The following is a 144,179-nucleotide window of genomic DNA, read 5'->3' on the forward strand; positions in this document are numbered from 1 at the left end:
AATCGCGGGTGCCCGGCAGCCATGGGGTCCCCGTCGACGCGCCCCCTAGTGGCTTAAGAAGGCGCAACGTCATATGACGTCCACCCAGAACAAGAGGGTCTGCCTCCCGCCGTCATTTGACCGCGGGCGGTGGACAAACAGTAATGCCGCGTACACACCATCACTTTCTGCGATGGAAAAAAACGTCATTTTCAAAAACGTCAATTTAATTGACCGTGTGTGGGCAAAAACGTCGTTTTATGTCTTCTAAAAAACGACAGAAAAAAATTGAAGCATGCTTCAATTTTATGTGTCGTTTTTCAAAAGTGCACTTTTTACCTCACAGAAATTGACCGTGTGTAGCAAAAAACGTCGTTTTCTAAGACGTTTTTTCATCCACGCATGCCCAGAAGCTAGCTTCAATGGTAAAACGTGGTGGAACGTAACCTGACTTTGCAAGATCATTGTGAGAAAACGATGGTGTGTATGCAACTTCGTCTTTGAAAATTGAAGTTTCAAAAACGTCATTTTTTACTTCACAGAAAGTGTCGTTTTTTTTCATCACATAAAGTGATGGTGTGTACGGGGCATAAGAGTCGGTTCACACTAGGGCGACACGACTTCCAGCGCGACTTTCAGAGGCGACTCCGACACGACTTGAGCATGAACCACAGGGCGATCTGGGGCAATTTACAACACGACTTGAAGTCGTCTCCAGGACAGGAGACTTTCCAGTGGCCAATCAAACAACAATCAGCTCTAGGGGAGGGAGGGGGAGGGAGAGGTTTGCCTGAGAAATGTATGTTATCTTCCTGGAAAGTCGCTTCAGTAAGACCCGGTTCACACTGGGGCGACTCGTCAGGCGACACAGCCGCCTGACAAGTCGCGTCCCATTGTAGTGAATGGAACTGTTCTAATAGGAGCGACGCAAGTCACTCCGACTTAGAAAAAGGTTTCTGTACGACTTTGGGGGCGACTTGCATTGACTTCTATACAGAAGTCATTTTGCAAATCGCCTTGGATGTCCTGTTCATGTCGCCTGGCCGAGTCGCCCCCGAAGTCGTGCCGCCCCAGGGTGAACCGGCTCTTAAGACAGTGATCAGACTTGGAGGCGACTTCCATTGAAATCAATGGGTACAAATCGCCTACAAGTCGGATTGAAGTAGTACAGGAACTTCTTCTGAAGTCGGAGCGACTTGAGTAGTGTGTATTAACACCGCTCCCATTCACTTACATTGTTTTTCTCTACAGCGCGACTTGGGACGACTTGAGGCGACCTCAAGTCGGATCCCAAGTTGCCCCAGTGTGAACCGACTCTTAATCACCGCAGTTTTTTTTTTTGTTTTTTTTTGCTGAATAGACAAAAGAAGACAGAAAATTCAAAAAAATAAATAAAAAAAAGTGTTTTTTAAAGTTTCTGTTATACAATTTTGCAAATAATAATCGTTCTTCATAAATTTAGGCCCAAAATGTATTCTGCTACTACTTTTCTTTGGTGAAAATAACTCAAATCAGTGTATATAATTTAGTACAGAAAAATGTGTATATCCAGGGCGCTCCAAAAATTTGAATCCTGACAGATAAAGTCTGTGTTGGAGAGGGTAGCAGATCTTCACACACTTTAGGCAGCACTCAGGGAGACAAGCAATCTCTAATGGGAACAGAAAAACAAACAAGGCGCCTCTAAGTGCAGAAATATAAAGCTTTTAATATCCCCTAAAGGGGTTAAAAACACTTACAAGATGGTGGATGAAACAGGCATGTAGCAGGTAAGTGTGTCCAGAAGATGTTCCAGTGGCAGGGCAGTCCCAGTCCGATGATAAAGCTTCCAGGGAAGTCCACAAGATAACAGCCAATTTGTGCTGTGAGTGTTTAGAGAACACAATGGTGATGGAGCTCACAAACTATATTGCTGAAAATCTATCAATCCTGATGTATTGACGGCCTAATGCCGCGTACACACGGTTGGAATTTCCGACAACAAATGTTCGATGTGAGCTTGTTGCCGGAAAATCCTCCCGTGTGTAGGCTCCATTGGACATTTGCTGTCGGAATTTCCGACAAGGAATGTTTGAGAGCTGGTTGGTTTCTATGCAGAGCTGCACCAGATTTTGCACTCTCCAGTTTTAGTAAATCAACCCCAGTGATGAAGCCCATGGAGGGGACAATTCTCCGAAAGACTCCACTCCATCTGTATAATGACAAGGTGCCACCTGCTGGACAGAGGGGGAAACTGCACCCTTTACAGGCAGGCTAAGTTAGCCCCTTCGTTGGATACTGTGAAACTTTCCTTGCTAGAATGTACAAACAAAGGTGGGAGCGGAAACACCCAACGATCCCAAAAGGGTGGGAACAGAGAAAATCCCCAAATTTTGGGTTGTCCCCAGAAAAGTAATAGAGGGAAAATCTTCCAATGGGGACACTAGATCTCGTGACCTGGAGGGTCCCCTAGAAATCCCTTTAATTTGCAGGGATTTCCTCTCACTTCCTGTTTGGCTATGGGACAGGAAGTGAAGGGAAATCTCCGCAATGGGACACAGATGGGAAAAAAAAATCTGACAGGGGTTATAACCCTCCCTTATTCTGTGCAAAATGATTATTATATATTTTTTGGCCTATATTTCTATTTTAAAGGGGTTGTAAACCCTTGTGTTTTTTCACCTTAATGCATTCTATCGACATCGACATTTATACAGTGATCAGAGCTAAAAATAGCCACTCATTACCATCTAAATGTCACTGGCAAAGAAGGGGTTAACACTAGGGGCGATCAAGGGGTTAAGTGTTGCCTAGGGAGGTGTTTCTAACTGTGGGGGGAGGGGGAGGGGACTGACTAGAGGAGGAGAGAGATCGCCTTTCCGGATCACTAGGAACAGCAGATCTCTCTCTACTTCCCTGTCAGAACGGGGATCTGTTTGTTTACATTGACAGATCACCGTTCTGGCTCTCTGTGGAGTGATCGCAGGTGGCCGGCGGACATCCTTATCAATACCATGTCATTGTTATTGATTTAAAGCAGCTGTGCAAAGTAAAGGAAAACCTGAAAACATGGCCTGTTGGGGGTACTTGAGGACTGAGGTTGAGAACCACTGCCCTAGAACACACATATGATTGCGCAGCATTAAAGTGGAACTAAACCCTCCTATACTTTACAGCCAAGGAAGCCTCCATCTTGGCCTCCATTTGATCTGCAGATGTCATGGTGCTGCACATGTGGTCAGTTATGACACCAACCATTTGATGGCTTGACAGTTTGGTTGAGGGCAAATGCAAATGTGACAGTTAGCATTCATGGCATACCTTAAAAAGTTAAATTAATGGGTTTAGTTCCACTTTAACCGCTTGCCGCCCGCAGATATACGTCTGCAGCAAGGCACGGGCAGGCAAAAGGACGTATATATACACGTCCCCTTTAAGAAGTCGGCATTGTGCACGTGCGTGCCCGCCGCAAGCTCCGTGACTCCGACCGCGGTCGTGTCACATACCCGCGATCGTGTCACGGTGAGGAAGAAGGGGGAAATGCTGATGTAAACAAACATTTCCCTATTCTTCCTAGTGACAGGACAGCGACCACAGCTTCCTGTAATCGGAAGCCGTGATCACTGTCCTGTCACACACAGCCCATCCCCCCTACAGTTAGAATCACTCCCTAGGGCACGCTTAACACCTACATCGCCACCTAGTGGTTGACCACTGGGCACGTAAACCCACTTAATAACCAGACCAATTTTCAGCTTTCGGTGCTCTCACAATTTGAATGACAATTACTCAGTCATACAACATTCTACCCAAATGACATTTCCGTCCTTTTTTTCACACAAATAGAGCTTTCTTTTGGTGGTATTTAATCACCGTTGGGTTTTTTATTTTTTGCGCTATAAGAGAAAAAAGACTGAAAATTCTGTAAAAAAAAATAATTTTCTTTGTTTCTGTTATAAAATTTGGCAAATTTAGTATTTTTTCTTCATTCTTTTGCATAAATGTGAAAGATGAAGTTACGCCGAGTAAATAGATACCCAACATGTCACCCTTCAAAATTGCACACGCTCGTGGAATGGCGCCAAACTTCGCTACCTAAAAATCCCCATAGACGACGTTGCAGGGTATTGTGGGGTATTGCGGAGTATTGTGGGGTATTGCGGAGTATTGTGGGGTATTGCAGGGTATTGCGGGGTATTGCGGAGTATTGTGGGGTATTGCGGAGTATTGTGGGGTATTGCGGAGTATTGTGGGGTATTGCAGGGTATTGCGGAGTATTGCGGGGTATTGCGGGGTATTGCGGGACATTGTGGAGTATTGCGGGGCATTGCGGAGTATTGCGGGGTGTGATACATTTGCCTATATGTCTCAGTTTACTGCTCCCTGCTAGCCAGGTTATTGATGTGCTAATGTCCCCTCACTATTTCTAAAGGTTAATTGATCTATTGTGTTGTGTGAAGGAGAGCTGGGTTTAAGTGGCTTGTGTTAATTATTCTGATTGCTTCATTGTGGTAATTATCTCTCTATATGCGGGGTCGAGCGGTCTGGTTGATGTATTCAGTACAGCTAGTGCTCAGCGTCATTGATGTCATTGTCTAAAGAAAATGTGTTTCAGCATCGGCCCCGTCGTGTCTACCTAGTCATCTGTATGGAAGCCCCAGTGTGAGGGGGGCGGAGATTTGTCATTGTAACAGTTTTGGAAATGACATATAAGCTGTGTGTGTTATAACATTAAAGTCTGTGTTGTTCAAGCAGTAAGCTGGTCTCATGTGTGGCTTTCTGGGCGATTCCAGGGATATCCCTCCTCGTGGAATATTGGGGTGATTTTCGTTATGGGAAGAAGGGAACGTTGACGGGGATATCATACCGATACCGTCACAATTGGTTGGTAGCAGTGGGATTTTTCCCTTCTATTCCCCTTCACACCCGGATTCCAAGCAGACACTGGAAGAACTACTGGAAGTTCGTGGAAGGATTGCTAGCAACAAAACCAAGCGGGTCATCATAGCAGAATCAATGGAGATAGACCAGGAGGACGGGATTGCAGCAACGCCAGCAGTACAAGAGATGGAGACACCAGTGATTCAGGAGGAGGAATCGCCAGCCAACAAGCGAATGAGAGAGAAGCTAGCGTGGTTCGGCCCGAACCCAACGCCAGATGTGGTACTGAAAGTGATGGACCTGTTAGCGAAGGAGGCTAAAGAAATAAGAGACGCGGAGCTACAGAAGGATAAACAAATAAGGGACGCAGAACTACAGTTAAAACTGGCAGCAGTCCAACAAGCAGCCGCACATTCTCCAAACAGTGAGTACAGCACAGCAGACGCAAGGAAGATTCCGTTTAGCGCTTTTAAAGCTTTTGATGAAAAGGACTGTGAGATTGATAACTTCCTGGCGGATTTTGAGCGACAATGTAACCTGCACCGAATAGCTAGAGGAGACTGGGTTGCAATATTGTCAGGCAAACTGTCAGGCAAAGCTTCTGATGCTTTCCGGACCGTGCCAGATCAGGATATCCATAGCTACGCCAGGGTTAAAGAAGTGCTCCTGGCTCGTTATGCAGTAACCCCAGAGTCCCACCGACAGAAGTTCAGGGACTCACGCAAAACCACGAAAGACTCTTATGCGGAATGGGCATGCCAATTGTCCCGGTCGGCCTCTAACTGGGCTAACAGCAGCCAGGCCACCACCGCAGAGGACATTTTGCAACTAATGCTCCTGGAGCAATTTTACAATCACATCCAGACGGACGTCAAAGATTGGGTGAGAGATCGCAGGCCCATGACTCTACCAGAGGCCGCGAAGTTGGCGGATGAATATGCAGATACTCGCAAGACGAACCAGATCACACCACAGGAACAACCTCCACCACAAACGGTGCCCTCACACCCACCAACCGCTAGATACCAACCTCCTAACAGACCGGTGACATCTAGCCCTCGCTATCATCGCCAGGAGGGCAACGAACAACGCTGCTTCCGGTGCAAACAGTTGGGTCACTTCAAGCAGAATTGCCCCATGAATGACAACACCAGGTCAAATTGGTCTCAACCTGGGTACCGCCCACCAGCAGCAGCCTATTGTGTAGACTCGGCTTGGGATCCAAAGGAGCTGGGTCAGGAAGAACCATTGGGCACCCCTTACGAAGCCCTCATGGTACAATCTGTTATTACGGACAACAGGGAACACCATTGTCAGCTGGTCATGGGCGACAGCCCTGAGCCGGAGGGGCCCTGGAGGGAGCTGGGCAGAAAGAGGCACCGCCGGCCACCCTTCAAGAAGAAGAGGTCCTGGAAGCCGTATAACAAGCTGACCTGGGAGGAGAAGAAGCGACTGGAGGAGAGGGAGTCGCAGCGGGCGTCCCAGATGCGTGCCGAGATGTTCGCCAAGGGCCCACCGGTGGCCCCTTACACCACCACCCAGTTCCTGATGATGAAGGACCATGTGGAGAGCCTGCAGGACATGAGCAAGCAGGAGCTGATCCGTGAGTACATAGAGCTGGAGGAGTGCATAAGCCGCATGGAGGAGGAGAACAACCACCTGAGGTCACAGCAGCATGAACTGGAGATGGAGCTGGAGAAGCTCCAAGAGGAGAACCGGCGGCTGCGGAGGGAGCAGGGGGTGGCTGACCTTATGGGGCTCTGATTCCCCTCCCCCCCCCCCCCCCGGACTCTGAGCACCAGTGCTACAGCATTTCAACAAATATAACTTTTTCTTTTTATGAATCTCCTGGGATTGTCACTTCAGAGCCATAACCTGCCCCCTCCCATAGCGGGACACCTAGACGGCGGCGCACAGACCCATTCGCTGTCTTCACACTGACTTCTGGTGACTTTGCAGATCGCACAAAGACTTGGGGACTGACCGGCGTGTGATCTGACGACCCGGTGACATACCTGAGTCTGAAGCAGTTGCCAAGGGAGGTCAGTCATGCCAAACGGAGTTAACCTCTGACTAATAGCTCTGAACCCGTCAACCCTACTGGACCAGGGAAGGTCCAACCGGGTTTGCCGGAGCAGGGAGCAAAAGGGGGGCCATTGTGATACATTTGCCTATATGTCTCAGTTTACTGCTCCCTGCTAGCCAGGTTATTGATGTGCTAATGTCCCCTCACTATTTCTAAAGGTTAATTGATCTATTGTGTTGTGTGAAGGAGAGCTGGGTTTAAGTGGCTTGTGTTAATTATTCTGATTGCTTCATTGTGGTAATTATCTCTCTATATGCGGGGTCGAGCGGTCTGGTTGATGTATTCAGTACAGCTAGTGCTCAGCGTCATTGATGTCATTGTCTAAAGAAAATGTGTTTCAGCATCGGCCCCGTCGTGTCTACCTAGTCATCTGTATGGAAGCCCCAGTGTGAGGGGGGCGGAGATTTGTCATTGTAACAGTTTTGGAAATGACATATAAGCTGTGTGTGTTATAACATTAAAGTCTGTGTTGTTCAAGCAGTAAGCTGGTCTCATGTGTGGCTTTCTGGGCGATTCCAGGGATATCCCTCCTCGTGGAATATTGGGGTGATTTTCGTTATGGGAAGAAGGGAACGTTGACGGGGATATCATACCGATACCGTCACACGGGGCATTGCAGAGTATTTTGGGGCATTGCAGAGTATTTTGGGGCATTGCAGAGTATGGGGGCATTGCAGAGTATGGGCGCATTGCAGAGTATGGGGGCATTGTAGAGTATGGGGGCATTGCAGAGTATGTGGGCATTGCAGAGTATTGCACAGGGAGGGATGGATGGCTGGATCTGTGACTGCATGTGTCACAGATCCAGCCCGCAGCAGCAGCAGCAGCTGCTTCCGCTCTCCCCCCTCTCCTCTCTCACACTGTACCGTTCGGTACAGAGAGGAGAGGGAGGAACCGGCGTCATCACATGACGCCGGTTTGTTTACTAGTGATCGCTCCGTCATTGGACGGAGCGATCACGTGGTAAACCGCCGCTATCAGCGGCGATTTACCGTGATCCGTGATCAGCCGGGTCCGGAGGACCCGGCGGTCACGGAGATTCCCGTGTGCGCGCCCCACAAGGCGCGCGGGAGCGCGATTCTGGGAGGACGTACATTGACGCCCTCCCAGAGTTAAGCAACCGCCTTGTAGACGTATTTCGTCTATAGGGCGGTTGTTAAGTGGTTAACCCCTTCACTGCCAGTGTCATTTTCACAGTAATCAGTGCATTTTTAGAGCACGGATCCAACAATGGTTCCAAAAATGTGTCAAAAGTGTCCGCCATAATGTCGCAGTCACGATAAAAATCGCTGATCGCCGCCATTATTAGTAAAAAAAATAAAAAAATATTAATAAAAATGCCATAAAACTATTTTGTAGACGCTATAACTTTGCGCAAACCGATCAACAAACGCTTATTGCGATTTTTTTTTACCAAAAATAGGTAGAAGAATACGTATCGGCCTAAACTGAGGAAAAAAACTTTTTTTATATATTTTTGGGGGATATTTATTATAGCAATAAGTAAAAAATATTGAATTTTTTTCAAAATTGTCGCTCTATTTTTGTTTATAGCGCAAAAAATAAAAACCGCAGAGGTGATCAAATACCACCAAAAGAAAGCTCTATTTGTGGGGAAAAAAAGGACGTCAATTTTGTTTGGAAGCCACGTCGCACGTCCGCGCAATTGTCAGTTAAAGCGACGCAGTGCCGAATCGCAAAAAAGTGGCCAGGTCTTTGACCAGCAAAATGGTCCGGGGCTGAAGTGGTTAAGAGAGTGGAGCTGTCACCTTGTAAAAGGCGAGAAAAGCACGCAGACTACAGCATACAGATATAAGAGGGCTGGCAGGTGATCCGGCTGGGCAGCTGGCCATCATTTTTCTTTTTTTTAAGTACCGATTGGCAAGCTGCCACCACTCCAGAGCCTGACAGCTGCACACAGTAGCACTTATGGTCATAAAGTCATAACATCGGGTAAATCTGCTGGATATAAAGTCATTTCAAGTACAGTAAAACCTTGGATAGCGAGCATAATTCGTTCCGGAAACATGCTTGTAATCCAAAGCACTCTTATATCAAAGTGAATTTCCCCATAAGAAATAATGGAAACTCAGATGATTTGTTCCACAACCATTTTCTACACTTAAAGGTACAAAAAAAACACAGGTTATTGGCGCAATCCAGCTGGTGTTGTTTCTGGTAAAAAGTCCTAATTAACCACTTAAGGACCGCCGCACGACGATATACGTCGGCAGAATGGCACGGCTGGGCACAGGGACGTATATATACGTCCCCTTTAAGAGCCCAGCCATGGGTCGCGAGCGCGCCGCCGGCGGCGCGCTCGCGACCTGGCCCGAAGCTCTGTGATTGTGCCCGCGGGACCCAATCACCGCGGGTGTCCCGTGATTGGGTCACAGGAGCTGAAGAACGGGGAGAGGTGAGTGTAAACAAACCATCCCTGTTCTTCTCTGTGGCAATGTCAGTGATCGTCAGTTCCCTGAGATAGGGAACGACGATCAGTGACGTCACACGTCCAGCCCCGCCCCCCTACAGTTAGAAACACACATGAGGTCACACTTAACCTCTACAGCGCCCCCTAGTGGTTAACCACTTTAGCCCCGGGCCTGTTTTTCAGATTCGGTGTTTAAGAGACTAAAACATTTTTTTTTGCTAGAAAATTACTTAAAACCCCCAAACATTATATATATATTTTTCTAACACCCTAGAGAATAAAATGGCAGTCATTGCAATACTTTTTGTCACACCGTATTTGCGCAGCGGTCTTACAAGCGCACTTTTTTTGGAAAAAATTCACTTTTTTAAATTAAAAAATAAGACAACAATAAATTTGGCCCAATTTTTTTATATATTGTGAAAGATAATGTTACGCCGAGTAAAATGATACCCAACATGTCACGCTTAAAAATTGTGCCCGCTCGTGGCATGGCGTCAAACTTTTACCCATAAAAATCTTGATAGGCGACGTTTAAAAAATTCTATAGGTTGCATTTTTTGAGTTACAGAGTAGGCCTAGGGCTAGAATTATTGCTCTCGCTCTAACGATCGCGGCGATACCTCACTTGTGTGGTTTGAACACCGTTTTCATATGCGGGCGCTACTCGCGTATGCGTTCGCTTCTGCGCGCGAGCTCGTCGGGACGGGGCGCTTTAAAAACATTTTTGGGGGGTTTTCGCATTTATTTTTATTTATTTTACAATTTTTAACACTGAAATAAAAAAAATAAAAAAATTATCACTTTTATTCCTATTACAAGGAATGTAAACATCCCTTGTAATAGAAAAAAGCATGACAGGTCCTCTTAAATATGAGATCTGGGGTCAAAAAGACCTTAGATCTCATATTTAGACTTAAATGCAAAAAAAAAAAAAAAAATTTGGAAATGTCATTTTTTCAAATGACAAAAAAAAAAACTGTTGCTTTAAGACGCTGGGCGGGACTGACGTTTTGACGTCACTTCCGCCCAGCAGAGCTATGGGGACGGGTGAAGGAGATTTTTCCTTCAGTCTCATCCCCAGTCACCAGCCGAACGGTCCCGTTCGCCTCCGCCGCTACCGACGGCTACGGTAAGCGGCGGAGTGCGCGGGAGAGCGGCGGGAGGGGGGGCCCCTCTCCCGCCACCGATAACGGCGATCTTGCGGCGAATCCGCCGCGGAGACCTCCGTTATCGTGTACCGGACCGCCCACTGAAGAGATGAATATCTAGATTGTGGCAGCAGCTGCTGTCGTTACCGAGATATTCATCTTTAAAGTGATGACGTATAATGACGGTGGGCGGTCGGCAAGTAGTTAACCCTTTCACTCCCTTTTTCATTTTCACAGTAATCAGTGCATTTTTATAGCACTTTTCGCTGTGAAAATGACAACGGTCCCAAAAATGTGTCAAAAGTGTCCGATGTGTCCGCTATAATGTCGCAGTCACGGAAAAAATCGCTGATCCTGCCGGCCCAGGAGTCGGGACTTCCTATTACAGAGGCCGCTGAGTAAACGCTCGTCCCGCCCCCTCTCCGTTCTCTCCGAAGCAGCCAAAATTGCAGTATCGGCGAAAAACACGCACACACTATTTGCAACCGATTTGCAGGGTGAAAAGGTGAGTGTTATACGCCAATAAATACAGTAATTATTTTTCATTATTAAACTGTCCATAAAAATACTATAGGAAACCAAGAGGAATGACAAGTATTCTCCTAATAGACATTTTTTTAAAGATGTTTTTAAAATGTGACTTGCGATTTCTATTGGCATCTAAAACAACTAAGAATCGAATGCAGCGTCTCCTAATATGCAATTGTTGCATTGGTGTTACAATTGCATAGAAAGGGTTACAATTGTGGATTGCATTGATATATTTTCTTATCTCAACAGATGTTTTGTGAATCTACAGCTCCCCCCAGCTGCACCAAAACCACACTGATTCCTGACAGCCTTCCCCACCGCCAGCAAGGTCAGGGAGTGTGGTGTTTTCTCACCTCCATGTGGAATAAAGAGTGTGATAGGGGAAGGTTCTAATTGCCAATGGTCGGCATAGAAACTATATCCAGGCTCCAGGCAGTGTGGCTACAGCTCACTGTGTGTGGGGGAGGAGTAAAAAAAAAAAAAAGGCTGCAGTATGCAGTGGGGGAGGGGAGGCAGTTTTGCTGACTACTCATCAGAAACCCTGTGGCTGTTCCTTTGATACATTCCCTAACTGACAGCAATTGTGGCCTTCGCCCTGCCGGGGAAAAAAAAAATGGAGAAGAGGTATGATTGAGTTTTCACATATCCCTTGGGTATTTAATGGGGTGTGGGATTGAGAGTAGCTTTCATGCACAGTAGACTACAGGGCACATGTGGGGTGGGGTGATGCCATTTATAGGATGAGCCTTTGCACTGGTTCCATTAGCCTCTGTCTAGCAAGGAAAAGTAGACAGACAATTTGAGTAGGCCTAAGCAAGGAAAATGGCCTAAAGTCTCGTACACCTGGCCGAGGAACTCGATGGGCGAAACACATCGTTTTGCTCGTCGAGTTCCTTGTTAGGCTGTCGAGGAACTCGGCGAGCCAATTTTCTCCATTCCCGTCGAGGAAAAAGAGAACATGCTCTCTTTTTGGCTCGACGAGTTCCTCGAAAAATGTACACACGACCAGTTTCCTCGGCAAAAAAAAACCCCAGCAAGTTTCTTTCTGGTTTTTGCCGAGAAACTCGGTCGTGTGTACGAGGCCTAAGACAGCCTCGCTGTCAGCCAAGGAAGGTCAGTAGAAGCCTGCTGTGTTCGAGCCTCCTACCGACTTTCGAGGTTGTTAAATGTCTCTGGCAAACTCCATGCAAATGGTACATAAGGAATAACCTCACCACCCTGATGCAGCAAGGCAAAAATTCTAACCTCATAGCCACCTTGCTGACCATGTCATAATAATTCCATCAAAGATATTAATTCCAAACTTTTTACTGGACAACTAATACCAAGGCCATGCATGAGTTAATTTTTCTAGTAAAGTAAGGACCAAAAGTTTGTACTTTCCTTTGTAGCTGAGACTTTTTCAGCCATATTTGGGGACTCCTACGAACCCTCTCGTACCTTACTCTTCTAGGAATAGAGGCCAAAGATGGCCTCACTATCAGCTAAGGAAGGTCAGTGGAACCCAACGTTGCTGTGTTCGGGCCTCCTACCGAATTTCGAGGTTGTTAAATATCTGATATTGGTTGAATGAAGGTCACATTGGCAGTTGTATGTGGTTATCTGTTATTGGATATTGGGCATTTGAATCATCTATCCTCCCTTAAAGGCAAAAAGAACCTTCAGTAAAAGAAGGCTGAAGCTGAGGGTTGAGGTGCAATGATATTTGCAAGCAATCAAAAAAAGTCATAACTCTTCTGAGGGACATCAAACAGTAACAACCCCGTCCAAGAAGAAATCATGAATTTATTTATTTATTGTATTTATATAAAACTCGGCATGCTGCACATAAGAGTACACAGAAGCATTTCCATAGGCCTCACTCCACAAGAGCTTATGGTTTATAGTCCCGATTATACCCGCACACACAAAAAGGGTCATCTTGATGAGCAACAAAAATATTTTCATGGCCCTTTTAAATCTTAGGAGGAATCTCAGGCAAATGCCATGCAGATGGTAAATAATGAATAACCTCATCACTCTGATGCAGCAAGGCAAGAATGCTAACCTCATAGCCACCTTGCCTCACTTCCATCAAAGATGATGATTCCGAAATTCTGAATATCAAGGCCATGCATTAGTTAATTTTTCTAGTAAAGTAAGGATGAAAGTTTGTACTTTCCTTTTTAGATGAGACACTTTCAGCCATATTTGGGAATCATTATCTTTGATGGGATTGTTATTACATGGTCAGCAAGGTGGCTATGAGCCAAGTATTTTTGTTGCCCCTCAAGATGACCCTTTTTGTGTGTACGGGTATAATCGGGGCTTTAGACTATAAGCTCCTGTGGAGTGAGGCCTATGGAAATGCTTCTGTGTATTCTGATGTGCAGCATGCCAAGTTTTATATAAATACAATAAATAAATTCACGATTTCCTCTTGGACGGGGTTGTTCCTGTTTGATGTCCCTTTAGAAGAGTTATGACTTTTTTTGATTGCATGCAAACATTGTTGCACCTCAACCCTCAGGTTCAGCCTTCTTTTACTGAAGGTTCTTTTTGCCTTTAAGGGAGGATATATGATTCAAATGCCAATATCCGATAACAGATAACCACATATACATGCCAATCTGACCTTCATTTAACCAATATCAGATATTTAACAACCTCGAAATTCGGTAGGAGGCCAAGACACAGCAGGCTTCTACTGACCTTCCTTGGCTGATAGTGAGGCCATCTTTGGCCTCTATTCCTAGAAGAGTAAGGTGCAAGAGGGTTTCTTCCAGGGCCGTCTTTAATGTTGGGCAAAAGGGGGAGCTGCCCTGGGCCCTGTCATTGTTGTGGGGCCCAAAGCAGTTGCCTCATACTTGCCAACTATCCCAGTTTAAATTCCCTCGTCCCTTGAGGTTTTAGTCCTGTTATTGTCGAGCTCTGCCCTATTGTTGTGTACAAATGACTCCCATGCAGACCCTGGGGTAGATTCAGGTAGGGACTGCGTATTTTTGTGCGGGCGTAACGTATCCTATTTACGTTACGCCTCCGCAACTTTGACAGGCAAGTGCAGTATTCACCAAGCAAAGTTGCGGCGGCGTAGCGTAAATAGGCCGGCGTAAGCCCGCCTAATTCAAATGTGGAAGATGTGGGCGTGTATTATGTAAATGTATTGTGACCCTACGTAAATGACTCTTTTTCCGAGCGGCGCATGCGCCGTCCGTGAAAGTATCCCAGTGCGCATGCTCGAAATTAACCCGCAACAAGCCAATGCTTACGACATTGACGTCATTCTACGCAAAGCCCTATTCGCGAATGACTTACGCAAACGACGTTACATTCTCAAAATTCGAGGCGGGAACGACGGCCATACTTAACATAGGATACGCCTCATATATCATGGGTAACTATACGCCGAAAAAAGCCTTACGGAAACAACGTAAAAAAATGCGCCGGCCGGACGTACGTTCGTGGATCGCCGTATCTAGCTAATTTGCATGCTCGCCGCGGAATTCGCCACCTAGCGGCCAGCGTAAATATGCACCTACGATCCGACAGCGTACTAAGACGTACGCCTGTCGGATCGAGCCCAGATTCAGTTGTATCTTGTTTTGCGGATACAAAACACAGATACGACGGGGCATTTTAAAAATTACGCGACGTATCCATAGATACGCCGGCGTAATGAGTTTTTGTGGATCTGGCCCCCTGTGTTTACATGTAAATTCTGGCATTGATATGCAAATTTGCGGTGGAATTCATATGTAATTAGAGGCGGACTGGCAGCAGTCATATGTAAATAGAGGCGGTATGCATATGTATCATGCCCCACTGAGGTCATTTCCACCATCGTCTATACTGAATGCTGTCCACTGGGGAGATAAAGGGCCATGTTTGAAAGTCCTGCCTGCAACTGTGGTCATTAAAGTGTTACAAAACCCAGTAATATGAAAATAGTTAATCTGACTCCAACAGCTTATAAATCTTCTTTTTACATTCAAATATTGCTACCATATACCTTTTTGGCTGATCTGTATACCACGGCCAGTGATAAACTGCAGTTTCTCCAGTGCTGAGAGTTAAGGTAGTAGTTTTCCACTGCAGCCTGTATACATGCCCATATGTGTGATGTCAATATCATGTGACCTGGCTAGCTCAGGGGCCCCGAGAATTTTTTGCCAGGGCCCAGTCAATATTAAAAATGGCCCTGGTTTCTTTCTTTTTTTTCTTATGCTGCGTACACACACAAGGAACATTCCGACAACAAAACCGTGGATACATTTCTGATGGATTTTGTCTCAAACTTGTGTTGTATATACGCGGTCGCACAAATGTTGCGAACATCAAGAACGCGGTCACGTACAGCACATACGACGGCACAATAAAACGGAAGTTCCATAGCAAGTGCGCCACCTTTTGGACTCCTTCTGCTAATTTCATGTTAGTAGAAGATTGGTGAGAGACGATTCACGTTTTTCAGCTTCTTGCTTTTCAGTCCGTAACAGTATGACGAATGTGCTATCTCCATTACGAACGCTAGTTTTACCAGACCGATCGCTTCCGTCTCGTACTTGATTCAGAGCAGGCGTGGAATTTTGTGGCTCGGAATCGTCTACACACGCTCGGAATTTACCAGAACGGATTTTGTTGTAACCAGCTCTCAAATTTTTGTTGTCGGAAATTCCGACAGAAAATGTCAGATGGGGCCTACACACGGTCAGAATTTCCGAATGCACATGTCTACTTATATATTGCCGTCAATTTACATAGCGCTTTACATATTTATTATTAACATTTATATTTACATTCACAATAGTTCCTACCCTTAAGAAGCTTACAATCTAACGTCCCTAGCTCACATTCATACATACACATACTAGGGCCAATTTGGACAGGCACCAATTAACCTGGCCGAGATGCAACCCGGTAATGGGCAGGCCGAATGTATCAAGTTGATCAATCGATCCACTTGGGTACAACTAGTCTGCCAAATTCTCTTGCGATCCTGGCTAGCAGCTGCTAGCAATAATCACTTGGGTACAACCAGTCTGCCGAATTCCCATTCCCGATTATCGCTAGCAGCTTCTAGCAATAGTCAATGTCTCTTCACCCACCCTTGTGAAGACAATGGCCTGGCAGGAGGGATTTCCGCATCAACGCTGCCTGTGTTGATGGGAGGAATCAAGTAAATTTGCACCGTATATTGTGGGTCTTGCCTTCACTTCCTGTCCCATAGACAAACAGGAAGTGAAAAGGAAATCCCTGCAAATTAAGAGAATCTCTTGGGGATCCCCAGGTCACCAGAACTAGTGTGCCCATTGGAAAATTTTCCCTCTATCACATTTCTGGGGACATCCCAAAATTTGGTGTTTTATTTTACTTTTCCTTTCAGGTATAATGGTAAACACGACATAGAGAGGGTGAATCTCCCTAATGGGGCACAGACAGCAATAACAATTAACAGGGGTTCTAATCCTTCTCCATGCTATCCAAAACTAAAAAAAAAAAAAAAAAAAATTGCCCTTAGTTATACTTTATCTTAAAAGTGAATCATTCAGTTATAACTCAAACATAGTCACAGCTCCCAACTGTCCCTGATTTTGAGGGACTGTCCCTGTTTTGGAGCAATGTCCCTCTGTCCCTCATTTTGGTCTGATCTATATAGATGTATATAAAATGCACTTTTTATCTTTCAAAAAGTGTTTCCCAGCGCTAAACCTTTCATCCAAATTCTAAATTGCTGCATTTGTAAATTTTAAAAGCCAATATAAAGGAATAGGAGTGGTAAAAAAAAGTCCTTGTGGATTTTAAAAGGGGTGTGTCAGGGGGGCGTGTCCTATAAAAAAAACGCAATAAGCGACTGGTTTGCGCAAAAGTTATAGCGCCTACAAAATAGGGGACAGAATTATTATTTTTTATTATTTTTTTTTTACTAGTAATGGCGGCGATCTGCGATTTTTATTGGGACTGCGACATTATGGCGGACACATTTTTGGCACCATTCACATTTATACTGCGATCAGTGCTATAAATATGCACTAATTACTGTATAAATGTGACTGGCATTGAAGGGGTTAACACTAGGGGGTGAGGAAGGGGTTAAATGTGTACCCTGCATAGTGTTTTCTAACTGTGGGGGGAAGGGGACTGACTGGGGGAGGTGACCGATCTGTGTCCCTATGTACAAGGAACACAGCATCGGTCTCCTCTCTCCCTGACAGGACGTGGATCTGTGTGTTTACACACAGAGCTCCACGTCTTGTCCCTGTAACCGCCGATCGCAGGTGCCTGGCGGACATCGCGGCCGCCAGGCACGCGCATCGGCATCTCAGTGATGCGGCGCTCGCGCGCCCCCAAGTGGCTAGAGGCAGTATATAGACGGCCTCCCGGAAATTAAGATCCACACTGCGGCCGTATAAAGTCGTACAGCCGTCAGGAAGTGGTTAAAGCGGGAGTTCACCCTAAAAAAAAAATTTAACCTTAGATTGATGCTTATTTTGTCTAGGGCAGGCATGTCCAAAGTCAGGCCCGTGGGCCAATTGCGGCCCGCGCTCCTGTTTAATGTGGCCCCCCCTTGTAATTTTGATATAGATCTTTAGTTCCCCCCCAGGGCCACAAAATATATTTACTGTATCGGCGCTGCCTCGGAGGGGGCGTGATGAGAGCCGTCAGTTTACATACAGGAGAATCTCCTGTTTACTCGGCTGCATCTGTAATAGGAAGTCCTGTCTCCTGGGCTGTCATTGGGCGACTGTTCTGTCTATGATTTGGAGGCGGGACTTTGTATTAAAGAGGCCGCCGTGTAAACAGGAGATTCTCCTGTATGTAATCTGTTGGCGCTCGTCTTGTCCCCTCCGAGGTTGCAGATGGGCATCGATCAGGCTTCACTGATGGCAATGGTGTGGCTGCATTCATGGGCGCTAACCCTTTATTTTGCTTCCCAGTTCTTTATTTATTTAAAATACGTTTTTTCCTGAATCTTCCAGGTGCGTGTTATACGCCGATAAATATGGTATATCCAAATAACACGCCCAAGCTCAACCTTAGCCCTGAGCAGCACTCTGGGATTCGTTGGGGCCACAAAAGATATCTATCGCCACAAGGGAAAGAGAATTATTGTTAGGCAGTCTAATAGTTGCTCGGATGAACACACAGAATTTTAATGGTTCAAAGAATGTCAGGCAAAATGGTCGGCCCTCACGTGCGTTTACTTCATCAAATCTGACCCTCTTTGAAAAAAGTTTGGACACCACTGGTCTAGGGGAATCGGCTAGTTTTTTTTAAAATCGAAGCTGTACTTACCGTTTTAGAGAGCGATCTTCTCCGCCGCTTCCGGGTATGGGCTGCGGGACTGGGCGTCCCTTCTTGATTGACAGGCTTCCGACGGTCGCATCTATCGCGTCACGAGTAGCCGAAAGAAGCCGAACGTCGGTGCGGCTCTATACGGCGCCTGCGCACCGACGTTCGGCTACTTTCGGAAAATCGTGACGCGATAAATGCGACCGTCGGAAGCCTGTCAATCAAGAAGGAACGCCCAGTCCCGCAGCCCATACCCGGAAGCGGCGGAGAAGATCGCTCTCTAAAACGGTAAGTACTGCTTAGATTTTAAAAAAACTAGCCGATTCCCCTATTCAAAATGAGCATGAATCTAAGGTTAAAAATGGTCATTTCCGGGTGAACCTCCACTTTAAGCAATCTTGTTTTTTTGTTCAATTCTCCTTTAAGGGGGAGTGGCAAGGGGTGTGTCCTACACCTGCATACTTTTGCTGATAGGTGTCCCTCATTCCCATCTCAAAAAGTTGGGAGGTGTGTTATTTTATACCATAAGTAAAACTAAAATTTAATTGATCAGAAAGACAGATTTTACATGCAACAGCACCTTGTCTATATACACAATTATATGACATACCGGCTGCATTTTTTAAAACATTAAAAACTATTTTTTATAAATAAGACTTCCTATTTCCATTTGGCATAAAGGCGACTTTGCACCAAAAGCAGCACCATTGAATTATGCAACTGTTGCCTTTGCATTACGATTGCTTAGAAAGGGTTACAGCCGTGGCTTGCATTTATACTTTTCCTACCACTAGCAAATGTTTTATGAACCTACAGCTCCCCCCAGCTGCACCAAAACCATTAAAAAAAATTTAACAGCCTTCCCCACCGCCAGCAGAGTCAGGGAGTGTTGTATTTTCCCACCTCCAAGTGGAATTAAAAAATAGTGTGATAAGGGAAGGTTCTAACTGCCAATGATCAGTATAGAAACTATATACAGGCTCGAGGCAGCGTGGCTACAGCTCACTGCGTGTGGGGGGAGGAGGAGAGAAAAAAAAAAAAAAGCTGCAGCATACAGTGGGGGAGGGGAGGCAGTATTGCCGACTACTCACCAGAAACCCCGTGGCTGATCCTTTGAAAGATTCCCTGACAGCACATTAACATTCAGCAATTGTGGCCTTCGCCCTACCGGGGGGGAAAAAAATGAAAAAGAAGAGGTATGATTACGTTTTCACATATCCCTTGGGTATTTAATGGGGTTTAGGATTGAGAGCAGCTGTCATGTACAGGAGACTGCAGGGTACATCCTTTGCTGGTAGGGGGAGGGGGTGGGTGATGCCATTTATAGGCTGTGCCTTTGCACTGGTTCCATTAGCGTCTGTCTAGCAAGATAATTGTCTAGATAGACAATTTGAGTCGGCCTAGGGAAGGAAAATGGCCAAAGATGGCCTTACTGTCAGGCTTGGAAGGTCATTAGAGGCCTGCTGTGTGCCGGTCTTCCTCCAGCTTTCAAGGTTGTTAAAAGTCCGATATGTATGCGGTTACTCTTCTAGGAATAGCGGCCAAAGATGGCCTCACTATCAGACAAGGAAGGTCAATAGAAGCCTTGTGTGTTCAGGCCTGCTACCGAAGTTCGAGGTTGATTAATATCTGATATTGGTTGTATGAAGGCCACATTGGTGTGTGTATGCGGTTGCTCTTCTAGGAATAGAGGCCAAAGATGGCCTCACTATTAGCCAAGGGAGGTCATCCAAAGCCTGCTGTGTGCCGGTCTTCCTCCAGCTTTCAAGGTTGTTAAAAGTCCGATATGTATGCGGTTACTCTTCTAGGAATAGCGGCCAAAGATGGCCTCACTATCAGACAAGGAAGGTCAATAGAAGCCTTGTGTGTTCAGGCCTGCTACCGACGTTCGAGGTTGATTAATATCTGATATTGGTTGTATGAAGGCCACATTGGTGTGTGTATGCGGTTGCTCTTCTAGGAATAGAGGCCAAAGATGGCCTCACTATCAACCAAGGAAGGTCATCTGAGGCCTGCTGTGTGCCGGTCTTCCTCCAGCTCTCAAGGTTATTAAAAGTCCGATAATAGTTGAATGAAGGCAGCATTGGTATGTGTATGTGGTTATTTTTCTAGGAATAGAGGCCAAAGATAACCTCACTATCAGCCAAGGAAGGTCAGTAGAAGCCTTGTGTGTTCAGGCCTCCTACCGACTTTCGAAGTTGTTTAATATCGGATATTGGTTGTGTGAAGGCCACATTGGTGTGTGTATGCAGTTACTCTTCTAGGAATAGAGGCCAAAGATGACCTCACTATCAGCTAAGGAAGGTTAGTAGAAGCCTGGTGTGTTCAGGCCTACTACCAACTTTCGAAGATGTTTAATATCTGATATTGGTTGTATGAAGGCCACATTGGTGTGTGTATGCGGTTACCTGTTGTCTAATATTGGCATTTGACTCTTATATCCTCAGTTCAATTCAGAAAGAGCCTTCGGTCGAAGAAGGCTGAAGTTGAGCATTAAAGTGGAACTTCACGCTCCCAATCAACATTGATTATTTTAAAGGAGTTGTAAAGGCAAAAGGTTTTTTATCTTAATGCATTCATGATGCCATAATCCATAGGCAAATCAACACAAAGGGCACAGTTGGGCAGGCAGAAAGACACAATACGGGTCAGAAGGGCACAGTGCAGGTTCTGGGACACTGACCGGGACAATGCCATTCTGGGACAGCTTAGTAAAAAGCTTGACTATCCCAGCTAATCTGGGACAGTTGGCAAGTATGATGTAATGCAAGATTATCATGAGGCCCCCATGCACCTGGGGCCCCTGGGCAGTGCCCATGGGTGCCCATGCATTAAGACAGCCCTTATCAGGGCCTTTTTGAGTCTTAGGAGGAAACTCAGTAAAACTCAATGCAGATGATTCCAAAATTACAACTAAAACCAGGGCCATGCATGAGTTAATTTTGTAGTAAAGTAAGGACCATAACTTTGTGCTTTATTCTGTAGCTAAGACTCTTTCAGCCATATTGGGGAACTCTTACAAATCCTCCTAGACCTGTTACCAAACACTTTCTACCCTACTCTTCTAAGAAGTGCTGCGTACACACGATCGGAAATTCCGACAAGCAAAACTTGTTTTCTTGTCGAAATTTCCGCGCCATTTGTGTTACAATTGCTTAGAAAGGGTTACAACTAGGGTTGTCCCGATACCGATACCAGTATCGGGACCGATACTGAGTATTTGCGGGAGTACTTGCACACCCGCAAATACCCCGATGCCTAAATAGAATACTTGGCCCCCCGCCGCCGCCACCGTATATCGCAAATCCGCCGCTGCCGCGTTAATCACCGTGCGGCAAACATTACAGGCACCTTTAGTTTGAATAGCTGTTTTGCCCGCCGCACCGTGTATAGACACTCCCCCTTGGACGGATCTGTCCAATCCCGAGCAAGGGGGAGTGTCCTTTACACGGCGTGGCAGGGAAAACAGCTATTCAAACTAAAGCTGCCTGTAATGTTCGCCGCACGGTGATTAACGCGGCGGCGGCGGCGGCATCATCATTAGGTATGGGGGACATGGCTGCATATGTTTGGGGACATGGCTGGATATATGTGGGGGGACATGGCTGCATATATGGGGGACATTGCTGCATCTATGGGGGACATGGCTGCATCTATGGGGGACATGGCTGCATATATGTGGGGGGACATGGCTGCATATATGTGGGGGGACATGGCTGCATATATGTGGGGGGACATGGCTGCATATATGGGGGACATGGCTGCAATATGTGAGGGGACATGGCTGCAATATGTGGGGGGACATGGCTGCATATATGTGGGGGGACATGGCTCCATATATGTGGGGGGACATGGCTGCATATATGTGGGGGGACATGGCTGCATATATGTGGGGGGACATGGCTGCATATATGTGGGGGACATGGATGCATATATGTGGGGGACATGGCTGCATATGTGGGGGACATGGCTGCATATGTGGGGGACATGGCTGCATATGGGGGGGACATGGCTGCATATGGGGGGGACATGGCTGCAATATGTGGGGGAAATGGCTGCATATGGGGGGGACATGGCTGCGCCGTGTATAGACACTCCCCCTTGGACGGATCTGTCCAATCCCGAGCAAGGGGGAGTGTCCTTTACACGGCGTGGCAGGGAAAACAGCTATTCAAACGAAAGCTGCCTGTAATGTTCGCCGCACGGTGATTAACGCGGCGGCGGCATCATCATTAGGTATGGGGAACATAGCTGCATATGTTTGGGGACATGGCTGGATATATGTGGGGGGACATGGCTGCATCTATGGGGGACATGGCTGCATCTATGGGGGACATGGCTGCATATATGTGGGGGGACATGGCTGCATATATGTGGGGGGACATGGCTGCATATATGTGGGGGGACATGGCTGCATATATGGGGGACATGGCTGCAATATGTGAGGGGACATGGCTGCATATGTGGGGGGACATGGCTGCAATATGTGGGGGGACATGGCTGCATATATGTGGGGGGACATGGCTCCATATATGTGGGGGGACATGGCTGCATATATGTGGGGGGACATGGCTGCATATATGTGGGGGGACATGGCTGCATATATGTGGGGGACATGGATGCATAAATGTGGGGGACATGGCTGCATATGTGGGGGACATGGCTGCATATGTGGGGGACATGGCTGCATATGGGGGGGACATGGCTGCATATGGGGGGGACATGGCTGCAATATGTGGGGGAAATGGCTGCATATGGGGGGGACATGGCTGCATATGTGGGGGACATGGCTGCATATGTGGGGGACATGGCTGCATATGGGGGGGACATGGCTGCATATGGGGGGACATGGCTGCATTTGTGGGGGGGACATGGCTGCATTTGGGGGTCACATTTAAAAAAAAGTATCGGTATTCGGTATCGGCGAGTACATAAAAAAAAAGTATCGGTACTTGTACTCGGTCCTAAAAAAGTGGTATCGGGACAACCCTAGTTACAACGGTGGCATTTATTTATTATTTTCTACCACTGGCAAATGTTATTTTTTTAAACCTACAGCTCCCCCAGCTGCACCAAAACCAGTCAGGCAGCCAGTCACCACCACCAGCAAGGTCAGGGAGTGTGGTATTTTTTGACTTCCACGTGGAAAGAAAATAGTGCGATAAGGGAAAATTCCAACTGCTAATGATCAGCATAGAAACCGTATCTAAGCTCCAGGCAGTGTGGGGGAGGAGGAGTAAAAAGGCTGCAGTACACAGTGGGGGAGGGGAGGCAGTAATGCTTACTAGTCACCGGAAACCCTGTGTTTTTTTTCCTTTGAAACATTCCCTGGCAGCACATTAACATTCAGCAATTGTGGCCTTCGCCCGGCCGGGAAAAAAAAGAAGAGGTATGATTGAGTTTTCACATATCCCTTGGGTATTAATGGGGTGTAGAATTGTGAGCAGCTGTCATGCACAGGAGACTGCAGGGTATGTCCTCTACTGGTGGGGGAGGGGGAGGAGATTCCATTTAGAGGCTGTGCCTTAGCACTGGTTCCATTAGAATCTGCCTAGCAAGGAACAGTAGATAGACAATTTGGCCCAGATTCTCGTCCAGCGCCGTAAAACTGGGCGGGCGTAACGTATCTGATTTACGTTACGCCGCCGCAAGTTTTACAGGCAAGTGCTTTATTCACAAAGAACTTGCCTGTAAAGTTACGGCGGCGTAGCGTAAATCACCCGGCGCAAGCCCGCCAAATTCAAATGATCCTGGTAGGGGGCGTGGATCATTTAAATTAGACGCGTTCCCGCGCCGAACGTACTGCGCATGCGCCGTTGAGAAAATATCCCAGGGTGCATTGCTCCAAATGACGTCGCAAGGACGTCATTGGTTTAGACGTAAACGTAAACAACGTAATTTTTTAAATTTCGACGCGGGAACGATGGCCATACTTAACATTGGTTGCCCCTCATATAGCAGGGGCAACCTTACGCCGCGCAAACCTTACATAAACGTCGTAAATTCACTGCGTCGACCGCGCGTACGTTCGGGAATTCACGTAAATAGCTAATTTGCATACTCGACGGGGAAAACAATGGAGGCGACACCTAGCGGCGAAAAAAAAAATTGCATTTAAGATCCGACAGCGTAAGAGCCTTACGCCTGTCGGATCTAATGGTTATCTATGCGTAACTGATTCTAAGAATCAGGCGCATAGATACGACGGCCCAGATTAGGACTTACGACGGCGTACATGGCGTTGCGCCGTCGTAAGCCCTTTGTGAATCTGGGCCTTTGAGTCAGCTTAGGCAAGGAAAATGGCAAAAGATTACCTCACTGTCAGCCATGGAAGGTCATTAGAGGCCTGCTGTGTATGGGCCTACCTTCAACCTTCAAGGTTGTTACAAGACTGATATTTGTTGAATGAAGGCCAAATTGGTATGTGTATGTGGTTACCTGTTGTCTTGGTATTTGACTTTTATATCCTCCCTTCAATCCAGAAAGAACCTTCAGTATAAGGTGGCTGAAGCTAAGAGTTATGCCGAAACAATGTTTAATTGCATGCAGTAATAAAAGTCTTTGCATATTCCTCGTGTATTTAATGGGGTGTAGAATTGTGAGCAGCTGTCATGCCAGAAGACTGCAGGGTACATCCTTTGCTGGTGGGGGAGGGGGAAGTGATGCCATTTATAGGCTGCGCCTTTGCACTGGTTCCATTACCATCTGTCTAGCAAGGAACCATAGACAGACAAATTTAGTTGGTTTGGGCAAGGAAAATGGCCAAGGATGGCCTCCCTATCAACCAAGGAAGGTCAGTAGAAGCCTACTGTGGTTGGGCATCCTACGGACTTTTGAGGTTGTTAAATATCTTATACTGGATAATGAAGGCCAGATTGGCATGTATATGTGGTTATCTGTTATCTGATATTGGCTTTTGAATCTTATATCCTCCCTTAAATGCAGAAAGAATCTTGAGTGCAAGAAGGCTGAAGCTAAGGGTTAAGGTGGGACGATGGTTGCATACAAAAAGTCATAACTCTTCTGAGGGACATCAAACAACCCTGTCCAAAAGGAAATTATTTATTTGTTTATTGTAGTTATATGTAACTAAATTTAGTTATATAAAACTTGACATCTTGCACAACAAAGTACATATTATTATTATTATTATACAGGATTTATATAGCGTCCACAGTTTGCGACACATACATAGAAGCGTTCCCATAGGCCTCACTCCACAGGACAGAAGCTTACAATTGAAATTGGAAGTAAACACTCCTATTGTGTTCTGCCAAGGAAGCTGCCATCTTGGCCTCTGTTTAATCTACAACTGCCACGATGCTGCACATGTGATCAGTTATGACACCAGCCATTGGATGGTTTGACAGTTTGGTTGAAAGCACAACCAATGGGAGTGTTACATTTCCGGCACATGCCGAAATGTAACCGTTTTTTGAAACTGTTAATGGATGGGTTTACTTCCGCTTTAAAGCCCTGATTATATCTACACACACAAAACACATAAAGCTCAGCTTAAGGGTGCAACAAAAATCCTTTCATGGCCCTTTTGAATCTTAGGAGGAAACTCAGGCAAACTCCATGCAGATGGTATATAAAGAATAACCTTATCACCCTGATGCAGCAAGGCTAGACAGCTAACCTCATAGCCACCTTGCTGCCCATTGCATAATCACTTCCTTTAAAGATAATTATTTCAAAATTACTACTGGACAACTAATACCAAGGCCATGCATGAGTTAATTTTTCTAGTAAAGTAAGGACTGAAAGTTTGTACTTTCCTTTGTAACTGAGACTCTTTCAGCCATATTTTTGGTACTCTTATGAACCCTCTTGTACCTTACATTACTAAGAAGAGAGCTAAAGGAGAAGAAATGCCCCATGCTTGTCAAATTCAATTAATGCTATGAATGGCTTGACTGATTTAAGCCTGACTTGTCCGATTTAAGCCTGGCTTGCCCAACAGCAGAGAAGGAAGGGTCTAAAAAGGGGCCTATCCTCTATATTCTAGGTATTTTACAGGGGTTACAGTCAATTAGCCTTTCAGTTTACCAAACAAGAAACCATATGCTATCTCCAAAACGAACGCTAGTTTTACAAGAACGAGCGCTCCTGTCCCCTCATTTAGTCTGAGCATGCGTGGATTTTGAACCGATGGTCGTGCGTACTAACGACCGGTTTTGACCTATCGGTTAGGCGTCCATCGGTTCAATTTTAAAGCAAGTTCTCTTTTTTTGGACCGATGGACAACTGACTGATGGGGCCCACACACAGTCGGTTTGGACCGATGAAACTGAACTTCAATCCGTTTTCATCGGTTTTGTCCGATCGTGTGTACAAGGCCTTATACTATCTAAAAAGAAGAACCTTTATAGTTACTATACAAAATAGATCTGGTGGCCAGAGTTTGAAGACTCTATATAGGTGCCCCATGCACATACATTTCTGGGTGCGCTGAATAGTGTGTCCCCATTATGGCTGTTGTGGTTCCACGTTATGTCACTACAGTGCCATGTTCTGATGTAGGGGTCGATGGGAGAAACCACATTGTCCAGTGGGGGACACCTGGAAACCACCACACCACACTTGTTACACCTGGAACTTTTGGATAGTATAGACCCCTTGTGCCCAACCTGTGGCCCAAAGGCCCTTTGGTATATCAACCTGCAGCCCTCGGACCTCATGTAGTGGGAAGGTATTGATTATGGTAATAACATTGATCTCCACTAGCTTCACGTAATGTTCCCAGTTTTTTATTGTCTATCCCCAGCGAAAAAATGTAGCATGTCTACACTCTCTGACCCTCATTTCTTCTATTAGGTCTAAAGTTCCTGACAGCCCTCAAAAGCATTACATATATTGAATCTTATGTGCAACCCTTTGGTGATGTCATGGACTGCATTTGCGGCCCCCTTTAGTTTATAAGTGGACAACCACTGGTATAGACACCCAGAGCTCTTCAAGAGGGTGAGGTTTCAACATAAAGGTTGCAGGGCAGGTAAGTATAAATACTGGGTTTGAAGCAGCAGATAGGAGATGGACATTTCTGAAAGTCTTTGATTAAACAGTTGGATTTCCAGATTTTAGATTTCAAAGTATATCTAAAGTCAAATGCCGCGTACACACGATCGGAAATTCCGACAAGAAAACCGTGGATTTTTTCCCATCGGAAAAATTAAGAACCAGCTCTCAAATTTTTGCTATCGGATATTCCGACAGAAAAAGTCCAATGGAGCCTACACACAGTCTGAATTTCTGACCAAAAACTCACATCAAACTTTTCTTGTCGGAATTTCCGATCGTGTTCAATGGGACGAGAAGTGAAGAAAAATTCCAATTGAGAGCAACAATTCCAATGACAATTGAGAAGGTATTTCCCCTAATTTTATAACTATTTACTTTCATTTCCTGTCACTTTAACAGGAAATAAAATAAATCTTGCTAACAGGATGTGGCAATAGGGGAAAAAATAAGGGTTCCTTCTCGATACAAAACAAATAATTTCCATCAGAAACGTTGAACGAGTTTGTGAATCCTTTAACAATAATTCCAATCAAAAACTCACAAACAAGCGATGGCATTATATTTCCTTTCAATTTTCCGAGATCTAAAAGACCCAACTAAAAAAATAGGCGGACTACAAATTTGTCTCATGAACATTTATCCTGCAGAAAATCATCCAATTCATGAAGTCCTCATTTCCAATTGTTCCCGAACCACGGAATTCTTCACAGATCACACACCAGAACTGTATTTCAGCAAGTAAAGACAACTGAATCAGAGATTCTCCTTATTTAAACATTTCTTTGAACTTACGTAGATGCTAAAACCCCAAGAAAGATAACTAAAGATGTATCAACTAATCCTATACCAACCTTTTTCTAATAAACAAAAGAGTTACAAAGGCCACACAATTCCTTTCCATCCACTCGGGATTATTGAAAATTTTGCAAAGTAAAAGTAAAAAAACAGAAACACCTACGTACATGAACTTGTGAAGGGTCCGAAGGACCTCTCTACTGACTGTCTACTAAACAGATGAGTTTATTTGGTTACAGGGAATATTCAAACAAAGCAATCCACTAATTACCTAACGACAACCCATCACAAAGTCATTGTCCTTCTTGTTCAGGAATATAATTGTTTTAAACGGCATTACGCTTTCCCTAAAAATTCTATATGAAAATTAGGGGAATAGCCTTTTTTATATATATATAGAAAATCTTTTGCGCTACAGGAATGAATGTAAACCTCTAAAACTCATATACGTGTTGAAAAATGCAGCAAAACCTATTAGGCCTCGTACACACGATAGGTTAACCAGAGGACAACGGTCTGAAGGACTGTTTTCATCGGTCAAAACCGATCGTGTGTGGGCCCCATAGGTTATTTAACCATAGGTTAAAAAAAAAGCCAACTTGCTTTAAAATTAACCTATGGATTGGTAACCGATAGGTCAAAACTGATCGTTAGTAGGCACGGCCATCGGTTAAAAACCCACGCATGCTCAGAATCAAGTCGACGCATGCTTGGAAGCATTGAACTTTGTTTTTTTTCAGCACGTCGTTGTGTTTTACATCACCGCGTTCTAACACGATTGGTTATTTAACCTATGGTGTGTAGGCGTGACGGACCATCAGTCAGCTTCATTGGTTAACCTAGGACAACGGTCCTTCAGACCGTTGTCCTCTGGTTAACCTATCGTGTGTACGAGGCTTTAGTGTTTACAGTACACAAAAAAATAACAATTAGAAATAAAGTGATCTAGCGCAAAAATCAAAAAACATGAATATAATACCTAAATTATTCCCTTAGTGGATAGAATGATAGGGTAAGGTGCAAATATATAAAAGTGCATATGTGCAAAAATTGAGTGGGAGAAGCGTCTATGGCAGTGGTTCTCAACCTTCCTAGTGCCGTGACCCTTTAATAAAATTTCCCAGGTTGTGGGGACCCCTAACAGTAAAAAAAAAATCGTAGCATGGGTTGTGAGCACCCAAGACAAGACAAGTAATTTGCGCCCCTAACCCATTAACGTTTAGAGCTTCCTGAGTTCCTTCCACTTGTAAAATATTAAAACCCTTTTGTGGTGTCTCGTAGCAGTGACACCTAAAGCGAAATCAGGAGATAGGGTCTCCTCCAGCCCCTCCCACTTCACACTCATCACCAGTCAGCTGACCTCTAGTCTCTGCCCCCCAGCCATGCCATGAACTAAATGGGCACCTGCGAAGAGGCTGAGTTGGCAAAAAAGGCTGGGAGAGCAGTGCAGGCTTTTGGAACAGCCCAGGATTCGTGACCCCTGCCAAATCATCATTCGACCCCCGAGTGGGGTCCCGACCCCCAGGTTGAGAACCACTGGTCTATGGTGGTCCAACATTTAGAATATAGCAAGATTGTCTCCATTATTCTGGGTCTTAAAGGCGAATTACCTGTTTATTTGAGGTGAGAGGCTAGAGAGCACGTTTTCTCGAGACATCAAGATTTTGTTGCACCGTATGGTGGCCACTATGAATTTATAGCAGTCTGTGGTCTTTTTCTGGATTATTGGACACTTGACATGCACAGCATTTATGTGCGATTTCAGAGCATTCACTAGATGAACTTTGGATACACTTTTTTCTACTTTTCTATATTATTTATTTTTGCACATATGCACTTTTATATATTTGCACCTTCGCCTTTTTTTAAAAGATAATAGGGCCGGATTCACATATAATTACGCCGGCGTATCAGCAGATACTCCGACGTAAGTCCGAATCTAAGGCCGTCGTATGTTTAAGTGTATTCTCAAACTGAGATACACTTAAACATGCCTAAGATACGACGGCCAGCGCCGTTGTATCTTAGGGTGCAATACCTACGCTGCCCGCTAGGTGGCGTTTCCATTGCGGTCAGCGTAGAATATGCAAATGACTAGTCACGCCGATTCACGAACGTACGCTTGCCCGTCGTAGTGATTTTACGTCGTTTCCGTAAGCGATATGCGGCATAAAGATAAACATGCCCCCTAGGTGGCGTACTCAATGTTAAGTATGGCCGTCGTTCCCGCGTCGCAATTTGAAAATTTTACGTCGTTTGCGTAAGTCGTCCGTGAATGGCGCTGGACGCCATTTACGTTAACGTCAAAACAAATGACGTCCGTGCGACGTTATTTAGCGCAATGCACGTCGGGTAATTTACCCGACGGAGCATGCGCAGTACGATCGGCTTTGGAGCGCGCCTAATTTAAATGATCCACGCCCGCTACCAGGATCATTTGAATTAGGAGGGCTTGCGCGGGTGGACTTTACGCTACGCCACCGCAAGTTTACAGGTAAGTGGTTCGTGAATCAGGCACTTGCCCGTAAAACTTGCGGCGGAGTAACGTTAAGGAGATACGTTACGACGCCGGAGATCTACGAGAATCTGGCCCAATACTTTCTATTTTAATTGGCCTAAAGATAACTTTGAACCAAAAGCAGCACCATCATATTATGCAACCATTGTCTTTGTATTACGATTGCTTAGAAAGGGTTACAACTGTGGCTTGCATTTATCCTTCTTCTACCACTAGCAAATGTTCCTGCAAATCTACAGCTCCCCCCAGCTGCACCAAAACCAGTCTGATTCTTAACAGCCTTCCCCACCACCAGCAAGGTCAGGAAATGTGGTATTTTCCCACCTCCATGTGGAATGAAAACCGTGTGATAGGGGAAGGCTCCAACTGCCAATGATCGGCATAGACACGGTATCCAAGCACCAGGAAGTGTTGCCACAGCTGTGTGTGGGGGAGGAGGAGAAGAAGAAAAAAGCTGCAGTATACAGTGGGGGAAGGGGAGGCAGTATTGCTCTCCAGAAACCCTGTGGCTGTTCCTTTGATACATTCCCTAACTGGCAGCACATTATCATTCGTCAGACTGTGGCCTCCACCCTTCCGGAACAAAAAGGAGAAGAGGTATGAGGGAGTTTTCACATATCTCTTGGGTATTTAATGGGGTGTAGGATTGAGGGCAGCTGTCATGTACAGGAGATTGCAGGGTACATCCTCTGCTGGTGGGGGAGGGGGAGGAGATTACATTTATAGGCTGTGCCTTTCAACTGGTTCCATTAGCATCTGTCTAGCAAAGAACAGTAACATAGCTCCCAACTGTCTGATTTGAGAGGAGCGGGTAGTATTTCCAGAATGTGATTAGGTGGGAGAGTTAGGGGTTGTGGGTAGCAGCCTGCTTAGGTGGGCTCTCCCACAACCTCTTCTCCTACCTTCCTGGCTGGGAAGGGTGCTGCCGGTCCGGACCGGGGGCTAGGGACCGTTGAAAAGCCTGTGGAGATAGTGCCCCTAGAGTGGCAGTCCAGGGGTGCCATACATTGCACGAGTGTTGAGGGGCACTCATCGTGTGGCACCTTAGGTCACATCTCCACACACACTTTTTAGCACCTGCCTCAAGGGCCGAGCCTTTTGGCTAGGACCAGAGGAATTTTTGCACGATGGCCACTTTCCACCTTCCTTTTCCCCCACTTTCTTTTTTATTTTACCCCCTGTTTGTCACGTTTGTCTCTTTTTTTGTTTTGTGCTTGCACTTTTAGTGTGGCGAGTAGGGTGCTGGTCCTCGGGCCTGCTCTGAAAGTCTTGGGAGTCGGTGGACATGGCCTTCTGGCTTAGTTCGCCGGCTCTCATGGGGTCTCCCTTCGGGGGAGCCTCACCGAGGAGGGTTCTGTTTCGGCAGTCCCTCCGAGGATGTTGGGTCCTTGTGGCTTTGGCTGCTTGGACCATGATGGGTCCATATGGCTTCGGCTGTATGGATCACAGTTACTCTTTTCCCTGCCAGGAGCCTAACGCCCCGGGGGATCAGAGCTGGGTCCTCTTTGGAGGACTATTTGACGATGCACCCGTCGCAAGTTTTTTGTGTTTCACTCTTTATGTGTGTGCACATTTTTTCCTGCACCGGGTGGAGTTTTTGGGTTGTGTTTTGCACGCCACAGGCTTTTCAATAGAAAAAAACTGTCTGATTTGGAGGGACTCTCCCCGATTTGGAGCAATGTCCCTCTGCCCCTCATTCCTCCTCATTTGTCCCCCATTTTGGTCTAATCAATATAGATGTATATAAAATGCACTTTTTATCTATCAAAAACACGCTTTTTTTAGCACCTGAGTCCTGGGCCGGGCCTTTTGGCTAGGACCGGAGGAATTTTTTATTCCTGACCGGAGGGCCTGGTCGTTGTATATCACAATGACCACTTCTTTCACTCTCCTCTCCACTATTCCTTTCCCCCACTTTATTTTATTTATGCCTATGTTTGTCACTATTTGTCTTTTTTTGTTTGTGCACGTTTTGTCTCACTGTGTGACTATTAGAGTGCCGGTCCTCGGGCCAGCCCTGAACGTCTTGGGAGTGGGTGGACATGGCCTTCTGGCTTAGTTCGCCTGCTCTCATGGGGTCTTTCCTTCGATTTCCCTTCTAATTTTTTTTTCCTTTGTCTGAATTTCTCACTTCCTGTTCCTCCTCATTAAGCTTGCCTCCATCATCCCCTGGGGGTTAGTCAGCCAGAACAGCTTACTGAGGAGGAACAGGAAGTGAGAAATTCAGACAAAGAAAACAAAGAAAACTAATTTAGAAGGGAAATCGAAGGAAAAGGTTAGTGAACCAACAATGCTCTAGCTTAAAGGAACCTATTTAGAAAATAAAAAACGAACCTTTACAACCCCTTTAAGCAAACAGGAAACCACATTATAAAAAATTGTCTGCCTCCTGTCTATTAGGGCAGCAAACCGAGCCAGACTTTGGCTATAAATGGGCCTCAGTGGCCCAACCAGGTTCTCCACTTTCTTTCGGTACAGTGCTGAGAGAGAGAATCTAGTTACTATTGGCGTCAAGAGCTATTTTACCTAAAGTGACCATGTCTAAAAAGAAGAAGCTTTATAATTGCTTGTCCAGTGGCCAGTTTGTTGAAGCTTGTCTCTCTTGAAGATCTCCAACCACTGACATTTCCAGGTGTGCTGATTACCGTGTCCCCCCGTGGCTGCTGTGGTTGCATTCTGCATCACTACATAAAGTGACCATGTCAGGGGGTGTAAAAAATGACTCGACCAATAAACTCTGAAGGAAGAAGCTTTATACTTATCTTTCTAGAAGCCAGTAACTTTTCTCTTTTGAAAAACTCCAGAAATAGAGACTATTTGACATTTCCAGATGTGTCGAAAAAAAGCATGTCCCCGGGTGGCTGCTGTGGTTCCATCTGCCAACCCCTCTGTCACTACTGTGCCCTGTACTGACATAGGGGTCAATGAGAGGAACCACAGTGTCCAGTGAAAGACACATTATTTGCTACACCTGGAAATGTTGGATAATACAGATGCCCAGAGCTCTTCAAGAGGGTAAAGTCTACCCGCCACTAAACAGATGAATTTGTTTGGCAGCAGATGGGCGATTTACGAGAAACATTCAAACAAACCTATCCTCTCGTTATCCAATGACAACCCACCACAAAACCTTTTTGTTCAGGAAGGTAACCCTTTTACCCCTTACAAATTCAACAGGAACCCAAAAGGAAGGACATGCACTCTCATATTAGCCAAAACATATACGACTTCCATGTCCATTGGTATAAAGACTCCCGAGAATCAAACACGTACCATCTTATTATGCAGTTGATGCCTTTGTGTTACAATTGCTTAGAAAGGGTTACAACTGTGGCTTGCATTTATTTATTATTTTCTACCACTGGCAAATGTTTTCTTTAAATTTACAGCTCCACGAGCTGCACCAAAACCAGTCTGTTTCTTAGGCCGCGTACACACGGTCGGTCAAAACGGTCTGAAGGACCTTTTCATCGGTCCAAACCAATCGTATGTGGGCCCCATCGGTCAGTTAACCTTCGGTCAAAAATTTTAGAACTTGCTTTAAAATTTAACCGATGGACGCCTAACCGATAGGTCAAAACCAAACGTTAGTATGCAAAAGCATCGGTTAAAAACCTGCGTATGCTCAGAATCAAGTCGACGCATGCTTGGAAGCATTGAACTTATTTTTTTTCAGCACGTCGTTGTGTTTTACGTCAACGCTTTCTGACACGATCGGTTTTTTAACCGATGGTGTGTAGGCGCGACGAACCATCAGTCAGGTTCATCGGTTAACCGATGACAACGGTCCTTCAGACCGTTCTCATCGGATGGACTGATCGTGTGTACAGGGCTTTAGGCAGTCTTGCCCACCACCAGCAAGGTCAGGGAGTGTGGTATTTTTTGACTTCCATGTGGAAATCAAATAGTGTGATAAGGGAAGGTTCCAACTGCTAATGATCAGCATAGAAACCGTATCTTAGCTCCAGACAGTGTGGGGGGAGGAGGAGAGAAAAGCTGCAGTATACAGTGGGGGAGGGGAGGCAGTAATGCTTACTAGTCACCGGAAACCCTGTGCTTTTTTCCTTTGAAACATTCCCTGACAGCACATTACCATTCAACAATTGTGGCCTTTGCCCAGCCGGGAAATAAAAGAAGAGGTATGATTGAGTTTTCACATATCCCTTGGGCATTAATGGGGTTTAGGATTGTGAGCAGCTGTCATGCACAGGAGACTGAAGGGTACATCCGCCACTGGTGGGGGGAGGGGAGGAGATTCCATTTATAGGCTGTGCCTTTGTACTGGTTCCAATAGCATCTGCCTAGCAAGGGGACAATTTGAGTCAGCCTAGGCAAGGAAAATGGCCAAAGGAAGGTCATTAGAGGCGTGCTGTGTACGGGCCTACCTCCAACTTTCAAGGTTCTTACAAGACTGATATTAGTTGAATGAAGACCGAATTGGTATGTGCATATGGTTGTCTTGGTTGTTGTTGTCTTGGTATTTGACTCTTACATCCTCCCTTCAATTCAGAAAGAACCTTCAGTACAAGAAGGCTGAAGTTGAGAATTATGGTGAAACAATGTTTAATTGCATGCAGTAATAAAAGTCTTCACATATCCCTTGGGTATTTAATGGGGTGTAGGATTGTGAGCAGCTGTCATGTACAGGAGACTACAGGGTACATCCTTTGCTGGTGGGGGAGGGGAAAGTGATGCCATTTATAGGCTGCGCCTTTGCACTGGTTCCATTACCATCTGTCTAGCAAGGAACCGTAGATAGACAATTCAATTGGTTTAGGCAAGAAAAAATGGCCTCCCTATCAACCAAGAAAGGCCAGTAGAAGCCTGATCTGTTCGGGCCTCCTACCAACTTTCTAGGTTGTTAAATATCTTATACTGGTTGAATGAAGGCAAGATTGGCATGTGTATGTTTTATCTGTTATCTGATATTGGGCATTTGAATCTTATATCCTCCCTGAAGCTGAGGGTTAAGGTGGGTCGGTCGATGGTTGCATACAATAAAGAAAAGTCATAACTCTTCTGAGAGACATCAAACAGGAACAACCCTGTCCGAAAGGAAATTATTTATTTGTTTATTGCATTTATATAAAACTCAACATCTTGCACATCAGAGTACATATTATTTTACAGGATTTAGATAGCACCAACAGTTTGCGACACATTCATAGAAGCTTTCCCATAGGCCTCACTCCACAGAACAGGAGCTTTAAAGCCCTGATTATACCTGCACACACAAAACACTTAAAGGTCAGCTTGGGGTTGCAACAAAAATTCTTTCATGGCCCTTTTGAATCTTAGGCCGCGTACACACGATCAGTCGGACCGTTCTCATCGGTCAACCGATGAAGCTGACAGATGGTCTGATGTGCCTACATACCATAGGTTAAATAACCGATCGTGTCAGAACACGGTGACGTAAAACACAACGACGTGCTGAAAAAAATAAAGGTTCAATGCGTCCAAGCATGCGTCGACTTGATTCTGAGCATGCGCGGGTTTTTAACCAATGCTTTTGCATACTAACGATCGGTTTAGACCTATCGGTTAGGCGTCCATCGGTTAAATTTTAACGCAAGTTCTCATTTTTTTTGACCGAAGGATAACTGGCCGATGGGGCCCACACACGATCGGTTTGGACCGATGAAAACGGACCTTCAGTCCGTTTTCATCGGTTTTGACCGATCGTGTGTACGTGGCCTTAGGGGGAAACTCAGGCAAACTCCATGCAGATGGTATATAAAGAATAACCTCATCACCCTGATGCAGCAAGGCTAGACTGATAACCTCATAGACACCTTTCTGCCCATAGCATAATCACTTCCAAATAATTACTCCAAAATTACTTACTGGACAACTAATACCAAGGCCATGCATGAGTTAATTTTTCTAGTAAAGTAAAGACCGAAAGTTTGTACTTTCCTTTGTAACTGAGACTCTTTCAACAATATTTGGAGACTCTTATGAACCCTCTTGTACCTTACTCTTCTAAGAAGAGTGCTAAAGGAGGTTCTCCTTATTCAAACGATTCTTGGAACTTACGTAGGTGCTACATTCCCAAGAAAGATAACTAAACATGTATAAACTAATCCTTTACCAACCTTTTTCTAATAAACAAGAGAGTTACAAAGGCCACACAATTCCTTTACATCCACTCGGGATTATAGAAAAATTTAACAAAAATTAAAGTTAAACAGGAGCACCTACGTACATGAACTTGTGAAGGGTCCTCTGTGGGCCCTGCCCTATTTTTAAAAATGTAATAAAATTATATATTCGAACTTGTGAAGGGTCCAAAGGACCTCTCTACCGACTGTCTACTAAACAGATGAGTTCATTTGGCAGCAGATTGGTGATTTACGGGGAACATTCACACAAAGCAATCCACTCATTACCAAACGACAACCCATCACGAAATTATTGTCCTTTTTGTTCAGGAATAAAAAATGTTAAACGCCATTGCGCGTTCCCTAAAAATTCTATAGGAAAATAATAGAAATAGCCTTTTAAAAGATAATACTTCCTATTTTTTAATACTTCCTACTTTAATTGGCCTAAAAGATAACTTTGAACCAAAAGCAGCACCATACTATTATGCAACCATTGTCTTTGTATTACGATTGCTTAGAAAGGGTTACAACTGTGGCTTGCATTTATACTTCTTCTACCACTAGCAAATGTTCCTGCAAATCTACAGCTCCCCCCAGCTGCACCAAAACCAGTCTGATTCTTAACAGCCTTCCCCACCGCCAGCAAGGTCAGGGAGTGTGGTATTTTCCCACCTCCATGTGGAATGAAAACAGTGTGATAGGGGAAGGCTCCAACTGCCAATGATCGGCATAGACATGGCATCCAAGCTCCAGGAATTGTGGCCACAGCTGTGTGTGGGGGAGGAGGAGAAGAAGAAAAAAGCTGCAGTATACAGTGGGGGAAGGGGAGGCAGTATTGCTCTCCAGAAACCCTGTGGCTGTTCCTTTGATACATTCCCTAACTGCCAGCACATTATCATTCGTCAGACTGTGGCCTCCACCCTTCCGGAACAAAAAGGAGAAGAGGTATGAGGGAGTTTTCACATATCTCTTGGGTATTTAATGGGGTGTAGGGTTGAGGGCAGCTGTCATGTACATGAGATTGCAGGGTACATCCTCTGCTGGTGGGGGAGGGGGAGGAGATTACATTTATAGGCTGTGCCTTTGCACTGGTTCCATTAGCATTTGTCTAGCAAAGAACAGTAGATAGATATAGATGGCCTCACTGTCAGCCTAGTGTAGCGCTACCCCCGAAGGAGCCGCTGTTTGATCCAGGATCGGCTTTCTAAGTTACCTTCTTTGACTTGGTCTAGGAGTGACTTCTGTGAGTGTGAATGAAAAGCAAAAATTCAGTTTCAAAGCTTTATGCCAAGGCCTGAACTGGCCAACATCAACAGGGCACACGACAGAAAAGGCTGATGAGTGTAGAGGAACTTTAGTATCAGGCCTTTGGATATTAGTAAAGAGCAAGCCTGCTCTCAGCAATAGCGTAGATCAATTCGTCGCCACCCAGTCAGGGTGGGTAAAGTGCCCCCGGACAGGCAGTTAACTCAGGCCTGGCAGCCGGAGCGTCACTTGCAAAAATCACTAGGAGGATGTAAGCCTCTGCCACAGGCTGGACAATTTAGGATTTAGAAAGGTCAGGTTGAGTAAATCCTCCCAGTTAGTTCAATCAATGTCACCCACTGACAGCTTAAGTATACCTGTCATAAGGTGTGGTGACCGGATCCCCGATGGTTCGTCTAGGCCTTCCGGACAACCTCTAATTCTAGGTTCTCCCGAGCCGATTCCCATCGCACAGCTCCTAGCTTACGATCCTCTCAGCAACAGTTGGGGACCCAGCAAGCCGCTGGGGTCCCTCTCAAATTAAGGTATGTGATGTATGACCTTGGCAAGCAGGACGCGGTGGCGGGGCCCATGGATGCGCGTACCCCGAAGGTGGGTACCGCACCTGGAACTCGGGCCCCGCAAGAACGAACCAGCCAAAAACGGCCACCACAGATATACCCCCCTCCCAGCATGCCCAACGAGGGAAAAACCCCCCTGATTGGCTAATGAAAAGAGGTGGATCCCACAGAACCCCTCTAGCGCCAACTGCTGCCCAGGGGTGACAACGCACCCCTGGCGCGCAGACTGACCCACAGGACGATTCTGGAATTGGCAGCAGCTTAAATTTCCATAATTCGTGAATGGGAGTAATTAAGCCTCCCATTCCCCACTAGTTTTAGTGTAGAGCCCGTACTGAAAGTAGGGGGGCGCTACACTAGGAAAGTCATTAATGGCCTGCTGGGTGTGGGCCTCTCTCTGACTTTCAAAATTATTACCTATCTGATATTGGTTGTATGAAGGCCGCATTAGTGTGTGTATGTGGTTATCTGATATTGACATTAAAAGCATAAAACGCCTTCAGTACAAGAAGACTAGAGTTTAGGGTTAAGGAGCAACAATGTTTAATAGCATGAGGTAAAGAAAAGTCACACCTCTTCTGCGGGACATAAAACAGGAACAATCCTGTCCAAGAGGAAATCATATTTATTTTTATCCTCTGTGTATACACCTCCCAGAATGTTACACAACAGAGTACATAAAAGTGTTTCCATAAGTTCCTGCTTCCCCAGGCAATTACCTTCTAAAGCGTCAACCATACCTGGTGACAAAAACACCCTAGGGTCAACTTAAGGGGACAACAGCTAAATTTCTGGGACTTTTTTTTGGAAACTTAGCAAAATTCCATGCAGATAATTCCAAAATTATAACTAATACCAGGTCCATGCATGAGTTAACTTTGTAGCCAAGCATGGATCAAAAGTTTGTGCTTTCTTTTGTAGCTGAGACTTTTCAAGCCAATTTTGGGTACTCAAACAAACCCTTCGGGACATACTACCAAGTACTTTCTATTTTGCTCTTCTAAGAAGTGAGCTATACAAGAAAAAATGGCCCATGCCCATCCAGTTATTACTATGAATGGCTAGATTGGTTTCAGTTTGACTTGCCCACAGCAGAGAAGGAGAGGTCCTTAGAGGGCCTATCTTCACAATTCTGGGCAGTTTTATAGAGGTAACAGACAATTAGCCTCTCAGTTTACTGACTAAGAAACCATATTATAAAATTATGTCTGTCTCCAGTCCATCAGGGTAGCTTACTGAGCCAGACTTTGGCCAAAAAGTGGACCTCATACCTAAAGCCTCGTACACACGATAGGTTAACCAGAGGACAAACGGTCTGAAGGACCGTTGTCATAGGTTAACCGATGAAGCTGACTGATGGTCCGTCACGCCTACACACCATAGGTTAAATGTGATGCGGTGATGTAAAACACAACGACGTGCTGAAAAAACTAAGTTCTATGCTTTCAAGCATGCGTCGACTTGATTCTGAGCATGCGTGGATTTTTAACCGATGGTCGTGCCTACTAACGATCAGTTTTGACCTATCGGTTAGGAATCCATAGGTTAATTTAAAAGCAAGTTGTCTTTTTTTTAACCTATGGTTAAAGAACCTATGGGGCCCACACACGGTCGGTTTTGACCGATGAAAACGGTCCTTCAGACCGTTGTCCTCTGGTTAACCTATCATGTGTACGAGGCCTTACAGTTGTTCTTCTAGAAACTCCAGTTACTATTGGCATCAAGAGCCAACCTTTTTCCCCCTTTCCTTATGTACAGTGCTGAGTAACAATAATCCAGTTACTATTGGCTTCAAAAACTTTTTTACGTAAAGTGATCATGTCAGGGGGTGTAAAAAATGACTGCACCAATACACTCTGAAAGAAGATGTGTTGAAAAGCATGTCCCCAGGTGGTTGCTGTGGTTCCACTGTGACAGACCCATCCGGGATAGGGGCTTTTGGAAGGGGACTATGGGCTAGTCTTCTACCTACTATTTATGGCCCATGGAGGGGACTAAGGATTTTGTCTGCTTCTCCCGGTCAGAGCATGGAGGAGAAATCCTCTGACTGTCCGGGAGTATCTACCGGGATTATGCAGCCAGGAAGTCCCCAGAACAGCAGTGCATCTGCGGGAACACTGTGTCAAACAGATCGTGCCGGCGCACCTTCACCACCCGGGGGTATATGAAACTCTTATTGGGCAAATTTCTTACCAAGCCGAGGCTGGTCCTTGAGAGCTGCATAATGCAGCAGTTGCCCATTTCTCCCTGGCTACTACCAACTTTATATAATTAACTTTTTATACTAGTTCCACAGAAGATGTGTCATTGAGTAACCTATATCTGAGCTAGAAATGGGGTGGGACATTTAGAAACGAGTAGTGTAATGTACTTTATGTACCCGGAGCTGTGGATCTGTTTCTGGGCATCCTGGTGGGCACGCCCTGGCTAATCAAGACTTATTGTGGACATGTTTTCCAGCACATAGACAAGGGAGGCACGTGGGAAATTCCTATGACTACTAGCCATACTGATAAGACCTGTCTAGGTGCCCAACTGTTAATTAGGTGACTGTTTTAAAGGTTGCATTGTCATGTTTTTACTGGATTTACATTTTATCTTATCTATGCTAATAACTAAAAGAGGGGAATGTCCTCCTGGGGATATAAAGTAAGTGTCTGGGTTTCAATAAACAGTTATTCCTTTGGTTTTACCTCAACATCCTGCCTGCATATAATGCTTGGGGTAGAGAAGGGATCTCCAAACTACGGCCCTCCAGCTCTGGTGGAACTACACTTCCCATGAGGCATTGTAAAAATCTGACATTCACAGACATGACTAGGCATGATGGGAATTGTAGTTCCCGAACAACTGGAGGGCCATAGTTTGAAGACCCCTGTAGGGCTGGTATTAGCTACCGTTCTGCTGGAAGGGTTTGGAGGGCAGGAGGCACTGTTTGACAGAGGCACCCAGTCGGGGTGCCAGGGGGTCTGTCACATCCGCCTGCCAACCCCTATGTCACTACTGTGCCCTGTACTGACATAGGGGTCAATGGGAGGAACCACAGTGTTCAGTGAAGTACATGCTATTTGTTACACCTGTAAATTTTGGATAGTACAGGCACCCAGAGCTCTTCAAGAAGGTGACGTTTCAACACAAGAGCTGCCAGATAGGTAAGTATAAATAGTGGCCTAGATTCAGGTAGATTTGCGCCCTCTTACGGAGTTTTAACGCTACGCCTCCGTAAATCACGTGCGCTACGCTTCATTCACAAAGCAGTAGCTCCGTAATTTGCGCGGGCGCTCTGTAAAAATGGCCGGCGTAAGCGCGCACAATTTAAATGATCCCGTAGGGGGCGTGGATCATTTAAATTAGGCGCGTTCCCGCGCCGAACGTAGTGCGCATGCTCCGTCTGGAAACTTTCCCGACGTGCATTGCGGCAAATGACGTCGCGAGGACGTCATTTGCTTTTATCCAGCGCCATTCACGATTCACTAACGCAAACAACGTAATTTTTAAAAATCGCGACGCGGGAACGACGGGTATACTTAACATTGGCTGCCCCTGCTAATAGCAGGAGCAGCCTTACGCAGAACCCGACGAACATAAACAACGTAAAATGCCTACGCAGGGCGCGCGTAGGGTTGTGAATCGGCGTGAGTATGCAATTTGCATACTCTACGCTGACCACTACGAGAAAGCCACCTAGCGGCCATCGTAAGAATGCAGCCTACGATACGACGGCATAAGAGCCTTATGCCAGTCATATCTTAGGCTGCAGTCGGCGTAACGAGCTTTCTGAATACAGAAAAGTCGTTACGCCGGCGCAACTAAGCAATTGCGCTGCGTAACTATGGATACGCAGACGCAATTGCTTACTGAATCCACCCCACTGGGTTTAAAATAGCACGTAGTAGACTGATATCCGAGAATCTTCCATTAAACTGTTGGATATCCAAACTTTAGCTTTCAAAGTGTATCTACAGCCAAAGCCTTTTAGTTGTAGTTTTGGATAGAGTGGTGAGGGGTTAAAACCCCTGTCAGGTTTTTATTGCTGTCTGGGTCTCGAATGGGGAAATTCACCTTCTCTGTTTGTCCCGGTGACCATTATCAATAGGAAAAAAAAAACGATAGGAAATGCAAATTGTTACAGCTGTCACTGGGACAGGGAGTAAGGGGGAAATCTTCCAATGAGAGCACCAATTCCAATTTATCTATCATATGTACTTCTATATCGTTGTCAATTAACGCAGTGCTTTACATATATAGTACATTGTACATTCACATTAGTCCCTGCTCTCAAGGTCCCTAACTCACATTCATACATGACACATACTAGGGCCAGTTTAAACAGGAGCCAATTAAAGTGGAGTTTCCATCCCCAAAAATTTTTTTTCATTATTGTGCTCATTAGACCTAAAAAAGAAAAAAAGAAAAAAAAAGTTTTACTCATCTGGAAATGCCTGTTGCTATGCAGTCCCACGAAATCTGCCTTTGGAATCACCTAGGATCCTGACATCATCTCCCTCTAAAGCTCCTGGGAAATGTGTGTCATCATTTCCCAGGATTCAGTGTGCTACCCAATTATCACTCCCCATCCAAGACTTCCAGGAAGTAAGTGCTTGTGGGCTTCACAATGCCCACAAGCAAAATGACAATGATGTGGACATAGTTTTATAAACTATCTTTTTTGAATATCTATGCAGAGCGGCGGCGGATTGTAAAATAGTAAGTGACCAGATTTATATTATAAAAACGCATGATGAAAGGACATACGTTTAAAAAATGCTAATTGTGGTTGGAACCCCGCTTTAACCTACCAGCATGTCTTTGGCATGTGGGAGGAAACCGGAGTACCCGGAGGAAACTCCCGCAGGAACAGGGAGAACGTGCAAACTCCAGGCAGGTAGTGTCATCGTTCCAATGACAATTGAGAAGGTATTTCACCTAATTTTGGAAATATTTCCTCTCTGTTCTTGTCTGCTTAACAACAAATGTAGGAAATCCTACCAATATGATGAGGCAATAAGTAGAAAAAATAACAATGGTTTTTACTCTATAAAAAAAAACGATTTCCATCAGAAAGTTTGAACTATTTTTGTAAATACTTCGACAATAATTCAAATTAGAGATTCACAAAGAGGCAACGGTTTAAAATCTTTGCATTTCCTTTAAATTTACTGCAATCTTAAAGATTCAACTGAAAAAAGTAATAATTTGGTTATAGAACACACATAGTGGTGACTAAATTAAATTACAAATCAGGCGGATTGCACATTTGTCTCATGAACATTTGTCCTGCAGAATATGATATCATTTCCATAGTTCCTGATTCTTCCTACACCACACATCAGAACTGTATGCAACTATTTTTAGGAAGGTAAAGATTACAAAGTCAGAGAATCTTCTTATTTGGACATTTATTCAAACGTATGTAATTGCTACAACCCAGAGAAAAAAAATACCTAAAGATTTATTAACCTCCCTGGCGGTATGATTATTTCAGATTTTAGGTGCTGAAAGCGGTACCATTATTTGCAAGGAAATTTGGCGTTTTATACTGTAGGTCTGTAATTTTTAGGAATAACTCACTTAAATCTGACCAAACAAGAGTCTAGTAGGCATTCCGGGTATGACATTTTTTTAAAAACAAAATTATAACTTATAATATAATAAATAATTTTAAATAATTATAACAAATAATAATATAATTATAATAAAAATGATTCAATTGAATCATTTTTATTATAATTATATTATTATTTGTTATAATTATTTAAAATTATTTATTATATTATAATTTATAATTTTGTTTTTAAAAAAACAAATCAACTCAAAATCACTGAAATTTGCTCAGTTGCAGAATTGTCGCTGTCATTACTTTTATTTTTTTATGACGAATTTCCACACAAATCGCTATCGCTCAATTCTGCAAGTGATTGTAATTTATTATCGCTGTTTTCTAGCTGCTCTAAAACCATTTTTGACATAAAGGGACACTTTTGGTTGCTATGGACAATCTACAGTTTCCAGGCAGAAAGAACAGTTTTTATTATATAAAAGAACATGTAGGACACAGGACAGACCACTAGGGACAAGGGGGGTGTGTATTTTTTACATACAGTACTGTAATCTATAAGATTACAGTATACTGTATGTAAGGTGTTTGTTTACTTTTTTGAATTTGGCGCCGATCTCCGCCCCCCGTGCATCGTAACGTCGCAGGGAACAGAGATCGGCGGCACACAGGCACTGTGAATCGAGCGAGGAGGACACCGCTCGCTCACACATCGCGACAAGTTATTGCACATTTAGTTGCGATAAATAGGTAAGTGTCTAATTTATGCTGGTAAGAGAAAAGTCCCGGCATCAGACAACGGAGCAAGGTTTGGCGTCATTACAGATAGATAAGTGGAAAAAGGGTTAACAGGAGTCCGAAGACCCTTGACCCAATCCACTCATTATCTAATGAAAACCTTTCTGTTCAGGAAGGTAATTCTTTTACCTGCATTCACATGTCCTTGCCATGCAAATTAAACAGGAAACCAAAAGGAATGACATGTGCTCTAATAATAGCCAAAACATTTTTCAAACACAACTTCCTATTTCCATTGGCATAAATACAACTTATGCCGCTTACACACGATCGGAATTTCTAACAACAAATGTTCGATAAGAGCTTTCTGTCGGAAATTCCGACCCTGTGTAGGCTCCATCGGACATTTGCTGTCAGAATTTTCCGACAACCAAAATTTGAGAGCTGGTTCTCAAATTTTCCGACAACAAATTTTGTTGACGGAAATTCTGATCGTGTGTACACAATTTCCAACGCACAAAAATTCCACGCATGCTCGGAATCAAGCAGAAGAGCCGCACTGCCTATTGAACTTCATTTTTCTCGGCTCGTCGTACGTCTCGCATTCTTGACGTTCGGAATTTCCGATGACATTTGTGCGACCGTGTGTATGCAAGACAAGTTTGAGCCCAAAAAAAATCCACGGTTTTGTTGTTGGAATGTCCGATCGTGTGTACGCGGCATAAGACTCAAACACAGCACCAGGGCCGCCATCAGGAATTATGGGGCCCCTTACACAGGCTGGAGCAGAGAACCCGGGGGGGGGGGTGCTACCGCCTGCAATTGAGAAGCGGGGGGAGGGGCCTTTACAAAAAAAAGAAGAAGTAAAGAAAAATATATATTAAAGAAAGGGGGGTAGCCATCCGGAGCCCTGGGGACCTCTGGGCCCTTTAATAAAAAAAAAAAAAAAATATATATATTTTTTTAAAAAGGGCAACCCCCCTTTTTAAAAAAGGGCCCTGGGGACCACTGGGCCCTTTAATAATAATAATAACAAATATATACATATTTAAATGTAGGTATATATATATAAAAATAAATTACAAAAAAGGGGGGTTGCCATCCAGGACCTCTGGGCCCTTTAATAAAAAAAATATATTAAAAAAAAATAAACATTTCTAAAAAAAAAAGGGGGGGGGGTTGCCATCCTGGGCCTTTTAATAGAAAAAAATATATATAAACAAAAATAAAAAATAAAATAAACATTTATAAAAAAAAGGGGGGGGGTTTGCCACATGGGGCCCTGGGGATCTCTGAGCCCTTTAATAAAAAAATAATATATATATATATATATATATATATATATATATATATATATAAAAAAAAAAAGAAAAAGAAAAAAAAAAGGAATAAAATATTATAAAAAAAATTAAATGTGTTTATAAAAAAAAAGGGGGGTTGTCATCCGGGGCCCTGGGGACCTCCGGTCCCCATAAAAAAAAAAATTGGCCCTTTATTAAATAAATAAAATAAAAATATATTGAAAAAAATATATTTTTATTATAAAAAAAGGGGGGTTGCCATCTGGGGCCCTGAAGTCCTCCGGACCCCTAAAAAAATAAAAAATAAATATATTGAAAAAATATATTTTTTTTATAAAAAAAGGGGGGTTGCCATCCCGACCCCTGGGGACCTCCGGGCCCCTTACAGGTGTACTGCCTGTACCCCCCTGATGGGGGCCCTGCACAGCACCATTGCATTATGCAACTGTTGCCTTTGTGTTGAGATTGCTTAGAAAGGGTTACAACTGTGGCTTGCATTCCTACTTTTCTACCACTAGCAAAGGTTTGCAAATATGCACCTCCCCCAGCTTAACAACCTTCCCCACCACCAGCAAGGTCAGAAAATGTGGTGTTTTCCCACCTCCATGTGGAATGAAAACAGTGTGATAGGGGAAGGCTCCAACTGCCAATGATCGGCATAGAAATTGTATCCAAGCTCCAGGAAGTGTGGCTGCAGCTCACAGTGTGTGGGGGAGGAGGAGAAAAAAAAAAGCTGCAGTATACAGTGGGGGAGGGGAGGCAGTATTGCTCTCCGGAAACCCTGTGGCTGTTCCTTTGATACATTCCCTAACTGACTGCACATTATCATTCATCAGACGGTGGCCTTCGCCCTTCCAGAAAAAAAGGAGAAGAGAGGTATGATTGAGTTTTCACATATCTTTTGGGTATTTAATGGGGTGTAGGATTGTGAGCAGCAATCATGCACAGGAGATTTACAGTTCATCCTCTACTGGTGGGGGAGGGGGGGAGTGGTGCTAATTATAGGCTGTGCCTTTGCATTGGTTCCATTAGCCTCTGTCTAGCAAGGAACAGTAAACAGACATTCTGAGTTGGACGAGGCAAGGGGGAAGGCCAAAGATAGCCTCGTTGTCAGCCTAGGAAGGTCTTTAAAAGCCTGCTGTGTGCAGGCCTCCTACCGGCTTTTATGCCGCGTACACACGGTTGGAATTTCCAACAACAAATGTTCCATGTAAACTTGTTTTCGGAAAATCGGACCATTTGTATGCTCCATCGGACATTTGCTGTCGGAATTTCCGACAACAAATGTTCGAAGTAAACTTGTTGTCGGAAAATCGGACCAATTGTATGCTCCATCGGACATTTGCTGTGGGAATTTCCGACAACAAATGTTCGATGTAAACTTGTTGTCGGAAAATCGGACCATTTGTATGCTCCATCGGACATTTGCTGTCGGAATTTCCGACAACAAATGTTCGATGTAAACTTGTTGTCGGAAAATCGGACCATTTGTATGCTCCATCGGACATTTGCTGTCGGAATTTCCGACAACAAATGTTCGATGTAAATTTGTTGTCGGAAAATCGGACCATTTGTATGCTCCATCGGACATTTGCTGTCGGAATTTCCGACAACAAATGTTTGAGAGCTGGTTCTCAATTTTTCCGACAACAAAAGTTCTTGTCGGAAATTCCGATCGTGTGGAGCCAATTCCGACGCACAAAAATCCATGCATGCTCTGAATCAAGCAGAAGAGCTGCATTGAACTTCATTTTTCTCCCCTTATCGTACGTTATATAATGAAAGCCTCTGGGTGAAGTATGTACATATAAAAATGTGAGGTACCATCATCCTAAGAATATAGATAATTTATGGGTCTAAGGTCCCCTTATCGTACGTGTTGTACGTCACCGCGTTCTTGACGTTGGGAATTTCCGACAACATTTGTGTGACCATGTGTATGCAACACAAGTTTGAGCCAACATTCCGTCGGAAAACAAATCCACGGTTTTGTTGTCGGATCATGTGTACGTGGCATTACAGTTATTACATATCTGATATTGGTAGTATGAAGGCCACATTGGTGCCTGTAATGTGGTTATCTGTTATCGAATATTGGCATTTGACTTTTGAATCAGAAAGGCATTTATAGGCTGTGCCTTCGCACTGGTCCCATTAGCATCTGTCTAGCAAGGAACCGTAGACAGACAATTTGAGTTGGCTTGGGCAAGGAAAATGGCCTCACTATCAGCCAAGAAAGGTTAGTAGAAGCCTGCTGTGTTTGGGTGTCCTACCGACTTTCAAAGTTATTACATATCTGATGTTGGTTGTATGAAGGCCACATTGGTGTGCGAATGGGGTTATCTGTTGTCCGATATTGGCATTTGACTTTATATCAGAAAGGCAGAAGGAACATTCAGTACAAGAAGGCTGAAGTTGAGGGCTTAGGTGCAAGAATGTTTAACCGCATGCAGTAAAGAACAGTCACATCAAACAGGAACATCAAACAGGAACAAACCTGTCCAAGAGGAAATCATAATTATTTTTATCCTCTTTGTATACACCTCCTCCCAGAATGTTACACAACAGAGTACAGAAAAGTACAGAAGTCCCCTCGCTTCCCCAGGAGATTACATTCTAAAGTCCCAACCATACCTGGTCACAAAAAAACCCCTCTAAGGTCAACTTCAGGAGGCAACAGCTAAACTTCCCGAGCCTTTTTGAATCTTAAGCGGAAACTCTGGAAAACTCAATGCAGATGATTCCAAAATTACAACTAATGCCAGGGCTATGCATGAGTTAACATTGTAGAAAAGTAAGAACCTAAGGTTTGTCCTTTCTTTTGTAGCTGAGAATCTTTCAGCCATATTTCGAAACTTCTTCAAACCCTCCTAGATATGTTACCAAATATTTTCTACCTTACTTTTTTAAGAAGGGAGCTAAATAAGAAAAAAATGACCTATGCCTGTCAATTTTAATTAACACTATGAATGCCTAGATTTATTTAATTATTTCAGCCTTGCCTAAGGATACAACAAAAAATAAGAGGACTGGTATGGGCCCATCTTCTCCCTTTTGGGCACTTTGATGTAGCAATCAAGCTTACTGCATAGCCACCATACTGCCCATGGCATAAAAACTTCCAAAGATAATGATTCCAAAATTATTACTGGATAACTAATACCAAAGCCATGCATGAGTTACTTTTTCTAACAAAGTGTGGAACTAATGTTTGTGCTTTCCTTTGTAGATGAGACTCTTTCAGCCATATTTGGGGGCTCCTATGAACCCTACTCTTTTAAGAAAAGAGCTAAACAAGAAGAAATACCTATAGAAGAGAAATCAAAACTAAGGCCTCGTACACACGATAGGATAGCCAGAGGACAACGGTCTGAAAGACCGTTGTCTTAGGTTAACCGATGAAGCTGACTGATGGTCCGTCACGCCTACACACCATAGGTTAAAAAAACGATTGTGTCAGAATGCGGTGACGTAAAACACGAAGACGTGCTGAGAAAACAAAGTTCAATGCTTCCAAGCATGCGTTGACTTGATTCTGAGCATGCGTGGATTTTTAACCGATGCTTTTGCATACTAACGATCGGTTTTGACCTATCGGTCCCTTTTTTTTAAACTGAAGGTTAAATAACCTATGGGGCCCACATACGATCGGCAGGCCGTCGTATCTTAGCTACATTTAAGTGTATCTCAATTTGAGAATACACTTAAATGTACGACGGCTTAGATTCAGAGTTACGACGGCGTATCTACTGATACGCCGGCTCAACTCTTTGTGAATCTAGCTAAGAATATTGAAAATTTAGCAAAATCAAAGTAAAACAGGAATACCTACACAAACTTATAAAGGTTCCAAAGGACCCATCTACCTTCCACTACACAGATGAATTAGTACGGCAGCAGATTGGTAATTTACAGGGAATATCAAACCAATCTGCCTAATGACTACCTACAAACCATTTTTCTTTTTGTTTAGGAAGGTAATTCTTTTACCCGCATTAAACTGTCCTTACAAATTCAACGTGATACCAGAGGGAATGATATGCGCTCCCATAATATCCAATTTTTTTTTTAAATTATTTTATTATTATTATTATTATTATAATAATACAGGATTTATATAGCGCCAACAGTTTAAATACAACCTCCTAATTCCATTGGCAACTAGGAATCAAATGCAGCGCCACCCCATGATGCAGTTGTTGCCTTTGTATTACAATTGCTTAGAAAGGGTTACAATTGTGGCTTGCATTAATTTTTTTTTTCTCTCTTACTTTAGCAAAATGTTTTTGCAAATCTACAGCTCCCCCCAGCTGCACCAAAACCAGTCTGATTCTTAACAGCCTTCCCCACCGCCAGCAAGGTCAGGGAGTGTGGTATTTTCCCACCTCCATGTGGAATGAAAATAGTGCGACAAGGGAAGGTTCTAACTGCCAATGATCAGCATAGAAACTGTATCAAAGCTTCGGGCAGTGTGGCTACAGCTCACTGCGTGTGGGGGGGAGGAGGAAAAAAAAAAAAAAAAAGCTGCAGTATGAAGTGGGGGAGGGGAGGCAGTACTGCTCACTGCTCACCGGAAACCCCGTGGCTGTTCCTTTGATACATTCCCTAACTGACAGCACATTAACATTCAGCAATTGTGGCCTTCGCCCTGCCGGGAAAAAAAAAGGAGAAGAGGTATGACTAAGTCTTTCACATATCTCTTGGGTATTAATGGGGTGTAGGATTGTGAGCAGCTGTCATGCACAGGAGACTGCAGGGTAAATCCTCTGCTGGTGGGGGAGGGGGAGGAGGAGGAGGAGGAGGAGGAGATGCCATTTAGAGGCTGTGCCTTTGCACTGGTTCCATTAGCATCTGTCTAGCAGGGAACAGTAGATAGACAATCTGAGTCGGTCTAAGCAGAGAAAATGGCCAAGGGTGGCCTTACTGTTAGCCAAGGAAGGTAAGTAGAGGCCTACTGAATGCGTGCCTCACTCCGACTTTCGAGGTTGTTAAATATATCTTATCTTTTTTTTGTATGAAGGCCGCATTGGTGTGTTAATGTGGTTATCTGTGTTATAGGCATTGGAATCTTATATCCTTCCATAAGCCTTGTATAGAAGAATATAAAAAGTCTATTGCCCGATAACAGATAACCACATCTGTCTAGCAAGGAACAGTGGATAGACAATTTGAGTCAGTCTAAGCAGAGAAAATGGCCAAGGGTGGCCTCACTGTTAGCCAAGGAAGGTAAGTAGAGGCCTACTGAGTGCAGGCCTCACTCCGACTTTTGAGGTTGTTAAATACAGTATATACTATCTTGGTTGTATGAAGGCCGCATTGGTGTGTGAATGTGGTTATCTGTTATAGGCATTGGAGTCCTATATCCTTCCATAAAGACAGGAAGACCCTTCAATACAAGGAGGATCAAGTTGAGAAATTGACGTCCGAGGTTATTGAAAATATCTTATCTTGGTTGTATGAAGGCCACATTGATGTGTGTATGTGGTTAACTGTGTTATAGGCATTGGACATTATATCCTTCCAAAACCCTTTATGGAAGGATATAAGAGTCCAATGCCTATAACAGATAACCACATCTGTCTAGCAAGGAACAGAAGATACACAATTTGAGTTGGTCTAAGCAGGAAAAATGGCCAAGGATGGCCTCAGTGTAAGCCAAATAAGGTAAGTAGAGGCCTACTCAGTGTGGGCCTCCTTATGACTTTTGAGGTTGTTGAAAATATCTTATCTTGGTTGTATGAAGGCCGCACTGGTGTGTGAATGTGGTTATCTGTTATAGGAATTTGACTCTTATATCCTTCCATAAGCCTTTATGGAAGAATATAAAAGTCCAATGCCGATAACAGATAATCACATCTGTCTAGCAAAGAACAGTAGATAGACAATTTGAGTCGGTCTAGACAGAGAAAATGGCCAAGGGTGGCCTCACTGTTAGCCAAGAAATGTAAGTAGAGGCCTACTGAGTGCGGGCCTCACTCAGATTTTCGAGGTTGTTAAATATATCTTATCTTGGTTGTATGAAGGCCGCATTGGTGTGTGAATGTGGTTTTCTGTTTTAGGCATTGGACTCTTATATCCTTCCATAAAGACAGGAAGACCCTTCAATACAAGGAGGCTGAAGTTGAGAAATTGACGTTCGAGGTTGTTGAAAATATCTTATCTTGGTTGTATGAAGGCCCCATTGGTGTGTGAATGTGATTATCTGTTATCAGCATTGGACACTTATATCTTTCCATAAGCCTTTATGGAAGAATATAAGAGTCCAATTCCAATAACAGATAACCACATCTGTCTAGCAAGGAACAGTGGATAGACAATTTGAGTCAGTCTAAGCTGAGAAAATGGCCAAGGGTGGCCTCACTGTTAGCCAAGGAATGTAAGTAGAGGCCTACTGAGTGCAGGCCTCACTCCGTCTTTTGAGGTTGTTAAATACAGTATATACTATCTTGGTTGTATGAAGGCCGCATTGGTGTGTGAATGTGATTTTCTGTTATCGGCATTGGACACTTATATGTTTCCATAAGCCTTTATGGAAGAATATAAGAGTCCAATGCCGCTAACAGATAACCACATCTGTCTAGCAAGGAACAGTAGATAGACAATTTGAGTCGGTCTAAGCAGAGAATATGGCCAAGGGTGGCCTCACTGTTAGCCAAGGAAGGTAAGTAGGAGCCTACTGAGTGCGGTCGTCACTCCGATTTTGGAGGTTGTTAAATATATCTTATCTTGGTTGTATGAAGGCCGCATTGGTGTGTGAATGTGGTTATCTGTTATAGGCATTGGAGTCCTATATCCTTCCATAAAGACAGGAAGAGCCTACACTACAAGGAGGCTGAAGTTGAGGAATTGACTTTCGTGGTTGTTAAAAATATATCTTATCTTGGTTGTATGAAGGCCACATTGATGTGTGTATGTGGTTAACTGTGTTATAGGCATTGGACTCTTATATCCTTCCATAACCCTTTATGGAAGGATATAAGAGTCCAATGCCTATAACAGATAACCACATCTGTCTAGCAAGGAACAGAAGATACACAATTTGAGTCGGTCTAAGCAGGAAAAATGGCCAAGGATGGCCTCAGTGTAAGCCAAAGAAGGTAAGTAGAGGCCTACTCAGTGTGGGCCTCCTTATGACTTTTGAGGTTGTTGAAAATATCTTATCTTGGTTGTATGAAGGCCGCACTGGTGTGTGAATGTGGTTATCCGTTATAGGAATTGGACTCTTATATCCTCCATAAGCCTTTATGGAAGAATATTAAAGTCCAAAGCCGATAACAGATAATCACATCTGTCTAGCAAAGAACAGTAGGTAGATAGACAATTTGAGTCGGTCTAGACAGACAAAATGGCCAAGGGTGGCCTCACTGTTAGCCAAGAAATGTAAGTAGGGGCCTACTGAGTGCGGGCCTCACTCAGATTTACAAGGTTGTTAAATATATCTTATCTTGGTTGTATGAAGGCCGCATTGGTGTGTGAATGTGGTTTTCTGTTTTAGGCCTTGGACTCTTATATCGTTCCATAAAGGCAGGAAGACCTTTCAAGGAGGCTAAAGTTGTGGAAATGACTTTCGAGGTTGTTGAAAATATCTTGGTTGTATGAAGGCCGCATTGGTGTGTGCATGTGGTTATCTGTTATAGGCATTGGACACCTATATTCTTCCATAAAGACAGGAAGACCCTCAATACAAGGAGGCTGGATTTAAGGAATTGACTTTCAAGGTTGTTGAAAATATCTTGGTTGTATGAAGGCCGCATTGGTGTGTTTATGTGGTTATCTGTTATAGGCATTGGACACCTATATCCTTCCATAAAGACAGGAAGACCCTCAATACATCTGGGGTGCCATGGTCGCCATCACTGGTCTAGGGTCAACTAGGAAAGATACTGTACTGGTGGTGGTTTGTTCATGTTCACACTGTCTGTTGCCAGTCACTGGGGGATGCACTTATGTGTTCATCATACACGGATTTACACTATATGAGTTTTTCTCTTTTTTTGGTTGCTTCATTGATCGATTGGTGACCCCTGGAGGGATTGTATATACAGATAAGATCTACTCCAGCATACCCAGCGAATTCAGCTTGACTAGGTCCGCTAGGATCTTTCTTTGTGGTAAGGGTCAGCAAGTCGTATTTCCTATATTGGAGCCAGACTTCACTTATCCTGATTCACATTGGGGTGTCATGCTCCGAACCTGATTTTCACTTGGACTATTAATAATTGTCTTCACTCATGTATATCACACTATTTTGATTGACATTGTTTTTTCACACAGCCTTCTGTCCTTTGAAGGCCTTCATTCCATTATATTCAGCGCTACTCCATTTTTTTGTATCAGATTTTATGTTAGTATAACATTTTTGAGTTAGCAGCTTGTTCACTATTTGTTTTTATTGGTAAGCGCACTTTTTTCCTTTCTACAACTAGGAAAGATGCCAGATAACCTTCCAAGGCCTACCATGTCATGTTATTTTCTGCTATCTCTGTACCAGTTGGAAAATTGCCTTTTGCTTCCTGTCTCAGAGATGCAACAAAGTTAGTAGACATCTCACATAGTGAGGGGAAGTTCCCTCTTAAGACACTGCCAGGAGCCTAACGCCCGGGGGATCAGAGTTGGATCCTTTTCGGAGGACCAATTGACGCAGCACCCGTCACAGTTTTTTGTTGTACCTCTTTATGTGTGTGCACATTTGTCCTGCACCGGGTGGAGCTTTTTGGGTTGTGTTATGCACGCCACAGGCTGCTAAATGCTAAAATATTAGATTTCCTCTCACTTTTTGTTTCTGGGACAATGGCCACCAGTACAATAAAAGACAGTGAATTTCCCCAATTGGTACACAAACAGCAATAAAAACTTTTCAGAGGGTCTAATCCATGGGTTAGCAGTTTTTTTCCAAAACAAAAACACGTTTGAAAAATTGCTGCGCAAATACCGTCTAAGATAAAAAGTTGCAACGATCACCATTTTATTCCCTAGGGCAGGCATGTCCAAAGTCCAGCCCGGGGGCCAATTGCGGCCCCTGTTCCAGTTTAATGTGGCCCCCCTGGGGTAATTTGGATATATACTGTATTTATCGGCGCTGACTCAGGGGGAAACAGGGAGGGGGGGGGGGAAACGAGTGCTTCCCTCCTAAAGTGAAGGTGCGTGTTATACGTTGATAAATACAGTATATCCAAATAACACCCCCAAACTCATCTGTTCACCACACAGCCACAAAGGCAAGAGAATTCTTGTTGGGCAGTGTATTAGTTGCTCGGGCAAACACACTTAGACCGAATTTTAATTGTTCAAAAAATGTCAGCAAAATTGTCGGCCCTCACGCATGTTCACTTCATTAAATCTGGCCCTCTTTGAAAAAAGTTTGGACACCCCTGCCCTAGGGTGTCTGTTAAAACAATATATAATGTTTGAGGGTTCTGAGTAATTTTCTTGCAAAAAAAAATGTCTTACATGTAGGAGAGAAGTGTCAGAATTGGCCTGGGTGGCAAGGGGTTAATTACCATAAGTAAACAATATACAAATAATTATTCTATATTGTATTTAGGGTAATTTACTATATTTTCAAAAACTGTACTCAAGCAGGTGGAAATAGCCAGACAAGGTCTAAGGGCGTTGAAAGACTCCAGCTGTTCAGAATGAGGCAATTAAGGCCTCTATAAGTAGCCCAAAGTATTACCACTGAATTGCTGCATTCTGAAGCTTTGTGAGGAAAGCGAGCAGTAACTGAAGGTGTGTGGAGGCGAGGAGAGGATTGATTTTTCTGTGTGATAAAAATCAAAAGACTATTGTTTTGTGCTGTATGACCAGCACTGTCTATCCAGCAGTAGGCTGTGTTAGACTTCATAGATAGGTTCCTGTGTGGAAGGTAGACGCCCAAAGTGGCTAGGAGTTATTTTATGTTTGATTTTGTTTATGCTGTTTGGATGCTTGCAATTGTTTTCCAGCAAGATGGAAAAATAAACCAGAAACTTTGTTTTCAACCGTCTTCGACTGCCTGTCTGTATAAAGTCAGTGTGTGGTGAACCCATCCAAGGGGTCACACACCCCGCTACCAAGCTAACCCCTCACAATATGTATATATATACCATATTTATCGGCGTATACCGCGCACTTTTTTTCACTTAAAATCGGGGGGAAAATCATGGGTGCGCGATATACGCCGATCCCTGCTTCCCGCGCTGTGTTTGAACGCCGCCGCCGCCACCATATACCGAGCGCAGTACACTCGGCCAGGCTCGGCTCCCCTCGTGGTCACGCCCTGTGCCGCCTCCTAGCCTTTATGCGAGAGGAGCCGAGCGTGCCCGAGTGTACTGCGCTCGGTATATGTCGGCGGCGGCGTTCAAACATAATGCGGGAAGCGGGGATCGACTCAAAAACAGCGCGGGAGAAGCGGAGAGGACACCACCAAGGCCGCAGACGGACGCCGGACCGGACATGGCCGCCGATGGATGCCGGGCAAGATACCGACGAGGGGCATTCAAACTAAGTATTTTCTTTTTTTCCTGAAATTTCCCTTCCAGGTTGGGGGTGCGCGCTATACACCAGGGCACGCTATATGAAGATAAATACGGTATATATATATATAAAAATTTTGTTTGTCATGCTCAGATGCAGTGTAGTTCTGCTTCAAGATAATCAGTTTTATGTGTAAGGTACGATCTCGTAACTCTCTCCCAATTGGCTTACAATACTTTACACCGAGTTTGGCTTTATATTTACCGCCTGTTAGTTGAAATCAGGCTGGCAGTGGTTGGTGTATACTATTAGCAGGATTCAGGTATGTCGGCGTAACTTTGAGGCGGCGTAGCGTATCGCATATATACGCTACGCCGCCGTAAGTCAGAGAGGTAAGTGCTGTATTCACAAAGCACTTGCCTCCTAAGTTACGGCATGCGCCGTCCGTGGACATATCCCAGTGTGCATTGCTCCAAAGTACGCCGTTTCGACGTGAACGTAAATTACGTCCAGCCTGAATTGCGTATGACTTACGCAAACGACGTAAAAAGATAGGCTTGTTCTGACGTCCATACCTTGCATGGGCTGCGCCACCTAGGGAGCAGCTTTATCTTCACGCCGGCGTATCTCTTACGTAAACGGCGTAACTAATTGCGACGGGCGCACGTACGTTTCTGAATCGGCGTATCTAGTCATTTGCATATTCTAGTTCTACGCCGAACTCAACGGAAGCGCCACCTAGCGGCCAGCGTAAATATGCACCCTAAGATACAACGGCGTAGGAGACTTACGCCGCTTGTATCTTAGCCTAATTTAAGCGTTTCTGGTTTCCAGAATACGCTTAAATTTACGACGGCGTCGATTCAGAGTTACAACGGCGTATCTACTGATACACCGGCGTAAACGTCTCTGAATCCACCTATATGAGCTTAGCAAAACGTACTTTAGTAGATTGTAGGGTTGCCATCTGTCCAGGACTCACCCAGACAGTCCTAGCTTTGAATCATGTGTCCGGGTTTCAGTCAATCCGGACACAATATTCAGACAGGAATGTGGCTCAGAAAAGTGCTTGACAGGAGGGTGAGGGGGCGCTATGCACGCCACATTACTGTTCTCTTTGGACCGCACAGAGGTGTCCCAGGTCTATTACAATCCTCTAGTCCAGGGATATGCAATTAGCGGACCTCCAGCTGTTGCAGAACTACAATTCCCATGAGGCATAGCAAGACTCTGACAGCCACAAGCATGACACCCAGAGGCATGATGGGACTTGTAGTTTTGTAACAGCTGGAGGTCCGCTAATTGCATATCCCTGCTCTAGTCAATAGTGTATGCTAAAAGAAAAAAAATCTAAGTTGTTCGGGTTTGGCTTGAAGAAAAGGTGGCAACCCTAGTAGATTGAGAAGAGTGAGAGGTGGGTGTGAGCTGCCTGGTGATGTTCAACAGGAAGGAGGCGGGGAGAAAAATAATTACGGCCTACGGGGTAAAAGTTCATACACGTGTGATGGAAAATCAAAACTACTTGTGGATGGCGGAAACTGTCCAGGCAGCGCTGAGATTAATATAAGCATTGGAGTAAAACGACAACATAAACAGTGATTTCCTTTTGAACTTGTCTCATAACAGGAAGCCGATTATTCCTGACAGGTGAAAATACAAGCTGCACACATTAGCAGCTGCTTTTTGCAATGCACACAAACTTCCTGACAGATGTAGAGCTTTAAAGCTGAGCTCCGGCCTCACCTTCAGTCTTGCACAGTTGTGCAGACTCCTCTCCTGGACTGAAAAGGCTTTCTTTGAGTTCACTGCACACTGTGAGCTTCTCACAATGTGCATTAGAACCTGCAGCAAGCCATAGGTAGATTCAGTAAGAGGTAGGCCGGCTTATCAGTAGATAAGCCGACCTAACTCTGAATCTGCACCGACTTATGTTTAAGTGTATTCTCAATCAGAGATACGCTTAAACATATCTAAGATACGACGGCTTGCGCCGTCCTATCTTAGGTTGCAATATTGAGGCTGGCCGCTAGGTGGCGCTTCCATTGCGGTCGGCGTAGAATATGTAAATTAGTAGATACGCCGATTCACAAACGTACGCCTGGCCGCCGCAGTACATTTACGCCGTTTACGTAAGGCATTATCAGGCCTAAAGTTATTCCATCTATTAGATGGAATAGTAATGTTAAAGTATGGCCGCCGTTCCCGCTTCGAAATTTTTACGTCGTTTGCGTAAGTCGTCCGCGAATAGCGATTTACGTCGTTTACGTCCACGTCAAAATCAATAGGCCCGTGCGGCGTACTTAGCCGCATTGCACACTGGGAAATGTAGGCGCCCGGCGCATGCGCAGTTAAAAAAAAAACTTCAAAAACGTAAGGTCAAGCCCCATTAACATAAAACACGCCCCCCTTACACACATTTGAATTAGGCGCCCTTACACCCGCCCGCTTTAGGCTACGCCGCTGTATCTTAGCAGGCAAGTACATTGTGAATCATGTACTTGCCTAGCTAACTTACGGCGGCGTAGCCTAAACACGCTAAGCTACGCCGCTGTAAGTTTAAGCCAAGCTACCTGAATCTACCTACTAGTGTTTATGTCGGTCTGTCCGACAGAAGCCGGCCGTTGAAAAACCAGCATCAGGGGTGCTGTTAAGAAGCGTGATGTAAAGGGGGCGCTGTGATGTAAGGGAAGGCTGCGATGGACTGTGATTTAAAGGGGGGAATGTATTGTGAAAAGGGGGACTGTGATGTAAAAGGGGGCACTGTATTGTGAAGGGGATGTGATGTAAAGGGGGGGGGGGGTCTGTGGTGTTAAGGGGGAGACTGTGATGTAAAGGAGGGGACTTTGATGTAAAGGGAGGCTCTGTAATCTAAAGGGTGGACTGTATGCAAAGGGGAGGGGGTCAGCTATGTAAAGTGGAGAGGGGGTTGTGATGTAAAAGGGGCACTGTATTGTGAAAGGGAAGTTGTAATGTAAAGGGGATCTGTGATGTTAAGGGGGAGACTGTGATGTAAAGGGGGGACTGTGATCCAAAGGGAGGCTCTGTAATCTAAAGGGGGGGTTGTATTGTAAAGGGGGGCTGTGATGCAAAGGGGAGGGGGGTCAGCTATGTAAAGGGGGTCTATGATGTAAAGAGGAGGTAGGGTTGTGATGTAAAAGGGGCACTGTATTGTGAAGGGGATTTTGTAATGTAAAGGGGGATCTGTGATGTTAAGGGGGAGACTGTGATGTAAAGGGGGAGACTGTGATGTAAAGGGGGAGACTGTGATTTAAAAGGGAGACTGTGATGTAAAGGGGGGGACTGTGATCCAAAGGGAGGCTCTGTAATTTTTTTTTTTTTTCCAATTAACATTTTTTTTTTATTGGTATAAATCGGTTCGAGGCTCTGTAATTTAAAGGAGGGGGGCAGTGATACAAAGTGGGGGGAGGGTAGCTATGTAAAGGGGGTCTATGATGTAAAGAAGAGGTAGGGCTGTAATGTAAGAGGGGCACTGTATTGTGAAGAGGATGTTGTAATGTAAAGGGGGATCTGTGATGTTTAGTGGGAGACTGCGATGTAAAGGGAGGTCTGTAATCTAAAGGGGGGACTGTATTGTAAAAAGGGGCTGTGATGCAAAGGGGGGGGGTCAGCTATGTAAAGGGGGTCTGTGATGTAAAGGGGAGGGGAGTTGTGATGTAAAAGGGGCACTGTATTGTGAAGGGGATGTTGTAATGTAAAGGGGGATCTGTGATGTTAAGGGGGAGACTGTGATGTAAAGGATAGGACTGCAATGTAAAGGGGGCACTGGGATCCAAAGGGAGGCTGTGTAATCTAAAGGGGGGGGCTGTATTGTAAAGGGGGGCTGTGATGTAAAAGGGAGAGGGGGTTGTGATGTAAAAGGTGGCACTGTATTGTGAAGGGGATGTTGTAATGTAAAGGGGGATCTGTGATGTTAAGGGGGAGACTGTGATGTAAAGGAGGGGACTGCAATGTAAAGGGGGGGACTGTGATCCAAAGGGAGGCTCTGTAATGTAAAGGGGGGGGGGGCTATGTAAAGGGGGTCTATGATGTAAAGGGGGGGGGGTCAGCTATGTAAAGGGGGTCTATGATGTAAAGGAGGGGTGTCAGCTATGTAAAGGGGGTATATGATGTAAAGGGGGAGGGGGGGTCAGCTATGTAAAGGGGGTCTATGATGTAAAGGGGGGGGGGGGTCAGCTATGTAAAGGGGGTCTATGATGTAAAGGAGGGGTGTCAGCTATGTAAAGGGGGTATATGATGTAAAGGGGGAGGGGGGGTCAGCTATGTAAAGGGGGGGCAGCTATGTAAAGGGGGTCTATGATGTAAAGGGGGGGGGTCAGCTATGTAAAGGGGGGGTCAGCTATGTAAAGGGGGGGTCAGATATGTAAAGGGGGTCTATGATGTAAAGGGGGGGTCAGCTATGTAAAGGGGGGGGTCAGCTATGTAAAGGGGGTCTATGGTGTAAAGGGGGGGGGTCAGCTATGTAAAGGGGGGGGGGTCAGCTATGTAAAGGGGGTCTATGATGTAAAGGGGGGGGGTCAGCTATGTAAAGGGGGGGGTTAGCTATGTAAAGGGGGTCTATGGTGTAAAGGGGGGGGGTCAGCTATGTAAAGGGGGGGTCAGCTATGTAAAGGGGGTCTATGATGTAAAGGAGGGGGGTCAGCTATGTAAAGGGGGTATATTATGTAAAGGAGGAGGGGGGGTCAGCTATGTAAAGGGGGTCTATGATGTAAAGGGGGGGGAGTCAGCTATGTAAAGGAGGGGGGTCAGCTATGTAAAGGGGGTCTATGATGTAAAGGGGGGGGGTCAGCTATGTAAAGGGGGGTCAGCTATGTAAAGGGGGGGTGAGCTATGTAAAGGGGGTCTATGATGTAAAGAGGAGCTGAGCAATAGCACAAACATGAGATTTGGACCTCTACTGGAAGACATTTTTAATGACCCGACCTCCATGAATTGTAAATCAATACTCTGCTATATAATATATACAAGATCATGCCATACTTGTGTTAATTCATGATAACTGGAAAAAAGAAAAGATCACAACATTTATACTGTTGCCCATGGTGACCAATCAGAATTCTTGCTTGTTTATTTCTATAAATTGGAAGGAGATACCTGATTGGTTGCCTAAAAAAAAAAAAATAATTCTGTTGTCATTATTCTTTCTCCAGTTGTCTTGAATGAGCCCCATGATTGTTTCTGTGGATGACGAGGAGAAGAACGAATGGCCGGTATTTTACGGGTTCCGCCACACTAAGTTGCGTACGGCCACCTTGACCCTCTGCCCACAGAGGTTTGCACTTTAAACATTTCTCACCATAAAGGATGCGGTTTATCTATTTTAAAACACAATTTGCATGGTAGGTCAGGATACGAATGGCTTAGCTTAGCAGAGAATCAGAATTTGGCAGGAAGTCAAGATCATGCTCATTTGTGTAGGCAAAGATAGAGTTTACATATGCAAACAGTCAGATTAAAGAGCTGATGGATATACATTCGGGACAATACATACACATACTTAAAGCTGAACTCCGCTATAAATCATGTCTAGATACAAGAGGCGTGTGTGTTCCTACTGTGAGATTTGTGTATTTCTTCCAGATCTGTGCAGTAATCCAGTGTGAGACTTCCTGTAATAAAGACCGCTCACTGCTGTTCTCTCTCCTTGTGCAGGGTGACAGGTCTTGTCTCCGCCCCCTCCTATAGTTCTCTGCAGTGGGTGGAGTCTGCTGGGCCCCTCCCACAGCTCTGCTCTCTCTCCTTGTGCAGGATGACTGGTCTTGTCTCCGCCCCCTCCTATAGTTCTCTGCAGTGGGTGGAGTCTGCTGAGCCCCTCCCACAGCTCTGCTCTCTCTCTTTGTGCAGGGTGACTGGTCTTGTCTCCACCCCCTTCTGTAGTTCTCTGCAGTGGGTGGAGTCTGCTTGGCCCCTCCCACAGCTCTGCTCTCTCTATCCTTGTGCAGGGTTGACTGGTCTTGTCTCCGCCCTCTCCTGTAGTTCTTGGCAGTGGGTGGAGTCTGCTGGACCCCTCCCACAGCTCTACTCTCTCTCTGTATCTCCTTGTGCAGTGTTACTGGTCTTGTCTCCACCCCATACTGTAGTTTTCTGCAGACAGCTTATAGTGGGTGGGGTCTACTGGGCCCCTCCCACCGCTTTGCACTCTCTCCTTGTGCAGGGTGACTGGTCTTGTCCTTGCCCACTTTTGTTAGTTTCTGCAGGTAAACCTGTGGCTGTGTCTTTATGCGCTTCATCACATGCCTGACGAAGGGGTCCTGCGTGGCTCCGAAACATGGCACCTTTGTGATGTGATCTCTTCTCATTAAAACTTTTTGGACGAAAATGTTGTCGATTCATGGTGTTCTGGCGAATATGTATGCTTCTTTTATGTGGCTTGAGTTGCCAGGTGCTGCGTGCAGGCAGCCTATTCAAGTCTATACGGGTGCAGTGGATGCACAGACACAGTCCCTAGTCCCAGTCTGACAGGCGTGCAACTGCGGCTGAGCAGTCCCCAATGCACACTGTTTGTGTTTGGGGGCCACACACCTGCGTTTCTGTGCAGCTGCTGCGTCCCCATAGACTTGAATAGGCTACTTGCATGCAGCACCTGGCAGCTCCATATAACCACTCAAGAAGCGTGCTGGCGTATGTGCTAATCCAGTAAGCAGTTTAATGAAGTGCATAGGAAGTAGAACACAGTCCATGGTTGCTCCTGATAGCCACACCCCATAGACGCGTTTCGTCCCGGCTCCAGCTGTATAAACACATGGCCCATTTGCGGGCTATGGGCATTAGTGTCTGTGTGAATGAGGCCTTATATTTCACATATCATGAATAACTGTGAGGATGCTCTCTTATGATAGATAAAACACAATGGTGTGCTTTGTGCGCTGTCCACTGCAGCAACTTATATTTCATCCCCTGCATAGCTCCGTATTTTGTAGAACATGGGGGTAGGTAGGGGAACAATAATAGAGGGGGACTGTCATACAGAAAGAAGAATTACATGGGTGGAAGACTATCAAGTCATGGCCTGCAATGGATGAGGTCTGATACGTCACAGCAGGTGACGTCTGATACGTCAGATGAGGTCTGATACCTCACAGCAGGTGATGTCCGATACGTCAGATGAGGTCCGATACGTCACAGCAGGTGACGTCCGATACGTCAGATGAGGTCCTATACGTCACAGCAGGTGACGTCCGATACGTCAGATGAGGTCCGATACGTCACAGCAGGTGATGTCCGATACGTCAGATGAGGTCCGATACGTCACAGCAGGTGACGTCCGATACGTCAGATGAGGTCCGATACGTCACATACGTCACATGACTGACTTCTTTGCCCTTTCAGGGACAAATTTATGTCCATAAAACAGAAGCGGGAGTTCATCGGCGGGCTTCTGTTGATCTCGTGCTTGGAGGAAAAGTCCCCGTGTTGTCCATATTGTGCAATCACATAACTTGAGATGGAATCTAGAACACATATTTTGACTCTGAGTCAGGTCTGTTTGGCTGAAGCTCTCAATGTCTTGTGCCTCGGTGGAATCCCTGGAGTCATATATATGCTAATGCAACATTAAAACGCACTTAGAGCTGAACTGAAGGCATTTTCATAACAGTTGTGAGCAGGCAGGTTATTTATCACCGATGAGGCATGCAATAGGGTGGATTTACTAAAAAGCAATTAGGCTGTGCACGCCGCAAGTGCAGTTGATCAAGAGCTTAGTAAATGAGGTGAAGCTTCACTTGCAAAGAATGTCCAATCACTTGCAAGGAAATTTTTTAAAAATACATTTTTTATTGCACATGCATGGATAATGGAAGTCCATAGCTCCAAACTGTCCCTGATTTGGAGCAATGTCCCTCTGCCCCTCATTTGTCCCTCATTTTGGTCTGATCTATTTAGATGTATATAAAATGCACTTTTTATTTCTCAAAAAGTTTTTTCAAGCCCTAAACATTTAATCTGATTTCTAAATTGCTGCATTTGTAAATTCCAAAAGCCAATATAAAAGGAATAGTATTGGTTAAAAAAAAAGCACTTATGGGTTTAACCAATTTCATTTTTTCGTACAATTCTCATTTAAGGAGGCGTGGCCAAGGGATGTGTCCCATGCCTGCATACTTTTGCTGATATGTGTCCCTCATTCCCATCTAAAAAAGTTGGGAGGTATGGAAGTCAGCAGAGCTTCCCCTTGCTTACTAAACTCTAGCAAGTACACTAGCAAAGTGCACAGTCTATTTGCCTTTAGTAAATCAACCCCTATGTCTCTTCTGCAATAAAATACACCTCCCTGCTCCTAGCATTCTCTGGCATGTATACTGAGCTGCGCATGCTCAGCTTAGATTAGGTCCCAGTGTGCCAGGAAGGCTAACGGTCCCAGTGTGCCAGGAAGACTAACGGTCCCAGTGTGCCAGGAAGACTAACGGTCCCAGTGTGCCAGGAAGACTAACGGTCCCAGTGTGCCAGGAAGACTAACGGTCCCAGTGTGCCAGGAAGACTAACGGTCCCAGTGTGCCAGGAAGACTAACAGTCCTAGAGTGCCAGGAACACTAACGGTCCCAGTGTGCCAGGAACACTAACGGTCCCAGTAACACTAACGTTCCCAGTGTGCCAGGAACACTAACGGTCCCAGTGTGCCAGGAAGACTAACAGCCCCAGTGTGCCAGGAAGACTAACGGTCCCAGTGTGCCAGGAAGACTCAGGCCCTGTACACACGATCAGTCCAAACTGATGAAAACGGACTGAAGGTCCGTTTCATCGGTTAACCGATGAAGCTGACTGATGGTCTGATGTGCCTACACACCATCAGTTCAAAAACCGATCGAGTCCACGTGCAGAGAAAATGAAGTTCAATGCTTCCAAGCATGCGTCGACTTGATTCTCAGCATGCCCGGGTTTGGAACCGATGCTTTTGCGTACTAACCATCGGTTTTGACCTATCGGTCAGGTGTCCATGGGTCCAATTTTAAAGCAAGTTCTCTGTTTTTGGACCCAAGGACAACTGACCGATGGGCCGCACACACGGTCGGTTTGGACCGATGAAACTGAACTTCAGTTCGTTTTCATCAGTTTGGACTGATCGTGTGTACAGGGCCTCACAGTCCCAGAGTGCCAGGAAGACTAACAGTCCCAGAGTGCCAGGAAGACTAACGGTCCCAGTGTGCCAGGAAGACTAAGAGAGAGAGAGAGAGAGACTTGTAAAGCGCAACACATGCGAACTGAATCGCCTCTGGGCGCTGTATCCATTTCATGGGTAAGGAACCCCTTGACCTCAGAAGAGATGGGTTTTAATCTTTCTCCTGAAGGCCAAGTGGTCCGACTCCAGTCGGATGGTGGTTGGTAGTGCATTCCACAGGCGAGGTCCCTGGACTGCAAATCTTCGATCTCCTTTGGACTTGTATCTGGCCTTGGGTATCTGGAGGAGGTTTTGATTGGTGGATCGCAGAATGCGATTGGGGTTATGGGCTTTTATTTTTCTGCATAGATATTGGGGGGCGTTGCCTTGAATACACTTATGTATTAGGCAGAGTGCCTTGAAAGTGATTCTGTCTTTTACCGGCAACCAATGAAGGGATCTCAGTGAAGGTGAGATTGATTCCCATGGTTTTTTTCCAGTCACTAGTCGAGCGGCCGTATTTTGAACGACTTGCAGACGAGTGATTTGGTATTTGGGGAGTCCTAGATAGAGGGCATTTGCATAGTCGGTCTGGAATTGATGATTGTTCCCACCACGACTGCAATGTCCTCTTTCGGGATAAAGGGCGTGAGTCTGCGTAGTAGGCGCAGCAGATGGTGGGATCCGCTGACTACTGACCCTATTTGTGCATCCATTGTCATGTAGGTATCGAAAATGACTCCGAGACTTTTGACTTTGGTGCTAGGGGTGATAGTTTTACCCAGAATGGGTGGGGGAGTCCATGTTGACGCGGGGTGATTTTTCCGGTTAGCGTGAAGCAGGAGAAGTTCTGTTTTCGAACCATTGAGTTTAAGATAACTGTTTGTCATCCAGTTATCTATTAGAGTGAGGCATTTCTCTAGTCCAAGAGAATGATCCTTTTTGTTGTAGATGCGGAAATACAGTTGTGTGTCGTCTGCATGGGAGTGGTAAAGTAACTTCTGGTTACTGATGATTTCAAAGAGAGGGCGAAGATAGATATTAAACAATACGGGCGATAAGGGAGATCCCTGAGGGACTCCGCATGACACTGTACGTTTTTCAGAAGTGAAAGACCCCAGTTTCACTATTTGTGATCAGTTTTCCAAGAAGGAGGAGAACCAGGGTAAAACACATTCAGCGACTCCGGCTACTTCCGCTAGCCTAGCCAGTAGTAGTCCGTGGTCTACAGTGTCAAAAGCCGCGCTTAGGTCCAGCAGTATCAGGAGACAAGATTCTCCTTCGTCTGCGGCCTCTAGAGCGTCATCCCATATTTTAAGCAGCGCCGTTTCTGTTCCGTGACCCGGACGGAAGCCTGATTGAAACGGATCGAGTAATTTATGGGTGTCTAAATGCAGTTGCAGCTGTTGTACAACTACTTTCTCCATTACCTTGGAGAAGACATTTAGAGCTGTTATGGGCCTCCGGTTGTTTGGGTCTTTGGGGTCGAGGGTAGTTTTTTTTAGAATTGGTTTTATTGTACCTTGTCCTAAGGGTCCCAGTGTGCCAGGAAGACTAACGGTCCCAGTGTGCCAGGAAGACTAATGCCACGTACACACGATCGGACATTCCGACAACAAAACCATGGATTTTTTTCCGACGGATGTTGGCTCAAACTTGTCTTGTCACTTGTCACAGGACCCGTTCTGTTGTTATGGCAACATAGATAAACACATCTCGACGCTGTGTATTTGGGGAAATGCCCCCCAATACCTATGCGACAAAATAAAAGCCTACAACCCCAATCGCGCTCTGCGATCCTCCAACCAAAATTTACTCCAAATCCCCAAAACCAGATACAAGTCCAAAGGAGAAAGAAGATTTGCTGTCCAAGGCCCTCGACTTTGGAACACTTTGCCAACCTCCATTCGTTTGGAGGAGAACCACTTGGCCTTTAGGAGAAAGATCAAAACCCATCTCTTCTGAGCTCAAGGGAGAAGTGCTCAAACAAGCGCCCAGAGGCGATTCAGTTCGCATGTGTAGCGCTATATAAATGTTTCACTCACTCACTCACTCACTGTGATCAGCCCTAAATCGCGTCATTTCCTGTAAGGAAATAACACGATTTTTGATCACAGTACTTCCCACAGACCCCTGGGAAATGATGACACATTATTTTCCAGGAGCACCGGCGAGGAAGGAAGTGACGAAAAGCTCAGTGGACAAGGAAGTGGCAGATTAGGAGCCCCCCACCTAGCAACAGGGCGATTCTGGTAAGTAAGGAAAAAAAAGAATTTATTTTTTTATAGGTTTAGAGGAGTCAGATTCTGAAAAAGAAAATTTCAAGGTGGAACTTTGCTTTAAGTGGAACTAAAGAATATTCATGTAAATATAAATATATATATACAGGGCTGGACTGGGACAAAAATTTGGCCCTGGACTTCATCCAGACCGGCCCACTTTAATTCAATAAAATGCTGCCCCCCCCCTGAAAAATCACGCCCACCAACAGGCCCCTACATCCATTATTGTATATCATGAGAGGGTGAGAGGGGGGTGAGTGTAAGAAAAAGAGAGTGAGTGTAAAAGAGAGGGGGTGAGTGTAGGACCCCTTTTTACACTGAGGCGTTTTTTAGGCACTTTTGGGCTAAAAATAGCGCCTGTAAAGTGGCTGAAAAACGCTTCCGCTGCAGTCCCAGTGTGAAAGCCTGAGTGCTTTCACACTGGGGTGCTGCCAGGGCGTTAGAAAAAGTCCTCCAAGCAGCATCTCTGTTTTAAAAAACGGCCCACTGAGCCATCGGCCCACCGGGAAACTCCCTGTAGTCCCTATGGCCAGTCCATCCCTGTATATATATATATATATATATATATATATATATATATATATATATATATATATACACAGGGTTTGACAAATTTGCTTGGAATCTAGGAGCCAGCTAAAAAAGTTAGGAGCCAGAAACGCGCCCCGTGCAGAAGCGAACACATACGTGAGTAAATTCTTTTGCAGGTAGAACAACCTCATCTGTGGTTTTACCTGAGCCTTTCATTCTAAACCCCAAGCCACATCTACAGTATAGTGCCAGCGAAGCACTCATGTTATAGCGCAGGGATATGCAATTAGCGGACCTCCAGCTGTTGCAAAACTACAAGTCCCATCATGCCTCTGAGTGTTATGCTTGTGGCTGTCCGAGTCTTGCTATGCCTCATGGGATTTGTAGTTCTGCAACATCTGGAGGTCCGCTAATTGCAAAACACCGTTATAGCGCATCATAGTGTACAGCTTATACATGCGCTGTGGTGCGACGTGTTACAAAGAATGGTGCAGGGGTGCTAAAATACCATTTGCAGTTCCCCCGGCAAAGTATCATCAGGCACTAAGGATATTTAGGAATCTCCTGTGCAATTCTCCCTCCCGGCATCACCTGTAATTGAAATGTTTGCCTCGGGCAGACTGACCCCTTAAACGGGAAGTTTTTTTTTTTTTAGTCACAGAGCGAAGCGTTCTCAGAGGCGGCAATAATTCGAGAAAGTCGTGGCATTGTTTGGGCGCATTATACCGCCGTATTGTGTGCAGCTGTGATGTCTGTCTCTGTGACAGCGATATCGGCAGGAGGTAACCTGATTTGTGAGCCCACATAATGGAATCGGCACTATTTAAATGTCAAGTTCTTATTTTGTAAATGGCTTTGCTTTATGGCTTGTGCACAGCGCAAAAATCTCCGCGGCCGTAAGCGAGACTTATTTATATCCTTAGTCGATAAAAGGACAAGCTCGCGGGGGCCCTTCTCCCGACAATAATATTTCTGCGGTTTTATTTTTATTACAGTTAAAGGATCAGAAAAGCGAACAGACAAATTACCTTTATGCTAAACGCCTTACCCCTGACATCGAGGAGAGGCCTCATTCACACGAGTTGCACGGCCGCGCATTCTGGGGTAGAGGCGAAAAAGACAGAAAAAGCTTAAAGGGGTTGTAAAGGTACAATTTTTATTTTTTCCTAAATATCTTCCTTTACCTTAGTGCAGTCCTCCTTCACTTACCTCATCCTTCCATTTTGCTTTTAAATGTCCTTATTTCTTCTGAGAAATCCTCACTTCCTGTTCTTCTGTCTGTAACTCCACACAGTAATGCGAGGCTTTCTCCCTGGTGTGGAGTGTCGTGCTCGCCCCCTCCCTTGGACTGCAGGAGAGTCAGGACGCTCTCTACATTGCAGATAGAGAAAGGGGCTGTGTGTTAGTGGGCGTCCTGACGGGTCACAGGAGTAACGCCCCTACTAAAGTGCATTAATGCAAGTCTAACGCCCATACTAAAGCACACTAACGCCCATACTAAAGCACACTAACGCCCATACTAAAGCGCATTAATGCCAGTCTGCCGTCCCATACTAAAGCGCATTACTGCCAGTCTAACGCCCATACTAATGTGCATTAACGCCAGTCTAACGCCCATACAAAAGCACACTAACGCCCATACTAAAGCGCATTAATGCCAGTCTGCCGCCCATACTAAAGCGCATTACCGCCAGTCTAACGCCCATACTAAAGCGCATTAACGCCAGTCTAACGCCCATACTAAAGCACACTAACGCCCATACTAAAGCGCATTAATGCCAGTCTGCCGCCCATACTAAAGCGCATTACCACCAGTCTAACGGCCATACTAAAGCGCATTACTGCCAGTCTAACGCCCATACTAAAGCGCATTAACGCCAGTTTAACGCCCATACTAAAGCACATTACCGCCAGTCTAACGCCCATACTAAAGCGCATTACCGCCAGTCTAACACTTATACTAAAGCGCATTAATGCCAGTCTAACGCCCATACTAAAGCGCATTACCGCCAGTCTAACGCTTATACTAAAGCACATTACCGCCAGTCTAATGCCCATACTAAAGCGTATTACCGCCAGTCTAACGCCCATACTAAAGCACATTAATTCCAGTCTAACGCTTATACTAAAGCACATTACCGCCAGTCTAATGCCCATACTAAAGCGCATTACCGCCAGTCTAACGCCTATACTAAAGCGCATTACCGCCAGTCTAACGCCTATACTAAAGCGCATTAATGCCAGTCTAACGCCCATACTAAAGCACATTACCGCCAGTCTAACGCCCATACTAAAGCGCATTACCGCCAGTCTAACGCCCATACTAAAGCGCATTACCGCCAGTCTAACGCCCATACTAAAGCGCATTACCGCCAGTCTGACGCCCATACTAAAGCGCATTACCGCCAGTCTAACGCCAGGGAACACACGATCAATGACGGCGCCACAGTGAAGAACGGGGAAGATGTGTTAACACACAGCTCTCCCCGTTCTTCAGCTCCGGAGGACTGATCACGCGACACCAGCGGCGATCAGGTGCCGCGGTCACAGAGCTTCGGACCAGGTCGCGTGCACAAACCGGCGGCGCGCGCGACCCCACGGCTGGGCTTAAAGGGCAACGTACATGTACGTGGATGTGCTCAGCCGTGCCATTCTGCCGACGTATATCGGTGTGAAGGGGTCCTTAAGTGGTTAAGGATAGTAAAACTCTGCCAGTAAACAGCCCACTTCCTGTTTCCTGTCTGGTCATTAGCCTAGGCTTATGACATCATACACAGCTCTCTCCCTCTCACTCTCCTGGGAGTTTGCAAGGAAGGGAAGGGAGAGGGGGTGAGTCATAAGAGGGCCAATGAGAGCTGCAGAGCTGTGCCTCTGTGTGTCTGTGTAAATCCAGGAAGTGAACAGGCAGCGGCTTCAGCTGCCCACAGTTAAAATGGCTGCAGCTAGACTCAGTGGAGGGAGATTTCTGCAGCATATTTGGCAAGTACCGAATCGCAGTCTATATAAAATAATATGCAAAGTGGTTGGAGGGAAGCTTCAGATTGGCAAAGATGTTTTCATTACAAATTATGCGAGCAGACTGCAGTTCCTCTTTAAGAAATTTAGCAAACTGTCAATTCTTACCTGCTTCTGCTCTGGAGATTGTGATGTAGACCCTTTTCTCCGGCTGACTGCAGAGTGGGAGGGTCTTTCTACCCTATAGTCACCTGACCAGTCCCAGTGATGTCATAATAAAAACAGCAGCACCGTGTCCAGTTCAGGAGTCTGTGATTGCCGTTACCATTCAGGTGAGAAGGTGGTGGGAATATCTGGACACGGGATCCGGATTCTGTGACTGCAAATAAGAGAAATTAGAATTCATTGACAGTTACAGAAAATGACAGCGGACTGCAAACTGAGCCGGAAAGGTGATTATTAACCACTTAAGACCCGGACCTTTAGGCAGCTAAAGGACCTGGCCAGTTTTTGCGATTCGGCACTGCGTCGCTTTAACTGACAATTGCGCGGTCGTGCGACGTGGCTCCCAAAAAAAAATGGCGTCCTTTTTTTCCCACAAATAGAGATTTCTTTTGGTGGTATTTGATCACCTCTGCGGTTATTATTTTTTGCGCTATAAACAAAAATAGAGCGACAATTTTGAAAAAAAATTAATATTTTTAACTTTTTGCTATAATAAATATCCCAAAAAAAAGATATAAAAAAACATTTTTTTTTTCCCTCAGTTTAGGCCGATACGTATTCTTCTACCTATTTTTGGTTAAAAAAAAATCGCAATAAGCGTTTATTGATTGGTTTGCGCAAAATTTATAGCGTTTACAAAATAGGGGATAGTTTTATTGCATTTTTATAAAAAAAAAATTTTTTACTACTAATTTTTCGTGACTGCGGCATTATGGCGGACACTTCGGACAATTTTGACACATTTTTGGGACCATTGTCATTTTCACAGCAACAAATGCTATAAAAATGCACTGATTACTGTGAAAATGACAATTGCAGTTTGGGAGTTAACCACAAGGGGGCGCTGAAGGGGTTAAGTGTGACCGCATCTCTGTTTCTAACTGTAGGGGGGTGTGGCTGTAGGTGTGACATCATTGATTGTGTTTCCCTATAAAAGGGAACACACGATCGATGACGCCGCCACAGTGAAGAACGGGGAAGCTGTGTTTACACACACCTCTCCCCGTTCTTCAGCTCCGGGGAGCGATCACGGGACTCCAGCGGCGATCGGGTCCGCGGGTACCGCGGTTACGGAGCTTCAGACGGGGTCGCGGGTGGGCGCGCGCCCGCGACCCATGGCTGGGAACTTAAAGAGGACGTACCTGTACGTGCTTGTGCCCAGCCGTGCCATTCTGCCGACGTATATGTGCAGGAGGCGGTCCTTAAGTGGTTAAAGCTTCACTCTCAATCAACTTGGACTACTTGTAATCCTATTGCTGCTAGCATTAGTAAATAGATAGGAAGGGAGATCAGATTTACTTGTTTTAAAAAAAAAATAGATTTTTAAACGTTTCTTCAGTTACTTCCTGGTTTCTGGCCTAGGGCAAAATGATGTCATACATTCCCAGGAGTCTTCAGGAGGAGAAGAGGAGGGGCTTTCTCAGCTAAGCAAACTCTTCTGGCCTGTATGCCTGAGGTAAGGGCAGATGGATTCCAGGAAGTAAATCTGCCCTTACTCAAGATGGCAGTAGCTTTAGAGCTGCCCATCAGTGCCACCTCATCAGTGACCACCAATACTGCCTCATCAGTGCAGCCTATCAGTGCCCATCAGTACAACCTATCACTGCCCTTCAGTGGTGCCTATTAGTGCCCACCAGTGCCACATCATCAATGCCTATCAGTGAAGCCTATCAGTGCACATCAGTGAAGGATAAAAATTACCTGTTTGCAAAATTTTATAAAAAAGGAAGAAAAAACGTTTCTGTCTTATTTCGTTTGTTTAGCAAAAAATAAAACCCCCGGCAGTGAGTGAATCCCACCAATAGAAAGATCTATGTGTGTGGAAAAAATGTTAAACATGTCATTTGGGTACAGCGTTGCATGACCGCGCAATTGTCATTCAAAGTGTGACAGCGCTGACAGCTGAAAATTGGCCTGGGCAGGAAGGGGGGGAAAGTGTCCGGAAGTCAAGTGGTTAATAGTGAAGGTGGACCCCCCATGTATTCCCCCCCCCCATGTTCTGTACTCCATTGTCATGTCCCCCCTCATTATTTACCCACATGTGATGCCCCCCTCATAATATACCCCCATGTCATGCCCCTCCTCATGTTCATGCACCCTGCTGTAATGTTCCCCTCATATTGTGTACTCCATTGTCATGCCCCCCCCCCTCATGTATCTCCATGTCAGCCCCCCCCCTTATATAATATATCCACTATTTCATCCCCCTAATATTATGTACCCCATCTCCTGCCCCCCTCATGTACCCCCCATAACATGCCCCCCTCATTATGTACCCCCATGTCATGCCCCCCTCATTATGTACCCCCATGTCATGCCCCCTCATATACTGTACTGCATTGCCATGCCACCCCTCATGTACCGCCATGTCAGCCCCCCCCCCCTTATATAATATAAACCCTATTTAATCCCCCCCCCAATATTATGTACCCCTATGTCATGCCCCTCTCATTATGCACCACCATGTCATGCCCCTCCTCATTATATACCCTCATGTCATGCCCCCTCATTATGTACACCCATATCATGCCCCCCCTCATTATCCACCCCCATGTCATGCCCCCCTCATTATGTACCTCCATGTCACCCCCCCCCCCTTTTATAATATACTCCCTATTTCATCCCCCTAATATTATGTACCTCATGTCATGCCCACCTCATTATGTACCCCATGTCATGCCACACTCATTATGTACCCACATGTGATGCCCCCCTCATTATGTACCTCCGTGTCACCCCCCTTATATAATATACTCCCTATTTCACCCCCCTAATATTATGTATCTCATCTCATGCCCACCTCATTATGTACCCACATGTGATGCCCCCCTCATTATGTACCCACATGTGATGCCCCCCTTCATTATGTACCCCCATATCATACCCCCCTCATTATGTACCCACATGTGATGCCCTCCTCATTATGCACCCCCCTGTCATGCCCCCCTTCATTATGTACCCCCATATCATACCCCCCTCATTATATACCCACATGTGATGCCCCCTCATTATGTACCCCCATGTCATGCCCCCCTTCATTATGTACCCCCATATCATACCCCCCTCATTATATACCCACATGTGATGCCCCCTCATTATGTACCCCCCTGTCATGCCCCCCTTCATTATGTACCCCCATATCATACCCCCCTCATTATATACCCACATGTGATGCCCCCCTTATTATGTACCCCCATGTCAGCTCCCCCTCATTATGTACCGCCCCTTATATTAGGGTGACCAGGCATTCCCGGTTTCCGGGGACAGTTCCCGGATTGAGGACACTGTCCCCGGACCAAGTCTGTCCCCGGATTGGATTTGAACAGGGGCCCGGGCAATTTCAAATTCCCCACTCCGCCGTGCCTACTAGCATAGGGGGTTGTATTTTTTCCCCCATTATCTGTGCCCCTTTCTGATGTTCATGTGCTGGTTCGGAGCGGAAGGAATATTTCTTCAGTTTCGGGTGCATGCCCATTCAGCCTTGGCTTAGGTCCCGGCCAGCCGCCTGCCTATCTCCTTGCCTCCCCTGGCAGAGTGATCTTCCTCCGCTCCCTATCCAGTAGTAGCCGGGGCCCGGAGAGTGAGACTTGAGAGGCTGTGAGGCGGGCGGTGACGGGCAGAGAGTCGCTGATTGCCGCCATTACTAGTAAAGAAAAAATGTCCCCGGTTTTCATTTAAAAAATCTGGTCACCTTACTTTACATGCCCCTTATTATGTACCCCCCATGTCAGCCCCCCTTAATATTTTGTACCCAATGTTATGTGCTCCCATAGCCTGTACCCCATGGGTCCTCCTGACATCCTGTTCCTCCATCTTGTCCCCCCTCACACTCCACACACTCTATGGTATTGTCCTCCATGGAGGGGGAGGGATCAGGTTTCCGGTTTCCATAGCAGCCAGACAGACCGCCCCTCCCCCTCCATCACGCTCCAGCGCTGTGCGTGGCTGAGGGCGGGGCCTGCAGGATTCCTCCGGCAGGTGGCGCTGGTCGGCCCCGCACACGTCTCACCTTACCCGCCATGGTCGATGGGGGGCAGCCTGGAGCTCGTGCGGAAGCCGATCGGCATTTCCGGTGCTCAGCGGGGCGGCCATTTTTTTTTTTTTTCCCCTGCCTGTAGAGCGGCGGAGGCAGAGCCCGGGGGAGAGCGGTGAGGGAGGGTCACCGGCAGAGAGCGGAGATACCCGAACAAGGTAGAAGAGGACCGGGGGAGGGGGGAGCGGCGGAGGAGGGCGGGCGGCACGGGGGGAGGAACTCCGCCTTCTTCTCCGACGGGCCCCGCCCACCGCCTGTCCGCTCTGTGGACGAGTCCGGGGCGGCGGGGAGACCGGGAGAGGAGGGGGCGGGGAGACCGGGAGAGGAGGGGGCGGGGACCGGACACCCTATAGACATCATTAGACCGGGATACCCGGATCTCAGATCATCCCCCCTATATACCGGAGAGAGAGAGAGAGATTCTCCTATTCAGATACATTGTATCCTTCTCTACGGGATCCGTCATAGATTAGAATGTATACATTGTATCCTTCTCTATAGAGGCAGGAGAACATTCGTATACATTTCCTGTGGAGATCTAGAAATATTATATAGGGGACATATATTACACATTCATTGTATCCTGTATAGGGAGGGATATAGATGAACTTATAGATGTGATATAGAGTTCTTCTGTGATATACTAGGATATATATATATATATATAATATATATATATATATATATATATATATATATATATATATAATTATCTTCTCTATAGGAATATGGACATTATAGACAGAAACATTTTATATTATAGAAATATTATTAGGGAGATGCTCTATAAATAAATATATATATATTGTCCTGTATAGGAAAATTTTACATACACCTATAGAAGTCTATGGGATCCATATCCATAGAGACAGGAGAACATTCGTATACATTTCTGTTGGAGATCTATAGAAATATTATATAGGGGACATTATATATATATATATATATATATATATATATATATATATATATATATGCATTGTATCCTGTATAGGGAGGGATATAGATGAACTTATAGATGTGATATACTGAAATATATATATATATATATATATATATATATATATATCTTCTCTATAGGAATATGGACATTATAGACATATATGGGCTCTATATAGACAGAAACATTTTATATTATAGAAATATATTATTAGGGAGATGCTCTATAAATAAAAAATAATATATATATATATATAATGTCCTGTATAGGAAAATGTTACATACACCTATAGAAGTCTATGGGATCCATAGAGACAGGAGAACATTCATAAGCATTTCTGTTGGAGATCTATAGAAATATTAAAAAGGGGATATATATATATATATATATATATATATATATATATACATACACACATTCATTGTATCCTGTATAGGGAGACTTATAGATGTGATATACTATATATATATATATATATATATATATATATATATATATATATATATATATAGTATTTAGACATATATGGGCTCTATATAGACAGAAACATTTTATATTATAGAAATATTATCAAGGAGATGCGCTATATAAAATATATATATTTTTATATATATATATATATATATATTGACCTGTATAGGAACATTTTACATACACCTAAAGAAGTCCATGGGATCCATAGAGACAGGAGAACATTCATAAGCATTTCTGTTGGATCTATAGAAATATTATATTGGGGGGGAGACTCTAAATAAATATATATATATATCCTTCCTTCTGTATAAGGATATAGATGAACTCATAGATGTTATAGAGTTCTTTTGTGACATACTATATATATTGTATCTTCTCTATAGGAATATGGACATTATAGACATATATGGGCTCTATATAGACAAACATTTCTATTAGAGATCTAAAGAAATAGTATATAGGGAAGATTCTCTAAAAAAATTATAATAAAATATATATATATAGTAAAACCTTGGTTTGTAAGCATAATTCGTTCCAGAAACATGATCCAAAGCACTTGTATATCAAAGCATTTTTTTTTGCTTTTTTCATACAAGAAGAGAGGCGCCTCTAAGTGTAGCAATAAGTTGCTAAATGTTGTCCCTTCATTAAATGTAACCAAATTATACACTTAGAGGCTCCTCTCTTCTCTTTTATACTCTGTTGTGACATGACGCTACTCTTATATCAAGACATCGCTTGTATATCAAGGCAAAATGTATATATATGATATGGACATTATAGACACTCTCTCTAGAGACAGACGCTTATCTATAAACATTTATATTAGAGATCTATAGAAATGTTATTATATAGGGGATACTTTCTATTAAACAAAATATATAATCCTTCTGTATAAGGATATAGATGAACTTATAGATGTGTTATATAGTTCTTCTGTGACATACTATATATATATATATATATATATATATATATATATATATATATATATATATATATATATATATATATATATATATATATATATATATATATTGTATCCTCTCTATAGGAATATGGACATTATAGACATATATGGGCTCTATATAGACAAACATTTCTATTAGAGATCTAAAAAAAATAGTATATAGTATAGAAGACTCTCTAAAAAAATAATTATTTGAGATATATATATATATATATATATATATATATATATATATATATATATATATATATATATATATATATTCCATCTCTACAGGGATATGGACAATATAGACACATATAGCAGTGATGGTGAACCTCGGCACCCCAGATGTTTTGGAACTAAATTTCCCATGATGCTCAACTACCTTGCAGAGTGCATGGGCATCATGGGAAATGTAGTTCCAAAACATCTGTGGTACCGACGTTCACCATCACTGCTCTATAGAGACAGAAGATTATCTATAAACATTTATATTATCTTCTATTAGATCTATAGAAATTTTATTATATAGGGGATACTTTCTATAATATATATTATCCTTCTGTATAGGGATATAGATGAATGTATAGATGTGATATAGAGTTCTTCTATGACATAATATAAATATATATATATATATTTTTTATGTCTTCTCTATAGGGATATTGAATAGGGATATAGATATATATATATATATAAGATTTTTTTTTTTTTTATATTGGAGATCTATATAATTGTGTCCTTCTTTATGGGGAGGATTTACATACACCTATAGCAGGGATAAGCAATTAGCGGACCTCCAGCTGTTGCAAAACTACAAGTCCCATCATGCCTCTGTCTCTGGGTATCATGCTTGTGGCTGTCAGAGTCTTGCAATGGCTCATGGGATTTGTAGTTCTGCAACAGCTGGAGGTTCGCTAATTGCATATCCCTGCCCTATAGGATGCATAGAGACAGAAGATTACACATTCATATTGGAGATTTATATGGGGGGGTTCTCTATATTATCTCTCCAGGGATATGGACGTTATAGACGTGTATGCTCTATAGTGACTGGAGATTAGAGATCTATAGAAATATTATATAGGGGACACATTTATACCTATACACATTCATTGTATCCTGTATAGGGAGGGATATAGATTAACCTGTAGATGTTATATAGGATTCTTCTGTGACATATTATATAGTATCTTCTCTCTAGGAATATGGATACACAGAATTATAGAAGTTTATGGACAACATATACTGTATATACTCGAGTATAAGCAGAGTTTTTCAGCACATTATTTTTTTTTTTTTTGTGCGCTGAAAAAGCCCCCCTCGACTTATACTCGAGTCTCCCTGTGGCCATCTGCAGCCTCGTGCACCTGATCTCCCGCTGCTGTGACGTGCAGTCTAGTTGGCAGCCGTCCGGTGTAACAAAGCCCCGCCTCCTCCTTGTCCGTGACGTAACACCGATTCAGTTTTCCAGTAGTGAATCAGTGTTCCACCCCCCAAAACACGGATGAGGAGGAGGCGGGTCTTTGTTACACTGGACGGCCGCCGACTGGACTAACAAAGACCCGCCTCCTCCTCGTCCGTGTTTTGGGGGGCGGAACACTGATTCACTGCTGGGAAACTAAATCAGTGTTCCGTCACGGACAAGGAGGAGGCGGGGCTTTGTCACACCGGACGGCTGCCAACTAGACTGCACGTCGCAGCGCCGGGAGATCAGGTGCACGAGGCTGCAGATGGGCATTGTTGACCCTCTTTTTCCACTTACAGTAGCTGCTGCATTTCTCACCCTAGGCTTATACTCGAGTCAATACATTTTCCCAGGTTTTTGTGGTAAAATTAGGCGCCTCGGCTTATGTTCGGGTCGGCTTATACTCGAGTATATACGGTATATAGAAGTACAAGGACGTTCTATTCACATAGATGGGACTGTAAACTTTATAATATATGTATATTGGCAGCATACAGACAGGGTTTTACAGTGGAACCTTGGATTACAAGCATAGTCCATTCCAGGAGAATGCTCGTAATCCAAAGCACTCGCATATCAAAGCGAGTTTCCCCATAGAAGTCAATGGAAACAAAAATTATTTGTTCCACATTGACTTCCATGGCATGCAATACCGCATGTGGCCAGAGGTGGGGGGGGGGGCGCCGGAGAGACTCTGGAACAGAGTTTTTCCGAGCGGCTCCAATTGGCTCTGGCACCCCCGCACCTCTGGCCAAATGTGGTACTGCACATCGCAGAGGCTTAAATCCTGATTTTTTTTATTTTTATTTTTTTTAGGGCTGAAACAACTAATCGGCAAAATCAATAATAAAAATAGTTTCATGATGGATTAGTTGGTCTTCATACACAATGTATTTGTTTGCATGTCAGGAAATCCAGTGCAGCACACATACAGTACACTGTCCATACATGTCAGTAGGTGCCTCAGATCCCAGAAATGTGTTAGAAGCCATGCCTCATGGGACATGTAGTCAAGGGCACAAGAAGGAATTGAACTAAAGTGAATTTAAAGGCAGTTTTCTTTTTACCTTTTAATGTATTCTATGCATTAACCACTTAAGCCCCGGACCTTTAGGCAGCTAAATGCCCAGGCCAGGTTTTGCGATTCGGCACTGCGTCGATTTAACAGACAATTGCGCGGTCGTGCGACGTGGCTCCCAAACAAAATTGGCGTCCTTTTTTCCCCACAAATAGAGCTTTCTTTTGGTGGTATTTGATCACCTCTGCGGTTTTTAGTTTTTGTGCTATAATCAAAAATAGAGCGACAATTTTGAAAAAAATGCAATATTTTTTACTTTTTGTTATAATAAATATCCCCCAAAAACATATCTAAAACATTTTTTTTCCTCAGTTTAGGCCGATTCGTATTCTTCTACCTATTTTTAGTAAAAAAAACATCGCAATAAGCGTTTATCGATTGGTTTGCGCAAAATTTATAGCGTTTACAAAATAGGGGATAGTTTTATTGCATTTTTATTAATTATTTTTTTTTACTACTATTGGCGGCGATCAGCGATTTTTTTCGTGACTGCGACATTATGGCGGACACTTCGGACAATTTTGACACATTTTTGGGACCATTGTTATTTTCACAGCAAAAAATGCATTTAAATTGCATTCTTTATTGTGAAAATGACAGTTGCAGTTTGGGAGTTAACCACAGGGGGCGCTGTAGGAGTTAGGGTTCACCTAGTGTGTGTTTACAACTGTAGGGGGGTGTGGCTGTAGGACTGACATCGATCAAGTCTCCCTTATAAAAGGGATCACTCGATCGATGCGCCGCCACAGTGAAGCACGGGGAAGCCGTGTTTACATACGGCTCTCCCCGTTCTTCAGCTCCGGGGAGCGATCGCGACACAGCGGCTATAAACAGCCGCGCCGTCGTCCCGGATCGCTCCCCGAAGGAACCCGACCGCCGCATGTAGCGGGGGGGGTCCCGCTCGGACCCCCCCCACCCGCTAGAAGGCAAGGACGTACATGTACGCCCATTTGCCAGTACGTGCCATTCTGTGGACGTACATATACATGTGGCGGTCAGGAAGTGGTTAAGGTAACACACTTTCTGTGATCAGCTCCCCTACTAGCGCCCTCCCATATACTTGCATGATCCTGATGGCGATCCTGCTCTCGTTCCATCCTCACAGGACTCAGATGCAGCAGCGGGAGCCATTGGCACCTGTTGCTATTAAAGGTGCACTGCGTGTGTCAACAGAAGCACACAGTGCGGCTAGGGAATGGGCCAAAAGCGCCGGGGGGGTCCCTAGAAGAGGAGGATCGGGGCTGCTCTGTGCAAAACCATTTTACAGGGCAGGTAAGTATAACATGTTTGTTATTGAAAAGGAAAAACAAAATCCAATGTTTAAAATCACTTTAAGGGCTCTGCAGGGAAGATCGGCACCCGAACCCAGAGAAGGTGGAGGCTGATAGACTGGAGGTAATGTAAGACATTACAATTCTATTTAGAGTAAAAGTATTACTAGTATTGTGCCTTCTATTTCAAATGTTCATATCCATGAAAAAAAAATCTCAGCCTTCCTTTAGTATTACTTTAATATAAAAGATTTATATCCACCGTTTATGTAGCTTCATGTCTGACTCCTCGGTATAATACCCCTGTGTAGCCTCCTCCTGTGTGTATTTATTATAAGATATATATATATATATTCGACCGATATGGGTTTTTCTCTGGCCGATGCCGATATTTAGAAATCTGGATGGCCGATATATGATGCCGATATTTTAGGCCGATTTTTTTTTTTATCTGTGGCACTGGCTCGTGGCATTAATTGGTACTGGAAGGAAGATGGCACTAGCAGAAGGCACTTATTGGCACTGGCAGGTTGCACTGGATGGCACTGAAAGATGGTACTAGCAGGTGGCACTGATTGGCAGATGGCACTAACAGGTGACACTGGCAAATGGCACTGGCAGGTGGCACTGGGTGGCAATAGTTAGCACTGATTGGCATTGGCAGGTGGCACTGATGGCTTTAGTTGGCACTGGATCGCACTGGCAGGTGGCACTGGATCGCACTGGCAGGTGGCACTGGATGGAAAGTGGCACTAACTGGCACTGGATGGTGGCACTGGTATTGGCAGGTGGCACTGAATGGAAGGTGGCACTGGCAGATGGCACTGGATGGCAAGTGACACTAATTGGCACTGGCAGGTGTCACTGGTGCAAAAGAAATGGTGTCACTGGTGCAAAAAAAATTGTGTCACGGTCTTTCCTGATGCTGTGACCGCGGCGTGAATCCGTGGATTGCCGCTGCGGTCACAGCATCAGGAAAGGCTGCGGCTTCGGCCTAACTCCGGATCCGTGGCACCGCTAGCGGGAATTGTAAAATATCGGCCTGATTTGGATAAAAATCGGCCGATGGCGATTTCTCCAAAACGGCCAAATATCGGCCGATCTCTCTCTCACACACTAGATTACCAAAAGTATTGGGACGCCTGCCTTTACATACACATGAACTTCAATGGCATCCCAGTCTTAGTCCGTAGGGTTCAATATTGAGTTGGCCCCGCCCTTTGCATCTATAACAGCTTCAACTCTTCTGGGAAGGCCGTCCACAAGGTTTAGGAGGGTGTCTATGGGAATGTTTGTTTGACCATTCTTCCAGAAGGGCATTTGTAAGGTCAGGCACTGATGTTGGATGAGAAGGCCTGGCTCACAGTCTCCGCTCTAATCCATCCCAACAGTGTTCTATCGGGTCGAGGTCAGGACAGTCAAGTTCCTCCACCCCAAACTCGCTCAACCATGACTTTATTCCCCTTGCACGTGATTGGGTATTCTGTGCGTAGTGAAACTTTATCACATTGACTAAGCTCTGGGAAAAATTCCCTTGCAGATTGCAGTTTCGCTTTCACTTTGAGCGGTGTACAGGTATTTATTTGCCAGTGTTAAATCAACCTCATTGTGTCAACACAACAACCCACAATGCAGCATATCGGAAAACCCAGCGCAGTGTACATCACCCGTGCAGACCAACGCATGTGCTGTGCTGTGAGCGAGCTCTTGGAGGTGACTGTAAACTGAAGTCCATAATACTGTAGTATAGGTTTTATGTAGACTTTACATACTGGAGTTTATCATTAGGAGTTCTTTATTAGAGAAGAGATTCTCATATATGGTGTTATATAAAGATAAATGGACAGTAGGTGGCTGCAGATCTTCTAGACCCTTCCCAGTCTTTTTAACCCATAGACACGATCAGACTTTTTGACAACAAACCTCCGACGGACCTGTTTGATCGGACAACCCGACCGTGTGTACGCTTCATCGGACAAATGTTCGCTGTGAGAACAGACAAACTTTCCGGCAACAAATGTCCTACGTCGGCTAATCCGATGGTGTGTACACAAGTCCTTCAGACTAAAGTCCCAAGAAAAAATATGCATGCTCAGAACCAATTCTAAAGATCAGACAATAGCAGAAGTTGCCCAAAGGGTGGCGGTAAAGAGCTGAAAAACCACGTAGTACGTCACTACGTTCGTGTTTGTTGGCTGAAAGTCCTGCCGTGTGTATGCATACCAAGTTCACAGACAACGCCCTTCGGACAGAAATCCACGGAAAAGTCCAATGGAAGTCCGATTGTGTGCACGAGGCTTTGGAGTGATTTGGTTGGTCCTGTAGCACTGAACCACCAGGCTGGAGGGTCTACCGATCCGGGTTCAGTCAGACAAGTCTTTAGCAGTGTCCTACTTCAATCCAAAGAAAGGAACCAGACGTCTCGCTGCAGCAAGGGAAGTAGAGTGGGTTCCGTCTTCAGCTGAACTTTTTCTGCCAGCCTTGTCTGCTGTTCATATACCACATGTGGACATTTGGCAGGCAAGCTTTCTTAGCCAATGGGGGGGGGGGGGGGGGGTATATTCCAGAACCAGAGTCACAGGTAGGAGACACTGGATGTGGATCTTCTAGCCTCCAGGCTCAACGATAAACTGTACAGGTTGGGTTGGAGGCCCTTTTAGTGAACCTCATCACTCAGGCGGCTGTGGTACTCCGCAACCTGGTAGAATTCCTAGCAAACACTTTGTAGGCTCTTCCACATTGTCTGGATCTTCTGTCTCGGGGACCAATTTACTATCCTACTTCATGGTCACTGACTTTAATGGTATGGCTGTCCATAGGGACATGGGCACCTTTTGAATACAGAAATTTCCAAGATGCTAAAAGCTAGGATCGGCAAAATGGAAAAGGGCGAGTGCCACAAAAATTGGCTAAAAATATATGAACTTGGTGAAAAAAGGAGCCAACGCGTTTTACCTGTCAGGCCTTAGGCCCCGTACACGCGACCGGTTTTCTCGGCAGAATCCAGCAAGAAACTCGATGGGAGACGTATTCTGGTCGTGTGTACACTTTTCGCTGAGAAACCCGTCGGGAAACTCGTCAAGCCAAATAGAGAGCATGTTCTCTATTTCCTCGTTGGGCAATGGGGAAATTTGGCTCGACGAGTTTTTTGACGGCCGAACGAGAAACTCGACGAGAAAAACGATGTGTTTTGCTCGTCCAGTTTCTCGGACGTGTGTACAGGGCCTTAGTAATGGTCTGATGGCTGAAACATGTTGCCTTTTTGTGGCTGTTTTTCACCATAAACAATGTAAAAATGATACTTGTAGAAACAAAGTCAGTTATTTTTTCGCATTAACCAATGCATAGTGAGGCTGCTAAACTTGGTCTTGGCATGAAGACTTCAATGACCTTTGGTCATGAGGCAGTTGGGTGCATTTAATAATTTCTAATTCTACAGTTGCAGTCCTTCTCAGACTTGCCATATATACCCGATTATAACCCAAGGCACCTAATTTTACCACAAAAAAAATGGGAAAACTTATTGACTCGAGTATAAGCCTAGGGTGTCCATCTGCATGCCTCACTGTGCCCATGCCTTACTGTGCCATGACTAGACTGACGTTTAACATGGGGGTCTATGGAAGGGGGGCCCGGCTTTGAAAAATTGGTGCTCCCAAGCCATAGGTCCCCCAGACAACAAACTTGTAGAAGAGTGGGGCTACATGTGTGCCAAGTTCCGGGTCCAGGGGACCTACGACCGGGTCCCCAAATTCACTGGAGAAATGACCATTTAACATGGGAGTCTATGAAAGGGGTGCCCAGATTTGAAAAATTGGTGCTCCCCAGCCGTAGGTCCCCCAAACAAAAAAACTTTGCGCACTTGTAGAAAAAGAGTGGAGCTACATGTGTGCCAAGTTTGAGGTCCAGCGGACCTACGGCCGGCCGGGACCGGGTCCCCAAATTCACTGGAGAAATTACCATTTAACATGGGAGTCTATGAAAGGGGTGCCCGGTTTTGAAAAATTGGTGCTCCACGGCCGTAGGTCCCCCGAACAAAAAACTTTGCACACTTGTAGATAAAGAGTGGAGCTACATGTGTGCCAAGTTTGAGGTCCAGGGGACCTACGGCCGACCGGTACTGGGTCCCCAAAGTCCAGGAAATCAGGCACAAAAAAAGTGACTCGAGTATAAGCCGAGGGGGGCATTTTCAGCACAAAAAAATGTGCTAAAAACTCGGCTTATACTCGAGTGTATACGGTATTTTACTTAGTTTAGGCTGCTTTCACATGGGGTCGACCCTGCCAGAAGTCCGCCTACTCAGCGGGGAATCTGTCACTGACCCCCTTTTGAGCAGGCAGATGGTTTGTCCGCTTATGCTGAGTTGACACAACCTGCTGTCCATTATGGATGGTCAGATGTAAACGGGCCACCTGTCTGTTTTACACCCGGTGGCCATGTGATCCGATAGAGGGGAAATGGAGGGTCTCATCGGGGCCACTTAAAAAAAAAAAAAACTGACTAGAGGACCCAATTGGTCTGCCCGTGTGAAAGAGGCCCAAGTCTTATATTTCTGTGTAGTTTGACATTCCTGCTGCAAAACCTTTTAAATGTCTACTTTGCTTTAGGTTCTCTGTCTTGAAGATGAACTAAATCTTATTTCTTTTTGTGCATTTCATTTCAGTACAAAGTTAAGCCGACAGACACTGCCACCTAATGCCATGAATGACCACATGGAGAAGAAGGCCGTACACTCCTGGTCACGTTTCTCCTCTGCTGGGAAAAGCGCCCTCGAGGAAGCTTTAAGGGTCTTCAACCCAATGTCCAAAGACCTGACCGACACCGAGACACAGCTGGTGACATTTCTTCAAGGACTCCGGGAAGAAGGCTACCAGCCTACCGTTTTGAGCAGCAAAGATGTATACGGATACAACTCAACCACTGCAAATACACCACCCCTAAAAACAAAAGGCCCATCGAAAACCACTCCTGCGGTGTCATCTTCTAAAACACAGACCAAAAACCAAAATGGCAGGGTGTCCAACTCTCCCGTGGATATTTCTGTCAAAGCTACTAAAATTTCATCCAGACCCTCTGCCAGAAAGTCTGCAAATTTACTGTTGAGCTCCCTGAAAAAAACAGACTTAAAAAAATCCAAAGTTTCCCCCGTCGATTTTCCCTCCAACATGTATCCCGGAGTTTATCCTGCCATGAGACTGTCCGTTGTGTTGGAAGCGATAGTTCCAATTAAATCAGCGGCTTCCTCCATCGAAGCCAGCCTTAGGCCACGACCCGCATCGAAAGCCAGCTCTAAGGGAAAAAACAACCAAGCCTACCAGTGTTTATTAAAACAGACATCTCCTCCCAATGGGACAGTTTTAAATGGAGCCAATGGAAGGATCCTAAAGGAGAATAACGCTTGCAATACCTTGGGGGTCTTGAATGGGAGAATCTTGGTCAGCTCTCCTTCCCGTTTCAACGGGATGACCCACACCAAACAGAACACTAAGCTGCAGGTGGATGTCATCTTTAAAGATGAAAAGTGCCAACAGGCTGGCAAGGACAAGAAACGGAAACAGGCCGAGGCTTTCCAGGAACCGTTGCCTAACAAAAAAATAAAAATTTTCATTCCGTTGGCCAAAAAGCCGACACTTGATAAAGACAAATACAACTTGCTGAAGTCTAAAGTTATTAAAGTAGACAAAGCATCCTCTGATGAAGATGTACGGAGGAAAGCACAGCAGATGCTAAAGGTCAACTTATCTCCCGTACTCCGAATCCAGCCCCTTTTACTCAACATCCAATAAAGTGTGTTTCTTTGCTTCTTTTCTTTTGTGTTTTTTTTTTTTTTTTTTCAATAGACTACGGTTTTAATTGTACGCCACACTTTGGAGCTTCGCAATTTTTTTTGTGAACTCTGAGAACGAAAGCTGCTGGCTGCCCAAATTTCTGAATATTCCCCCTCCCCTCCGAATCTTCTGTGGCTTTTTTTTGTCACTTTATTTCTACAGTATACGTGTGTGTGGTGCAAATGAACACACAGCCATGTCTTAGGAATGACTGGGGATGAACATAATGGAAAGCAGGGCGTGGAAGTCTTGGTTTTGCGATCATGGCGCGTTTTTGATACATGAAAATATGTACATGTTGTGCAATAGTTTTGAGGACTTTTTTTTTTTTTTCCTAAGGTATATGCACTGTGATTTTCTTGCTTCTCTGTACAAGTTGTTACTTTTGCTATTTTATTTAATTGACTAGGGACTGTTGTATGAACATGTTTTACAATGTACCAGTGTAGGCCTAACAACGACTGGGTGACTTTGTTAAAGTTAAATTCCAAATATAGCTGTGGAGCCCAGATTAGTCTGAATAGGAATTTTGGGGCAAGATGAAGATGTTCTTTGACTTGCGAGGCTTAGTCTGGTACTGCTGTATTTGACAATTAAAGAGATTCTTCCTGTTATTTGGGTAAATGTTGAAAAGAGCCACCTTTTTATTCTAATAAAACAGAACCCCCTGTTTCTCCAGCAGACCTTACCTAGAGTCTAATCTGCTAGTCATCAATGACCCCATGGCCCCCCTGATCCTAAAGTTGTTGCTTCTGAGTCAGCTGAAATGCACATGCATCCACTTCGCAGTAGGATTGGTTGATGTGATACTATCCCCGTAATGGCACTGGTGGCTGCCAAGTGGCAACCCAATGACTCGGTGATCCTCACATTGTTGCTTCCAAGTCAGCTGATGCATCCACTACGTGGTAGGACTGGTTGATATGGTACAATTCCTGTGTTGGAACTGGTGGCAACCCAATGGCTCATTGATCCTCAAGAACATCATGACCCAGTGAGCCTCAAGTTGTTGCTTTTGAGTCAGCTGGAATGCACATGCATCCACTATGTGGTAGGACTGGTTGATATGGCAACCCAACGGCTCAGTGATTAAGAATGTCATGACCTATTGAGCCTCAAAATGATTGAGTCAGCTGGAATGCACATGCATCCACTTTGCAGTAGGATTGGTTGCTGTGATACTATCCCCATAATGGCACTGGTGCCTGGCAAGTGGCAACCCAATAACTCAGTGATCCTCAAGAACCTCACCGTCCAGTGATCCTTGCATTGTTGCTTCCAAGTCAGCAGGAATGCTGATGCATCCACTACGTCAGTGGTCACAAATCCTGTCCTTAGGGCCCACTAACAGGCCAGGTTTTATGTATTACCTTGGGGAGATGCAGACTAGAATACTGCAATCACTGAGCAGCAAATTCTATCACCTGTGATGTATTTCATTTATCTTGCAAACCTGACCTGTTAGTGGGCCCTGAGGACAGGGTTGATGACCACTGCACGTACGTGGTAGAACTGGTTGATATGGTACCATAACCATATTGTAACTGGTGGCTGTAAAGTGGCAACCCAACGGCTTAGTGATCCTCAAGAACGTCATGACCTAGTGAGCCTCAAGTTGATTCTGAGTCAGCTGGAATGCACATGCATCTACTTCGAAGTAGGATCGGTTGATGTGATACTATCCCTGAAATGGCACTGGTGGCTGCCAAGTGGCAACCCAATGACTCAGTGATCCTCAAGAACCTCACGGCCCAGTTATCCTCACATTGTTGCTTCCAAGTCAGCTGGAATGCTAATGCATCCACTACGAGGTAGGACTGGTTGACATGGTACCATCCCCGTATTGGAACTGGTGGCTGCCAAGTGGCAACCCAATGGCTCAGTGATCCTCAAAACGTCATGACACAGTGAGCCTCAATTTGTTGATTCGGAGTCAGCTGGCATGCACATGCATCCACTTGCAGTAGCATTGGTTGATGTACTACCATCCCCAGTATTGGCACTGGTAGCTGCCAAGTGTCTCCCAATGACCCAGTGTTCCTCAAGTTGTTGATTCTGAGTCAGCTGGAATGCACACGCATCTACTTTGTAGTAGGATTGGTTAATGGTGTACTATCCCTGCAATGGCACTGGTGGCTACCAAGTGGCAACCCAAGAGCCCAGTGATCCTCAAGAATCCCATGGCCTGGTGATCCTCAAATTATTGCTTAAGAGTCAGCTGGTATGAACATGTATCCACTCTGCATGCGCAGTAGGGAATCGGGCAGTGGAGCCAAAACGCTTCACTTCCGGATTCCCTCACCGAGGATGGTGGCGGGGCAGCCGAGACCCGAGCGATTTGCTCGGCTTCGACTGCCGACATCGCGGGCACAGTGGACAGGTAAGTGTCCTTATTAAAAGTCAACAGCTACAGTGTTTGTAGCTGCTGACTTTTAATTTAAAAAAATATATATATATTTTTTAAAGCCGGACCTCCGCTTTAAAGGGGTTTGTAAAGCCTTGTGTTTTTCCACCTTTGGCTGGTGTCATAACTGGTCACATGTGCAGCATTCGTGGTGGTTGAAGATCAAACAAAAACCAAGATGGCAGCTTCCTTGGCTGAAACCAATAGGGTTTATCTTCACTTTTAAAACAGAACTAAACCCATCGATTTAACGGTTTAAAAAAGTTACATTGCATTCCCAGAACATGCCGGATGCCAATGGCTGGTGTCTATAACTGAACACATGTGGAGCGTCATGGCAGGTGAAGATCAAACAGAGGCCAAGATGGCAGCTTCCTTGGCTGAATAACGATAGGTGGGTTTACTTCCACTGAAAAATGGAACTAAACCCATAGTTTTTTAACAGTTTCAACAAACACGGGCCGGGAATGTAAGTGTCTCATTGGTTGCGCTCTCAATCAAGCTGTCAAACCATCAACTAGCTGGTGTCTTAACTGATCACGTGTTCAGCATTCATGGCAGTTGAAGATCAAGCAGAGGCCAAGATGGCAGCCTCCATGGCTGAAGCCAATAGAACGGTTTGGTTCCGCTTTAAAGCGGGAGTTCACGCGAATTTTTTTTTTTTTTAACCTTAGATGGATGCTCATTTTGTCAAGGGGAATCGGGTAGTTTTTTTTAAAATCGAAGCCGTACTTACCGTGTTAGAGATGCATCTTCTCCGCCGCTTCCGGGTATGGTCTTCGGGACTGGGCGTTCCTACTTGATTGACAGGCTTCCGACGGTCGCATCTATCGCGTCACGAGTAGCCGAAAGAAGCCGAACGTCGGTGCGGCTCTATACGGCGCCTGCGCACCGACGTTCGGCTACTTTCGGAAAATCGTGACGCGATAGATGCGACCGTCGGAAGCCTGTCAATCAAGAAGGAACGCCCAGTCCCGCAGCCCATACCCGGAAGCGGCGGAGAAGATGCATCTCTAAAACGGTAAGTACTGCTTCGATTTAAAAAAAAACTCCCCGATTCCCCTTCACAAAATGAGCCTCAATCTAAGGTTAAAAATTAACTTTTCGGGTGAACCTCCACTTTAAGGTGCCCTTCGATAAAGCATCACAATTATTTTGAATGGGCTGGATCAGCATGATGGCTCTTCACTGTATCGGGGTGCCATTCACAATGGCACTTCATCACGGTTTATGGGGTACATAGTAAAACATGAGTTCACTGTATCTTAGAAGTGCGAATGGGGTGCTAAATGTGTTTTTTAAATGCATCGAATTTAAGTACCTGATTCTGTAATGTAAGTCCATGTCCTGTAGACCTCAGAATGAGAGTTGGAGCCTTGGTGCTGATTTGTCGACGGAAAGGAAGAGAGCTGGTCTTATTGGTCTGCTGCTGCTCCTTCGGTGTCCAATCACTGGTCACTGTAATCCTTGTTGGAGAACAATCCGGTCACCGCCTGGCAGTAGCTGTTGAAACATCCTTAGGAAAAATTTTGAGATGAAATCCTCGCGTTTCTAGACTTTAAGCTGTTGAATTTCACAAAAGGGGTGAAGAGTGTTGTTTTTTTTTTTTTGTCTCCTTTTTAGTATCGAAAACACCAGGACGTTATTGAATTCTTAAATCTTTAAAAAGTGTACCTTCCGTTTTTTTGTGCTACGAAAAAAAAAAAATCTATATTTTTCTATAATTTTCTGAGAGTGTTGTAAAGTGTACCTGTCCTCTCCGTCCAGTGGAGACAGCCATTTTGTGACGGGAATCCCAAAGCGGCCAATCGGAATTCAGAAACCATAGGCATTTTATTTTTTTGGGGTGGGGGAGGGGGGGTGTGTTTCAAAGAGCAAAATGGCTTCCTCTTCTGCAGCTAGGCAGCAGGTGCGGGTTCAATTTTGTGATTACCATCAATGGAGGCAATTTTTTTTTTTTTATTGCTGTCGTTTTTGTATTGCCGATGTTTTGAAAAAAAGGACATTGAAGGTGACGAGTTAATTTATCTTTTCTATTTAACATCTTCAAAAGCTGCCATGTCTGTTTTAATAAAGATCTGTGGTCTTGAATACTTCGGTTTCCTATGTTATTTAATTCTTTTGAGCTCTTCTTGATTTTTGTTGGTTTTGCATGATATGGGTAACCACTTGCCAACCGGGCTTTTTCTGCCACTTTTTGTTTTATATGTTTTTTTGTTGGAACAAAAAAAACATTCCTACGTGTAAGAAAAACATAACTTAAAGCGGTTGTAAATCCGCATATAATTTTATTTTTAATTTTTTTTACACCTGCAAGGAAAAAGCCATAATGAGCTAATATGCACCGCATTTTAGCTCATTATGAAATACGTACCTCGGAACGAGGTAGGTAACTTACCTGGTCCACGCCGAGCCTCGGCGTGTCTTCCGGGTATCGGCGCTTGGCTGGAGCGGCGATGACGTCACTCCCGCGCATGCGCGCGGGAGATTTCCTTTCCGGCATGGGTCGGCGGGGCCGGCCCTTCAGCCGAGGATCCCCGCTGCGCATGCGCCGCTGCAATTGGCGACGCATTGCGAGGGGAATATCTCCTAAACCGTACAGGTTTAGGAGATATTCTTTATACCTACAGGTAAGCCTTATTATAGGCTTACCTGTAGGAAAAAGTGGGTTTACAACCACTTTAACCACGCAAGACCCTTAACAATATGCAGGTTAAGGACCTGGCCCCTTTTTGCGATTCGGCCCCACGTCGCTTTAACTGACAATTGCACGGTCGTGCGACGTGGCTCCCAAACAAAATTGGCGTCCTTTTTTTTCCCCACAAATAGAGCTTTCTTTTGGTGGTATGTGATCACCTCTGCGGTTTTTATTTTTTGCGCTATAAGCAAAAATAGAGCGACAATTTTGAAAAAAAAAACAATATTTTTTTTACTTTTTGCTATAATAAATATCCCCCAAAAATATATAAAAAAAAAACATATTTCCTCAGTTTAGGCCGATACGTAAAAATCGCAATAAGCTATATTGATAGCATTTACAAAATAGAGGATTTTATGGCATTTTTATTAATATATATTTTTTTTTTTTTACTAGTAATGGCGGCGATCAGGTTTTTTTTTTTTTTTGTGACTGCGACATTATGGCGGACACATCGGACACTTTTGACACATTTTTGGGACCATTGTCATTTTCACAGTGAAAAGTGCTATAAAAATGCACTGATTACTGTGAAAATGACAATGGCAGTGAATAGGTTAACCACTAGGGGGCGCTGTATGGGTTAAGTGTGCCCTAGGGGAGTGATTCTTACTGTAGGGGGTGACTGATCGTCGTTCCCTATAACAGGGAACTGATGATCAGTGACACTGCCACAGAGAAGAACGGAGAAGGTTTGTTTACGCTTACCTCTCCCCGTTCTTCAGCTCCTGTGACCTGATCGCGGGACACCGACGGCGCACCCGCGACCCATGGCTGGGCTCTTAAAGGGCAACGTACCTGTACCCAGCCGTGCCATTCTGCCGACGTATATCGGCGTTAGGCGGTCCTTAACTGCTTGCCGACCAGCAGCCGCAGTTTTACGGCGGCAGGTCGGCTCTGCTGGGCGAGAGCACGTAGCTATACGTCACCTCGCCCAGCAGCCAATAGGGGCGTGCGCGCCCCCCGCTCGTCCCTGACTCCCATGCACGTGCCCGGCGGCGCGATCACCGCCAGGCACCCGCGATTGCTCATTACAGATCGAGGACCAGGAGCTGTGTGTGTGTAAACCCACAGCTCCCGGTCCTGTCAGGGGAGAAATGCCTGACCGTCTATTTATACAATGTATGAACAGCGATCAGTCATTTCCCCTAGTCAGTCCACCCCCCCCCCTACAGTTAGAACACACCCAGGGACATACTTAACCCCTTCCCCGCCCCCTAGTGTTGACCCCTTCTCTGCCAGTGGCATTTTTATAGCACTGATCGCTATAAAAATGCAAATGGTCCCAAAAATGTGTCCGAAGTGTCCGCCATAATGTCGCAGTACCGAAAAAAAATCGCTGATCGCCGCCATTACTAGTAAAAAAATTAATATTAATAAAAATGCCATAAAACTATCCCCTATTTTGTAAACGCTATAACTTTTGGGCAAACCAATCGATAAACGTTTATTGCGATTTTTTTTTTTTTTTACGAAAAATATGTAGACTACGTATCGGCCTAAACTGAGGAATTATTTTTTTTTTATATATTTTTGGGTGATATTTATTATGGTAAAAAATAAATATATTTTTTTCAAAATTGTCGCGCTATTTTTGTTCATAGCGCAAAAACTAAAAACCGCAGAGGTGATCAAATACCACCAAAAGAAAGCTTAATTTGTGGGGAAAAATTGATGCCAATTTTGTTTGGGAGCCACGTCGCACGACCGTGCAATTGTCAGTTAAATCGACGCAGTGCCGAATCGCAAAAAGTGCTCTGGTCTTTGACCAGCAATATGGTCCGGGGGTTAAGTGGTTAAAAAAAAAATTGTTTTTATATATATATATATATATATAAAAACATTCTTAATATATATTTAAAATACTCTAATTTTGGCCATATTCAATATATTATGCAATATATTTTCTGAATACATGCTGAAATATATTTCAATATAATAATATTTTTTATTATTATTTAGCAGAGGCCCTAGGGAATAAAATGGCAAAAAAAAGAATACATTTACCACTTTCCCAAAAGGAAAAAAAAAATCTGTTTACTGTAACTCTCGCTATAACCCCCCCCCCCCCCAGACTAACTATGCTGCTGTCCAGAGCTGTCCCCCCTGTGCTCCTTCATCCAGAGTGGGGGCGTTCTAATAAAGGAGGTGTGTTACTGGCCAGATCGAACAGGGGCGAAAAAAAATCATATAAAAAAGAGAACTAATGCAGCCGCAATATCCAGGGCCGCCATCAGGGGGGTACAGGCAGTACACCTGTAAGGGGCCCGGAAGTCCCCAGGGGCCCGGGTGGCAACCCCCTTAAAACATTTTTTTTTAGGTGTCCGGAGGTTCCCAGGGGCCCGGATGGCAACCCCCCCCTTTTTATATATATATATATATATATATATATATATATACTCCTATTATTATTATTATTATTAAAGGCCCCCGGATGGCAACCCCCATTTTTTTTATAAAAAATTTAAAAAAAAAATTTAATTTTTTTTTTTTTCATTTTTTATATATATATATTTTATTATTAAAGGGCTCAGAGGTCCCCAGGGCATTTTTTTTTTTTTATAAATGTTTATTTTTTTATTTTTGTTATATATATATTTTTTTTTATTATTATTATTATTAAAGGGCCCTGGATGGCAGCCCCCTTTTTTTTTTTTTTATAAGTGTTTATTTGATTTTTTTTAATATAATTTTTATTAAAGGGCCCAGAGGTTTATTTATTTATTTTTATTAAAGGGCCCAGAGGTCCCGGATGGCAACCCCCCTTTTTTTGCAAATTCTTTTTATAAAAAATAATAATAATTTGTGTATATATATATATATATTTTTATTATTAAAGGGCCTATACATTTTTTATTTCTTTTTATTAAAGGGCCCAGAGGTCCCCAGGGCCCCGGATGGCTAACCCCCTTTTTTTATATATATTTTTCTTTATTTCTTCTTTTTTTTGTAAAGGGCCCCCCCGCTTCGCAATTCGCAGCAGCCCACCCCCCACCCCCGCTTCTCAATTTCAGGCGGCAGCACCCCCCCCTATGAAGAATCATTCGATGTTCTCGTCTTCATTACATTGATCGATCGAACCTCCATCTCCATACAGCACACCGGTAATTAACTCACAGGTGGGTGGCTGTCACAATGACCCAACATCCTATGTATCCCGTACGACGTCATCTTCACAGCTCACCGGTGGCACGCTGCTCGTCAACATGCGCCTACAGATGGTGGCCACTGGATGGCACTGTAACCTAACTATTAAAGCGTAAATCAGGACAAAATACAAGGAAACGTATGAAATTCATTTTTGGAATACATTGTACATTTCCTCTGTTTTATTTCTTATAGAGTCTACAAATACAGAAAACGGATCTTCCAAAACTGCTCCTGCGTTCTGTTTTGTGGGCTGACAACACACAGCATTGCTGTGGATGGGTGGTGTCAGCCCTGCCCGGCGTCTTTTGTTAAACCGCTCAATCACATAATTATTATCATTATACAAGATTTCTAGAGCGTCAACTGTTTGCGCAGCACTTTATAATATAAAGGGAGACGGTACAGTTACAATACAATAAAAAAAAAAAGAGGGTTTGGAAGGCCCTGCTCATAAGAGTTTACAATCTAATAATCTGTACAAGATACACTATATTGTCAAAAGTATTGGGACGCCTGACCTTACACGCACATGGGGCCGGATTCCGATAGATTTCTCTATCTGCTGGCGTAACGGTATCTGCGATACGGTACGCCGCCGTAACTTTGGGCGCAAGTTCCGTATGCAGAAAGAACTTGCGCCCTTAGTTATGGCAGCGTAACGTATGTGTGGCGCCTAATTCAAATTGGGATGTTGTTGGCGTGTTTTATTTAAATTTAAGATGACCCCGCGTATTTTCCGTTTTTTTCTGAACGGCGCATGCGCCGTTCGTGAAAGAATCCCAGTGCGCATGCTCGAAATTACGCCGCAAAGCCTCATTGGTTTCGACGTGAACGTAACTTACGCAAAGCCCTATTCGCGAACGACTTACGCAAACGACGTAAAATTTTCAAAACTCGGTGCGGGAACGAAGTCCGTACTTAACAATGGCTACGCCTCATATAGCAGGGGTAACTTTACGCCGGAAAAAGCCTAACGTAAACGACGTAAAAAAATGCGCCGGCGGGACGTACGTTTCTGAATCGGCGTAAATACCTAATTAGCATATTCCTTGCGTAACTGTACGGAAGCGCCACCAAGCGGCCAGCGTAAATATGCAACCTAAGATACGACGGTGTAAGACACTTACGCCAGTCGGATCTTAGGGAAATCTATGCGTAACTGATTCTCTGAATCAGGCGCATAGATACGACCCCGCAACTCAGAGATACGACGTCGTATCTCGCATCTGAATCCGGCCCATGAACTTTAACTACTTCCATACCGGCACTTATACACCTTCCTGCCCAGACCAAGTTTCAGCTTTCAGCGCTGTTGCACTTTAAATGACAATTGCGCAGTCGTGCAACGCTGTACCCAAACTACGTTTTTATCATTTTGTTCCCACAAATAGAGCTTTCTTTTGGTGGTATTTGATCACCTCTGCGGTTTTTGTTTTCTGCAAAAAAAAATTTAAAAGACCGAAAATTTTGAAAAAAAATATGTTTTTTTTTGTTTCAGTTGCAAAACTTTGTAAATAAGTACGTTTTCTCCTTCACTGATGGCGCTGCACTGGACAGGAAGGTGCGTAAGTGCCCCCCGGTATGGAAGTGGTTAAGTATTGTCCATATTGGGAAAATGGCATAATGATGGTAGAAGACCCATATTTTCCTGCACTGCGGCCAATACACAGGGAGCCCCCACTGGTGGGGCAGGTGAACTGCAGCCCAACAGGGAAGCACAAATGCAACACATAAGTGTCAACCTATCCCCTTTCACTTTAACTTTTTGTAATTTTTTTATTTATTTTCCTGGGTCATGATGAGTTCACACTCCATGTAGAAAAACGTAATTGCGACACTTAATAGGATCACACTTGAAAAGCTAATTGCAGCAATTAGCTCTCAGCCGCACTGGCTCCCCTCGGATTGCGTAACGCCCATTACAGTCAAGGAGCCGCATTGTGCGCCAGACCCACCCGCCAATCTCTGCATTGGTCCTCGAGGGTAGTAATTATTAACTGAAATCCGAACTAAAGAGCATCAGTCTGGAATTCTTCATTCCAACACCTCGGACCTTTATCAACAGCGCTCTTATTTTCCTTTCGGGGCTCGCGGGCGACAAAGACCGCGAAGACCGGCGTACTGCAGCGGTAAGGGCGACTTCTTCCACCATAGAGACGCTATAGAATCTTTACAGTGATTTAGTTGTATATATATAGATCTAAAGATATATCCATCTATAGATAGATAGATATGTATCTATATCTATAGATATATAGATATAGATATCTATATATCTATCTATATATCTATATGTATAGATATCTATATATCTATATCTATAGATATCTATATATAGATATCTATCTATCTATATATATATATATATATCTATATACAGTATCTATCTATCTATCTATCTATCTCTCTATCTATCTCTCTATATCTATCTATCTATCTATATCTCTATATATCTCTATATATCTCTATCTATCTATCTATCTATCTATCTATCTATCTATCTATCTATCTATCTATCTATCTATCTATCTATCTATCTATCTATCTCTCTATATCTATCTATCTATCTATCTATCTATCTATCTATCTATCTATCTATATATCTCTATCTATCTATCTATCTATCTATCTATCCCTATCTATCTATCTATCTATCTATCTCTATACATCTCTATCTATCTATCTATCCCTATCTATCTATCTATCTATCTATCTCTATACATCTCTATCTATCTATCTATCTATATTTATCTCTATATATCTCTATCTATCTATATAGATAGATAGAGAGAGAGTTATACAGTATATATATATATATATATATACACACACTCACCGGCCACTTTATTAGGTACACCCGTCCAATTTCTCGGTAACACAAATTGCTAATCAGCCAATCACATGACAGCAACTCAATGCATTTAAAACAGGAAAGGGGGGGGAGGGAATGAAGACAAGAACACTAGGGAAGGGGAGGGGACTGGGAAGGGTAGGACAAGGCACACAAGGAAGGCACTCACATTAGCCACATCCGTTAATGGTAAGAATACAGAAAAACCCAATCCAAGGAATGAGTAAAGGTCGGACTTTGAGGCAAGCGGAAGTATATATAAAATATATTAATTAATTACAAAAATAGAAAAATAATTTTACACAATACCAATAATATAATGAAGGATAAATAGGTAAATACAATCAAAATAAAACCATCTGGATTTAGAAAATCATGGGTGGTAGATAAATCCTTTGAAGTCGCCTACGCGTTTCGCCGTGGGGCTTCTTCAGGACCAGACAAACAGGATTTTTTGATAATATATAGATATTGTTTCATAATCTGGAACAATACATATCACATTAATACAGTATTGAGGCAATTGTAGTGATTTTACAGAGGGAAATCAAACATACTTGATACATTTTAAAAAAAAGGGGAAGACAGACAAACAGGGGTTACATATGTGCACACAAACATTGCATGGTTACGTCACCTAATGGATTGCAGTAGGTGCATCCATCCAGAGAACTCCAAGCATTCAGGGAGTATGCCAAAATATTATGGAATTAATTAAATATCACTTTTAACCACTTGCCGACCTCCTCATGTAAATATACGTCAGCAGAATGGCACGGACAGGCACATCAACGTACCTGTACGTGCTCTGCTTGACGTGGGTGGGGGGTCCGATCGGGACCCCCCCCCCCGGTACATGCGGCGGTCGGCAAGCCTCGGGGAGCGATTCGGGACGACGGCGCGGCTTTTCGTTTATAGCCTCTCCGTCGCGATCGCTCCCCGGAGCTGAAGAACGGGGAGAGCCGTATGTAAACACGGCTTCCCCGTGCTTCACTATGGCGGCGCATCGATCGAGTGATCCCTTTTATTAGGGAGACTCGATCGATGAAGTCAGTCCTACAGCCACACCCCCCATAAGTTGTAAACACACACAAAGTGAACCCTAAATGTTACAGCGCCCCCTGTGTTTAACTCCCAAACTGCAACTGTAATTTTCACAATAAAGAATGCAATTTAAATGCATATTTTGCTGTGAAACTGACAATGGTCCCAAAAATGTGTCAAAATTGTCCGAAGTGTCCGCCATAATGTCGCAGTCACGAAAAAAATCGCTGATCGCCGCCATTAGTAGTAAAAAAAATAAAAAATAATAAAAAAGCAATAAAACTATCCCCTATTTTGTAAACGCTATAAATTTTGCGCAAACCAATCGATAAACGCTTATTGTGATTTTTTTTAACCAAAAATAGGTAGAAGAATACGTATCGGCCTAAACTGAGGAAAAAAATTTTTTATATATGTTTTTGGGGGATATTTATTATAGCAAAAAGTAAAAAATATTGATTTTTTTTCAAAATTGTCGCTCTATTTTTGTTTATAGCACAAAAAATAAAAACCGCAGAGGTGATCAAATACCACCAAAAGAAAGCTCTATTTGTGGGGAAAAAAGGACGCCAATTTTGTTTGGGAGCCACGTCGCACGACCGCGCAATTGTCTGTTAAAGTGACGCAGTGCCGAATCGCAAAATCTGGCCTGGGCATTTAGCTGCCTAAAGGTTCGGGGCTTAAGTGGTTAAACTATCCCCTATTTTGTAGACGCTATAACTTTTGCGCAAACCAATCAATAAACGCGTATTGCGTTTTTTTTTACCAAAAATATGTAGAAGAATACGTATCGGCCTAAACTGATGACATTTTTTTTTTATATATTTTTGGTGGATATTTATTATAGCAAAAAGTAAAAATATTGAATTTTTTTTCAAAATTGGCGCTCTATTTTTGTTTATAGCGCAAAAAATTAAAACTGCAGAGGTGATCAAATACCACCAAAAGAAAGCTCTATTTGTGGGAAAAAAAGGACGCCAATTTTGTTTGGGAGCCACATCGCACGACCGCGCAATTGTCAGTTAAAGCGACGCAGTGCCGAATCGCAAAAAGTCCTCTGGTCTTTTGGTTAAAGTAAAAAAAAAAGAAGAAAGAAGTAAGAAACTGCAATGCATTGCAACAATGTATCCCACGCACACTAGTAGGCGCTCATTATGCACACCTTAACACCTTGCTGCAGGTGGGCCCCTCAATAGGAGGTCGGCCCCCCCAGTACAAGTCCCTGTAGATTGCTAGGATACATCTCTCTGGTTTTGATACAATCTCTGCCCCCTCCCCCGGGGATGAGCCGCGGGTGCCCCTATTAAAAAGTGCCGGCGTTAAGAGATGGCCCAATTCTCAGGGTTGTCACTCCGAGGGGACCAGTCCTCTGATTTACACCAATGATCATTGAGGGACCTTTCACGTCCTCCTTGTTATCGCTTCAAAGGCTTCCTCACCGTGGGGGGGCCATGACCCCGGCGCTGCCGTCAGCGGAGGGAGCCGAGAACCAACTTCCAATTTTATGTTATTAATAATTACCAGGAGGGAGACGTCAGATCCATCGGGGGACACGGATCACTATGACAACACTCCCCTGACAATATAAAACAAGCATGGTGAGGACACGGCGCTTCTCTGCTCTCAGCACACGGAGGAGACGATACAAAGGTAAGACGAGACTCCGACCATGATAGGCAAGCATGGATGATGGGGGTCATTCCTGAGATGGGTCAGGGGCTACCAGCCTGGTGAGCAAAGCAGAATGGTGCCTAGCAAGGTGGCCTTACAGCACTGCCCTAACCACTTCAACCCTTGGACCATTTGGCTGGCCAAAGACCGGGACACTTTTTGCGATTCGGCACTGCGTCGCTTTAACTGACAATTGCGCGGTCGTGCGACGTGGCTCCCAAACAAAATTGGCGTCCTTTTTTTCCCACAAATAGAGTTTTCTTTTGGTGGTATTTGATCACCTCTGCGGTTTTTATTTTTTGCGCTATAAACAAAAAGACAATTTTGAAAAAAAATAATAATATTTTTAACTTTTTGCTGTAATAAATATTTTTTTATTTATATAAACAAAAATAGAGCAATTAAAAATATTAGAGCAAAGACAAACTGAGTGGGTGTTTAGACCACATCAGTGATATAGGATTTTGTGGTGTGTCGTGTCAGGGATAGGTGAGCTAATGATTCAATATAGAACGTTGTATAGAAAAAATAACAATTTATTATAAATATATAAAAATAAAACACAATGAATAAAATCACTTGTTGCCCTGTTACAGAAGAGATGCTAATAGTGATTAGATGAACTTGATGCTAGTCGCCGACATGTTTTGCAAGAAAATGCGTCTTCTGGGCGCCGCATTCATCTAAATTACATCCTCATCTAATAATATGTAAGAAAAACAAATTAGTTACATATAATATTTTCCGGGCATAGAACATACAAATTACATAATTTATACTTAGATTAATATATCATGAAAATATATACCGTATTTATCGGCGTATATCGCGCACTTTTTCGCCCTGAAAATCAGGGCAAAATCGTGGGTGCGCGATATACGCCGATACCTGCTTTCCCGCGCCGAGTTTTGAATACTGCGCCGACATATACCGAGCGCAGTACACTCGGGTATAGTCGGCCAGTCTCGGCTTCTTCCGCGGTCACGTCCTGGACGTACAGGACGTGAGCGCGACAGTTGCCGAGCCTGCCCGAGTGTACTGCGCTCGGTATTCAAAACTCGGCGCGGGAAACGAGCGGGGAGGACGCCGCAGAAGGACGCCGGACCCGCCGAAGAGGACACCGGACCCGTCGCAGAAGGACACCCGAAGCCGCAGAAAGACACCCGAAGCCGCAGAAAGACACCCGAAGCCGCAGAAGGACGCCGGACCCGCCGAAGAGGACACCCGAAGCCGCAGAAGGACGCCGGACCCGACGAGGCCGCCGATGGACGCCGCGCAAGACACCAAAACTGTAAGTACAAAAATAACTTTTTTTCCACAGGATTGGGGGTCACTTTAGGGGTGCGCGGTATACGCGGGAGCGCGTTATACAGCGATAAATACGGTATATATAAATGCTCACCAGCGACTGTAGACTGGCAGACTTTGTCAGCAAAGACACATGAGGCCTAAATTAGGGGAGATGGACAATTAAAAAAAAAAAAAAGCAATATTTTGTACTTTTTACCATAATAAATATGCCCAATTTAATTTTTTTTTTAAAAAGCCATTTTTTTCCCTCAGTTTAGGCCGATACGTATTCTTCTACATATTTTTTTAAAAAAAAACAAAAAAAACAATAAGCGGTTATTGATTGGTTTGCGCAAAAGTTATTGCGTCTACAAAAAAGGGGACAGCTTTATGGCATTTTTATTATAATTTTTTTTTTACTAGTAATGGCGACGATCTGCGATTTTTTTTGTGACTGCGACATTATGACGGACACATCGGACACTTTTGACACATGTTTGGGACCATTGTCATTTTTTACAGTGATCAATGCTATAAAAATGCACTGATTACTGTGAAAATAGAACTGACAGTGAAGGGGTTAACCACTAGGTGGCGCTGAAGGGGTTAAGTGTGTACTAGGGAGTTATTCTAACTGTTAGGATGACAGGGAGTAGACGATCAGTGTCCTGTCACTAGGCAGAACGGGGAGATGTTGTGTTTACACTGTGAAAATCACACTGGCAGGGAAGGGGTTAAAGGGGTTGTAAAGGTACAATTTGTTTCCCCTAAATATCTTCCTTTACCTTAGTGCCGTCCTCCTTCACTTACCTCATCCTTCCATTTTGCTTTTAAATGTCCTTATTTCTTCTGATAAATCCTCACTTCCTGTTCTTCTGTCTGTAACTCCACACAGTAATGCAAGGCTTTCTCCCTGGTGTGGAGTGTCGTGCTCGCCCCCTCCCTTGGACTACAGGAGAGTCAGGACGCCCACTAACACACAGCTGCTTTCTCTATCTGCAACGTAGAGAGTGTCCTGACTCTCCTGTAGTCCAAGGGAGGGGGCGAGCACGACACTCCACACCAGGGAGAAAGCCTCGCATTGCTGTGTGGAGTTACATAGAAATAACTATGTAACAAGACAGCCAGGCAACTTGCGTTTTCAGAAGGGAGGTGCCACCTATGGTGTATGACCGGTGCACTGTGGTTTCTCTCCTGCAGTGGAAGGCTCCTATGGCCGGCTGTCAGTACCCCGGAGCCAACCGCCGCCAGAAATCCTTCCATAGAGGAGACTCCAGCCTGCTCTGCAGCAGTGTTTGTGAGAGCCTGCATGAGGAAGAGGAAGAGGAAGCCGGGTCCAGCCCAGATACAGATTACGCCCAGCAGCTGTGCAGGTCAGTGACCGATATTCGCTTAGGGCCGTACGCCGAGCATAGTCAGATGTTTGTCTACAGCCACCTGTACAAATCAACGACAGGCTGTACGCTGGTATCCGCCCATCCTATTTGCATACAGGGATGCAGCAAACCCCCCCGGGCCACCGCCTCCTTCACCGGAGGCCCCACCCCTTGTGACGCCACTGCCCGGGGCATGATGGGTCTGTGGCGTCACAAGGGGCGGGGCCTCCCGTATGACGTAATCGCTCCCACCCCTTGTGACGCCACTGCCCGGGGCATGATGGGTCTGTGACGTCACAAGGGGCAGGGCCCCTTGTGACGTCACAGACCCATCATGCCCCGGGCAGTGGTGTCACAAGGGGTGGGAGCGATTACGTCATATGGGAGGCCCCACCCCTTGTGACGCCACTTCCCGGGGCATGATGGGTCTGTGGCGTCACAAGGGGCGGGGCCTCCCGTATGACGTGATCGGTCCCACCCCTTGTGACGCCACTTTCCGGGGCATGATGGGTCTGTGACGTCACAAGGGGCGGCGCCTCTGGATGACGTAATCCGATGGCCACTTCCCCGCCATTATATAAGAAATGTTTGACATCGGCGCGGACGCAGCATCGGAGGAGGGTCAACGGCGGCAGAGGAAGAACAACACCGGACAAAGAAGAAAGAAGAAGAGCGGAAGAAGAAGCAGGAGAAGCCCGGAGGATGAAGATGAAGGCGTTGTTAAAAACTGTCTACTGTATTTTTTTTACACTAAACTACTTTATTTTTGGTGAATGGGTAGGGATACAATATACCCCATGAGGGGGGGTGGCGGGACTTGGGGGCCCCCTTGTTAAAGGGGGCTTCCAGATTCCGTTTAAGCCCACCGCCCGCAGACCCCCCACAACCACCGGGCAAGGTTGAAGAGGCCCTTGTCCCCATCTGCCCCGATTTTGCAATTTTTTTAATTTTTTAAGGCTGGTGGGTTAGGATTGGAAGAATCGGGGGTGGGGGGTGGTAATATAAAAGAGCCATTCATATTTAACGATTAAAATGTGTGTTGTCACCTTTATTTGTTACAATACATTTCTTTTTTTTTTTTTTCTTTTGAAGCATCCTGGGTTATGAAACGGCAGAATATTTTCTAAATCCCCCGCCGATGGATTTCCAAGTCAGCCCCTCCTTACAGAAAATCTTAGATCAAATGGAAGGTAATTGTTAACCGTCCTCCTATTGATGGTATTTATTTTACTGGAGTAAATGACCCCCCCCCTCCCCCCCACCAGGCAGAGCCGACAAATTACAAGGCGTTACGCAAAATCAGTGTTTGTGTCGGTTAATTATGAACTCCCTAGCGGTGTTTTGTGAGTGTCGCCGGGGGAATGCGGCCGGCGATAAAGTCTCATCGTATTATTCAGCCTTATAACACTATATGATGTGCCGTTATTATCATCTATATAATATATTATAATATTCCGCTGTTTAACCACTTCCTTACTGGGCACTTAAACCCCCTTCCTGCCCAGAGGACTTTTTGCGATTCGGCACTGCGTCGCTTTAACTGACAATTGCGCCGTCGTGCGACGTGGCTCCCAAACAAAATTAACGTCCTTTTTTCCCCACAAATAGAGCTTTCTTTTGGTGGTATTTGATCACCTCTGCGGTTTTTATTTTTTGCGCTATAAACAAAAATAGAGCGACAATTTTGAAAAAAAAAATAAAAATTTTACTTGTTGCTATAATAAATAGCTCAAATTTTTTTTTACGTTTTTTTTTTATCCTCAGTCTAGGCCAATACGTATTCTACATATTTTTAGTAAAAAAAAAAAAAAAATCGCAATAAGCGGCGATCTGCGATTTTTATTGCGACTGCGACATTATGGCGGACACATCGAACAATTTTGACACATTTTTGGCGCCATTCACATTTATACTGCAATCAGTGCTATAAATATGCACTAATTACTGTATAAATGTGACTGGCAGGGAAGGGGTTAACACTAGGGGGTGAGGAAGGGGTTAAATGTGTACCCTAATATTAGTGTTCTAACTGTGGGGGGAGGGGGATGACTGGGGGGGGGGGGGTGACCGATCTGTGTCTCTATGTACAAGAGACACAGATCCGTCTCCTCTCTCCCTGACAGGACGCTGTCAGTGTGAGAGCCGGGAATGAGAAATGATCTCATATGTAAACATATGAGATCATCTCTCATTGGCCGCACACATCGCCTAGGAAACGGCCACTCCGATTGGCCGTTCACGGCGATCTGTGATTGGCTGTGTCCAAGGGACACGGCCAGCACAGCAGTTCCCCGTTGCGCGCTCGAAAGCGCGCGCGGGGAACGAGCAAAGGGGCGGCCGTAAAAAGACGGCCTGTTAGAGATTGGGAGCCGCGCTGCGGCCGTACAAAGTCGTACGGCCGTCAGCTAGTGGTTAATAGTGTTGCTCACGAATATTCGCATTGCGAATATTCGACTCGAATATAGCATATTCGAGAAATCGCGCTATATTTCGAATTTCGCTGTGAATATTCGCAATTCCGAATATTCGCATTTTTTCAATTTGATTTTTAAAACAGATCACATCCTATCGACGTCTAAAAGCATTGCTGGTATGATTAGAGACCCTGGGCCGAGTAGCTAAGCTGAGGCGATCCTTTTATGTTGCCAAATTAAAAAAAAAAAAATTGCGATTTTTCGCTATTGCGAATGCGAAAATGATTGCGAATTTTCGATAACTGTGGTAGGAGAACTCTGATTGTCTCTGATGCAAAAGGGGGGGCTTTGTGTATGTGTATGTTATGAATATTTGTATGTTTGATATTATTATTTTTTGTAAGAAGGAAAAAATTGCGCATACCTTAAAAAAGGGGAGAATACAGCAGCAACTCAAAAATGTTATACAACATAAATTAATACAAGACAGAAAATGGAGTCCCTCTACAAGAATAAAAAATATGTCTAGTGACAAGACATGTGGGCAAATTATAAAATAAGCAAGCGCAAATAACTTGTGAAATACACAGTGAAACAAATATATAAAGAAATATAGTCCCAATAATAGAAAAATAATCTTTCATAAAAATGTCTTTGATATGTGAAGTGAAAAAAAGTCCAAAGCATGCAGCATGAACGTGTTCAATCTTCAAGGTGTTTGATTGACAAACGGCTGTGACAGATGGATAGAGTAAAGAATCACCACCAATGCAAAACACTTTTTATTTTCTATTGAAAAATATCAAGAATATTCTGAGCCAATCAGAGTGCTCCTTCCGCATTTCCCGAATATTCGCAATTATTTTGTATTGTAAAATATCAAGAATATTCTGAGCCAATCAGAGTGCTCCTTCCGCATTTGCCGAATATTCGCAATTATTTTGTATTGTAAAATATCAAGAATATTCTGAGCCAATCAGAGTGCTCCTTCTGCATTTGCCGAATATTCGCAATTATTTTGTATTGTAAAATATCAAGAATATTCTGAGCCAATCAGAGTGCTCCTTCCGCATTTGCCGAATATTCGCAATTATTTTGTATTGTAAAATATCACGAATATTCTGAGCCAATCAGAGTGCTCCTACAGCATTTGTCGAAATTGCGCAATAAATATCGCATTCGCATGTTGCGATATTTCGATAAAATATCACGAATATTCTGAGCCAATCAGAGCGCTCCTCCAGCATTTCTCGAAATTGCGCAATAAATATCGCATTCGCATGTTGCGATATTTCGATAAAATATCACGAATATTCTGAGCCAATCAGAGTGCTCCTACCGCAGTTATCAAAAAATCGCAATTATTTTCGCATTCGCAATATCGAAAAATCGCAATCATTTAATTTCGATAAAATATCACGAATATTCGAATTTAGCGAATATATCTCGAATATTCGAATATATATTCGAGATATATCGCGAAATCGAATATGGCATATTCTGCTCAACACTAGTGGTTAATATAGGGGACCTACAGAGCCTTGAAAAAGTATTCATACCCCTTGAAATGTTCCACATTTTGTCATGTTACAACCAAAAACTTATTTTATTGGGATTTTATGTGATAGACCAACACAAAGTGGCACATAATTGTGAAGTGGAGGGAAAATGATACAGCGGAACCTCGGATTACGAGTATAATAAATAATAAATATAGGACATTTTTGGTTTTGGGTTTATTAGAGCATGAAGAGAAAAATACAATTCTGATGCTTGCCAAGTCCACTATAAGTCACACACATTTTTCTGGCACATGCTAAAATGCACACTATTGACTGGAAAACTTACCGAAGGCCCCCAAACATACCAGCTTTTCAGTTCTAATCTCTCAAACAACCGTGTCCGAGGTCCACCTCAGGCCCACCCAGTGACTGAGACAGACCCCACCCACTTCATGGACTGGCCCACCCCTACCCCACCTCTAATTATGCAAGGACTGCCCACCCGCTGCCCCCATAATGAATGCCCTATTGAGTTACTGAACATGCACATGGTGACGCCGTGATCCCACGACACAGCCCGGGACACAGCAATATTGGCGCTGATGTCCAAGATGTGGGACAGTTGGCCTCTCTTGTCTATCCTTATAATTCGTCTTTTCTTCCTGTTCTTCAGACCCCCTGGGAGCCGAGGAACTGTGGAGGATCCTACAAGCAGAATCCAAGAAGAAGCTTAGTGAAGAGTATGGTGAACCCATAAGACCAGAAATGGTGACTTTTGACCTAAAATGAGGGGGGGGGGGGGTGTAATCAGGGGTGGTCGGGTAATCATCTGTGCACCACAGACATGTTCGTTGTAATTTGTGTGAGGTGGGCCAACACATTGTGAACCAGACAGAAAGTGTAGGAACGGAAAGTATAGTAAAGTATAGGAACAAAAAGTATAAGAAAGTATAGTAAAGTATAGGAACAGAAAGTATAGGAATAGAACTTTTAGGAATGTAAAGAATAAGTATAGGAATGGAAAGTATAGAAATGTAAAGAATTAGAAAGTATAGGAACAGAAAGTATAGTAAAGTATAGGAACAGAGAGTAAAGGAATAGAAAAAATAAGAAAGTATAGGAATGTATAGGAAGGGGAATTATAATAATGTATAGGAACAAAAAGTATAGAAAATTAAAGGGGAACAGAAAGTATAGGAACGGAATGTATAGGAATGGAAATTATAGGAACGGAAAGTATAGGAATGGAAAGTATAGAAATGGAAAGTATAGGAACGGAAAGTATAGGAATGGAAATTATAGGAACGGAAAGTATAGAAATGGAGAGTATAGGAATGGAAAGTATAGAAATGGAAAGTATAGGAACGGAAAGTATAGGAATGGAAATTATAGGAACGGAAAGTATAGGAATGGAAAGTATAGAAATGGAAAGTATAGGAACGGAAAGTATAGGAATGGAAATTATAGGAACGGAAAGTATAGAAATGGAGAGTATAGGAATGGAAAGTATAGGAATGGAAAGTATAGGAACGGAAAGTATAGGAACGGAAAGTATAGGAATGGAAATTATAGGAACGGAAAGTATAGAAATGGAGAGTATAGGAATGGAAAGTATAGGAACGGAAAGTATAGGAACGGAAAGTATAGGAACGGAAAGTATAGGAACGGAAAGTATAGGAACGGAAAGTATAGGAACGGAAAGTATAGGAACGGAAAGTATAGTAAAGTATAGGAACAAAAAGTATAAGAAAGTATAGTAAAGTATAGGAACAGAAAGTATAGGAATAGAACTTTTAGGAATGGAAAGAATAAGTATAGGAATGGAAAGAATAAGTATAGGAATGGAAAGTATAGAAATGGAAAGAATTAGAAAGTATAGGAACAGAAAGTATAGTAAAGTATAGGAACAGAGAGTAAAGGAATGGAAAAAATAAGAAAGTATAGGAATGTATAGGAAGGGGAAGTATAATAATGTATAGGAACAAAAAGTATAGAAAATTAAAGGGGAACAGAAAGTATAGGAACGGAATGTATAGGAATGGAAATTATAGGAACGGAAAGTAAAGGAATGGAAAGTATAGAAATGGAGAGTATAGGAACGGAAAGTATAGGAACGGAAATTATAGGAACGGAAAGTATAGGAACGGAAAGTATAGGAACGGAAATTATAGGAACGGAAAGTATAGGAACGGAAAGTATAGGAACGGAAATTATAGGAACGGAAAGTATAGGAATGGAAAGTATAGGAATGGAAAGTATAGGAACGGAAAGTATAGGAATGGAAAGTATAGGAATGGAAAGTATAGGAATGGAAAGTATAGGAATGGAAATTATAGGAACGGAAAGTATAGAAATGGAGAGTATAGGAATGGAAAGTATAGGAACGGAAATTATAGGAACGGAAAGTATAGGAATGGAAAGTATAGGAACGGAAAGTATAGGAACGGAAAGTATAGGAATGGAAAGTATAGGAATGGAAAATATAGGAACGGAAAGTATAGGAATGGAAATTATAGGAACGGAAAGTATAGGAATGGAAAGTATAGAAATGGAAAGTATAGGAACGGAAAGTATAGGAATGGAAATTATAGGAACGGAAAGTATAGAAATGGAGAGTATAGGAATGGAAAGTATAGGAACGGAAATTATAGGAACGGAAAGTATAGGAACGGAAAGTATAGGAATGGAAATTATAGGAACGGAAAGTATAGAAATGGAGAGTATAGGAATGGAAAGTATAGGAATGGAAAGTATAGGAACGGAAAGTATAGGAACGGAAAGTATAGGAACGGAAAGTATAGGAACGGAAAGTATAGGAACGGAAAGTATAGGAACGGAAAGTATAGGAATGGAAATTATAGGAACGGAAAGTATAGAAATGGAGAGTATAGGAATGGAAAGTATAGGAACGGAAAGTATAGGAACGGAAAGTATAGGAACGGAAAGTATAGGAACGGAAAGTATAGGAACGGAAAGTATAGGAACGGAAAGTATAGGAATGGAAAGTATAGGAACGGAAAGTATAGGAATGGAAATTATAGGAACGGAAAGTATAGGAACGGAAAGTATAGTAAAGTATAGGAACAAAAAGTATAAGAAAGTATAGTAAAGTATAGGAACAGAAAGTATAGGAATAGAACTTTTAGGAATGGAAAGAATAAGTATAGGAATGGAAAGAATAAGTATAGGAATGGAAAGTATAGAAATGGAAAGAATTAGAAAGTATAGGAACAGAAAGTATAGTAAAGTATAGGAACAGAGAGTAAAGGAATGGAAAAAATAAGAAAGTATAGGAATGTATAGGAAGGGGAAGTATAATAATGTATAGGAACAAAAAGTATAGAAAATTAAAGGGGAACAGAAAGTATAGGAATGGAATGTATAGGAATGGAAATTATAGGAACGGAAAGTATAGGAATGGAAAGTATAGAAATGGAGAGTATAGGAACGGAAAGTATAGGAATGGAAATTATAGGAACGGAAAGTATAGGAACGGAAAGTATAGGAACGGAAATTATAGGAACGGAAAGTATAGGAACGGAAAGTATAGGAATGGAAATTATAGGAACGGAAAGTATAGGAATGGAAAGTATAGGAACGGAAAGTATAGGAACGGAAAGTATAGGAACGGAAAGTATAGGAACGGAAAGTATAGGAATGGAAAGTATAGGAATGGAAATTATAGGAACGGAAAGTATAGGAACGGAAAGTATAGTAAAGTATAGGAACAAAAAGTATAAGAAAGTATAGTAAAGTATAGGAACAGAAAGTATAGGAATAGAACTTTTAGGAATGGAAAGAATAAGTATAGGAATGGAAAGTATAGAAATGGAAAGAATTAGAAAGTATAGGAACAGAAAGTATAGTAAAGTATAGGAACAGAGAGTAAAGGAATGGAAAAAATAAGAAAGTATAGGAATGTATAGGAAGGGGAAGTATAATAACGTATAGGAACAAAAAGTATAGAAAATTAAAGGGGAACAGAAAGTATAGAAACGGAATGTATAGGAATGGAAATTATAGGAACGGAAAGTATAGGAATGGAAAGTATAGAAATGGAGAGTATAGGAACGGAAATTATAGGAACGGAAATTATAGGAACGGAAAGTATAGGAACGGAAAGTATAGAAATGGAAAGTATAGGAATGGAAAGTATAGGAACGGAAATTATAGGAATGGAAAGTATAGAAATGGAGAGTATAGGAACGGAAATTATAGGAACGGAAAGTATAGGAACGGAAATTATAGGAACGGAAATTATAGGAACGGAAAGTATAGGAACGGAAAGTATAGGAACGGAAATTATAGGAACGGAAAGTATAGGAACGGAAAGTATAGAAATGGAGAGTATAGGAATGGAAAGTATAGGAATGGAAATTATAGGAACGGAAAGTATAGGAATGGAAAGTATAGGAACGGAAAGTATAGGAACGGAAAGTATAGGAACGGAAAGTATAGGAACGGAAAGTATAGGAATGGAAATTATAGGAACGGAAAGTATAGGAACGGAAAGTATAGGAACGGAAAGTATAGGAACGGAAAGTATAGGAATGGAAAGTATAGGAACGGAAAGTATAGGAACGGAAAGTATAGGGACGGAAAGTATAGGAATGGAAAGTATAGGAACGGAAAGTATAGGAACGGAAAGTATAGAAATGGAGAGTATAGGAACGGAAAGTATAGGAACGGAAAGTATAGGAATGGAAAGTATAGGAACGGAAAGTATAGGAACGGAAAGTATAGGAATGGAAAGTATAGGAACGGAAAGTATAGGAATGGAAATTATAGGAACGGAAAGTATAGTAAAGTATAGGAACAAAAAGTATAAGAAAGTATAGTAAAGTATAGGAACAGAAAGTATAGGAATAGAACTTTTAGGAATGGAAAGAATAAGTATAGGAATGGAAAGTATAGAAATGGAAAGAATTAGAAAGTATAGGAACAGAAAGTATAGTAAAGTATAGGAACAGAGAGTAAAGGAATGGAAAAAATAAGAAAGTATAGGAATGTATAGGAAGGGGAAGTATAATAACGTATAGGAACAAAAAGTATAGAAAATTAAAGGGGAACAGAAAGTATAGAAACGGAATGTATAGGAATGGAAATTATAGGAACGGAAAGTATAGGAATGGAAAGTATAGAAATGGAGAGTATAGGAACGGAAATTATAGGAACGGAAATTATAGGAACGGAAAGTATAGGAACGGAAAGTATAGAAATGGAAAGTATAGGAATGGAAAGTATAGGAACGGAAATTATAGGAATGGAAAGTATAGAAATGGAGAGTATAGGAACGGAAATTATAGGAACGGAAAGTATAGGAACGGAAATTATAGGAACGGAAATTATAGGAACGGAAAGTATAGGAACGGAAAGTATAGGAACGGAAATTATAGGAACGGAAAGTATAGGAACGGAAAGTATAGAAATGGAGAGTATAGGAATGGAAAGTATAGGAATGGAAATTATAGGAACGGAAAGTATAGGAATGGAAAGTATAGGAACGGAAAGTATAGGAACGGAAAGTATAGGAACGGAAAGTATAGGAACGGAAAGTATAGGAACGGAAAGTATAGGAATGGAAATTATAGGAACGGAAAGTATAGGAACGGAAAGTATAGGAACGGAAAGTATAGGAACGGAAAGTATAGGAATGGAAAGTATAGGAACGGAAAGTATAGGAACGGAAAGTATAGGGACGGAAAGTATAGGAATGGAAAGTATAGGAACGGAAAGTATAGGAACGGAAAGTATAGAAATGGAGAGTATAGGAACGGAAAGTATAGGAACGGAAAGTATAGGAATGGAAAGTATAGGAACGGAAAGTATAGGAACGGAAAGTATAGGAATGGAAAGTATAGGAACGGAAAGTATAGGAATGGAAAGTATAGGAACATAGGGCCAAATCCTCAGCCAGGCGGCGTAACTTAACTTTCAGCAGTTAAGTTACACTGACTTAAAGTTTTTACCTAAGTGCCTGATCCTCAAAGCACTTACGTAAAAATTTCAAGCCGTGTAAGTTAAGTGCCGCCGTCGTAAGGCGTTCCTCCTCTCCGGGGGGCGTTTACAATTTAAATGAGGCGCGCTCCCGCGCCGGCCGTACTGCGCATGCGTGTGACGTCATTTTCCCGACGTGCATCGCGCGAACGTAATTGACGCCGGGCGGCTTTGTGGATTGCGACGGGACACTAAAGTTGCGACGGGTGAAAAAAAGACGCGCCGGGAAAACAAATAATTTTTAAAAAAAATGACAGCGTCGCTCGGCATGCATTCCTGAGGGAGAACTCCATGCCAATTTTCAATGAAAAAAACGGCATGGGTTCCCCCCCCCAGGAGCATACCAGGCCCTTAGGTCTGTTATGGGTTGTAAGGAGACCCCCCCTCCGCCGAAAAATTGACGTAGGGGGTCCCCCTACAATCCATACCAGACCCGTATCCAAAGCACGCTACCCGGCCAGCCAGGAAGGGAGTGGGGACGAGCGAGCGCCCCCCCCCTCCTGAGCCGTGCCAGGCCGCATGCCCTCAACATGGGGGGGTTGGGTGCTCTGGGGCAGGGGGGCGCACTGCGGGCCCCCCCCACCCCAGAGCACCCTGTCCCCATGTTGATGAGGACAGGACCTCTTCCCGACAACCCTTGCTATTGGTTGTCGGGGTCTGCGGGCGGAGGCTTATCAGAATCTGGGAGTCCCCTTTAATAAGGGGGCCCCCAGATACCGGCCCCCCACCCTAAGTGAATGGATATGGGGTACATCGTACCCCTATCCATTCACCTGGAGGCAAAAAGTAAAAGTTAATAAACACACAACACAAGGCTTTTTAAAATATTTTATTATTCTGCTCCGGACGCCCCCCCTGTCTTCGTTATTAGCTCAATTACCAGGGGGGGCTTCTTCTTCCACTCTCCGGGGGTCTTCTCCGCTCTCCGGGGGGGGTTTCTGCTTCCGCTCTCCGGGGGGGGCTTCTCCGGACTCCGGGGGGCTTCTTCCATCTTCTCCCCTCTTCCGCTCTTGACTCGGCGAACCCCGGTTCTTCTGCAGCTCTCCGGTGCCTTCTTCTTCAGCGCTGGCTGCCTGCTATGTTTGTGTGTTAGCTCGATTTCAAACAGGCAGCCAGCGCGGTCTTCTGTGACGCCAGGGTCTTCTGGTCTTCTGTTCTTCCGATGTTGCCTCGTCGCCTGTTGTCGCTGTAATGATGGAAGCGCGCCTTGCATCACATTTATATAGGCATCACCGTCCCATCATGCTCCGGCAGGTACCCACGTGGTGGGTGCCTACCCACGTGCACCCACCACGTGGGTACCTACCGGAGCATGATGGGACGGTGATGCCTATATAAATGTGATGCAAGGCGCGCTTCCATCATTACAGCGACAACAGGCGACGAGGCAACATCGGAAGAACAGAAGACCAGAAGACCCTGGCGTCACAGAAGACCGCGCCGGCTGCCTGTTTGAAATCGAGCTAACACACAAACATAGCAGGCAGCCAGCGCTGAAGAAGAAGGCACCGGAGAGCTGCAGAAGAACCGGGGTTCGCCGAGTCAAGAGCGGAAGAGGGGAGAAGATGGAAGAAGCCCCCCGGAGTCCGGAGAAGCCCCCCCCGGAGAGCGGAAGCAGAAACCCCCCCCGGAGAGCGGAGAAGACCCCCGGAGAGTGGAAGAAGAAGCCCCCCCTGGTAATTGAGCTAATAACGAAGACAGGGGGGGCGTCCGGAGCAGAATAATAAAATATTTTAAAAAGCCTTGTGTTGTGTGTTTATTAACTTTTACTTTTTGCCTCCAGGTGAATGGATAGGGGTACGATGTACCCCATATCCATTCACTTAGGGTGGGGGGCCGGTATCTGGGGGCCCCCTTATTAAAGGGGACTCCCAGATTCTGATAAGCCTCCGCCCGCAGACCCCGACAACCAATAGCAAGGGTTGTCGGGAAGAGGTCCTGTCCTCATCAACATGGGGACAGGGTGCTCTGGGGTGGGGGGGGCCCGCAGTGCGCCCCCCTGCCCCAGAGCACCCAACCCCCCCATGTTGAGGGCATGCGGCCTGGCACGGCTCAGGAGGGGGGGGCGCTCGCTCGTCCCCACTCCCTTCCTGGCTGGCCGGGTAGCGTGCTTTGGATACGGGTCTGGTATGGATTGTAGGGGGACCCCCTACGTCAATTTTTCGGCGGAGGGGGGGTCTCCTTACAACCCATAACAGACCTAAGGGCCTGGTATGCTCCTGGGGGGGAACCCATGCCGGTTTGGAATTTACAAATTGCCGTGGAGTTCTCCCTCGGGAATGCATACCAAATGCCGTCGCTTGAATGGGCCTTTACAAGGTGTGACTAACTTTACACTTTGTAAAAGCAGCCCTAGTTTTACACCAGGCAAACTAACACTTACGGCGAAAAAACTAGGCACAAAAGCTTTGAGGATCGCCCTAAGTGCTAATTTGCATACTAACAGAGGCATTTCGACTCGAAATGCCCCCAGTGGCGGATGCGGTACTGCATCCTAAGATCCGGCAGTGTAAGTCCCTTACAGATGTTGGATCTTCTGCCTAACTTAGGAAAACTGCTTCTGAGGATCAGTTCCAAAGTTAGAACCAGAGATACGACGGCTTACGCCGGAGTATCTCTTTTGTGGATTTGCCCCAAAAAGTTTAGTAAAGTATAGGAACGCAAAGTATAGGAAAGTCAAGGAGATCAGAAAGTATAGGAAAGTATAGGAATGGAAAGTGTAATAAAGTATAGGAACACAAAGTGTAGAAAAGTATAGGAAACTAAAGATGAACAGAAGGTATAAGAAAGGAAAATATAGGAAAGTATAGAAATGGAACGTATAAGAAAAGTATAGGAACAGAAATTATAGGAAAGTACACTGGAACCTCGGATTACGACCATAATCCGTTCCAGGAGAATGCTCGTAATCCAAAGTACTCACATATCAAAGCGAGTTTCCCCATTGGAGTCAATTGAAGCGAAAATAATTTGTTCCGCATTGATTTCAATGGGATACAATACCGCATGCGGCCAGGGGTTGGGGGGGCGCCGGAGAGCCTCGGAAACAGCCGAAAAGGCCCAAAGATACTTCGGCTGACCTCAGCAAACCTCGAAAAGACTTCCTACCTGAGATTTTCATTTGCATTTCCGGACGGCGCCGATCTGCTGCGATCGGAGACGTTCGGCTCTGCTCGGCTCCGGCGCCCCCTCACCTCAGGCCAAAAGCAGTACTGCACACCGCTTTGGCCTGAATACTACTCGTTTTGCGAGACAACACTTGCAAACCAAGTAATTTTTTTATATACAGCGCTCGTATTGCGAAACGCTCGTTAACCGCGTTACTCGCAATCCGGGGTTCCACTGTATAGGAGTGGAAAGTATAGAAATGGAGAGTATAGGAAAGTGTAGGAAGGGAAAGTATAGGAATGGAAAGTATAGGAATGGAAAGTATAGGAACGGAGCTTGTCTTGGCTCTCGACGTCAGCATGTACCAGGAAAAGTATCCCATAAGCCGTACATTGCTGTAAGTCCACTGTAAGTCCCTTTTCACAAAGGGACTTACAGTCCAATCAGGTCCAATCAGGTCTGTCTGTCATAAGTCAGGCGGTCCTGACCAGACCCTCCATTCACCTCTATGGAACGTCAGATGTCAGCGGTGAAATGTCTGCTGACATCCACCGCTATCCAATCCGATCCTGTCCGCCAAATCCAGACGGGTGGTGGTCCTATTTTCCATCCCTCTGGCGGATCGGTAATGATTGGGTGAAAACGGACGGGCGTTCTGTTTTCCACCGATTTCCCCATCGGCTCGTTTCAGCTCTAGACGTCACCATGTAGAAGGAAAAGTATCCCATGAGCCGCACATCACTGAAAGTTCACTGCAAAGGAGTATGTGGCCGTCTCAGCCAGGGCTCCAACCAGGTCACACCAGCAACGCGTTTCGCTCCGCAAACAAGGGGGAGCGAAACGCGTTGGTGCGTGGCCTGGTTAGAGCCCTGGCTTATGGGATACTTCTTCTGCTACACAGGACACACATTGTTGCCTGTATCATAGGCAAGTTGTTGGGTTTTTGGATAGAGTAGGAACGTTTTGGAACCTCTATAGATGGCTGAGTGGGACGGCCTGATTGTGATGCACCTGCAGCCTTACTTGAAGTGTGATTCGCCTTCTCCTATTGATTATATACGTTATATATATATATATATATATTTTTATATATTTTTCCCTAGATAAATATTCTGAAGAATTTTGCTCAGCGCCCAACGATGCAGAAAGTGGCCACCAAGCGCCATCATCTCACCTACATCAGACAGACTTTGCAGCACCAGCAAGACTTAACCAACATGCTTCTGTCTGAAAATCCACTTCCAGATATAAATGGCTGCCAGGGGGCAGAGGGGCCGCGAGGATTCCCCTCTCAGAATACGGGGCACCGATGTCATACCGGTCCTGGGCACTCCCATGCCAGGAGGAAATGTAGGACCTGATCTCTGCTTGACATTTTAGCCTCTGCTAGTTGGGCATTTAAAGGGACACTACAGGCAAATCCAATGTAACCCAACCTATACTGTGTATGGACACCGTTGTCAGATGATCTGCTGATCCCTGTTGTGCCATATAGCTCTATAGCATAAGGAGCGTGATAATATATCCTGCTGTCTATAGTTCTTTGAAATGGTGTGTCACTGCCCCGCCCCCTGTATGGTCTCCGGACTGCAAGTTAAAGCGGAACTTCAGTCATTTTCTAAAAAAAAACAAAAAACGCCATATAAATGCCATAAATCTTTCCCCATAGTTTGTAGACGCTATCACTTTTGCGCAAACCAATCAATAATTGCTTATTGGTAATTTTTTTAACAAAAATAGGTAGAAGAATACGTATCGGCCTAAACTGAGGAAAATTTTTTATTAACTAAAATTAAAATTTAAAATTTAAATTTAAAATTTTAATTGGGATATTTATTATAGCAAAAAGCAAAAAATATTGGCCTAGATTCACGTAGGGCGGCTTTACGTTGTGCGGGCGTAGCGTATCTTATTTACGCTACGCCGCCGCTACTTAGAGAGGCAAGTGCTGTATTCACAAAGCACTTGCGTCCTAAGTTACGGCGGCGTAGCGTAAATCGGCCAGCGTAAGCGCGCGTAATTCACAGTAGGCAGGTCGTGGGCGTGTTGTATTTAAATTAGGCGTGACCCCATGTAGATGCATGGCCGAACGACCGTCATATTTACGCCCAAAGATACGCCGGCTCAATGCCTGTGAGGTGAACGTAACCTACGCACAGCCCCATTCACGTACGACTTAGGTAAACGACGTAAAAAGATACGCTTGTTCCGACGTCCATACTTTGCATGGGCTGCGCCACCTAAAGACCTGCTTTATATTTACGCCGGCGTATGTCTTACGTAAACGGCGTAACTAATTGCGACGGGTGTACGTACGTTCGTGAATCGGCGTATCTTGCTCATTTACCTATTCGACGCGGAAGTCAACGGAAGCGCCACCTAGCGGCCAGCGTAAATATGCACCCCAAGATACGACGGCGTAGGAGACTTACGCCGCTCGTATCTTGGCCAAATCTATGCGTAACTGATTCTATGAATCAGGCGCATAGATACGACGGCGGGCATTCGGACTTACGACGGCGTATCTGGAGATACGCCGTCGTATGTCTTTGAGAATCTGGGCCATTGTGTTTTTTCAAAATTGACGCTCTTTTTTTGTTTATAGCGCAAAAAATAAAAACCGCAGAGGTGATCAAATACCACCAAAAGAAAGCTCTATTTGTGGGAAAAAAAGGACGTCAATTTTGTTTGGGAGCCACGTCGCACGACCGCGCAATTGTCAGTTAAAGCGACGTAGTGCCGAATCGCAAAAAAAGGGCCCCGGTCATTGGGCAGCCAAATCCTCGTGAGCTGAAGCGGGTAATGTCAGAACACTGCTGATGCTGAGCCTCTGCCTTTTTTAAAAAAAAATTTACTTTTGGATAGAGTAAGGGAGGGTTATAACCTCTGCAATGTTTTTGTCATCCGTGTCCCCATTGGAAAGATTTCCCTTCACTTCCTGTACTATAGCAAAATTTCGGATTTTCTTTCACGTTTTTGGGGCTTAAGTGGTTAAATAATACATTTCATTCAAGTAAATTGTGTTTTTTTATATTTTGGAATTCTCCAGCAACCAGATGTACCCTCAGATGATTATGATGTCAGGTATGATAATAAAGAAACGCTGCAATGATTTGGGGTCCATTTATTCAAATTTACTGTTATATATATATATATCTAGATCTATATATAGATCTATAAATCTATCTATCTATAGATATATATATATATATATATATAAAGGCACAATACTGCAGAATGCCCTGCAGGGGGCAGCCAAGCAATGTTAATTGTTAATTAGGCCGCACTAATTCTTTTCTGTGCTTCTGCTGTGATTGGGGGAGCGGGGTTCTGAGAAATGAAAGTGATTGTCTGTCATTTTTCCATGCCGCTTCTCCTCTTTCCGTTTTTTTGAAAATGCAGATCACCCAGGACGTGCCCAGACCCAGCCAACCTCACAATAACACACCTGAATCTTTACCGTAACGACGCGCCATAATATCCTATGGAAAAAAAAAAAAAAAACCCTTCGACTTTGTTTTCCAGGATGTATGGGTTTAATGTAGACAAAAGGAGGTCATTGTGAATTCGGTAGCGGTGTCACCTAAGGCCCCATTAGATTCTATGGGCTAGATTCAGAGAGAGTTACGCCGGCGTATCAGTAGATACGCCGGCGTAACTCTGAATCTACGCCGTCGTAAATTTAAGCGTATTCTGGAAACCAGATACGCTTAAATTAGGCTAAGATACGAGCGGCATAAGTCTCCTACGTCGTCGTATCTTAGGGTGCATATTTACGCTGGCCGCTAGGTGGCGCTTCCGTTGTTTTTCGTGTTGAATATGCAAATGAGCAAGATACGCCGATTCTCGAACGTACGTGCGCCCGGCGCAATTAGTTACGCTGTTTACGCAAGAGATACGCCGACGTAAAGATAAAGCTGCTCCCTAGGTGGCGCAGCCCATGCAAGGTATGGACGTCGGAACAGGAGTATCGTTTTACGTCGTTTGCGTAAGTCCTACGCGAATAGGGCTGTGCGTAAGTTACGTTCACGTCGTAGGCAGTGTTCGACCTATCTTAGGCATTCTATCTGACGCATGCGCACTGGGATACGTCCACGGACGGCGCATGCGCCGTTCGTTGATAATGTCATTTACGTGAGGTCGTGCTTAATTTCCCTAAAACACGCCCACCTCTTCCTCATTTGAATTAGGCGCGCTTACGCCGGCACATTTACGCTGCGCCGCCGTAACTTAGGGAGCAAGTGCTTTGTGAATACAGCACTTGCCTCTCTAACTTGCGGCGGCGTAGCGTAAATACCATACGCTACGCCCGCACAAAGTTACGCTGCCCTACCTGAATCTGACCCTATGTTTTCTCAAACGGAAAATCCCTGGCGCTTTCCAACGCTGGGGGGTGGGTGCGTGGCATATGTGCCACATAGAGCCATCAGTACAAGCTAATGGCTGCACCTTTACCCATTAATGTGCATGGCATATTTCCCAAAATTGTGAAAGTGGCGCACTTAGGGAAATACGGTGTACGTGCATGCGCATTCAACACATCCTCTCTGTAGGCGGTATATGGCAGGATACAGGTTAGGGTTGCCACCTTTTCATCAAGCCAAACCCGAACACTTTAGTGGTTACACTATAGGGTTGTAAAAGATCTGGGACACCTTTTGGGTAGAGTAGTATTGCAGCGCAGGTAGCGTCCTGTGATGAACAGTGGGTGTGGCCAAATTGTGTTACTAATGGATGAAGCTGACAGGTCAGTCTGTCCCCCAGTACATCCCCCAGATCAGTCTGTTCCCCAGTATAATCCCCCAGGTCAGTCTGTCCCCCAGTATCATCCCCCCAGGTCAGTCTGTCCCCCAGTATAACCCCCCAGGTCAGTCTGTCCTCCAGTATAATCCCCCCAGGTCAGTCTGTCCCCCAGTATAATCCCCCAGGTCAGTCTGTCCCCCAGTATAATCCCCCCAGGTCAGTCTGTCCTCCAGTATAATCCCCCCGGGTCAGTCTGTCCTCCAGTATAATTCCCCCAGGTCAGTCTGTACCCCCAGTACATCCCCCCATGTCAGTCTGTCCCCCAGTATATCCCCCAGGTCAGTCTGTCCTCCAGTACAGACCCCCCCCCCAGGTCACTTTGTACCCCAGTACACCCCCCAGGTCAGTCTGTCCCCCCCAGTATAATGCCCCCGGGTCAGTCTGTCCTCTAGTCTAATCCCCCCAGGTCAGTCTGTACCCAAGTACATCCCCCCAGGTCAGTCTGTCCCCCAGTATAATCCCCCCAGGTCTGTCTGTCCCCCAGTGTAATCCCCCCAGATCAGTCTGTCCCCCCAGTATAATCCCCCCAGGTCAGTCTGTCCCCCAATATAATCCCCCCAGGCCAGTCTGTCCCCCAGTATAATCCCCCCAGGTCAGTCTGTCCCCCCAGTATAATCCCCCCAGGTCAGTCTGTCCCCCAGTATAATCCCCCAGGTCAGTCTGTACCCAGTACATCCCCCAGGTCAGTCTGTCCCCCAGTATAATCCCCCCAGGTCAGTCTGTCCCCCAATATAATCCCCCCAGGCCAGTCTGTCGCCCAGTATAATGCCCCAGGTCAGTCTGTCCCCCCAGTATAATCCCCCCAGGCCAGTCTGTCCTCCAGTATAATCCCCCCAGGTCAGTCTGTCCCCCCAATATGATCCCCCTAGGTCATTCTGTCCTCCAGTACATCCCCCCAGGTCAGTCTGTCCCCCCAGTATAATCCCCCCAGGTTAGTCTGTCCTCCAGTCTAATCCCCCCAGGTCAGTCTGTACTCCAGTACACCCCCCCCCAGGTCAGTCTGTCCCCCAGTATAATCCCCCCAGGTCAGTCTGTCCCCCAGTATAATCCCCCCAGGTCAGTCTGTCCTCCAGTATAATCCCCCACGTCAATCTGTATCCCAGTACATCCCCCCAGGTCAGTCTGTCCCCCAGTATAATCCCCCGAGGTCAGTCTGTCCTCCAGTATAATCCCCCAGGTCAGTCTGTCCCCCAGTATATTCCCCCCCCAGGTCAGTCTGTCCACTAGTATCATCCCCCCAGGTCAGTCTGTCCTCCAGTATAATCCCCCCAGGTCAGTCTGTCCCCCAGTATAATCACCCCAGGTCAGTCTGTCCTCCAGTATCTTCCCCTCAGACTAGTCTGTACCCCAGTTAAAGCACCCCCCACCAATATAATTAAAATCACTGGAAGCTGATGGTAGAGGAGAGGGAGATAGGAGGTCTGCTGCCACTGATGTGGACTGAAACCCGGACACAGGATCTAAAATCCAGACTGTCTGGGTGAATCCCGGATAGGGGGCAATCCTAATATAGGTGCAGTACTGTAGTATGTAGTCCACAGATAGACTTGCTGGCTGGATCACCAGATGAAAATAGAAGAAAGAAAGCCTAAAATACAAAAAACAAAAACTAATGCAGCCATCTCATGATGTGAATATACAATGTAAAGCGCTGCATAAATTGACGGCGCTATATAAGTACCTGAAATAATAATAATAATCACACCTAAGAATTGATAAGATGCAATATAATAAATATTTGCTTTTGGGTTTAAAACGAGTTGAGAGAATAACAAATCCGTCTGGATGTAAAGATTGCAGAATAAAAGGCGAGCCCGACGCGGCGCGTTGTAAACCAAAAAAAAACGTTTCCCTGTTTATTTTGAGTTTTTTTTTTGATGAAAGGTATAAATGATGAGCGCAGCCTACACAGGAAGATGTTGGTACAAGTCTGTGAACATGTGTTTATTTTACACTATGTATTCACTGCATTCCACTATAGACACAGGCTGACCCGACACACAAAGGGAGAACCCAACCTCCTACTCACTGCACTCAAAGGGTTTCCTTGGGAACCTTCCATAGGATCAGATCCTGTTAACTCCATCAGTGCCACGAATCCCCCGGCTTAAAGCCAATCCAAGGTGAAAATCGCTGAGCCTCAAACAGCCACAGAAGTCCATCTTAAATTTCGTTACTGGCAGTGCCGAGTAATCAGCAGTGGACAATCACCCATTTTGGTGGCATTTATCTAAAAAAGTAGATTCTTTCATTTTCGTTTCCCTTTCATTATTTTTTTTTGGGTCATTCTTTATGATCGTAAATTGGTAAATTCGCAAATTGGTTAAATAAAAAATTAGCAAATTGGTAAATTCGAAAATTTGTAGTAAATTCATAAGTTGGTAAATTCCCAAATTGGTAAATTCGCCAATTCGAAAATTTGTAGTAAATTCATAAGTTGGTAAATTCCCAAATTGGTAAATTCGCCAATTCGAAAATTTGTAGCAAATTCATAAGTTGGTAAATTCCCAAATTGGTAAATTTGCAGATTAGAAAATTTGTAAATTCGCAACTTTGAAAATTGGTAAATTCGAAAATTCGCTAATTGGTAAATTTGTAGTAAATTCACAAATTAGTAAATTTGCGAATTTAAGAAATTGGTAAATTCGAAAATTTGCGAATTCGCAAATTCGTAGTAAATTCCCAAATTGGTAAATTCGCAAATTCGAAAATTTGTAGCAAATTCATAAGTTGGTAAATTCCCAAATTCGTAAATTAGCAACTTTGAAAATTCGTAAATTTGCAAATTCCCAAATTCGTAAATTTGTAGTAAATTCACAAATTGGTAAATTTGAAAATTCGCAAATTGGCAAATTGGTAAATTCGAAAATTGGTTAAGTAAAAAATTCACAAATTGGTAAATTCGAAAATTGGTAAATTCGAAAATTTGTAGTAAATTCACAAATTGTTAAATTTGAAAATTGGTAAATTCACTAATTTGTAGTAAATTCCCAAATTGGTAAATTCGCAAATTCGAAAATCTGTAGTAAATTCATAAGTTGGTAAATTCCCAAATTGGTAAATTTGCAGATTCGAAAATTTGCAAATTCCCAAATTGGTAAATTTGTAGTAAATTCGCAAATTGGTAAATTAGAAAATTTGCAAATTGGTAAATTTGTAGTAAAATCACTAATTAGTAAATTTGAGAATTTAAGAATTTGGTAAATTCGAAAATTAGCAAATTCGAAAATTCGTAAATTAGCAAATTGGTAAATTCGCAAATTGGTAAATTCCAAAAATTGCTAATTGGTAAATTTGAAAATTCCTAAATTCAAAAACCTTGAAATATGAAAGAAAATCCGAAAATTCAAAAGAATAAACAATTAATAATAACAATAAAATTATAGGTGTTGGAATTTCCTTTCAAATTTGGCTGTTAGTAAACGTAACCAGTACGAATTTATCCGAAAGTTAGAAATTATCCATAATAGATAATTATCATTAGATAATGAATGCCGTATCTAAACAAATGGAACAGAACGATTAATAATAAATAATAAAAAAAAGATTTTATTATTATTATTTATTATTATTAATTTGTTACGTTCCATTAGTTTAGATGCGGCATTCGTTATTTCAGATAAATCGTAACTTTGGATAAATTCGTATTCGTCACTAACAGCCACATTTGAAAATTCCTATAAATTAAAGGGGTTGTAAAGATTCATGTTTTTTCACCTTAATGCATCCTATGCATCCTAGTTACGAATTACGGGCCAGATTCACAGAAAAAGTACGCCGGAGTATCTGCTGATACTCCGGCGTACTTTCAAATTTGCCGCGTCGTATCTTAATTTGTAATTCACAAACAAGATACGACGGCATTTGGCTAAGATCCGACAGGCGTACGGCTTCGTACGCCTTCGGATCTTAGGATGCAATACTTCGGCGACCGCTGGGTGGAGTTTGCGTCGTTTTCCGCGTCGGGTATGCTAATTAGCTGTTTATGGCGATCCACGAAAGTACGCGCGTTCGTCGCATTCTCTTACGTCGTCGCTAGTCGGCTTTTCGCGTCGCAAAGTTACGGCTGCTATTTATTTGGTGTAACAATAGACAGCCCATGTTAAAGTATGGCCGTCGTTCCCGTGTCGAATTTCAATTTTTTTTTTTGCATATGACGTCTGGGAATACGAAAGGACGTAACGCACATCGCCGTTCAATAAACACGTCGGGGCGCCGTAATTTTGCGCAAAGCACTGCAGGAAATTTCCTAACGGAGCATGCGCAGAACGTACGGCGCGGGAACGCGCCTAATTTAAATGGTACACGCCCCATTTGAATTAGGCGGGCTTGCGCCGGACGGCTTTACGCTACGCCGCCGCACGTTTGCACGCAAGTGCTTTGTGAATCAAGCACTTACGACGAAAACTTGCGGCGGAGTAACGTAAAGGGGATACATTACGCCGCCGTAATTGTTCATGAATCTGGCCCTCTGCTTGCAAACCAAGGTTTTACCGTGTATATATACATATATTATAAATGTATATCTTTTTTTCATAAATGTATATATATACACACACATATAAAATATATGAGTTTCACTTTTTATATTGAATTACTGAAATAAATGAACTTTTTGACATTCCAATTTTATGAAGAGATGCACCTGTATGTCTATTAATACATTTTTTTTATAAATTTAACATACAGTATCTCACAAAAGTGAGTACACCCCTCATATTTTTGTAAATATTTGATATCACCTTTATACCTCCATGTACTGTATACCCTCCCCCCCCCCCCCACTGCTCAGCACACAGAGATATCTCTACAATCATATACACATTCCACTCGGCTGAATAGATATAAGCACATGTATATATGATTGTATAGATATCTCTCTGTGTATTGAGCAGTGGGGGATACAGTACATGGAGGCATAGGCCCAGATTCTCAAAGGGCTTACGACGGCGCAACACCATGTACGCCGTCTTAAGTCCTAATCTGGGCCGTCGTATCTATGCGACTGATTCTTAGAATCAGTTACGCATAGATATCCTTTAGATCCGCCAGGCATAAGGCTCTTACGCTGTCGGATCTTAAATGCAATTTTTTTTTTTTGCCGCTAGGTGTCGCCTCCGTCGTTTTCCCCGTCGAGTATGCAAATTAGCAAAATACGCGAATTTCTCAAACGTACGGTCGACGCAGTGAAGTTACGACGTTTACGTTAGATTTGCGACGCGTAAAGTTGCCCCTGCTATATGAGGGGCAACCAATGTTAAGTATGGGCGTCGTTCCCGCGACGAAATGTAAAAATTTACGCTGTTTGCGTAAGTCGTCCGTGAATGGGGCTGGACGCCATTTACGTTCACGTCGAAACCAATGACGTCCTTGCGGCGTCATTTAGCGCAATGCACGTCGGGAAATTTTAGGGACGGCGCATTACGTTCGGCGCGGGAGCGCGCTTAATTTAAATGCTATACGCCCCCTACCCGACCTAATTTGAATTAGGCGGGCTTGCGCCGGGTGATTTACGCTACGCCGCCACAACTTTACAGGCAAGTGCTTTGTGAATAAAGCACTTGCCTGTAAAACTTGTGGCCGCGTAACGTAAAATACGTTACGCCGCCACAGTTTTACGCCCATCTACGAGAATCTGGGCCATACTGTATATGTAAATGTATGTACTGTATAGGAAATTTATTAGAACACTGGATACATATAGTCACACAGATCTTTCTTTTATGTAATTTTCATAACCACAAAGGATATAAATCCACTTATTGTGTGCACCAAATGCTCATGCAAATCCAGATATGACCTTGTAAAAGTAGCAGTGACATCATCACTGTGCTGTACAAAGCCTGTGCTGACAGCAGAGCGATGGGAGGGGTCCCAGCAGGCCCCACCCTTGACAGAAAACGACAGGAGGGGGGCGGAGACAAGACCAGTCACCCTGCACAAGGAGAGAGAGAGCAGAGCTGTGGGAGGGGCAGAGCAGGCTCCAGAGCAGGCTCCACCCACCACAGGCTGCCTGCCGATAACTACAGGAGGGGGCGGAGACAAGACCAGTAACCCTGCACAAGGAGAGAGAGAGCAGAGCTGTGGGAGGGGCACAGCAGGCCCCACCCACTACAGGTTGCCTGCAGAAACTTACATGAGGGGGCGGAGGCAAGACTGGTCACCCTGCATAAGGAGAGAGAGCAGAGCTGTGGGAGGGGCACAGCAGGCCCCACCCACTACAGGCTGCCTGCAGAAACTTACGCAGTGCCGAATCGCAAAAAATGGCCCAGTCATTGGGCAGCCAAATCCTCCAGGGCTGAAGTGGTTAACCACTTCCATACCGGGCACTTATACGCCTTCCCGCCCAGACCAATTTTCAGCACTGTTGCACTTTGAATGACAATTGCGCGGTCATGCTACACTGTACCCAAACTAAATTTTTATCATTTTGTTCCCACAAATTGAGCTTTCTTTTGGTGGTATTTGATCACCTCTGGGATATTTATTTTCTGCAAAAGAAATAAAAAAATTACTGAAAATTTAGAAAAAAATACGTTTTTTTTTGTTTCAGTTTTCTCTTTCATGGATGGGCACTGATGGTACTGCACTGACGGGCACCGATGAGGTGGCACAGATGTGGTGGCATTGATGGGCACTAATATGCGGCACTGATAGGCGGCACTGATAGGCGGCACGGATGGGCACTGATAGGCGGCACGGATGGGTACGGATAGGCGGCATGGATGGGCATGGATAGGTGGCATGGATGGGCACAGATAGGTGGCATGGATGGGCACGGATAGGCGGCATGGATGGGCACTGGAGGGGCACTGATAGGCGGCATGGATGGGCACTGATAGGTGGCACGGATGGGCATAGATGGGCAATGATAGGTGGCACTAACGTACTAATGTATGTGTTGTACTAATGGATGCCAATCAGTGCCAAATAATAATGCCTGCCAATCAGTGATGCCCATTGTGGGCACTGATTGGCATCCATTGTGGGCACTGATTGGCATCCATTAGTTGTGATTGTCATCCCTGGTGGTCTAGGGTGGCATACCTGTGGTGGGCATCCCTGGTGGTCTAGTGGCATCCCTGGTGGTCCAGTTTGGGAGTCCTCGGGGGGGCTGTAATCGATCAGCACAAACCCCCCCTGTCAAAGGAGCAGCCGATCGGCTTTCCTCTACTCACGTCTTACAGACACGCGTGAGGAAAAGCCGATTACCGGCTTTTCCTGTTTACATTGTGATCAGCCGTGATTGGACATGGCTGATCACGTATTAAAGAGTCTCCATGAGAGACTCTTTACCTAGATCGGTGTTGCGGGGTGTCAGACTGACACCCTGCAACAACGATCGCCGCGATGCGCGCCCCCGGGGGCGCGCAGCGGCTCAATATCCTGAGGACGTCATACGACGTCCACTCAGGGTATTGAAACCACTTTGCCGACGTCTTTTTGCATAAGGCAGGCGGCAAGGGGTTAAAGTGGAGTTCCACCCAAAAATGGAACTTCCACTTTAAAGAAAGGTGACCCCCTGACATGTCACATTTGGCATGTCATTTTCTCCCCCCTCCCTCTCCGCAATCATCTGGGACACGTCACAGGTCCCAGATGATTGCTCCGCCAATCACGGTGCGCAGTGCGTGCCCGGCTGTGAAGTCACAGACGGGCGCCCACAGTGACAATGCCGGCACCGCGGAGAGGAGGGGGAGACGAGCGGAGCTTCATTCCCCCACATCGCTGGACCCTGGGACAGGTCAGTGTTTTCCGATTATTAAAAGTCAGCAGCTGCAGTATTTGTAGCTGCTGACTTTTAATATTTTTTTTTAGGCGGAACATCCCTAAAGTACTGTAGCCTGGCGCCGTTTCCACAGACGGACGCAATTTTAAAGCGTGACATGTTTGGTATTTATTTACTCAGCATAAAATAATCTTTTATATTTTACCAAAAAAATAAATAGGGTATTATATTGCGTTTGACATAAAAACTTGCAACACCCACCATTTTATTCTATAGAGCCTCTGCAAAATAAATATATATATATATATATATATATATATATATATATATATATATATATATATATGCAGGGGCAGATCCACAAAAGGATTACGCCGGCGTATCTACTGATACACTGGCGTAATTTTAAATTTCCTGCGTCGTATCTTTGTTTTGTATCCACAAAACAAGATACGACGGCATCTGGGATCGATCCGACAGGCGTACGTCTTAGTCTTAGATGCAATTTTTCGGCGGCCCCTAGGTGGCGTTTCCGTTGAAATCCGCGTCGAGTATGCAAACTAGCTTTTTACGGCGATCCACGAACGTACGTCCGGCCGGCGCATTTTTTTTACGTCGTTTGCGTTCGGCTTTTTCCGGCGTATAGTTAAAGCTACTGTTATGAGGCGTACTCAATGTTAAGTACGGCTGTCGTTCCCGCGTACAATTTCTAATTTTTTACGTTGTTTGAGTAAGTCGTTCGCGAATAGGGATTTGCGTAGAATGACGTCACCGTCGTAAGCATTGGTTTGTTCCTGGTAAAATTTCGAGCATGCGCACTGGGATACCCCCAGGGACGGCGCATGCACAGTTAAATACGTCGGGTCACAACGTATTTACATAAAACACGCCCCCATCACATCCATTTGAATTAGGCGCTATTACGCCGGCAAAGATACACTACGCCGCTGTAACTTACGGCGCGGATTCTTTCAGGATTTGAAAAAAAAAAGTAAGTTACGGCGGCGTAGTGTATCTTAGATACGCTACGCCCGGCGCTTAAATGCGCCGCTGTACGAGGATCTGCCCGAAAATGTTTGAAGTTATGTTAGAAGAAAAAGAAGTCGATTTTTACATTTTTAAGTGTAAGAATTGGCTTGGTATCGAACTGGTTAATTTTTTTTTTTTTTTTTTTATTAATTATTCTACTTTTTATATACATAATTTTTTTTTTCTTGGAGTTCAGCTTTAAGTGGCGGGCGACGGCGGTCGGTTTCTTGCAGGAACATTACACGTGGTGGCAGGCTGGGTGTAACATGATCTGCAGAACAATGCTTTCTATATCAAAGGTTATACCTAACAAAAAAGAAAGGAGAAATGATCTCTCCCCATTAGTGAGCACACCTTGTCAAGGCGGCTCGGGGGCCCCATCTGTTCCCTATCCGGGGGCCAAGCACTGCTGACACCACCAGGGTGAAGGGAACGGCGTGGACTCAGGTGCTGAGAGCAGAGCAGGTATCAGCCGCACAGTGACAGGTCTCGCCCACTCCCAGTTCTTGGCAGGGCACCAGCAGGCAGGATACACCCCACAGCTACGGAAAAAAAAAAAAGGATCGTGGAGATAAGCCGGAGGAGCGAGAGGTGGAACCGTCTTCTCCCAGGTCTCCGGACACAGGGACGCTTCCAGGACAGAGTCAGCGCCCTGCAGGTGAGTCCCGGATTTCTTTATTCCTTCCTCTTTCTGATACAAAAGAGACTTTGTCCTCCTGCAGAGGGATCAGAACTAGGGGACAGGTCACCCTGCCAGCCAGGGCACTGCCAAATCTCTGCCGCTCTCATTTATTGTACTGCGCTTTATTATGTCACACTCGCCTCTTAGCGTCCCGTTGCAGGTCGTTTTATTTTTAGACCTGAAACTGACTTTTTAAATCAGGGTTACTCCAGGGGCCAATGTAAGGAACATTCTTCTCACTGATCACCAATGTAAGGAACATTCTTCCCACTGATCACCAATGTAAGGAACATTCTTCTCACTGATCATCAATGTAAGGAACATTCTTCCCACTGATCACCAATGTAAGGAACATTCTTCCCACTGATCACCAATGTAAGGGACATTCTTCTCACTGATCACCAATGTAAGGGACATTCTTCTCACTGACCACCAATGTAAGGAACATTCTTCTCACTGATCACCAATGTAAGGAACATTCTTCCCACTGATCACCAATGTAAGGGACATTTTTCTCACTGATCACCAATGTAAGGGACATTCTTCTCACTGATCACCAATGTAAGGAACATTCTTCCCACTGATCACCAATGTAAGGGACATTCTTCTCACTGATCACCAATGTAAGGGGCATTCTTCTCACTGATCACCAATGTAAGGAACATTCTTCCCACTGATCACCAATGTAAGGGACATTCTTCTCACTGATCACCAATGTAAGGGACATTTTTCTCACTGATCACCAATGTAAGGGACATTCTTCTCACTGATCACCAATGTAAGGAACATTCTTCCCACTGATCACCAATGTAAGGGACATTCTTCTCACTGATCACCAATGTAAGGAACATTCTTCCCACTGATCACCAATGTAAGGGACATTCTTCCCACTGATCACCAATGTAAGGGACATTCTTCTCACTGATCACCAATGTAAGGAACATTCTTCCCACTGATCACCAATGTAAGGAACATTCTTCCCACTGATCACCAATGTAAGGGACATTCTTCCCACTGATCACCAATGTAAGGAACATTCTTCCCACTGATCACCAATGTAAGGGACATTTTTCTCACTGATCACCAATGTAAGGGACATTCTTCTCACTGACCACCAATGTAAGGAACATTCTTCCCACTGACCACCAATGTAAGGAACATTCTTCCCACTGATCACCAATGTAAGGAACATTCTTCTCACTGATAACCAATGTAAGGAACATTCTTCTCACTGATAACCAATGTAAGGAACATTCTTCTCACTGATCACCAATGTAAGGGACATTCTTCTCACTGATAACCAATGTAAGGAACATTCTTCTCACTGATCACCAATGTAAGGGACATTCTTCTCACTGATCACCAATGTAAGGAACATTCTTCTCACTGATAACCAATGTAAGGAACATTCTTCCCACTGATCACCAATGTAAGGGACATTCTTCTCACTGATCACCAATGTAAGGGACATTCTTCCCACTGATCACCAATGTAAGGAACATTCTTCCCACTGATCACCAATGTAAGGGACATTCTTCCCACTGATCACCAATGTAAGGAACATTCTTCCCACTGATCACCAATGTAAGGAACATTCTTCCCACTGATCACTAATGTAAGGAACATTCTTCTCACTGATTACCAATGTAAGGGACATTCTTCCCACTGATCACCAATGTAAGGAACATTCTTCTCACTGACCCCCAATGTAAGGAACATTCTTCCCATTGACCACCAATGTAAGGGACATTCTTCCCACTGATCACCAATGTAAGGAACATTCTTCCCACTGATCACCAATGTAAGGGACATTCTTCCCACTGATCACCAATGTAAGGAACATTCTTCCCACTGACCACCAATGTAAGGGACATTCTTCTCACTGATCACCAATGTAAGGAACATTCTTCCCACTGATCACCAATGTAAGGGACATTCTTCTCACTGACCACCAATGTAAGGAACATTCTTCCCACTGGAACTCACTGAAGTAGACACCACTGCTCCAGTCCTTTCCACTAGCTTGCGGGTCCTGTGCTGAGTGGCTGTACTGCTGAATTGTGAACACAGGAGGTCGGCTGCTAGGCGCGAGCGCCATTCAGAGACTGCTTTGCACTTTCTCAATAAATGCAAAGCGTTTAATGGTTGGACCAGGTGAAGATAGTGACATCACTGCCCTGACTCTCCTCTCGGACTATGGCCAGAAAAAAAAATTACATAACGTCTGTGGTCAGTAGCAGGAATAGTGCCTCATCATTGGTGTCAGTGGGAGGAATAGTGTCCCATCATTGGTGTCAGTGGGAGGAATAGTGTCCCATATTTGGTGTCAGTGGAAGGAATAGTGTCCTGTCATTGGTGTCAGTGGGAGAAATAGTGTCCCATATTTGGTGTCAGTGGAAGGAATAGTGTCCCATCATTGGTGTCAGTGGGAGGAATAGTGTCCTGTCATTGGTGTCAGTGGAAGGAATAGTGTCCTGTCATTGGTGTCAGTGGAAGGAATAGTGTCCTGTCATTGGTGTCAGTGGAGCAAGTTCGAAGGGACATTTCAAGTGAATAAAAATAATTTATTAATAATTTATGGAAAGGAAAAACATTGCACGGAAGTATTTCAAATGATTGACGTTTCTGTTCTTTTACCTGCAATGCATTGAAGTTGGTGACAGGGTCTCTTTAAAGCAGAGCTGGCAGCGTTCAGCACTATAGCGGCACACACCTCTTTGCCGACACTCTGCACAGTCTACTCAAGGGGAGTCCTTAGTCACTATTATTTACCCCTGGCACAGCCTCCGTCACCCTGACACAGCCTCCGTCACCCTGGCACAGCCTCCGTCACCCTGGCACAGCCTCCGTCACCCTGACACAGCCTCCGTCACCCTGACACAGCCTCCGTCACCCTGACACAGCCTCTGTCACCCTGGCACCATTCCCCAACAATAGCCCCTGCCAGTCTGTGACCTCACAAGGACTGGCACCTACCTTTATTTTTTGGTGTTGTATTTGGCAGAGGTTGGGCGGTTTGGTGTTTTTTGCCAAGGATTGCGTCGCGTTTGCGGAATACGGATTTGTTGACAATTATTATTGTTCCCAGTGAAGTGTAGAAGGATTCCGAGGACGGCCAGGAAGGGCGACGATCAGCAGAAAGTCATCACAGTAGCTCAGTGTGCGGAATTTTCTACGTTTTAGATAAGGATGTTGCGATTTTTCTTACAGTCCAAAATCATTCTGATGAGTTCAGATGACAAAGAATTGGCTCCAGTGTGTGTATATGCGAGACTGCTGTAGTTACACTATATTACCAAAAGTATTGGGACGCCTGCCTTTACACGCACATGAACTTTAATGGCATCCCAGTCTTATGCCGCGTACAGACGGTCATTTTTTGTGATGAAATAAAATGACATTTTTAAAAATGTCATTTAAAATGATCGTGTGTGGGCAAAATGTCGTCTTCTGAAAAATGACAAAAAAAAAATTCGAACATGCTCGAATTTTTTATGTCATTTTTTAAAATGTCATTTTTTGTGTCATAAAAAATGATCGTGTGTGGGCAAAAATGACGTTTTAAACCCGCACATGCCCAGAAGCAAGTTTTGAGACGGGAGGTAAAACTACCATTCATAATGGAGTAAGCACATTCATCACGCTGTAACAGACAAAAAAGCACGAAACGTCTTTTACTAACAAGGAATCAGCTAAAAGCAGCCTCAAGGCGAATAGAACTTCCCCTTTAGAGTGCCGTCACTTTGTTCATCATTTTTCAAAATGATGGTGTGTATGCTACATCTTCTGGGAAGAGACATGATTTAGAACAACAAAGAAATCTTCAGTAAAACAAAGAAAATTTAATAAACATGAGCCCATCAGAGTCCCCCCTTACATCAGGGTCCCAATGAGAGTCCTCACTTACATCAGGGTCTCAGTCCCCCCTTACATCAGGGTCCCAATGAGAGTCCTCACTTACATCAGGGTCTCAGTCCCCCCTTACATCAGGGTCCCAATGAGAGTAACACCTTATATCAGGATCTCTATGAGAGTCCCCCTCATACCGGGATTCCCACAAGAGTTTCCCCTTACATCATGGTCCCAATGATAGTCTCCCCTTACATCAGGATCCCCATGAGAGTTCCCCCTTACATCAGGGTCCCTATGAGAGTCTCCCCATACATCATGGTTCCCATGAGGGTCTCCCCTTACATCAGGATCCCCATGAGCATTCCCTTAACATCAGGATCTCCATAAGAATCCCCCTTACATCAAAGTCCCTATGAGAGTCCCCCCTTACATCATGGTCCTCATGAGAGTCCCCCCTTACATCAGGTTGCCAATGAGAGTCTTTCCTCAGAGTTCCCTTGAGAGTCCCCCCTTACATCAGGGTCCCTATGAGAGTACCCCCTTACATCAGGGTCCCAATGAGAGTCTCCCCTTACATCGGGATCCCCATGAGAGTCCCCCCTTACATCAGGGTCCCTATGAGAGTCTCCCCATACATCATGGTTCCCATGAGGGTCTCCCCTTACATCAGGATCTCTATAAGACTCCCCCTTACACCAAAGTCCCTATGAGAGTCCCCCCTTACATCATGGTCCTCATGAGAGTCCCCCCTTACATCATGGTCCTCATGAGAGTCCCCCCTTACATCATGGTCCTCATGAGAGTCCCCCCTTACATCAAGGCTCTTACGCTGTCGGATCTTAAATGCAATTTTTTTTTCGCCGCTAGGTGTCGCCTCCGTCGTTTTCCCCGTCGGGTATACAAATTAGCAAAATACGCGAATTCCCGAACGTACGCGCGGTCTACGCAGTGAAGTTACGACGTTTACGTTAGATTTGCGAGGCGTAAAGTTGCCCCTGCTATATGAGGGGCAACCAATGTTAAGTATGGCCGTCGTTCCCGCGTCGAAATTTAAAAAAGTACGTTGTTTGCGTAAGTCGTCCGTGAATGGCGCTGGACGCCATTTACGTTCACGTCGAAACCAATGACGTCCTTGCGACGTCATTTAGTGCAATGCACGTCGGGAAATTTTAGGGACGGCGCATGCGCAGTACGTTCGGCGCGGGAACGCGCCTAATTTAAATGATCCACGCCCCCTACCCGGATCATTTGAATTAACAGGGCTTGCGCCGGGGGATTAACGCTGCGCCGCCGCAACTTTACAGGCAAGTGCTTTGTGAATCAAGCACTTGCCCGTAAAACTTACGGCGGGGTAATGTAAATGACATACGTTACGCCCGCCCAGTTTTACTCCCAGATACGAGAATCTGGGGCAAAGGATCTTCTACTGACGGCTTGGTGCCGGATACCTTCCGAGGTCTAAGGCCGCGTACACACGACCGGTCCATCCGATGAGAACGGTCCGACGGACCGTTTTCATCGGTTCACCGCTGAAGCAGACTGATGGTCTGATGTGCGTACACACCATCAGTTCAAAAATCGATCGGGTCAGAACGCGGTGACGTAAAACACACGACGTGCTGAAAAAACGAAGTTTAATGCCGCGTACACACGGTCATTTTATGTGATGAAAAAAAATGACGTTTTTAAAAACGTCACTTTAATTGACCGTGTGTGGGGGAAAACGTCGTTTTATGTCTTCTAAAAAACGACCAAAAAAAATTGAAGCATGCTTCAATTTTATGTGTCGTTTTTCAAAACGTCAACTTTTACTTCACAGAAATTGACCGTGTGTAGCAAAAACGTCGTTTAAAACGACGTTTTTTCATCCGCGCATGCCCAGAAGCTACTTATGAAGCAAGCTTCAATGGAAAAACGTAGTGAGAACGTAACCTCACTTTGCAAGAACATTGTGAGAAAAACGATGGTGTGTAGGCAACTTCGTCTTTGAAAATTTAAGTTTCAAAAACGTCATTTTTTACTTCACAGAAAATGTCGTTTTTTTTCATCACATAAAGTGATGGTGTGTATGCGGCATAATGCTTCCAAGCATGCGTCAACTTGATTCTGAGCATGCGCAGGTTTTGAACCGATGCTTTTGTGTACTAACCATCGGTTTTGACCGATGGTCAGCCGTCCATCGGTTCGATTTTAACCACTTGCCGACCTCCTCATGTACATATACGTCAGCAGAATGGCACGGACAGGCACATGTACGCACCTGTATGTGCTCTGCTTGACGTGGGTCGGGGGTCCGATCGGGACCCCCCCCCGGTACATCCGGCGGTCAGGTTCCCTCGGGTAGCGATCCGGGACGACGGCGCGGCTATTTGTTAATAGCCGCCCCGTCGCGATCGCTCCCCGGAGCTGAAGAACGGGGAGAGCCGTATGTAAACACGGCTTCCCCGTTCACTGTGGCGGCGCATCGATCGAGTGATCCCTTATATAAGGGAGACTCGATCGATGACGTCAGACCTACAGCCACACCCCCCTACAGTTGTAAACACACACTAGGTGATCCCTAAATGTTACAGCGCCCCCTGTGTTTAACTCCCAAACTGCAACTGTCATTTTCACAATAAACAATGCAATTTAAATGCATTTTTTGCTGTGAAAATGACAATGGTCCCAAAAATGTGTCAAAATTGTCCGAAGTGTCCGCCATAATGTCGCAGTCACGAAAAAAATCGCTGATCACCGCCATTAGTAGTAAAAAAAATAAAAAAAATTAAAATGCCATAAAACTATCCCCTATTTTGTAAACGCTATAAATTTTGCGCAAACCAACGATAAACGATTATTGCGATTTTTTTTTTAACCAAAAATAGGTAGAAGAATACGTATCGGCCTAAACTGAGGAAAAAAAAATTATATATGTTTTTGGGAGATATTTTATTATAGCAAAAAGTAAAAAATATTGAATTTTTTTCAAAATTGTGGCTCTATTTTTGTTTATAGCGCAAAAAATAAAAACCGCAGAGGTGATCAAATACCACCAAAAGAAAGCTCTATTTGTGGGGAAAAAAGGACGCCAATTTTGTTTGGGAGCCACGTCGCACGACCGCGCAATTGTCTGTTAAAGCGACGAAGTGCCGAACTGTAAAAACACCTTGGGTCTTTAGGCAGCATATTGGTCCGATCCCTAAGTGGTTAAAGCAAGTTCTCAAATTTTTGTCCGAAGGACAACAGACCAATGGGGCGTACACACGGACGGTTTGGACCAATGAAAATGAACTTCAGTCCGTTTTCATCGGTTTGGACCGGTCGTGTGTACAAGACCTAATGGAGTCCATGCCTGGATGGGTCATGGTAGGTGGTCATAGTGTTATGGCTGATCGGTGTGGCTCCATAGGTGATGGAGGAGGGTGGGCGGTATACTGTACACCTTTGTAGAATATACTGTACATGACTGGAATGTCCCTCCTGTGTGAGGATCGCAGACACGCCCAGTGCGGGGAATTCTCCGCTCATTACTATACGGTGCAAAGTTCATATTTGCCGAGCCGTAATCTTTTCTCTGCTCAGCTTTCCGCCGTTTTGATTTTCTCACTGAAATTACTTCTGTGACAACAACAAAGCCACCCGATCTTCCTGGTGACCCTACCCCTGCCCCAAAGTTACACAGGCCTGTTGGGACGCGCCCCCCGCGCCTGCCAGATCCGTGCGTTTTACACATCTGTAATATGAATCAAAGCGGATCTGTCATTCCCGGGATCAGACGCAGCTTCTCCAACACGGAGCTGGGATAGGTTCACATTTATGTATTGCAGGAATGTGTGCAAGATCGCGTGCGTTCTCGCAATACGCACAAAACGCGCATCCCTTCTGCAGGTAAGCGTCAGTGCTATTAATTCTAAACGGTCCCCCAATGCAGCTCGTTAATAGACATGTGTGGAATGAAAAAAATTGTTTTGATTCGTTATTTACATAAATGTATTTAGTTTCATTCATTTTTGGAATTCATTTTGTTTTTATTCGAATTCAAATCAATTAGGATTTTGCAAATTCCATTGCGGGAGGGCGTCCATGGATGATCATGTCCTGCCACAACCACGCCTCTCGCCCTCCCCCTGGGGCGTGCATCCAGCGTGTGCTGTGATCGTGGTGAAGGTCCAATCACAGCTGATCACAATGTAAACAGAGCTGCCGGTTATAAACTCTCTTATTATAGGCTTACCTGTAGGTAAAAGTCATAAATTGGGGTTTACAACCACTTTAAAGAATAACAAAAAATTCAAAGACTAAAAAATTTAACAGTATTAAAATATAGTAATAATAATAATAATAACAATAATAATAATAATAGTAATCATAATAATAATAAATATATTAAAATATAATAATAATAATAATAAATATATTAAAATATAATAATAACAATAATAACAATAATAATAATAATAGTAATAATAATAATAAATATATTAAAATATAATAATAATAATAATAATAATAACAATAATAATAATAATAGTAATAATAATAATAAATATATTAAAATATAATAAGAAATACAATAGTAAAGAAAAATTACTAAAATAATACTAAAATATTGCATTAATAAATAAGAAAGAAAGAATACAAAAATAAAATAACATTTTAATAATAATAATAATATTACCATATAATAATTACAAATTAAATAATATTAAAATATAATGATAAAATCATATTAAAATATAATAATAATAATAAAATAATAAAAAAGTTCAAGAATAAAAACAAAAGAAAACCTTATTTGTCCTAAAAAAATACAAAAAAATAAAAAGTCATATATGTAGTACTCGTTTCTTGTTATCTCAAGTAATGATAAAGTTATATAGCCAGATTCACGTAGGCGGGCGCAACGTTAGGCAGGCGTAGCGTATGGCATATACGCTACGCCGCCGTAAGTTAGAGAGGCAAGTGTGTATCTAGTAATTTGTCACGTGAATCGGCGTATGTAGTCATTTGCATATTCTACGCCGAACTCAACGGAAGCGCCACCTAGCGGCCAGCGTAAATATGCACCCTAAGATACGACGGCGTAGGAGACTTTCGTCGCTTGTATCTTAGCCTAATTTAAACGTATCTGGTTTCCAGAATACGCTTAAATTTACGCCGGCGTAGATTCAGAGTTACGACGGCGTATCTACTGATACGCCGGCGTAACCCTACCTGAATCCAGCTAATAGTCTAATAGCCTTGGTGGTCCATAGGGGGTGTACAGGAGGTGGGAGCGGGACTTGTTAGAACAAAGTGGATCCGGTAAGAGAAGGTCTTAGTTGGGGATGGGATGCGAGGGACACTTTACATGGATGGCACATCTATGGGCTTAGGTGAGGAAGGCCACCAATGTCAGGTATCACCCCGGGGCTCAGACATACATCACCTCTGTACCGGGATCATTTCTTCCCTGGGGGGGGAACTAATTCTCTGAAAGGATTCCCTCTCCCGGGAGAATTGTAGAAGAGCAGACAAGGTCACGTTTCCTTTGTCTGGAGGGAAATATTATACAACTGAACCCACCATCTCGTCTGCCATAACAGGAAATCGGTGATGGATCTGAGGCTTCTGTTTGGAAAACACATTGCAGGCTGAGCTGCTAGATAAAGATGTATTTACAGTACAGTCAGGGGGCCGGATTCAGAAAAGAGATCCGACGGCGTATCTCTGAGTCCGGCCGTCGTATCTATGCGCCTGATTCATAGAATCAAGTTACACATAGATCTCCCTAAGATCCGACTGGCGTAAGTGTCTTACACCTCCGTATCTTAGGCTGCACTCTCACGCTGGCCGCTAGGTGGCGCTTCCGTTTGTTTACGCGAGGAATATGCAAATTAGTATTTACGTCGATTCAGAAACGAACGACCGCCCGGCACTTTTTTTTTTTACGTCGTTTGCGTTCGGCTTTTTTCCGGCGTAAAGTTACCCCTGCTATATGAGGGGTATTTGCGGCGTATCCTATGTTAAGTATGGCCGTCGTTCCCGCGTCGAGTTTTGAAATTTTTTACGTCGTTTGCGTAAGTCGTTCGCGAATACGGCTGGACAGAATTTACGTTCGCTTCGAAAGCAATGACGTCCTTGCGACGTCATTTAGAGCAATGCACGCTGTGATATTTTACGGACGACGCGGGTCAAGCCCAATTTAAATAAAACACGCCCCCTACATCCCCATTTGAATTACGCGGCCTTACGCCGCAACACATACGTTACGCCGCCGTAACTAAGGGCTCATTTCTTTCTGAATAAAGAACTTGCGCCCAAAGTTACAGCGGCGTAACGTATCTCAGATAGGTTACGCCGGGCGGATAGATACGCCAATGTATCTGAAACCAGCCCACAGGGTGTAAGCAGGTGATGCGCATGCTGAAAATATCATTGGCCCAGATTCAGGTACATTTGCGCTATATTTGCGGAGGCGCAGGGCAACGATTTTGCCCTGCGCCCCCGCAAATATTTTGCGCTGCCCTCGATTCACGGAGCAGTAGCTCCGTAAATTGAGAGGGCGCGCCGGCAAAATTGCCCGGCGTAAGCGCGGAATGTAAATGATCCCGCCGGGGGCGGGAATCATTTAAATTAGGCGCGCTCCCGCGCCGAGCGTAGAGCGCATGCTCCGTCGGGAAACTTTCCCGACGTGCATTGCGGCAAATGACGTCGCAAGGACGTCATTTGCTTCAAAGTGAACGTGAATGGCGTCCAGCGCCATTCACGAATCACTTACGCAAACGACGTGAAATTCAAATGAAAGGGCAGCTATACTTTAGCATTGGCTGCGCCTGCTATTAGCAGGAGCAGCCTTACGCTAAAGATGCCGTACGGAAACTCCGTACCTTGCGTACGCAGGGCCCGCGCAACTTTGTGAATCGGTGTTAGTATGCAATTTGCATACTATACACAGATCACAATGGGAGCGCCCCCTAGCGGTCAACGCAAGATTGCAGCCTAAAATCTGCGAGGCATAAGAGCCTTATGCCACGCAAATTTTAGGCTGCAGTCGGCGTAGCGATGTTCCTGAATCAGGAGCATTCGCTACGCCGGAGCAAGTAAGCAATTGCGCCGTGTAACCTATGGTTACACGGGCGCAATTGCTTCTTGAATCTGGCCCAGAGTTTCCCCATTGAAACTCCACCTAGAAATAGAATCCCACGTTTTGGTGGACTGAGAACTCCAGTCACATAAGCAAATAATCTTTAGCCCTCTTAAATGCATTTTTAAACTGAATTCCAAGATAAACAAATATAAGAGACATGTTTATTCTTATTTGAATCTTGGGGGGGGGGATCTGTGTATAAAAATACATCAGTAGATACGCCCTCGTAACTCTAAATCTACGCCGACGTAAATTTAAGCGTATTCTGGAAACCAGATATGCTTAAATTAGGCTAAGATACGAGCGGCGTAAGTCTCCTCCGCCGTCGTATCTTAGGGTGCAATATTTACGCTGGCCGCTAGGTGGCGCTTCCGTTGAGTTCGGCGTAGAATATGCAAACGACTAGATACACCGATTCACGAACGTACGCGCGCCTGTCGCAATTAGTTACGCCGTTTACGCTAGAGATACGCCGGCGTAAAGATAAAGCTGCTCCCTAGGTGGCGCATCCCATGCAAGGTATGGACGTCGGAACAGGCCTATCTTTTTACGTCGTTTGCAGAAGTCGTACGCGAATCCGGCTTGATGTAATTTATGTTCACGACGAAACGGCGTACTTTGGAGCAACGCACACTGGGATATGTCCACGGACGGCGCATGCGCCGTTCGTTAAAAAAACGTCAATCACGTCGGGTCACCAGTGATTTACATAAAACACGCCCCCTTGTTCCACATTTGAATTTGGCGCGCTTAGGACGGCCCATTTACGATACGCCGCCGTAACTTATGAGGCAAGGGCCAGATTCACAAAAGGGATACGACGGCGTAACTCCTGATATAGATATCCCTAAAATCCGACATGTGTAATTGTTTTACACTGTCGGATCTTAGGATGCAGTATCGCAGCCGCCACTGGGGGGAGTTTGCGTCGTAAACCAGCGTCGGGTATGCAAATTAAGAGTTACGGCGGATCCCCGACGGATTTTCGCGTTCGCTACGTCGCCGCTAGTCTAGTTTCCCGTCGCAAAGTTAGTCGTCGTTTTAGGTGCCCTAACTTTAGTCAGCAAACGTATTGCTGTCTAAAGTATGGCCGTCGTTCCCGCGTCGAAATTCAAAATTTAACGTAGTTTGCGTAACACGTCCGGGAATACTGAAGTACGCTACGCGCGTCGCTGTTCGAAAAAATGACGTCACGGCGCGCAAAGCACGGCGGGAGTTAGGAAACGGAGCATGCGCAGTAGGTCCGGCGCGGGAGCGCGCCTAATTTAAATGGCAAACGCCCATTTGAATTGGCCCGCCTTGCGCCAGAGGCCGCGGGCGTAGTTTTCATCGCAAGTGCTTGGTGAATCAGGCACTTGCGATGAAAACTTGCGGCGGTGTAACGTATCTACGATACGTTACGCTGCCGCGATTCTACGTGAATCTGGCCCCAAGTGCTTTGTGAATACAGCACTTGCCTCTCTGACTTACGGCGGCGTAGCGTATACGCCTGCCTAACGTTGCGCCCGCCTACGTTAATCTGGCTATAAGACTGGGACGCCATTAAAGTTCATGTGCGTGTAAAGGCAGGCGTCCCAATACTTTTGACAGTATAGTGTATATGTTCCTTTATACGCAAACATTCGCCCATAGCGGGTACGGTCCACCGAATGACTGGGTTGTCTGTGATTGGCTCTTCTCTGAGATCC

The 144,179-nt window shown here is 44.4% G+C and overlaps 3 protein-coding genes across 9 annotated transcripts in view; all 3 read left to right on the forward strand.

Annotated features, from left to right (window-relative positions):
• The first annotated feature begins 19,474 nt into the window (after positions 1-19,474).
• On the forward strand, positions 19,475-88,404 carry CCDC71 (coiled-coil domain containing 71). 7 transcript variants are annotated; one of them, XM_040358900.1, is made up of 3 exons: positions 75,781-75,927; positions 82,018-82,076; positions 86,616-88,404. In XM_040358900.1, the coding sequence occupies exon 3, from the start codon at positions 86,653-86,655 to the stop codon at positions 87,736-87,738; it is 1,086 nt and encodes a 361-aa protein (XP_040214834.1). In that variant the 5' UTR covers positions 75,781-75,927; positions 82,018-82,076; positions 86,616-86,652; the 3' UTR covers positions 87,739-88,404. The 7 variants fall into 7 exon arrangements, with proteins under 7 accessions (XP_040214833.1, XP_040214838.1, XP_040214836.1 ...); XM_040358899.1 differs by lacking the exons at positions 75,781-75,927; positions 82,018-82,076 and adding an exon at positions 19,475-19,503; XM_040358904.1 differs by lacking the exons at positions 75,781-75,927; positions 82,018-82,076 and adding an exon at positions 37,485-37,696.
• A 15,688-nt stretch (positions 88,405-104,092) lies between these two features.
• LOC120945054 lies at positions 104,093-118,890 on the forward strand. The gene is made up of 4 exons (XM_040358905.1): positions 104,093-104,261; positions 105,357-105,454; positions 108,854-108,948; positions 118,389-118,890. Exons 1-4 carry the CDS (start codon positions 104,101-104,103, stop codon positions 118,644-118,646), a joined length of 612 nt encoding a protein of 203 aa, XP_040214839.1. The 5' UTR covers positions 104,093-104,100; the 3' UTR covers positions 118,647-118,890.
• Positions 118,891-131,183: 12,293 nt separating this feature from the next.
• LOC120945056 (laminin subunit beta-4-like) overlaps positions 131,184-144,179 on the forward strand; it is a 126,378-nt gene continuing 113,382 nt past the window's right edge. Inside the window, exon 1 of the mRNA XM_040358906.1 lies at positions 131,184-131,504. The gene's annotated coding sequence lies outside the window, so the exon portion shown is untranslated. The remainder of the gene's footprint in view (positions 131,505-144,179) is intronic.

The sequence above is a fragment of the Rana temporaria genome, chromosome 7 (assembly GCF_905171775.1).
Source record: "Rana temporaria chromosome 7, aRanTem1.1, whole genome shotgun sequence".
NCBI lineage: Eukaryota > Metazoa > Chordata > Amphibia > Anura > Ranidae > Rana > Rana temporaria.

Excerpts from the sequence above, each read along its gene's own strand:
- CCDC71 (XM_040358898.1), top strand. The coding sequence starts at position 51,078 with ATGGCCAAGGGTGGCCTTACTGTTAGCCAAGGAAG. Across the intron at positions 51,113-86,615 it reads CTTACTGTTAGCCAAGGAAG|TACAAAGTTAAGCCGACAGA; the intron begins GTAAGTAGAGGC and ends ATTTCATTTCAG.
- LOC120945054 (XM_040358905.1), top strand. The coding sequence starts at position 104,101 with ATGGCCGGCTGTCAGTACCCCGGAGCCAACCGCCGCCAGAAATCCTTC. Across the intron at positions 104,262-105,356 it reads TACGCCCAGCAGCTGTGCAG|CATCCTGGGTTATGAAACGG; the intron begins GTCAGTGACCGA and ends TTTCTTTTGAAG. Across the intron at positions 105,455-108,853 it reads AATCTTAGATCAAATGGAAG|ACCCCCTGGGAGCCGAGGAA; the intron begins GTAATTGTTAAC and ends CCTGTTCTTCAG.